Source organism: Sus scrofa, chromosome 17 (assembly GCF_054392235.1).
Source record: "Sus scrofa isolate SSC_HxYL_T2T_F1_AM1 chromosome 17, Sscrofa_HxYL_maternal_Yorkshire_Landrace_v2.0, whole genome shotgun sequence".
NCBI classification, from domain to species: Eukaryota; Metazoa; Chordata; class Mammalia; order Artiodactyla; family Suidae; genus Sus; species Sus scrofa.
In genome coordinates, this window is record NC_139399.1 from 38,059,898 (window position 1) to 38,200,866 (window position 140,969).

Consider the following 140,969-nt stretch of genomic DNA (forward strand, 5'->3'; position numbering starts at 1 on the left):
TGTGGCCAGAAACCCAACTGAAGAGAGGTAGCCCGTGCTGAACCTCGGGAGGGCCCGGGGGCCATGAAGCCGACAAAGTCTGAATCTGCACACAGCCCTCGGCTCTCCCGGCACCAGGTCACAGGTCACACTCTTGCCACCGCCCTGCAGCATGAGGCTTAAACTGGACGCGGCCAGAGACGAGGACGCAGCTGAGAGCTGCAGAGCCAAGTTCACAGTCAACACCACCACCTACTCCCCTTAAGCAAACCTTCCCAGGGTCGGGGAGCCCCAAGAACGACCCTGAGGTCCAGGCCCAAGTGATAAGGCTGGGCGGCCTCCTCTGTCCACAGCTGCAGCGACACACAGCAGCACCTGCCCTGTCCTGACAAGGAACATCTGACTCCTGCCAGCCTCCATTCTGGCTGCCCCCTCTGCTTTCACCCTGCCAAGAAAACACCTACCCAGTCATCAGAACCCAACCTAAAAGCAGACAAGATGGTGCTGGAGTGGGATGGGCCTGCAGAGACTGACTCAGACCAGGAGTTCAGGCTGCACCGGGGAAGGGGGGCTGGAGAATGAGGACTGTAGTCCTACTGTGGGGCCAGAGTTCCCCATGCCACTAAGCAGTGGCAGAGCAGGCATCTGCACCTCCACTCCTGAGGGCAGCTTGGGCCTGAGTGACACCGTTTCCTCCAGACAAGCCCCCGGCTCCCAGGCCAGGGCCTCAGCCACCCAGGGCAGCACAGACCACTGTGAGGCTGAGCTCCAGACTCCGTGAGAGGCCACTGCCTCCTCCAGGACACTCCTAAACAATGTGATGTCGTGATGGGGCAACACAGCGTGAGGCCATGCAGCCCAGCCTCCAAAGAGCCACCTGAGAGGTAGCACCCAGTCCCCACAGAGAGCACCCATCAGGGCCTCTGAGGATGCTTCTGACCTGCCAAGTGCAAGGGCCAGTGGAGCAGAGGAATCGCATGCCATCCTATCGGGACCAAGGGCTTTTCCTGCTCTGGGGACCAAACCAGAGCCCAGGGCTGGCTGGTGTGCTCAGCTGACCGGGAGGATCCCCCAGCGTCCTGAGCTGAGAGCCCCCTGTTCTGCAGGAAGAGTCATGTGTAAAGAGCTGGCAACTCTATCCTTCTGCCCAGGTCACCAGGCCAAGCGAGGGCTGGGCTGCCAGGTCTAACACACTGAAGTTAAGAGAATTTAAATCTTAGAGAATGAATGGTTTTAGTACAAGTATATCTTATGCCACATTTAGGATATACTTGTACTAAGAACTTACTTGAAGTTCCTCTGAAATTCAGATTTACGAGGTGTCCTGTATTTAACTGGCAACCTTAGGTGACAGAGTGTCAGAAGCCAGGCCAGACCTCCAAGTGACCTCTGGGCAGAAGACAACGCACTGCAGCAGGTGAGACAGGTTGTGTGCAGCACCAGGAACCACACCCACTTCCATCTGCTGCAAACGGACTGTGCCTGTGGCACCTGAGTTCAGCCCCACCTGTGAATCCAGGCTCCCATTACCGCTGGGAAGGTTCTTGGTTCTCCTGGTAACTTCTCCACCCTCCCGATTTGGTGGCCACTGGCAGGCACATACCCCCTGATACTGACCCAGCCACAAACCTGCTTCCCATCTGTCAGCTGGGGTTTTTATGCTGAGAAAAAGGGAAAGGAAACTGGAAAATTCAAATAGGATGGTCTTAACAAGAGACTTTATGAGAACTCATAACTGGAAAATTATGAGCTTCAGCATGGGTTTGATCCAGGGGTTTAATCACACCTGAGTCTCTGAAATTCTCTGTTTTATCTTCCTCATCAGCCTGGCTGCCCTCCTATACTAAGAAGGCTACCAGTAGCTCTGGGGGCTGGGGCTACATGCCACTTAACATGAAGAAATTAGGGGGAGCAAGATGGTGAAAACAAGACACCCTTTCCTCCCCAAGCCATAGAACATAAGTCTTTCAGTCACCTCTGAATCAACTGAACTGATGTGGGCCAATCGGAACACACTCCATGAGCTAGTGCCAGCCTCTCCCAAACTGGACCGCTGAGCTGCAAGGCCAGCGAGTCCACAGTCCTGCTGCCCTGTCCTGGCCCCGCCCAGCAGGCAGCAACATGTGACACATGCAGTGGGTGGTAAAGTCAGGGAGACAGGGACCCTTCCAGAGAGGTTTAGATCTTATTTCTCTCGGGACCCACTTGAGGCAGATAACACCCAAGGACACTCACAAAATATGTCCCTTCCCGCATACTCTGTCCCCTGAAAGGTGGGGGCTGCTTGACTTCCTAGGTCTGTGGTTTTGGCAGAAGTAAAACTGTGTGACCTTGAAGGCTAAGTCATACCAGATGATGCAGTTTCCACCTGCCACTCCAGGGGACAGTCATTCTGGGGACCAGCTCCAGGGGACAGTTATTCTGAGGACCAGCCATCATGCCGACGCCCCACTGAGGCCCAGCCAGCAGCCAGATCAAGTCCAGACATGCACCAACATCTTAGGTCATTCCAGCCCTGGCCTGTGGATCTTCCAGGAGAGGGGCATCCCAGACTTTGTGGAGTGGCTGTGCCCACATGCGGGCAGCAGCTGGTGCGGGAACTCCACCCCCACCAGCACCAAGATCCTCTAGGACAAGGCCCAGCTGGAAGATTTGCAGAGTCTCTCCCACCCCCGCCATGACCCCCCTAAGAACCACTCTTCCCCAGAGAGGGCAGAGGGCAGCTGAAATCCATCGCCATCACTGCAAATGTGGGGAATGGAGCAGGGGGGCCACCAGCCTGGGAAAAGTCAGACGGGACCAGTTTTTTTCTTGGGTCGTGGCGCCACCGTGTGGACAAAGTCTGCTCGCCACCCAGCCCAGAAGAGGGTGTTTTGCCCCACCATTCAGACCACCACCACCATGGATTTTAGAAAATAAAGTAAAAGGCAAAAGATTTATGCGATCTGAAGAGGAAGATAATATAAGAAAGGGAATATAGGAGTTCCCGTCGTGGCGCAGTGGTTAACGAATCCAACTAGGAACCATGAGGTTGCGGGTTCGGTCCCTGCCCTTGCTCAGTGGGTTAACGATCCGGCGTTGCTGTGAGCTGTGGTGTAGGTTGCAGACGCGGCTCTGGTGCAGGCCGGTGGCTACAGCTCCGATTGGACCCCTAGCCTGGGAATCTCCACATGCCGCAGGAGCATCTCTAGAAAAGGCAAAAAGACCAAAAAAAAGAAAGAAAGAAAAGAAAAAGCACACGCAGAACACAAGGGTCAGAAGCCCATCGGATAATCCTCTGCCGGGGCAACTGGAGCTCATGTTTCTTCTGTACATTGTTTAGATGCATACGAGTCATACACACACACCCAGGCTCCTCCAGAGGTCCCACATGCTGCTCTGCAAGGCTCCACGTTGCCTTTGCTGACAGTCCTGCTAGATGATGTGTCAGCACACTTGGGCCACCCTCAGAGTCCCCATGGCCAAGCTGGCATCTGCAAGCAGGCCAGTGCCTGTGTGGCTGGCACAGACTGCTCCAGGTTCAGGGCCCTGGGCCTGGGAGGCTGGGGGGTGGCGGGGTGGAGGTGGTGACGGTGGGTATGACCATGGCCACAGTGCTGGGCCTGGGCCACAGCTCTGCAGAGCTCCGCACAACTTCTCATCCCCTTGTGCCTTAGTTTCCTGGACTCACACAATGTTGTAATTCCCTACACGATGGTGGGGGATTAAAGAAACAGCGAGAAAAGTGCCCGGCATACAGTTAAGTGCTGTCAACACACCCTCTCACTATCACCACCCGTTCATACCACCAAGACAATCTCCTGCAGGGGGCCACTCGGACCCCAGAATCTGGGCCTAGGGAGCTCACCCTTTTCACCTTTTAGAGAAGGAACCCCCAGTACTTGTGCTTCCTAAAATCCCTGCTCATTTTTCTGCTATAATGTCTCTTCCATGTGTTCTAAGGGTAGAAAATCGCAGGGTTTGCTCATAGCTCTCACCTCTTCCTCCTGCCCTGCAAATAATTGCTGTTTGGAAACTTTTACAAAGGAAGCGGTTTACTTTGTAGCCAAGGGATGTGGAGGTGAAGAGCTTCTGGCCAAAACGACTCAACAAAAAACCACTATCCCCCACCCCCTTGGCAGGCGGTTCGTCGGGCGGGGCTCCCCCACCACCTCGCGCCCAGCACACACCGCCCTGGGCACAGCCATGCGTCCTGCCGGGGTGCTGCTGGCCGTCTGCACCCTGGTCCTGGTTGCCACCGGGGGCCCTTCACAAGGTAAGAGGGGGTCTCCCGCTGCCTGGGCGCCGTGAGCTTGCCCCCAACCCTCCCCCATTCCTGAGGCACATTAGGTTCCATGGGACCCCACAACAGCTGCCTTTGTGGGGAGCAGCCTTGGGGGAGTCTGGGGACCTGGGGACCAGGGAAATATCTTCTGCCCCCTGCTATTCTTGGGGCCTGTGGGGGTCCTGAGAACCATCCAGCAGCAGCAGAGGGAGGGACCCCTGTGGCCCCTCCGCAGCTACAGAACACAGGGTAGCGGTCAGGCCGATTCTATTTGATGGCGCATCCTTCCTGCCTCCGCTGCTGTCCTGTCACTTGGCTCACGGGGATCCTAAGCCTTCATCTTTCCCACCAGGCTGGCGCTGGGGGTTGGGGCTGGGGGAGGAAGGAAGCTGCCACCTGTGGGCCAGGAAATGAGGCACAGAGAGGTTAGGTGACTTGCCCGGTCACACAGCCCATGAGGACCTGCCCTCACATGCACTAGGAAGCTGGTGCCTGGCACTGAAGTGACCAGCGGAAGGGGGAGGGGCCAAGCGGCAGTTGGTATCTATCTTACTCCCTTGTCAAAGGGGGCTGGAGCCTGGCCACAGGCTATAGGTGGGGAGCGCTGAGGCAGGACCAGTGACCTGGGACACCGAGGGTAGGTGACCCAGCCTCGGGCCTTGTCTGTGGCACAAGTGGCTTGGAGGCCCGTCCGGTGGTCAAGCAGAGACAGCAGCTCTGCTGGGCCCAAGTCTGCCCCCACCTCCGCCCTCCTCTTGAGAGCGGGTTCCAGAGCCTTCCTTGGGGGCAGGGAATAGGGGCCGCTGTGTCACCACCTGGCCTATCCACCCCTGGTGCTAAACCGCACTGACCTGCATGTGGGGCCCAAGCAGCCTCCGTCCCTGCCCATCAGAACCTAGGAAATTGCTACATCGATTTCTTCAGCCTTTGCCTTCGGTTGAAAATGGAAAGCCCTTCTTCCTCAACCTGACCAGGAAGCCCCCCAGCCAGGCTCGCACGGCCCATCTTCCCACCACAGGCCACCTGGGCACGACCTGGGTCCAGCACCATCGGTCACCAAAGGCAGGAGCTGGGAGCGTCCAGCGACCACTGACCACAGGGGAGGTCTTGGCATGGGGGCCACTGACCCCCCTCTGCATTTGGAGACTTTTCCCAGCATGGACCCATTTGACCCCAAAGCTCCCACTGCAGCCATTCTGCCTATTTGATCTTTGATGATCATGACACTAATGCACGTTCTTTGTGGAGCCAGTGCCATCATCACCCTGTTACACAGATGAGGAGGCTCAGAGAGGCCAAGCAGTTTCACCGAGATGGCACAGCCACTGAGAGACAGAGCTGGGATGCAGACTCGGGGCATGTCCCAGTGGGTTAAGGCCAGGATGAACCAGCATTCTGTTCGTGCCAGGGGACACATGTGCCCTCGAAATGATGGGCTACTCACTACTACTACTACTACTCACTACACCAGGCCCTGGGCACTGCCTCCTGGTCTGAGCGCCAGGACCCTGCCCACAACAAGGGCTCTTTGATGCTGGCGCAGAAGCAGCTGCCACTCCCTGCCAAGTAAACCACCGGGGACATGGGGCCTCCAGCAAGGACGTCACCATTCTGTTCCTGGGAACCCTGTTTCCCCCTCAGATCCCCCCACCTCCCAGCCACACATAACTCTCCTGAAAGAGGAAGAGAGTGGGGGCCCCCAGCTGGCCCTGAGCTCCCACAGCCATCAGGGAGGGGCCATGCAGGCAGGGCCAGGACTCTCCACAGGGCCTAGTGCCTCCAGCTCAGCACAGGGACACCGGCCAGGACCCTAGTGCCCTTCTGCCAGCGTGCATCCCAACTCTCCCAGCTTTTTAGAAAAGCACACTGAGAGGCATCCACCAAAACCTGCTCCTGGAGCTTTCCCGGCAACTCGTTAGGAAGCTGTCCACTTCTAGGAACTGTACCATGTCTGGTGGCAACTCAAGGGCAGACCACACCCTCCTAAACCTGCAGAGAAACCCTTAACTTTTTTTTTTTTTTTTTTTTTTTTTTTTTGGTCTTTTAAGGGCCACACCCGCAGCATATGAAGTTCCCAGGCTAGGGGTTGAATTGGAGCTGTAGCTGCCAGCCTATGCCACAGCTACAGCAACGCCAGATCCTTAACCCACTAAGTGGGGCCAGGTATCGAACCCACGGCCTAGTGGATACTAGTTGAGTTCATTACCGCTGAGCTACAACAGGAACTGAAACAGTTAACTTGCTACAGCCCATACTTCTGCTAACAGTGTCCCCAAGCTCCTGTGTCACCAGCTCAACCGTGGATCTAATGTGAACCCACAGACATTCCTGTGAAGTGTCCACATGCTGGCAGAGGGAAGCTAGCACCCCTGGGCCAGGGCACACAGAGCCCGGCCTCCCAAGTCAATGGGCGAGTCGGTGGTGAAGAAGCGGCTGTGGGAACGAACAGGTGTGCGGACAGGCAGGACAGGGGCTGGACATGGGATCACTGATAATGGATAGGGAGTCACTTTTCAGCAAGAAACATCAGAACGTGTCCTGGAAGCTCTGTTTCCCACTCTGATCAGCAGGAGAGGAGACAGGTGTTGAAGGGGCTAGGGGTGACTTCACAGAAGGGGCGCCCAGAGGCCTTCAGGATGCCCAGGCCTGCTGGTTCTGAAGCCAAGTCCCAACTACTCCCAGGTGGGCGGATGGTCAGGATCTGGCAGGGTTCTGGGTCCCAGGGCTCTGTCTTCACCACAGGGAGTCTACACTGGACCTGGGGGCTGGGCCTCTGCCCTCCTCCCTTCAAGCCTTGCACAGTACTGATATTGTTAGTTGAGGGGGTTGCACCACAGACACCCTAATCTTCCCAAGTCCTGGGTTCCCCATCTCTTGCCATCTGAGTCAGTTTTCAAGACCAGCTGGGGAGTTTCCATTGTGGCTCAGGGACAACGAATCCGACTAAGTATCCATGAGGATGTGGGTTCACTCCCTGGCCTCGCTCAGTGGGTTAAAGATCCTCTGTGACTGTGGCTGTGGTGTAGGCCGGCAGCTGCAGCTCTCATTTGACCCCTAGCCTGGAAACTTCCATATACCAGTGTGAGTCATGGCCCCTCCTCCGCCCCCACCCCAGCAGTCAGATCTGCCCTTGTTCTGCTCTCTCCACCCACGTCCATCTCCACACTAACTCATCCCCTCGCCCCCCTCCTGGAGCCCCCTCTGCCAAGTCAAGTGTCACTGTCACTGTCCTTCCCTCCTAGATCCTCCCCCATCTCTGAGCCCCCAGAGTTGCCCACAACCCCCGATAAACACTTGGGAGAAAAAGAGCATGGTTTTAGAGTCGGCTGGAGCTAGATTTAAACCTGCAGGCCTTTTCCAGGCCTTTTCTTCCCAGTAGAAGAAGGACCACAGCCCCCACCCACCAACAGAGGCACAAGGTCACTCGGTGTGGGGGAGGGGAGGGGCTCCTGCTGGGCCCTGAGCCCTTCTTTGGGCTTATTCTGCACCAACCTCTCCTGCTGACATCTCTTGAAGGGTCACTCTGAAAATAAGTTTGTCTTTTCAACTTTTTAAAATGGAAAATAGGGTTTTATTGTTTATTTGGACAACTATGTTGATGAAGCCTCACTGAATTGAAGCCTACGTTTTAGGAAAATGATGTGAAATAAAAACAAACCAACTCATATTTCTTATAAACTCTGTAACTTGATAGAAATGGCTTAGGAACTGAGCCTGTGTGGAGGGCACAGTCAGTAGAGGTTCAGCCTCACCTAGTTTCACTTCATTATTATAATCCTGCTAAATTCGAGCAAAATGAAATTGAACACATTTTCTTTAAAAAGCAGGTGGGAGTTCCCACTGTGGCTCAGTGGTAACAAACCTGAATAGTATCCATGAAGATGCAGGTTCAATTCCCTCGCCCCACTTGGCAGGTTAAGGGTCTGGCATTACCGTGAGCTGTGGTGTAGGTCGCAGATGCAGCTCACATCTGGCGTTGCTGTGGCTGTGGTGGAGGTGGGCAGCTGCAGTTCTGATTCGACCCCTAGCCTGGGAACTTCCACATGCTGCAGGTGCAGCCATAAAGATAAAAAGAAAATTTTTTTAATAAAAACTGGGTAACAGTGGGCATTCCCATCACAGCTCAGCGGTAACAAACCCAGTGAGTATCCATGAGGATGCAGGTTTGATTCCTGGCCTTGAGCAGTGGGTTAAGTATCCAGTGCTGCCATGAGCTGTGGTGTAAGTTGCAGATGAGGCTTGGATACCGAGTTACTGTGGCTGTGGTGTAGGCCAGCAGCTGCAACTCCAATTCGACCTGAGAATTTCCATATGCCATGGGCACGGCCCTAAAAAAAAGACAAAAAAAAGAAAAAGAAAAAACAGGTAACAGTGGTTCCCTTGAGACACTGAGAGTGAGTGCTATTTTTTTTTAGATCTTCTGTATCTTTCAAGTTTCCTACCAAATGGGTAAGCTTATAATCAGAAAAAGCAATATACGTTAATTTGTAAAAAGAAAAAAATAGCCATGGTTATAGATCCACAAACGCACAGGAGGCCCACCAGGCGGTCCTTCCCCGCTGTTGTTCAGACGACGCTGACAGCAGAAATCGGACGGTTTTCCAGACTGAAGATGACACAGGACTCCCCGTCCTCAGCAGCAGGCCAGGAGCCCACCCAGCTGACCAACCCAGTGCCATGTCCACAGCCCGCATCACAGCCCAGCCCAGCATCCATGGACCACCACGCAAGGGCCGAGTTATCTCAAGGCAGTTTCAGAGACTCCAAAAACCCACCAGCGTCCTCCCAGGTGGCACAAGCCATCCCTGTCGAAGGAGCCTCGCAAAGCCACCCTGTCCTGACCCAGCCAGCAGCAGCCCCACTCACGAAGAGGCTGGCAGGTCACACTATGCAGAACCTACCTGGACCCACACTAAGTCTAGGCCTTCTCTGCCCACTGCCAGCACCCTCCATGGTTGCAGCCACAGGCCGGAGACCCCACCCCTCAGCCAGACTGCATGTGGCTGGCCTCAGCCAGCCTGCTTCTCGCACCTGGTGGGCGTCTCACATGCCCAGCACCACATCAGACATCCAGTCCCAAGGAGGCTTCGCACAGCAGTGGAACTGGTCTCCAGGACCCTCGCTTTATGTGACGGGATCACTGACAGGCCAGCAGGATCTCCCCATTGAGCGCTGAGCTGGGCATCCACCTCGTCTCATGCTCTGCTGTGAGCTGCATACAGGCCGGCCCTCCAAGGTGCTCCAGCAGCTTGACCGATCCTGGCCAAGGCTCCCAGCACACAGCCCTGGGTCCCGGCCCAGCCAGCCCACCGGCCCTAATCCCTACCCCAGCTCAAGGAAATCAGGCCCCGTGACCAGGAGTCCTTGTACCCAGTGGGACACCCAGTCCAGCCCCCAAGGAATGAAGCCTCCACATTCAGCTGCCCTCCTGCCGCTGTTTTCCTCGCACAAGTCAAGATTTCTTTCCTCAGGTGGTGGGGCCCACACCCAGCACTGGGTCTGCAGTCCCAGCAAGGTTCCTGTGAGGAGAAGACCCAGCAGCACAGACCCTTCCCTCTGCTGGAAGCTCATCCACTTCTTGGGGCTCCACCTGGCCACCGTGTGCTGACCCTACCCCCAGTGACGGCACCACAGGTGCCCCTCTCTGCCCTGGCCAGGACGTAGCCCTGACACATGAGGCACAGACACACATCCGCTTCAGTGAAAGCAGAGCAGTCATCACACCCCCAGGGACATCAGCCCTGTGTCACCTCTGACACATCAGTGTTTCAGGAAAACCTGGGGAATCCTTAGAAGAGAGAAGAAGCCTGCAACTCAAAATAACCTCTTCCCATCCTCTCTCCCCAAGAATTTATTTAAACTTCAAAAATAAGTAGTTGTGACCACTGCAGCAAAATTAAGAAACAAATGAAGTCAAGACACCCCTCAGCCACCAACCAGAAAAGCCATCACCTCCTGCTGCCCAAACACCCAAGGAGGTGGCATATGGGTGCTGCAGCGACCTGGCAGCAGGCAGACTCGGGCGAGTCCCAGGAGTGGAGGACAGCCTTCAGGGACTTCCCCACAGCCACTTGCTGGGACAAACTGAGGGGTAGGAGCCAGAGGGTGGCCTCAGGGCCGGGGCAACTTCTTGGAACACAGGGCCCATCCTGAGAGAGGCTCTGGGCCTAGGGGTGTGCCCAGGCTTCTGGACCTGCTGGGGATGACCTGGGTACTGAAAGTGGCCATGCGGGCAGGGATGGACCACATCCTACCCACCTCGGTGCCACCCACGGCACTGGCCCTCAACTTGTGTACAGGTGGCCCTGGGGACGCACGCAGGCGCACTGGGGGGCGAGGTGTGGACAGGTTGGGAGGATGGATGGCCAGGCGAGGGGTAAAGGGGCCGGGGGGCCGCACTGGGAGGAGCACAGAGGCAGGGGTATGACACCCACAGCAATGTTCTTGTCTGGCTCTGTTTCTCGCCCAGATTTTTGTTCCCAGATCCTGGACTCAGGTGTGAGGCCAGGATGCCCCAAGACCATCGAGACCAATGACCCTGATGTGCTCAGGGCAGCCAGACACAGCGCTGAGAGCTTCAACAACTGCAGCAATGACGCCTTCCTATTCAAGGAGTCGCACGTCAGCAAGGCCCTCGTCCAGGTGGGTCTGGGCTCAGACAGCCCGAGGCGGCCAGGTCTCAACAGGCCTGTCTACCTGAAGGCTGACCACAGCCACAAACGGCCCTCAGGCAGTGGGATCCTGGGCCACCAGTCGGGCACAAAGGCTGTTACTGGACCATGCACCTCCTGAGCAGAGGCCGCAGTGCATGGGGAGGAGGGCAGGGCAGAGCAGCCACCACAGGGGCATCGATGGGCCCCCAGGAACAAGCTGCCTCTGCCAGGCTGCCACATTGCAGCCCCAAAGCACTCTGGGCCACGCTCCTCCAGACACTGCCCTTCCCTGCACAAGCGTCAGGCCCTGGGAGGTCCCCACATTTCTCAGTAACCCCCTCCCAGTGGACCCCATGGGCAGCCAGGCCTGGCTCATCCTTGGTGCCAAGAACACAGTGATGGGACAGTCACTTGCTAAAAGCAGGGCCTCCTGCAGCCTGCTGACTGACTGCGGAGCTGCCCTTGGGGAGCAAGACCCACGGCCTGAGGACCTGTGGTGCCCGATGCTACCCCACAGCTAACTCACCATAATGGTCACCTCCAGGCACAGGATGGAGGCAAATGCAAACTCTGAGACGGGAGTCACGATGGCGGAGGGTGGTCTGCACGGGCGGACCCAGGCATCGTCAGGGCTCTGGGGTCCAGACCATGGGGAGGGAGTCTTCACTCCCCACCTCCTGCAGGACGTGTGCCCAAGCCTGGGGGGGGGGACAGCCCACCCCGACTATCGCCACGTCCTGAACCTAGTGACCGAGCCCCGCCCTCTGCCCTCAGATAGTGAAGGGCCTGAAGTTTATGCTGGACATGGACATCAGCAGAACCACCTGCAAGAAGCTGGGCCACCACGCGAGCCTGGACAACTGCAGCTTCCAGACCAACCACAGCCTGCAGTGGGTAAGCGAGCTCTCACCTCCTGGCTGCGAGCCCCCACCCCAATTCCCCACCCCGTCCAACAACCTCCACTGCCTCGAGAAGTACCCTCAGCACTTCCCTGACCACCAGGTCCCAGACACCCCCACCCCCACCGCCCTGGGAAAGCAAGAACAGCCCCCAGGACTCCCAGCCAACCACCCCTCCTGGCTCCCAGAGACACATTTCCAGGGATAAACACTGCGGATTTGGGGGGTGGAAATTACACGGGGAGAGCAAATGCGGCAAAATTTGATAATTTGTAAATACAGGTGTTGAGTTATTCTTCCAACTTTTCCGTACGTTTGAGACTTTTTAAAAAATAAGTCAGGGCAAGGAGAAAACTCCTCAGTAAAGGAAACACACACACACCTGTAGACACCCACACAGACACGTACACTCCTGAGTACACACAAACATGCACACCAGTGGGCACGCACACACACACGCATGTGCAGACATGCACATGTGAGCACACACAAAGCCCCTTGGGAACCCACCTCCAAGGCGTGGCGGGCATGCATGGCGCGGTGGGGACGCCCTGGCGGGGAGGCAGCCTCCCTGAAGGGGGACCCTCATCACCCCTCGTTACAGACCTTCAGCTGCTACTCCGAAGTCTGGGTCGTCCCCTGGCTCCAGAGCGTTGAGGTCTCTGTTCTCCGATGTCACTGACGCCTGCCTCCCAGCTGCATCCCTGCTGCCCCATTGGGCTCTCAAGAGCAGAGGGCAGTGCAAGGGCCACAAAGTGCCACACGGCTGGGCGGGAAGGAGGCCCTGCTGCATGAACTCAGTCTTCTGATGCCATGACCCCTGGGGGTCCCCACCCACTGCCCTGCCACCCCAGCCAGTGAGCAAAGCCTGGACTCATCCTCTGTCTGAATTGGCCCAGCACTGAGCAGACACTGTGGCCTCTCAGTGAACCATCAGGAATAAACAAAGAACTGAATGCCTCAAAGCTGACTGTCCTTGACCTGCTGAGGGGAGACTCTGAAGGCAGGTGAGCGCTGGGGGCAGGGGGGCCTGTCCAGGCATGCAGGAGAGTGAAGGCCTGTGACTGTCGCGAGTGGGGCCATCCCCCTGGTTCTCTGCTGCTGGGGCTTGGTGCCGTGCCAGGCAGGTGGGGAGGGTGGCTCCCAGAAAAGGGAGGCAGGTGGGGAGAGACATGGGCAAGGCTGGGCCCCACAGGAAGCCGTGATCCAGATGCCTGCACCCATGAGCCTGGGGCATCCTCTTCCAACTACAGATGAGCACAAAACACGCTGTCACCTTTAAAATGGACACAATAGGAGTTCCTGTCGTGGCACAGTGGTTAACGAATCTGACTAGGAACCATGAGGTTGCAGGTTTGATTCCTGGCCTTGCTCAGTGGGTTAAGGATCTGGCGTTGCTGTGAGCTGTGGTGTAAGTTGCAGATGCAGCTCGGATCCCGCATTGCTGTGGCTGAGGTGTAAGCCGGTGGCTACAACTCTGGTTCAACCCCTAGCCTGGGAACCTCCATATGCCACAGGAGTGGCCCCAGAAATGGCAAAAAGACAAAAAGAAAAAAAAAGTGGACACAATATTTCACAGGAAAAAGAAAATTTGCATTTAATAACGTATGACAATTTAGTGCGCTGTTGTCAACACGGTCAGCGTGAACCACCCAGTTAAGACAGTAACGACAATTCCACAGTCGCCTCCAGCTCTGCTGCCTTCACTCGCCTGCTGGTCACTTAATTCAGGGGCAGTGTGGCCACAAGGCCCTGTGACATTTAATCCATTCGAGATCCTAGAGCCACTGAGAGTAGCCCTTACACACACACATAAGCAAGTCCAGCCTGTGCCTGACCCTAGACAGGAGCAGGACGGCAGACGGCAGACGGCAGGTCCAGCATCAGGGTCAGATGCCTCCAACGCAGCTCTCAGGGCCATGGGGCTTAGATGGGGTGACGCAGCCCATGAAGGTGGCCCAGGCTCTGCCCTCCGGTCTGTCCTCACTCATGTTCAAAACGCACCAGGGCCCAAGGCCAGGTATCCCCTGAAAACTGCGGTGCCAGAGAACGCTGTCCCCTCCACCCCATCCCTGCATCCCTGCCCAAGCTCCCCCTCTGCCCCATAATGGCATCACCTACCCTGATGGCCTGAAGTCCCTACTGCCACCCAGTTTTACCTGTTTGTTTAAACTTATCAGCGTCACTGTGACTCAGAGGAAAAGATTCTGACACAGAAAAGCTGCACTTCATTTAATTCACTGTCACTAGGAAAAGGTGAAGCTAAGGACCTGGGATTCTAAGAACTACAAGAATTATGACCACAAAGAAGGAATGCTTGAGGTCTCCACCTGACCAAAAGCAGTCAATCCCAACAGACAGCCTGCCCTGAGTGTTCCAGAGCTGCCCACAGGCTCACCCTGCTCTCCGGCCATGCAGACTCCGGGCCCTGCTCCATACTTCACCCAGCTACCCTGGGCTGCAGATGGGCCAGGCTCTGAGGAATGCCCGCCACCCAGGGTCCCACCGGCAGGGCTTAGCCCCGCTGCTGCCCAGCCTCAGGGCACTGGGCACCACTGGTCTGACCCCCAGGCTGGGCGGCTGCCTGCCTCCTCGCCCCCCAGCCCCTTCAGATGACCTGCTGTGGGCCACCTGTGCCCTGGGCAGGCCCTTCTCAGTCCTCGATTTCCCCATAAGATGTGGCCACACCTCCTTGCATCATATAAAGGTCAGCGCAGAGGAGACCTCAAAACTGCAGAGGACACTGCTGAGGACAAACCCTCGCGGGGGACCTCTGTCCTAGGAAAGGCAGCAACTGAGCTCAGACGGCGCTTTTGTAATAGACGATGACGTGCACACAGTGAGGGAGTCACCTGATTTAATTTTAAGAGCAAATACAGTAATTCACATGAGAACAAACACACTTTGCATTTACAACAAAAGCATATCATGTACTTAAGCCTGATGAGGCTGTATTTTGCACCTCGCCGTGACAAATTACTAGATAAAACACAGGAAATGACACTGAGACAGAAAACCAACATCTGAGTCAAAAAGACTCCTTTGCTGGAAACTGTGAAAAGCTGCCAGCTTCTCTGCACTGAGAACCCAGCCCTGGGGTCCCAACCAAGAGGAGGTGTTCAGGGTCGGCGCCTAGGCCACATGTTTATGGCAGAGGGTCAGGCTCCACCTTGCTGCTCCTACACTCGAGGCACGGAGTTCACCACTAGGCAGCATTTCCTAAGACATCACGTAAACAACACTAAGTGGACAGGTCACGTCACAACAACGAAGCCAGTCTGACTGCCCTACACTGCTGTGAGTAAAGCTGGCAACTCAGGACAAGCCCCATCAGATCCCAACTCTCTTCCCCTAAAACGGGGGTGGTGGTGGGGGTGGAGCTGTGAGCACAAGACACAGATAGTTCAGGTCTCACCAGGACTGGCAGCTCTCCCTGACATTTAATGTCACCCCTATATAAAATACTATCTTTTCAGATTACAGAGACAACTCCAGAGTTACAAGCCCTGCTGTGTTCTCATTAAGTACCCAGGAAAGGAGCAGCAGATGTCAGCCCTACTTTGCAGGCTGGAAAACAGGAGAGCAGTGTCGTGCAACTGAACCAGTGAGGGTGGCAGGCTGGGGGGGGGGGCTGCCGAGCAAATCTAAACACAATCCCAGCAGAACAGCCCTCACGACACACAGAGGAGCCAGATCTCACAGTTAAAGTAGATTAAAGCAGAGAAGCCCAACAACACTATCAAAGAGACGAATCCCCAGGGAAATCCATTTAATTATCACAGTCACATGGGTCACCCAACACCCGGGACACATGCGGACAGCATGAGGATGCAGAGCAGCATCAGGCGTGTGACACAGGAGCGGACAGGACACCGACACTGCACTGTTCACGCCTGGCTTGGGGGTGAGGAGCCAGGTTTGTAAACAGGAATCCCCACACCCCTGCCCTGTGCCTGCCTTTAATCCTGTCCTCGGACCCATGCAGCAGGCCATGCACAGAGAGACCGGTGAGTCCTGAGCTGCTGGAATCACATGCTCATCCCCCACACAAGCCTCGGCCTGGTCTTCAAAGGCTGGCGGGGACTTGGGCAGGGAGGGTGCCGGGCAGGCAGGAAGTGGAGCCACAAGAGGGATACCCAGGGCCCAGGCTCAGGACTCGGGACTCTAGGGAACATAGCAGTGCCATTTGCACCCCCATACCCCACCTGCAGCCTCACATACGCTTGTGCTGAGCGCCCCCAATCCTCCTGGGCCCCCGCCACCCAGAGATGATACCACCCCTTTAACAGCAAAGATGCAGAAGCTGACAGGACAGACCAGCAGCAAAATCCAGCCTCCGGCCAACCCCCACTGCTCTCCCCCCACCCCAAACCTGGGGCCGGCTAAGCACACCAAGTCCCGGGTCCAAGAAAACCACAGTACTAGGGAGGTGTCTGAAAGCACATGGCTCGACATGGTCGCATCTTCCCCATGGGAGACACTTGGCCAAACCCAGGCGAGGGTGACCAGTGGGGTCATAGGCAGGAGGGTGTGTCCACGCACCTCCTGGCCCCCGTGGCACCCAGGGTCTTACGCATCCTGGAGGCGGAGTCTGCAGAGGAAGGGGGCCCTGAAGGAGCCCAGGTACAGATGCCCGTCGTGCTCATGCGCCTCGCTCACGTAGGCAGCCACCTGCCCATCGGGGTCATGCAGGCTCCTGCGGAAAGCCCCACTGTCACTGAGCTCCAGGACGAGGCTGTGCCGACGCACAAACTTCACCACTGTCTCCTGGCTCAACAGCTGCAAGGAAAGCAGAGTGAGAGGCGGGGGGTAAGCGGCCATAGCCTGAGCAGATTGGACCTTGGGCCCGCGGGGAGCCCACAGGCCAGGCACCTTGGGTTTCGTCACCCACTGCATACACGCCACCCACCTGGCTCTGCTCCTTCTCCTGGCTGCTGGGCCACAGCCACGCCAGCAGCCCTCCTGCAGGCTGCTCCACATGGCGGTGTGGGTGCCTCTTTAAAAGGTCAGCCCCCACCCCCAAACAATTCAGTTGAGAAGTGGCTTGTGGGGCCAAGCACGGCAGATATGTGGAGGGCTGGCCCAGACCAGGGAGAAGGTGTGAGTCGGGGGAGAGGAGGGGTTTTTCTGCTGAGAAAGAGAGGGGCTAAGGCTCCAAGGTAGGGGACAGGGTCCTGCAGTGCAGGGGCCTGGCCCAACCTGGGGGCCTTGAGGGGAAAGGCAGACCCCTGCCCATGGCGGGGAGGAAAGAGGACCAGCGTGAGTGCCGGCGCCCTAGCCAGGGCCACGTGATGGGGGACAATGGTGACCGAATGGGACACTTGAGGCATCTGATCAAACAGGTATGAAGGGAACAGGACTCGGGCTTCTCACCGTCACAGAAAAAGCACAAACACGGAAGGTAAAGGAACTGGCATAAACCCTGTGGTAATGGACTGGAAGCAGAGATACCAGCCTCACTTAACAATTTCAGTTTAAACAAACGGACTAAGATACATAAACGTAGCTGTAAAGTCTGCACACAAACACATTCCCCAGCTCTGCCAAGCCCCACAGCAAGCACTCAGTAAAGTCCCCTTCCCGAAGGAACCAGGCTCCCTGGAGAAACAGCTGATCCCGGAGGACGGGACGGGAATGGGGAAAGGACAAGGGATCCAGGAAGCAGGACCCACTCCAGAAGGACAGAGACACATGCAAAGGTCACGGGGCCACATGGAAGGGGCTCCCACTGGCCATGGCCAGACAATGTGAACATTGAAACAAGTGATCATGGTAACAGGTTATAACCACTGATAAAAGACACCCTGGGATCATACCACGGCTATAGAAGCCTCCCCACAAAATACCTGGTACCTACAAACAGTAAAGAGTGACTTCACGGCAGGGGCCTGGCAGCCACTACTGATGAGGTGATGTATGCTGCAGAGACAGGTGACACCAGGCACCTCCCGACAGGACGCACTGAGGGCACGGGAGACACACAGCCTGAACCTGACCCGAGAACCACCAGGCGGGCCCACACAGGGACCCTCTGCAGCAGAGCTGACCTTGACCCCGAAGGCATGTCACTGCTGCGGCTCAGGTTCAGTCCCTGGCCAGGGAACTCTCACATGCCACAGGTGCAGCCAAAAGACATACATATATATCCAGACAAGGAAACCAGAAGAAAAAAAGGAATCAAAGGGCTCAACTGTTTAAACTGACATTTCAGACCTAAGAATAAACCATGTTTTAAAGAAGTCACGAAAAGTACTAAATATCACAAGCAGAACTAGACTTTTTAAGAGTTTTCAAAAAGGTCCAAAAAACCCATAATTAGACGCATTTTCATTTTGTTTTTTGAACTCAGTTTTCATAGTTACCTTAAAAATCATCCTTTTAAGATAAGGTCTCTGGGACAGGAAGTCCAACATGGAAAACCCAGGGTTGGGGCGGATGGTGGACATGCCCACCCAGTACCCCCCGGAACTGCTGGCTCGGATGTTGTCAGGGAATCCAGGCAAATTCTCCACGAACAGGTCGGCCCCTCCCTTCATCAGGCCAGACACGTAGAACCTGAAAAGTTCACCCAAGCAGGCGATGAGCAGCAGTCCCTCAGCTGATGCAAAAACCTCAGCTGAGCACCACATCTGTCTTAGACATCAATGTAAACATGTCCATCACGAACAGGGCACAGCTGCTTCAAGAGGCCCCGGGACCCTGGGACCCTGGGACCCTGGGCCCGGGAGAAGCAGATGCAGGAGGCAGGCAGAGCCGGGCCCATGGCAGAGAGAGGGGCTGGGAGTGCGGGAAGCACAGTAAGCGCTCAGTGAAGACGCACCAGGCCCGCGCCGCTCAAGAAGGCCGGGGCAGGGACAAGGAAGATGACTATCATCATCACAGGACCTGCTGGGTCCCAGACCCTGCAGCCCATATCTCCTGCCCACGGCTCCAGGGACACGTCAGCTCAGGTACCTCCGGATCCTCGCCATGGTCGTCTCTGCCACCAGGACAAAGTCCTCCGCAGGAGAGAGCTGCACCCCGTTGGGGAACTGCAAGTGGTCCAGCAAAACCTTCACCTCCTTGGTTTCGGTGTCATACTCCAGCAGGCTGTGGGTACCAAGGGTACAGGGTCACGCAGTGCGTCCAGCCCTGCTGAGCTGGAGCTCTGCTCCTGCCTGGGCCCTCAGGCCAGGGCCTGTGGAGGGACTTGGCCTCCCCAAAAGGGGCAGGGCCCCCGTCCTGTCCAGGACAGACCTAGGCACCCTCGTCCGCATGAGCCCTCGGTCAATTCTCCTCTGACCTGGGAGCTGGCTCAGCACCAGGGAGGCCCCTGTGGCTCCAGCCTGGCAGGAGGCCCCTTCAGAGGCTGTGAGCTCTCCCCCAGGTCCCTCACAGAGAGCCTGGCCCATTTTAGTTTCATTTCTCCAAAGAGAAAGTGAGAACATCTTGCTGTTTTGTTGTGTCCACCACCTGTTTCAGAAGATCCTCCCTTACAAGCCGAACACTCTGCTCAGACACACCCCGCAATTCCTGGACGTACGGCACCCTGCCTGCCAACAGCCTCCCTGAGCAGAAGGCCAGGAAGGAACACTCACCGCCCGTCATCTGTCCCCTCCATGACCAGAAGCAGGTAATCTCGTCTCTGCCATTTGCTGCTAGAATCTGTAAAATAAATCTTCCTCCCATCCCGAGTGACTGTCAGATCGTTCACGAAGGACAACTTCCTCCCCTCGATGGGTGTCTCCGAGGACAGCAGCAGTTTTACTTCACCTGGGGGGTGGGGGGGGAAGGACAGAAGGAAGAAGGGGAGACTTGCTTTGAACATGCATCTCAACAGTTGCAAAATATTAATCAGCCTGATTGATTTTAAAGGAAAAAAACCAAAGGACCTTCTCCACAGCCTGTCAGGAGATAAGTACCTTCCTCTAGTACAAATCAGTGTTTTCCCTTCTATCATCCATCAGGTGACTGACTTTTTTATTGTTGGTTTTTTGGGGGGTTTTTTTGGTCATTTTAGGGCCCCACCCGAGGCCAGGGATTGAACCTGCATCCTCAGCCAGATTCATTTCCGCTGAGCCACGACGGGAACTCCCTGACTTGACCTTTTTAGACGCGCTCCATTAATGGCAGAATCCTCCCTCTAAGGATAAGGAGCTTCTCCTTCATCAAGACCAACTGACTCAAAAATCTGTTAAGTCTTAAATTAAAAAGGAAATTTTCTTTTGCCTGAGAGAAATAGAAACGTGCCCCTCATCTGCTTTTAAATGAAGAAGCAGGAATAGTAGATCTTTTTAGACTGTAGCTCAAACACTCATGGGGCGCTCAGCTCTCCTCACTGCGATCCCACAAGAACGACCCCACGAGGCAGGCACTCCTGTCACCCACCCCACGGATGAGGACAGTGCGCACAGAGAGGAGAATTGGCACAGTCACACAGCCAGCACCCGGCAGAGGTGGCCACCCCACCCACGACAACACCCCTCCCACTCTCGAACCTCCCACTGAAGTGCACACGGCAAATAGCACAGCGCTGGCCAAGGTGCCTCCTGACGGGTGGGGAGAGAAAGAGGAGAAGGAGCGGGAGGAAAGGAAGGAAAGGAGAAGACAGAAAGCAAGCAGGAGACTAGGCGCAGAGACACAGAGAAGCACAGATAGGAAGAGGAGCCCAGCATCCTCAAAATGAGTCCTCTTGCGACATGGTGGCTCAGACAAAAGGCCAGGGGAGGGGAGGGTGGGGGCCGGAGGCGGCAGGAGTGAGGGCCACGCAGCATGAAGCGCGGGCTAGAGGCCGCAGGCAGTGCTGTTAGCACCAGCAGTGAGCCAGAAGCATCAGTCTCCAATAGTCAGGACTGAACAAATTCTACTAAATCCACTTGTAAATAAAGGCACATATTGTCTAAAAGATCTGAAATCACAGAAGGAAGCAAGTTACTGTCACCTACGTTTCCAGGGATTTACTTCAAACAGCCCTTTGTATGCATCAGCCACGAGAAGGGTGCCGTTGGGCCCCGCCCGGATGCCCAGGGGTCTCCCACAAGCAGGCTCGTCCTCTCGGGTTTCTGGGGAAACAGGGACAGAAAACTGTGGCTGGTCCAGGATCCTGCCTGTGCCCCCTCAGTGTCCACACGCCTCATCTACCCCATCCTAAACTGCATTGGGCTGCAGAAAAGAAAAAGGACCCACGGCATCTGAGACAGACTCGGCCCCGCAAGTCCTAAGGCCACGGCCCAGCGGGCCCAGAGGAACCACCCTGCACACAACTTGCAGCCGAGGGTCAGGGTCACATCAGCCTCCCGAGACTCAGACGGTCACTCAGGGACATTAGCAGATCAGGCCCTACTCCAGAATTCTCCAGAGCCTCAGGAGTGGGGTGTAAGCCCAGCAGCTGGACCTGAATGCTGGGCCCGTCCAGTGGCAGAGCAGGTCCCTCCTCCCGTCACAAAGGGAAAGCCACCACTTTACTCCAGAGACATTCTCCTGCTCTCCTACCGACACCTGTGGCAGAGCATACTTACTGCTTGGTACTCAATGCAGGGTGCTTGCTGCTGAGTGCCCTCTGAAGGGTACTTACTGCTGAGTGCTCACAGCAGGGTGCTCACTGAAGGGTGATTACTACAGGGTATTCACTGCAGGGTACTCACTGCAGGGCATGCACTGCAGAGGCACTTAGGGCCAAGTATGGAGTGGAAAAAAGCAGGTTAAATACCCAGATGTAGAGTATGATTCCATCACATAAAACCATGTGTGGGTGCGAGTATCCATGAACAGAAACAGGTCAGAAAAAGAAGACTCAGGTGGATTTTCACCTTCTTCTTCATGCTGTCCACATTTTCACCATAAAAATAAATCGTTTTTACAAAAACATTCTAGTTCTTAAAAAAGGGTAACTGATAAGTCTGTGGGCTGCCAGTTTTTAAACAGTGAGTTTCTAAAACCTGAGTGACCCAAGGGTATTTTCACTCTGGATGAATGGCTGAGGGTCCCAAGGGACTAACACGTGACCACATTTCAGCACCTGAGGGACAAAGCTGGCATCTCAAGTAGTGGTCCTGCAGACATAGGCCTCTGTGAGGTGGGGTGTGGGGTATATGGCCCAGCAGGGCCACGCTACAGCCCGGGGGGGTACTGCGACCAATGAGGGGTGGCAAATGAGGGGTTCTGGTGACGCCCAGGCCAGGTGGCCAGGCTCTCGGAGGACCTGACCTCTGGGCAACGCAATTCCTCCAGCACCTTCCCAAGTGGCTGGAGGAGATGCAGGTGCGGGGTCATGGACTTACTGCACGGGCCGGAGCCAAACCGGGCGATGGTCTCTACTTCACCATTTTCAAGTTTGACGACCCGGCCATCTGCTGTGCCAGTAAACAGCACATCTGTTTAAAGACAGGAAGGAACAGGGTGTTACTGGGTCAGCCTGGGAACTGTGCCCACACCAACTTCTCCAAAGAGACTGCCAGTCTGTGCTTTTTATCTCCAGAGAGGAAAGAGTGGTTCCAAAAATGAAGGCAGGTGGTGTCTAGGGACCAAAGTCATAACATGGGGCAATAACCCTGTGTGGAGGAGGGGAAACCACGTGGGCTTGACCCTGATGCTGGATCCAAGGCCACAGCAGACACCACTCAGGGGTAAAAACAGAATTTTCTACCCTCTGAGGAGCGGGACCCTCAGGCTGACGCTCAGCATCCAGGCTGTTCATGTCTGCCTCATGTCACATCTGCCTCTGAAGCCACTTATACCCAACCAAAGGGGAAGAACTACTAGGAAGACCCTCAGTGTAAAACTAAAGAAGATCAAGTGCTCACTTCAGAGGCATGTCCACCAGAACTGGAACCATGCAGTGGATAGCTTGGCCCTGGGCAAAGGTGATGGGCAAATTCATGAAATGCCCTCTGTTTTTAAATGTATACTGCAAACTCTAGGGCCACCACTACAAGATTTTAAAATAAGTATAACTGATATGCTAAGAAAGGGGAGAAAACAGAATCATATAAAATGCTCAACTGAAACTACAAATCAGGAGTTCCCGTTGTGGCTCAGCGGGTTAAGAACCAGACACAGGGAGTTCCCATTGTGGCAAAGTGGAAATGAACTGGACTGGTATCCATGAGGATGCAGGTTCGATCCCTGGCCTTGCTCAGTGGGTTAAGGACCCAGTGCTGCTGTGAGCTGTGGTGTAGGTCACAGACGTGACTCAGATCCCACATTGCTGTGGCTGTGGTGTAGGCTGGCAGCTGCAGCTCCAGTTCAACCCCTAGCTTGGGAACTTCCATATGCCACAGGTGCAGCCCTAAAAAGCCGAAAAAACCCTACAGTTAATAGCATACTTAATGCTGAAAATTAGATGCTTTCTCACTAAGTAACAAAGGATGTCTACTCTCACTGCTCCTTTATAATACAAAGTTCCAGCTAATAGAGTAAGACCAGAAAAGGACATAAAGGGAATACTTATTAGAAGCGAAGAACTAAAACTATCTTTGCTTATAGAAGACATGATTATCTGTGGAGAGAATCCTAAAGAATCAACAACAAAAAACTCCTAGAACTAGTAAGCAATCACAGCAACACTGCAGGATACAAAGATAATATACAAAAGTCAGTTTCCTATACACCAGAAATGAACAAGTGAAATTTGAAATTATAATCAGAATACACCAGCATCCAAAAGAAGGAAATATAACAAAATATGTACAAGGCCTAGGTGAGGAAAACCACGAAACTCTGATGACAGAAATCAAAGAACGAAATAAAGAGAGGGACAGTCCATGAACACGGATTGGAAGTTTCAACACTGTCAGGAGGTCACTTCTTCCTGACTGATTTATAGCTTCGAAGCAATCCTAATCACAACCCCAGCAGCTATGGTGCAAATAGCCACAACATGATTCTCATGTTTATATGAAGATGCAAAAGACCCAAAAGAACCAACATATTTTTTAAGAACAAAGTTAGAAGACAGACACTGCCTGACCCTGAGACTTCATGAAAAGGTGCAATCATCAAGGCCCTGCAGGAAAAGCAAAAGGAAAGACAAATGAATGGAGTAGAACAGAGCCCAGAAACAGATCCACATACACACACACAACCCCGCTCTGACAAAGAGGCAAAGGCAACACGATGAGTGCCTTTGCCCCTCTGCACTCTTCGACAAAGTGCTGGAATAACTGGACATCCGCATGCAAAAAACAAACCTAGAGACAGACACCCTTCACAAAATTAACTCTAAATGGGTCACAGACCTAAATGTAAAATGCAAAACTACGAAACTTCTACATGATAAAAAAGGAGAAAATTTAGTTGACTTTGGGTGTGGTGATGACATTTTAAATACACCACCAAAGACATGACCCATGAAAGAACTGATAAGCAACACTTCATTAAACCTAAACACTTCTGCTCTGAAAAAGACACCATCTAGTGAACAAGAAAAGCCAGACTGAGAGAAGACATTTGCAAGAGACACATCTGATAAAAGATTGTTATCCAAAATATACAAAGAACTGTTAAAACTCAACAATAAGAAAATTAACAATCTAATTTTAAAAATTGCCCAAAGACTGCAGAAGATACAAAGATGGCAAATAAGTCCACGAAAAGATGTTCTATGTGTCATCAGGGAAACGCAAATTAAAACAGCCATGACATACCTCTTCCTACCTATTAAAACGACCAAAATCTAGAACACTCGCAACACCAGATACAGGGAGGATGTGGAACAACAGGAACTCTCCTCCAGTGCTGACGGGAATTCAAAACAGGGCAGCCACTTTGGAAGACAGTTTGGTGGTTTCTTAGAAAACTAAACACAGTCTTATTACAAGATCCAGAAATTGTGCTCTTTGGTATTTACCCAAACAAGCTGAAAATATAAGCCCAAAAAATAACTTGCACATAGATGTTTATAGCAGGTTTATTTATATTTCCAAATCTTAGAAGCAACTAAAATATCCTCCAGTAGATGAATGGAAAAACATACTCGATACATCCAAACAATGGAATATTATTCGGCAATAAAAAGGAAAGAGGTACGAAACCATGAAAAGACATGGAGGAACCTCAGACGCACATCAGTGAGTGAAAGAAGTAAGTCTGAAGAAGCTACACACTGTATGATTCCAACTCTAAAACATTTGGAAAAGGCAAAACTATGGAGACAGAAAACAGATCAGTGGTTGCCAGGGGCTGGGGGCAGAGAGGGATGAAGAGATGGAGCACAGGGGATTTCGGGCAGCAGAAATTCTCTGTAAGACACTATAATGATGGATTCATGTCATTAAACATTTGTCCAACCACAGCACGTCCACACCACGAGGGAACCCTAAGGCAGACTATGGACTCGGGTGACCACGTGGCAGTAGAGGTCATCAACTATAACAAATGCACCACCTGGTGGGGGATGTTGATGGCAGGCCAGCAGTGCCTTCCCCTCAGTTTTGCTGTGAACCCAAAACTGCTCTACAACATCAAGTTTATTAAAAAAAAAAAAAAATTAAAAGGACATTAATGGGTGCCTCCTCCCTTGTCAGCAGCAGGGTGTCTGGGGCCTTCGTGGGATTCATACCTGCAGAAATGTCACAAAGATAAGCAGCTCCTTTAAGAGAGAAAGGGGAGGCGTAATGACAGAGTAAGATGAGGCAGCAGGCCAAGTGGAAAAGACAAGAAAAGCATTCTCTGAGAGAGTGGAAAAAAAAAAAAAAAGTCACTTGAACTCCTCGAAGTTCCAGCTTTAAATATCAATACTGGATTTTTTAACCCAAAACACCAGATTTGTGCTATTAATAAACATCGATGTCTTTTAAAGAGAAATATGCATCTCTATCACTACATGCCCACCCTTCTTGAGTGATTCTGACTCTGCCAGGCAGACAGCAACAGCCAACTACAGAAATGCCCAGCACAAGGGTAGACAAAGCTGGGCTAGGGAAGGGAGGCACAGCCTGAGGGGCCTTCAGGGCAAAGCAGAAGCACCAGCACATGGCCACACATGCCCACAACTGCTGCACTTGGAGGCCCACGTAGATAGCAGGGAAATCCTCATGCCACTTTAGCAATTTTTCATTAATTCTACTTGTTGATTCCTAGGCTTAATTCTCATCCTAACAGACAGAAAAGGCCTGTTGCAGGTTGCTACAGACTCAGGAATTAGAACCACACCATTATTCTGGTTGTTAGGTTTGGGCAAGAGTGAAGCAGATGGTTACCTTTAAGTGTACCCACCAAAGTGAGCTTTAAAAACAAAAGTAGAGGAGTTTCCGTTGTGGCTTAGCAGTAACGAACCCAATGAGTATCCATGAGGATGCCAGTTTGATCCCTGGCCTCGCTCGATGGGTTAAGGACCCAGTGTTGCCATGAGCTGTGGTGTATGTCACAGACTCAGCTCAGATCCCACAATGCTGTGGCTGTGGTGTAGGCCGGCAGCTGCAGCTCCAATTCGACCCCTAGCCTGGGAACCTCCATGTGCCGTGGGTGCAGCTCTAGGAACACACACACACACAAAAATAGCAATACTGAGAATGGGTCCTGTTGTTTTCAAAAGTGAGATCTACAGAAAAACAATCCACCCCAGGAAATAACATCGTGTCCAGTGACATCCACCATGATGAGCTAAACATCAACACGCACATTTTCCCTTTCTCCTCTCACTCGAAAGGGTCTGACGATTTGAGCAGAAGACAGTGCTTCACAGACATGAACTCAACACCACCCAGCATAAAAGTCCTGCAACTTGGAGAGGCGAGAGGCCCCCATGGGCACCTGCTGGACATGCACCTGCTCATCACAACCAGGAAGCACACTGCCTCCCTGCCACCCACCCCAGGCAGCAGACGACGCCTCGTCCAGGCCTCTACTTACCCCCGATATTTGCTATGGACTCTGGCCCAATGAGCTGATTTTCAAACAGCCTTTCCGCCTCTCGTAACTTCGTATTTGGTTGCAGGACACCAAGCAAGAGAGGGGGTTCTTTGAGGCTGTAAAATAATGCAATTACAGGAATTTGTCTGTAAAAATACAGGACAAAAGCATTAACCAAGGACCTACACGAGTAACTCCCTGTTCTTTGGTTAAGCTGGCACATTCCAGTAACATCCTCTGTGGCTAGAAGCACAAGCTAAGAAAAAAACTTTCTAGGATATCAGGAAAAGTCCCAGCACAAATTAGAACTGAAAACATAAATGTGGCTGGTGGAAAACTGAGGTGTTCTCCTGACTCCGCCCCACTGGCCAACCCCCCTCATCTCCACCCCCAACCCCAATCACACAGCCTGGCGCTCCTTCCCCTCTGGCCACCCAGCTGGCCAAGTCCAACTGAGATGGAGGAGTGGCATCCACACTTCACAGTGACAGTCCTGCCTCCTGCCCCGCTGAGGACAGAAGATAGCTGGGCCTGGCATCACTGCCCAAGCAGCCCATCACCCGCACAGGCACACACTGCCTCCCTCCTGTCACCATCTGTCACTCGCCTGGCTCCCTCTGTGGCCTGGACCCCTCCCCTCATGCAGAAGTGGCTCCACAAGCTCCGCCCTCTCAGTCCACAGGCAAGTACGCAGCTTTTCGCAGTCCATCACCAAATTCTGCGGATGCCGCCTGCCAGTCAGGTCTTCTGCTGACACCCTGGTCCAAGCCACCATCTTCCCTCCCCGCCTCCCCTTATCCCTACAGCCTGCCCTCAACCCAGCAGCCCCTGAGCCCTGTGAAACAGACCACGGCAGCCACCTCTCAGAGCCAAGGCCCCCAGGAGCCAAGATCCTCCGCCCCCACCCCCTTTACTCGGCACTCCCCGTTGGTCCTGTGGGCACCTGGCATCTCCCACCCTAAGTCCACTGTTCCTCCTGGTCACCTTCTCAGTGAGGCCTACACCGAGCATCCAATCTAACATTCATACTACCCCCAAAAACCCAGATTTCGTTTATAGCACTTTTCAGCTCCTCACCCTTGCGTTGTCTGCCTGTCCCCACAGGAACACCCAGGGTCAGGGATGTGTCTGTGTTTTTCACTGTTGTATAAGGAACACCAAGCACACATGAGGCTCCCAGTGAGCCCTGTGGGAGGGAGGGGGGAGGCAGGAGGAAGGGAAGGGGGAGGGAAGGATCGGGGAGGGGGAGAGTACCAGAGGGGGAGAACCTAGGTGGGGGTTGGCGGTGTGGGAGAAGCGCAAAGCTCGTCGCTGCCTGCAGCCCCTGTTCAGACCCAGCACAACTCCCAATTACGGCTTTCTCCCTGCTTTTCAAAAGCACTCTCTTGGTTTAACTAAGGAGCTTTATTTCCAAAGGGGGAGAGCAGAACCATGACCTGCCACACACCTGGGCTCAAGTCTGCCCAGGGAGGTCACACCTCCAGAGGCACAAGGATATGTGGAGACAGAACCACAGACAAGCACAAAGTGGGAGGAGGAGGCTCTCCAAGCTTCAAGCCTCCCCTCCACGCGTGGACACCACCTGCTCCCTACCCCCAGGAGTCCTCAGGGAACTTCCCCAAGGGGCCTGAGCAATCTCCGTGGGGACAAGAGAAAACTCACAGAAAACGCAAAGGATGGGTAGCAAGGGCCACAGGGACCATGCAGCCAGCGACTCCTGTTCCTGTTACCTCGTGCTGACTCACTCACCTTAATCGTGAGGCTCCTGCTCAGTGTCCAACTTCATCCTGTTTCTCCCCATGGTCCTACCTGATCAGGACCATTCCTTACTCTCCCTTCTGAGATCGGACCTATGCAATGTCCCTGCCGACTGTCAGCTGTGAACGCTACACAATGTGCGGTGAGGACACAGACCGTGGTCAGCGGTCACTACGGCCTCCACCCCACCCCTGTGGAGGACTCAGCTTCCATCCAGAAAGGAACAGAAATGTTATTTTTCATTAAAGGATAGGACTTTTTGTCATGTTTAAAACATATTTTTCAGTTAATGTAAAATTTAACATAAAAAACAAAGTAGGGTTTTAAAGATGAGATTCTGTGGCTGTGATCTTTTAAACCAACAGGAACAGTAATTCCTCTAGCAGCTGAAAGCTATTACCACTACTGTCAAAAGTATGCATTTTATTACTAGGGTGAGACCAGAAAACTCGAAGATAATAAATAATAGCAACAGAGCTCTATGGTCATCAGGGATGCAAGGAGCAAATAAAAACACAAAAATGAAACTCCCAGAGGGGACCTGCACGGGAGAGGACAGTGCCCCTGCCCCACTTCAGGGGAGACCTGCAGGGAAGGCGACAGTGCCCCCACCCCAAGGCAAGGAGAGAGACCGGGACCCTCAGAAATGCTCAGGAAGCCCTTTGACCCCGACCCCTCCACACAGGTGGAAGGCACAGGCGGACACCCCCTGCACGAGGACCACTAAGCCGATGTGCACTTCCTACACTCGGGCCAACCACGTGCCCACACTTCCGCACTCCCACCTCTCCGTGTGCGAAGTGCGCCCTGACTGACCCAGACAACACCCTCCAGGAACCAGGATGTCATGTGTGTCATGTCTACCCGTCTCCCATCTCCCTGACAAGGGAAAGGAGGCCTCTGTGCACAGCAGGGTCTGGCAAAGTCAGCGACCTTCCTGGTGACTCTGCTTCCCTAAGCACTGCCACCAACTGCACAGCAACGCACCCAGGGAGGCGGCCCCTGTCCCACATGACCCTGGTCTGTCTGTCTGTCCTGAGTCCTCAGATCTCCTGGAGGCAGACCCCCACCCCCAGCACCTCCAGCATCTGGACTGCATGTCTTGCCCCATGCCAGGTCCCCCTTCCTTGCTCCTTCTGCTCTGAGCAGTTTTAAAGAGGCCCTTTTCACTCTAGTCATCAGCTCGTTTCCCCAACCTCACCTCACCGTCCCCACCCTGCCTGCCAGCCCTCTGCCTTGCCCTGGTTTGGGGGCCAGTCATTCCCTAAATGTGAGCCCAGGAGAGGCACCATCAGCCACGCTGGCAGCTCTGGTTTCTCCTCCCCCCGGCGCAAAGACTGTGCGCGCACACAGACACACACACACACACACACACACACACACCTGGGCGCAAAGACTGTGCGCGCACACAGACACACACACAGACACACACACACACACACACACACACACACACACACCCGACCTGGCCCCCCTCCAGTCTGTCAGGACTACACACACACACACTATTCTCCTCCCCCGGGCGCAAAGACTGTGCGCGCACACAGACACACAGACACACACACACACACCCCCGACCTGGCCCCCCTCCAGTCTGTCAGGACTACACACCTATCCCCTACCCCCCTGAATCCCATCACCACTCTTCCCACAGGAAACCACCTCTGCCAAGATCAAAGGTCATCAGTCACAGGAGCTCCAACCCTCCCCCCACAGAAGCTGGGGCCTCTCCTCTCCCCAAAGCCAGCTCCCAGCCCAGGTTTTGATCCCCAGCTGTGGACACAATCCACACTCCCGCCCGGCCATCGGATTATCCAAAAAGGCTGGCAGTCTCTATCTGGGGTGGACTGGGCCACTCGTGTCTACACCCTGAGGCAGTTGCAAGAGCTCCCCACACCGTGTCACAGGAGCCCCTTGGAGAGGTCACCCAACACCCCACCCACTATGAAGCCTCAACCTGCACTCACCAAACACCACCATGTCACTCAGCTCTACCTGTTCTGTTCCCTCTGTGCTGAGACGTTCCCTTCTGTCTGAGGTCATTAAGCCTCAGATGGACTACTGCACAGTAAACTTCAGGCAGCTTCACCAGCCTGGGAGGTTTCGGGGGGAAATAGGAACTTACTGAACCAGCCTGCACAGTCCTCGATGCCGTAAATGTCACCCCAAGAGGAACCTGGCTCTGTGTAACTATAACTACAAGTGCCAATACACTCACAGGACCCTGAGGTACACACCATTTTTTCACGTTATTACCCACAGATCCCCACAGATGAAGGACCGCTTAGGAAAAAATGAACAGCAACTACAAGGCTTATCAAAAAATCAGTTACTGATAAAACTTAAGGCAACTGAAACGTAACCTTCATGCTTTTGCCACTTCAAATGAATTCACCTTAATCATCTCTAATGCTCAAGCTTCTCTGGTCTGGGCTGCTTCTGGGTTTTGGCTTTGGTTTGTACAGTTTGGTTTTTGAAACAGTAACATGGATAATACCAGGCACATATTGTGTAACATTTAATTCAACACAAAACAGAGGAGGGACTAAAGAAATCACAAATCTCATTTCTCATGATAGTATACCCTTTCAGGCCACACTGGTTTATGACTGAGAAGCTGTCTCGGTGCATTTATTTTATCTAATCAGGCCGCCCCCTGCCGAATAGCTCACCTGAGTGGCTGCGGGTCTATGGGGGAGTCCAGCAGCAGCATGGCTCCGAGCAGGGGGAGGACGAGGGACACGGCCAGCATCAGGAACGTGGCACGGAACACTCTGCCGCTAAAGGAGCTGCGGAGACAAAGCACATGGAGGCCCCGCAGGCTGAAGGCCTGGCCGTCGCCCTGGCCAAAGGGCAGTCCGCTTGCTAGGACAGTAAACACCGCCGTGCTCTTTTGTTAACCCGTCTGGGACACCTTCTCAGTTGTAGCCATGTCTCAGTCCCAGAGCAGAGGCTGAAAGTGGGAGAACCCACGGACTCAAGGGCAGTGATGGGACAGAGCACGGGCCACAGGAAGACGGAGTCAAAGCGGCAGCACTCACCACCTGGTGCCCCCTGAGGGCTTTGGTGTGTGGCTAAAGAGGCAAATCCACGAAAGGGGTGGAAGCAGACGTCCTGCACGTGTCCAGCCCCCAGCCACTGTGGGCTTCACACCTCCAAGAGCTCCAAGGGAAGCCCCCTCTGTCCCCAGACCAAAGGACAGAGATGGACAGTGGACCTACAGTCACAGCTCCAGGCCGTCACTGCAAAGGCTGCAAGGAGCCCTGTTAGCATCCCATGACCCTGAGCCAAGCATGGGGACAGGTGACTGACAGGGACTGCCATCTCCTGCAAACAACCCCGTGTACACCCATTCGCCCCTGGGCCTGGGGGCCTGTGAAGCCTCCTGCTTAGAAACAAACTGCACAGGATCGCTAGTTGCACTATGAGTATTCAAACTCCCTCAACACTTGAAATCGAGTTAACTTGTATCAAATTAAGATCATGAACTCCTAGGGTGGAGAATCTTTCTAACAAAAAAGTTGAGTAGAAAAAAAAAAAAAAAAGGACTCACACCTAACAAACCAACTTGACTTAAGGAAATGTTTCATTTGACTTTTGACAATATGCTCTCTACGTAGAATGCAGAATATGGGGGCCTGGGCGCCAGCCCCAGCTTTCCCACCCATAGCCACGCCCCCTCAGGCGAGCCCTTGCACCCAGAATCCACAGCTCCCCATGGCTCCCCACTCCCCAGGGCTTGGGGCAGTGTAATCTCAAAAGCCCTGCCTAGTTCTGAACACGCATAATAAATAAATAAAGCAGAAAATAAATCATTCTGCTTCTACTGGGGGTAGGTGGAAATCAAAGAGAGTGGCCCCTTTAAGACACATGGACAGCACACTGGAGTGCTTGAATCCTGCCCCTTGTTTGTGGGAGGAAAAGACCATCCCCAGAGCTGCCAGGAGGATGGGGTGCTGCTTTAACAAAGTCCGAAAAACGTGGGAACAGCTCCAGCATCAACCTGTGGGTGGAGGAGAAAAGAATTTTGAGGAGCAGGATAGAAAGGTCTAGATTTCCTTGAACTGACTATTGTTGGCATTATGGATGGTGTAGATTCTGCTGGCAAGGGCTCAGGACAAAACGAGGACAAACTGTCACATGGAAGGCACTGCTGGAGAGGCCTCAGGAGGGCACCAGGCCAAGGACCGGAACTGGGGGAGAGCAGACCTTGTCTCGGGGCGGCCAAGAGCTGGGCAGGGCTATGTCCTGCAGGGAGGGGACAACACTTCTGTGCCTGATGAGCCCAGATACTGCCAAGCAGAACCTTCACACACAGGGCACAGAGCTGACATTTGACACTCCCCCTCTGCCAATGAGGATCCCGTCTTGTGCCTAGTCCCTTTTTTTTTTTTTTTCTGTCTTTTTGCCATTTCTTGGGCCGCTCCCGCGGCATATAGAGGTTCCCAGGCTAGGGGTCCAATCGGAGCTGTAGCCACCGGCCTACACCAGAGCCACAGCAACGCCAGATCCAAGCCGCGTCTGCAACCTACACCACAGCTCACGGCAACGCCGGATCGTTAACCCACTGAGCAAGGGCAGGGACCGAACCCGCAACCTCATGGTTCCTAGTCGGATTCGTTAACCACTGCGCCACGACGGGAACTCCCTATTCCCCTTCTAATAACCTCTGGGTGAGTCTGTTCCCAGCCCCCTCCTCACACGGGGCTAAGGACATGGGTTCTGTAGGCAAGAGGCCCATCACCGGGAAAGCAGGTGGTCCAGGTGCCCAGGCCCAGTGGAGAGACGAAGGCTCCAGCAGAGGACAGGCAGCCCCCACCTGTCTCCAAACCCCAGGGCCACGCAGCCTCCTTCTTTTTTTTTTTTTTTTTTTAATTAATTTATTTTTTTTTCCCACTGTACAGCAAGGGGATCAAGTTATCCTTACATGTATACATTTTTCCCCCACCATTTGTTCTGTTTCAATATGAGTATCTAGACAGTTCTCAATGCTACTCAGTAGGATCTCCTTGCAAATCTATTCTAAGTTGTGTCTGATAAGCTCAAGCTCCTGATCCCTCCCACTCCCTCCCTCTCCCATCCCGGCAGCCACAAGTCTATTTTCCAAGTCCATGATTTTCTTTTCTATGGAGATGTTCATTTGTGCTGGATTGTGCTTAGATTCCAGTTATAAGTGATATCATATGGTATTTGTCTTTGTCTTTCTGACTCATTTCACTCAGTATGAAATTCTCTAGTTCCATCCATGTTGCTGCAAATGGCATTATGTCATTCTTTTTTATGGCTGAGTAGTATTCCATTGTGTATATATACCACATCTTCCTAATCCAATCATTTGTCAATGAACATTTGGGTTGTTTCCATGTCCTGGCTATTGTGGATAGATAGTGCTGCAATGAACATGCAGGTGCATGTGTCTCTTTTAAGTAGAGTTTTGTCCAGATATATGCCCAAGAGTGGGATTGCGGGGTCATATGGAAGTTCTATGTATAGATTTCTAAGGTATCTCCAAACTGTTCTCCATAGTGGCTGTACCAGTTTCCATTCCCACCAACAGTGCAGGCGGGTTCCCTTTTCTCCACAGCCCCTCCAGCACTTGCTATTTGCGGACTTATTAATGATGGCCATTCTGACTGGTGTGAGGTGGTATCTCATGGTAGTTTTGATTTGCATTTCTCTTATAATCAGCGATGTTGAGCATTTTTTCATGTGTTTGTTGGCCATCTGTATATCTTCCTTGGAGAACAGTCTATTCAGGTCTTTTGCCCATTTTTCCATTGGTTGATTGGCTTTTTTGCTGTTGAGTTATATAAGTTGCTTATATATTCTAGAGATTAAGCCCTTGTCCATTGCATCATTTGACACTATTTTCTCCCATTCTGTAAGTTGTCTTTTTGGTTTCCTTTGCTGTGCAAAAGCTTTTCAGTCTGATTAGGTCCCATGGGTTTATTTTTGCTCTTATTTCTATTGTTTTGGGAGACTGACCTGAGAAAATATTCATGATGTTTATGTCAGAGAGTGTTTTGCCTATGTTCTCTTCTAGGAGTTTGATGGTGTCCTGTCGTATATTTAAGTCTTTCAGCCATTTGGAGTTTATTTTTGTGCATGGTGTGAGGGTGTGTTCTAGTTTCATTGCTTTGCATGCAGCTGTCCAGGTTTCCCAGCAATGCTTGCTGAATAGACTTTCTTTTTCCCATTTTATGTTCTTGCCTCCCTTGTCAAAGATTAATTGACCATAGGTGTCAGGGTTTATTTCCGGGTTCTCTATTCTGTTTCACTGGTCTGTCTGTTTTGATACCAGTACCACGCTGTTTTGATGACTGTGGCTTTGTAGTATTTCTTGAAGTCTGGGAGAGTTATGCCTCCTGCTTGGTTTTTGTTTCTCAGGATTGCTTTGGCGATTCTGGGTCTTTTGTGGTTCCATATAAATGTTTGGATTGTTTGTTCTAGTTCTGCGAAAAATGTCATGGGTAATTTGATAGGGATTGCATTGAATCTGTAGATTGCTTTGGGTAGTATGGCCATTTTTACAATATTGATTTTTCCAATCCATGAACATGGAATATCTTTCCATTTCTTTACATCTTCTTTGATTTCTTTGATTAAAGTTTTATAGTTCTCAGCATATAGGTCCTTTACCTCCTTGGTCAGGTGTATTCTGAGGTATTTGATTTTGTGAGGTGCAATTTTAATAGGTATTATATTTTTGTATTCCTGTTCTAATATTTCATTGCTGGTATACAGAAATGCGACTGACTTCTGAATGTTAATCTTATAGCCTGCTACTTTGCTGAATTTATTAATCAGTTCAAGTAGTTTTTGGGTTGAGTCCTTAGGGTTTTCTATGTATAGTATCATGTCGTCTGTGCACAGTGACAGTTTTATCTCTTCCTATATGGATACCTTTTATTTCTTCTGTTTGTCTAATTGCTGTGGCTAGGACTTCCAAAACTATGCTGAATAGCAGTGGTGAGAGTGGCAGCCTCCTTCTAACGCAACTGACTCAGGTGGCCAGGGTAAAAGAACGGAGAACATGATGAGCACACATGGCACAGACCAGCTGTGACCAGACGGGACTGCAGGCAAGAACAGCCTGGAGGTCTGCAGGGAGCAAGGGCCCAGAAGAGGGTGATGGCGATGACAGTGAAGGACAGGCAGAATGGCGTCATTCTGCTCAACAAGGGAAGTGGGCAAGGGCACCCGGCCACTGCCCGAAGGACTAGACCGAGGGCCGAGTCTGATCTGAAGTCACCCAGGACAGGACGGGAGAGGGCGCCCGGACCTGGAGCCCTCAGAGTCTTCCAGCCAGCACCGTGGTGTGGCCTGTGTGCTGCAGTGGGCAGGCACCTGCCCCCTTCTCGCTCAGTACCACAAATGCCACCCACTCGCTCATCTCAACAGACATGTGGGCGAGAGTGGAGATGGGAGTGGTTACTTACCGGAAACAAGGTGTTACAGAAAAAATTGTGAAACCAGAGAGTTTCACAATATTAACATCACTGTTCACTCTGAGTGGTTAATTTTGTGTTTTGTGAATTTTACCTCAGAAAATGTTAACAGTGACAAAAAGGTTCTTAACTTAGACTACAGTGAGGGCTGTAAATCTCTCTGAATATAGTAAAACCCCTGAATTGGACATTCTAAACTGGCGAATGATGGTGTGGGAGTGACCTCTCAACAAAGATGTCAAAAAAAGAAAACAAAGCCAGTGACCAACTCCGCAAACCTGTCTGGAGGTGGGAAAGCATCACCCAGGACTTCCTTAGGTGCCATCTGTCACCATGGAAACAGCAGGAGATGTTTGCAGGGCACAGGGCAGGAAGGGCTGGGTCCTGTGCTCCTTCTAAAAGCAAAGTCCCCAAGAGCAGGCTACAAAACACTGCACGAACCCTTCCATAGGGCCCAACAAAGGACAGGTGTCCTTCAAGGGGGCTGATGTGACCCCCTTCCCCCAGGATAGGTGCAGCCCCTCAAGGGAAGCCACCTGGTGCAATCTCAGCAGCAAAAACAGGGACAGTGGCCAAAGCACCCCTTCACCTTTCCCTGCCCAATATGACTGCGCATGAAACAGCTCCCTCCTGACCTTCTCAGACCCCTGCACTGCGACCTGCTCTCCCATACCCCCCACATCTGTAAGTCTCCCTGAGCAACCTGATTCAGAGCTCCCAGCAGCCTCTTGAGGAGCTGGTTGCTCCTTCCCACAACGGTGAGACCGAGGAGTCCAGCCAAGACAGAAAGCGCCTGCGTACAGCTGGAAAGGCAACCAGAACTCGGGCAAGGACCTGTGTCCATGTGGTCCATCCTTGACGGGGACCCAGCCAGCACCCCTTATGATCAGAGCACAAAGAGCTAGAGGGGAATCTGGAGGCCACCCAGGGGGCTATAAACAAGGCCTGAGAGTCTGGCAGGTTCAAGCTCCCAGTTGTTCCTGACCTGCAGCTGGATGGCTGCACATCACCAGCCTGAGGCAACCCCCTCCTCTGGGAAAGAAGTTAGTCCATCACATCTGGCTAGTGCCAGCCAGCCCCAAGTTCTGTACAGTGTCAAGTTTTAGAAAGGGCTCACACAGAAGAGCCAAAGACGTGTAGGGCTGTTTACTTTCTCATTGCAGGTGACCCATCAGCTCAAAAGGCTCATCAGCACCCAACTCCAATTTTACGTATCCAATTACTTTAAAAATAGTCCAAAAAGGAGTTCCCTTGTGGCACAACAGAAATGCATCTGACTAGCATCCACATGGATGCGGCTTCCATCCCTGGCCTCTCTCAGTGGGTTAAGGATCCAGCACTGCAGTGAGCTGTTGTTGCAAATGTGGCTCTGATCCCACATTGCTGTGGATGTGGTGTAGGACGTCAGCTGTAGCTCCCATTTGACCCCTAGCCTGGGAATTTCCACATGCTGCAGGTGCAGCCCTAAAAAGAACAACAACAACAAAATAGCCCAAACAAGCAAATGTTCAGCCATTTAGAGCCTGCCTGCTTTGTACACTCCGTAAACCTCACTGCACAGCTGCTACCCCTCACCCACACACAGTTAACCACCTCCACAGGTGCAGGCAGGCCTCTGGGAGTAGGGTCAAGTTCCCGCCCTCCACATGTCCTAGTCCAGACAAGCCCTGGCCAGGCAGTGACACCCATGGAGAAGGTGCAGCAGGGCCGAGCAGAGGATGGGTGGCTCCAAGTGACGAGCCGGGAGAAACCCCTGGCCAAGGAAACAAAGGACTCAAGCTCTGGCTCAGGACTGAAGAGCACGGGCTTTTAGCCCCTCCTAACCCCCACGCAGAAGGCTAAGGCAGTAAGTAAGGGGAAGCTGCCAGAACAGACCCCTGGGCCCTAAGGGTGGCCCACAGGGGCTGCAGCACAGGGTACTTCCCATCCCCAACCCCCCAGGGACCTCAGCGCTGGGCCCGGGAGCACAGCACCCTTGACCTCTCACCTCTCCTCACTGAGCCGACCCCTAGCCTTTGAGAACACCCCAGAGGGTGGGGCTGTAGAACATTCTGGTTGTTTCAGCCCTTGTCAGAGTCCCCATAAAATGTGGGGCCCAGGACTCAAGGCAAACCATAAACTGTCACTAAATAAAATGGCTTCAGTTGCCAAAACTGAAAAATAGAGGACTTTCCATAAAAACCTGGGTTTCCAGCTTCTCTTGAAAAGTTGTGAGCTCCAGCCCCAAGGCTTCAGGGCGACTTGTCCACAGCCCTCGGACCAGCTGCTGGAAGAACCAGGGCCGTGCTCCCCTGGCACCTGAGCCAGTACACAGGTCCTCATAGTGCATGCTCCAAACACACTTATTTCAGCCCAAGGTTCATAACTTTTTGGCAGGCCCACCTCCCTGGCAGCTCCTGCAATTCAGAGTCAACTACAATTCTGTCCCTCCTCCATGTCACTCAAACAGCAGGCCCTCCATTTATCATAACCATTTTCAGTGCCTAAGAGCTGAAAGTGCTCATCCTACTCTCTTGCCCAATCTATGCTGACACATCCCGAAAGACCAGCAATCGCCCTCCCAGGGGCCACTAGGAAACCAACTGCTTTGCCCAACCTCTACACCTGCATTTGAAACTTCCTACGGCCTCCAAAGCAAGAGAGCGAGCACAGTGATGCAACAGGACTGCCTACTGTTAGCTCAGCCACAAATGAGGAAATCCTGGGACTGCACCAGCCAAATGTGAAGGGCCTCGAGTCAAGGACTCAAATCCTGCCCAACAGGCTCTGGGAGGTCAAAAAAGACCTGCAACTTTCACTGAAAATCTGCTACGCCCAAATCCACAGAACAGAATCCCAGGTGCCAAGGTGATTCTGGGAGCCTGAGGGTCACACAAAACAGCCCTGTCCTTTCAAGTGACTGCACCATACATTTGTTCGCTTTTCATATTCCTTTAAACTGGGGCTCCTACGTTGTAGGCATCTTTGCTTCAGCACCGAAAACAAATATAAAACAAGGTAAAACAGCAATCTGAAAACACACACACAGGAAAAGTGCTGAGAAAACTCCAGATTGCTGGCTCCTCACAACCTGGTGAATTGACAGCCCCAGCTGTTTTTCCACACTGCCTCCCTTACGCCTCAGTCTTAAAGAGGAAAAAGGAAAACAGACCTAAAAGATTTTTAATTAGACTAAAATCCTTTAGAGGTTTATTGAAAAAGCAGAGATAAGTTTTCAACTCTTCACTCCTAAGTAGTTACATATGGATATTAAACAGCTGTTCTCTCTTCCAAAACAAAAGGGTTACAATCACTCTGTCAATAAAGTTTCTAAACCATGTGGGGAAACTGATGCCAGATAACTCATGACAAGCCTGCGCTGAGGTAAGAACACTCAGCGCATCTACAAGCCACAATGAATGAAAGCTTACAGCTCAGCTACAGAAACTCAAGAGCTCTGGCATAAAATCTTATTTCCAAAGCACAGTTTTAAAAATAGGCTTCCCATTGTCCAGCTGCCAATTCTGTCCTTCTTTCATTTTTTCATGTCTCTTGTGACTTGATTCTTCTGTAACTTTACAGAAATCGTGTCACAACCTCACCAGTAAAACAGAGCTAAGACCATCTTTCATGCCAAGAGTCAGGAGACTGAGCAAGGTATCGCTAGGTGTCCCTTCCACTAAAACTACTGCCCTGCTTCTGTTAACACCCTTCCAGGCTTGCTTCATTCTGTTTAGCGGGTCAAGTTTACTCTATAGTTATCCTGTTTCTACTTCCTCCAGATTCTTCTACTTTCCCACCATACACAAAGCCCTCCTGTCAGGGTGAACCCTCAACTTTCAAGGTAATTAAGACGACAAACAGATGAACTCCTAGAAACCTCCACAAAGGAAATTAAAATTGAATCACTGAATGATAAAAATAAGGGGGAAAAAACCAAAGAATTACAATATAAATCTAAGAAGGAAGCTGGATAACAAGATCTCTCTTTGAGAGAGACTGTTACAAAGACACAGACTAGGATCAAAGAAGAGAAAAAACAAAACACAGGAAAGCCAAGAAAATGTCTTAAATAAATAGTGCAGAAGGCCCCCAGGGAAAGACCAGCAGCAGGTGAGAACTTAGGACTAACCCTGCCATTGAGGAAGAAATCCCCACAGAGAAAGTGAAAAACAAGTGAATTAACTCTGCTCCTTGCCCTGAGGCCTGGAGCACCCCACACACACACACCCCAAAACAGGTCTCCTCCGGTGCTCTCTGCCCTGCAGGTCCCAACAGACAGGCTTGGGCCAGCTGTTCCCGACTCCTGGGTACTAGAGTATGGCAATGTCCTGTTTGAAGTCTCTGGAGCACAGCACTGCCAGTCCATGCATGTTTGTTTTAAAGGCTCCTCAGTTATCAGCAGATGATTTCACAACACCCACAGTCAAAAGAGTGACCAATTTGTCCTGGTTTGCCCGGGGTTGGCACTGAAAGTTCTACATCCTTAAAACCTCTGAGTCCAAGGCAAACTGGGATGGCTGGTCCTCCTACAGTAAGGACTGTACGTGGAGCCTATTTCCAACCCTTCCTCTGGCCCCAGGACTCATATTACTGAAAAATCCTGTCAATGGCATTTCTAGAGCCAACACTCCTCTCTGCTATGGTGCTCCTTCAAACGTGTTCATCTTATTATCGTCAGTGAATAAATTCAGTCTTCCTTGGCAAAAACTGTCCTGCATTCAGTATACACCACCCCCAGTGGCACCTCAGAAAATACTGCCAATAGTTCTAATAACATGTAAGTCAATCAGTTCCACCCTTTAAATTCGGTCTATGTGGGCCCTCTTGCCCCTTAAAAAAAAAAAAAAAAAAAATTCAAAGTTACCACACTCAGGGCACGAAGCTAAAAAGAGAATTTTAATACTTTCCAAGGCTTAGGCTTCAGTTTTTAACTAACAAAGCAAAGCACATTTAAACTCCGGAAGGCTGGGAGAAGAAGAGGAGGCCAAAGGCCAGGGATTTCTTGTATTAGGCACCGATACTACAGCGCCCTCGGCATCTCCGACCCTACTGGGAAAACGTGCAAGGCTGGACTCTCACAGAAACTGTCCACACGTCCCCTCTGCTCGCGGCTCTTTCTGAAGACGCGGCGAGAAAGGCAGGTGCGGAAGCCGTTCTCCGCGCGCCCCGGGCGGCTCCGCGGGCGTCCCTGAGGGAAAGTGCAACCGGGCCGGGGGCAAGGGGGCCCGGGGGCTGGGCAGTGACGCGGCGACCGGCCGAAAGGCCGCAGGTGCACGCGCGGCAGGAACCCGCTTCCTCCCTTGAAGAGAGGCAGCCAGGGATTAAGCGAGGCGTTCGCCACGGTCGCTGCCTCGGAGTCAGGCCCCGCTCCGAGCCCAGCCTACCTGCCGTCCTTGGCCTCTGGGGCCCGGCCGTCATCCGTGACCACCTGCGGCCGCAGGGGCCGGCGCTGCCGCAGCCCATCCGCCTCGCTCATGGTACCAGTGGGACTGCTACCCGAGGGCCGCGCCGCCCGCCTCCTACCCGGCGCACGGAAGTGACGCAGAAGGCCCCACCTCCCCAGGAGAGCGCGGAAGTGACGAGAGTCCAGCCCCTTCCGGCCGCCAGGGCGGGCGCGGCTGCGAGGCACTTCCCGGCAAGTTTGCTCCCGCACACTTTGCAGCCAGCGGCCTTTGGGGCCAGGGCAGCAGTGTTCTCGACCCCGGCCCTTCACGTCCTGTCCGACCGCGGCGCGGTGCCCACGCCGGCAGAAGGGACGTGGCCCCCACTAGGGGGCTGTTTCTGAACCGATGGGGTTACGGGAAAAGGGCCGCCGCCCATGTTCGCCTTTGTGACTGTCAAGCCTACGTTCGACAGTTTGTACGCGTGTGGACGGAGCTGTCTCCGGAATAAGTGGACAGAGCCCAGGGCCGTGCACCCGACGGGCCCCCGAGCTCCTCCGAGAAGATCCAGGTCGTCGTGGAGAGCTGTGGGGTTTGATGAGCCCTTGGCCGAAGAGGCCAGCGGGCTTGTGAGGGCGTCCAGCAGTGACAGAGCTGAAGGTGGGTGGGATTCGGGGAAGACACCGGAAGGAGGCTTTCTCGGCAGGGAAACCGGGTCATATTACTGTACACCGTCTCCAAAGAAGGTGCTGCAAGTGAAGCCCTGAGAGTCGACTTCTGTGCTGCGCTGGAAGGCGTCCCAGGCGAGCATGCCACGGCCTTTCTGGATGCTGGAGAGCATTGGACTCCCACCTCACTGCCTGCCCCGGCTGGGGGAATGAGGCGTCCCTGTGAAAAGCAGCCACTACTCTTCGGGATCTGGCCCCTTCCTGCCCTGAACTCGGGATTCAGACACTCAGGATTGCTTGCTATTGATAATTCTATGCCTCCCTGGCTTTGTCCACCTTACTCTTTGTGGCAATGCTTTCTGTAACAGCTCTGCTTGGCCAAAACTTTTTATCTCTCAGAATCCACTTTATTTGCTGAAAATCCTTCCCCTGATGTCATAGGCAGGATATCTTCCTTGTTTCTAAGGTACTTTCCACATGCGCCAATTATGGAACTCAGCCTGTTGTAGCCAGGAACATACCTGTACACGAAAATAATAAGTGAGGTTTATTGAACTTGCTGCAGCAAAGGAATGCGCCAGGGCTCGTGTGAGTCTCCTCAAAAGGCTCGTGGAAGGGCCCTCCTGAGATCTGGGACTGGAGTTAGCTGTAGACTGCCTAGGCAGGGATGGGTCAGGATCGGTCACCGGGAGAGTCCCTTGAGAGCAGTGGTCCTGTCTCAGAGGACATGCTCTGCCACATTTGTGTTGCCCAGCCCAGTTTAGTCTACTAAAACTGTGTGTGTCATGGTCAGGCCCACTTTGCTAGCTGTGCTTTGTTTCCTTCCAGTGCCCCAACCCTGTCTCCAACCTAGCTGCCATCCAGTTACTGGCAGGGGGATGGGACCACCAAGATTGATATGACTGGGTATCTTAATCTTCAGCACTGCTGACAGTTTGGGACAGACGAGTCCTTGGGGGAAAGTGGTGCAGGGAAGAGCTGTCCTGTGTGTTGCAGGATGTTCAGCAGCATCCCTGGCCTCCACCCCTTAGATGCCAGTAGCTTCCCACCTAGTCTTGATGGTCAGTGATGTCTCCAAGCATGGTACCAAGTGCCCAGAATCCACTCCCTTCCCTGAGTCAGGCTGAGGCCTGCTTCCGGCTGTGCTGCTTTCCCAGTTGCTTGCTCTTAAGTCACCTGTCCCAGGAGGACCATCCTAGTGATTAGAGGCCGTCATCAAAGTGCTGAGGCCTTCAGTGTCAGCAGCTGGACTCAAAGGTGCTACATGAAAGTGAAAATAAATGCCCCAGGTAGGTGCTGTGCTTTGTGTTGCCCCAGAGTGCTTACACTGAGACAGTGGTTCTCAACTCGGCTGCACATTAGAATCATCTGGGAAGCTTTGAAATCTACTGATACCTGTGTCCCCTTCCAGAAATTCCAGTGTAATTGGTCTGGGGTGTGGCTTGGGCTTGGGAAGTTTTAAAAGCTCCCGGACACTTAAAAAAGCCAAAGCTGAGCATCACTGCTTAGAGAGGAAATGAGAAACACAGAAGTTTCCTGATGGTTCAGCAGGTTAGGGATCTGGCGTTGTCACTGCTGTGGCATGGCCAAAAAAAAATTTTTGTGAAGACATTCCAGTTTGGGTAGGAGGACAGCAGTCTGAGTCCAATGTCCCTAAGGTTAGAGGCCAAGAGGCTTACCCGCTACCAGCACCACTTTGCCTAGGAACTTAAGACTGCCTGCCTGCAGGAAATGTCTGGGGCAACTCTGGACTGTGGGGACTCAAGCAGGACCCTGAGGGCTTGGGACCCAGAGGAGCTATGGTTTGCCAGTGGGAATACAGATTATGATGAGGAATGGGCTGTCCTGGCTTCCAACATGCAGGCGATTTCCTATCATGACCTTGACGAGTTACCTGGGTGTTTGTTTTATGTCTGTTTGTTAAGCTGTATGTTTATGTTTTGTTTACCTTTCTATGTAATATTTCATCCCCTAAAAATATTTTTTAAAAATCTGTTGCCTAGTTTTATCCAGATCACTTTCTTAAATTGAACTAGAAGGAAAAGCATTAGTGTTGGGCTGAATCAGTGATCCCCAAAATGACACCAGGGCCTGGCCAACTGCAAAACCCAGAAATTGCTGATAGTCTAGATTCACAGACTCTAACCTCCCAAAGGTGTCACCTGCTGACACCATCACTTTAGGGGGAAGAATTTCAGCATGTGAATTTGAACACAGACAATTGTAGCACTCAGCATTCCTTCTGATCTGTGAAGTCCATTCCATTCTCCTTCCAATGTAGACAAATTGGACTCACCTTAGATGTCCATTAATGGTGGTTGTATAAATGCCTAAATTCAGTGGTTTGCATGGGTGCAGTCACTACAAGGAGTGAGATGGGGGGATACTTCTGTTATTTGTGAGGGAACAAAAGGGTACAAAGTAATATGTAAAGGTCCTCAGTGGCCTGTGGGAAATGACTGAGGCAAATGCTGGGATTCACTCTTTCCTATTTAAGGAGCATCAGGCCTGACTTCACGTGATGGCAGGTTAAGTAACAGACCCCCTCACAGGGGGGCAGTGATGAACCAAGTACCTAAAACCCCTGCATGAGAACAATGCCAAGCCCAGCATGGTGATGGGGATCCAGGAAGATGTACCCAGGGTCAGGAGCCACTTTCCCAAGTGCATCTGCAGGTCTGGAGGAGGAAGCTGAGAGGTCAGCTGGTTCTTTGTAGGATTCCTCATGAGTCCTGTGAGCTGGGCAGCGGCTGCCCATGGCTTAATTTCCCTCCTTCCCTGACTCACACCCCCCATCCCTCAGGTTTGGCTTTCAGGGCAGTGACCAAGGCAGGAAGAGAGGGTGGATGTGAGAAGTTCCAACATAAGGGACATTCCTGTCCTCAGAAAAGAGAATAACAAAAGCTGTATTTAAAGATAGAATGAATGGTTGAGATATATCCAAAACTGGTTCAAGTGGACATCGAGCCACAGACCCACGAAGCCTTGCAGAGCCCAAGCAGAAGAAATAAAAACAAGTCAATGAAAAATAATACTGTGAAAACCAAAGGCTGCTGGATATGAAAGGATATGTTTGCTTGTTTTCAAACAGCAGCAAAATTTCCAAGCAATGATAAAGGTAAAGCCTCTGTAACTCAGATGGAAGTCACCACTCTCCACCCTCCCCCAAAACCACTGTCTCTTGGGGAGGCTTCCTCCTGACGTGCATTTAGCTTCAGCTTTCCCATCAGGACACCCATTCAGCGGCTCACAAGAAGTTGCCTCAAATGTTCTAAAGCTTAAGTGCTGTTGATGTCCCCCCAGGCTCTCCCAGGAGGGGTCTGAGCATGAGAGTCAAGGGTGGAGTCAGACAAGCTCCATCCAAATCCAGCTGTGCCACCTTCTCACCTCCTCTGCCAAGTGGGGGCAAGTATCAGCTCAGGGAGTCCCCGCTGTGACATGGTGTTGCTGCAGCCATGGTGTACATCACCATGGGAACTTCCATATGCCACAGGTGTGGCCAAAAAAATTAATAGAAATTTTAGAAAGTGTCAGCTCAGGAGGCGCCACAAGGATGGAGGATGTGATGGCTGAGGAGTCCAGGTCCTCCTCTCCCCCCTCCCCACCACTCAGCGCAGTGCTGTCCACTGGGGGGTGTGGTGGGGGCTGGAGGCCGAGAGAGAGTGTGTGAGCGCGCTCACACTCCCTTTCCTTCATGAGCTCGGCTGCTATGGGTGTGCCAGGACTGGCATGTGCCTGGATCACCTTGGGATTCCCCTTTAGATAAAAGTGTGGCCACGTCAGGACAGTCTAAGTCCTGCCAGGTCCCTGGGTGACTCCCACAGCACCAGATGTCTCAGCTCTGCTCTCTGCTTTTCGGTGGCGGCTCCCAGTCAGTCTTTGTCAGGACATTTCAGTCTCCACAAAAGGGCCGAAGCAGGAAGTGGAGGGGGGCAAGCGGGGCGTCTCCAGCGCCTACACATCCCCCTGTGTGCTAGGCAGGCCCTGCTCTCAGCTTATCACCCCATCCTGTACTCTCTTGGTTGCCTGATACATCACATGGCCAGGGACTATGATGCTGGGAGTCATGGTCACAAGCCCCTCAGGGACAGAGATTCGGGGGTTGGGAAGCTGACTTCATAGGCATCTGTCTGTAACCCTATCCCAGGCCAGACTGTTCTGGTAACGGGCAGCCCTGCTCTGCTCCCCAGGCATACATACGGAAGAGCAAACCCCCGCCTTTCCCCTGTGAGCACTTTTCTATGCCTTTGGAATCCTCCCCCCACCCCCAACCCCGTGCCCCCAGGGCTCAGGATGGGACGGACACTGTCCCTGGAACAGCCCAGTCCTGCTCTGCATGAACATTTCTCATCCCACCTCTTGGCACCAATTCAGCGCATTCTTTAAAGCCTGCATCTCACCCACTGAGGGACACAGAAGCCCTGTGTCCCCCACCTGGACTGAGGGTGGCCTGGTGGGGCTGCTTCCTCCACTCTCCGCTAGGGGTCATCGCATCCTGTGGTCCAGCTGGTAGCTCCAGCTGCGGGTCACCCAAGCAGTTAGCTGTGGTCACAGGAAACTAAATATTTTACTTTATTCTACTTTTTAACTTGTATCTAACTAGCCACTTGTGACTAGTGATAGGCCAGCACAGTGGCCTAAAGTCAGGGAAGTTTACCAAATGACAGTCTAAGACAGGTGCATGCTTTAGTGTATTTCCTCCTGGCAGGACAACAGATTTTTTTTCTTTTTTAGGACCACACCCTTGGCATATGGACGTTCCCAGGCTAGGGGTCAAATCGGAGCTGCAGCTGCCAGCCTACACCACAGCCACAGCAACACTGGATCCTTAACCCACTGATCAAGGCCAGGGATCGAACCCACATCTTCACAGACACCATGTCAGGTTCTTAACCCACTAAGCCACAACAGAAACTCCACAAACTGATTTTTTTAAGTGTTCTCTTTTGAGTGGATAGGCCCCTTCTGGTTTTGTCTCAATGATTAAACCCAACAATAAGAAATAGCATTATTTGATCAAAAACATCACAGAAAAAAAAAGAAAATAAACAAAAGCTTTATTTGAATGGCCCTACAAGTCATATTGAGGCTTTGGTCACTGTCCCCTACTTTAGAGCCAAGTCGTTCCTAACCACAACGTAAAGTCCAGCGAACCACAACAGGTACAGGTGCGAGCTTCTCTGTTTCAAGTGCTGCCAATCTGTGCTATAGCCACAGCCACCTGAGAGGCCCACCCAAGTCCCCCCCGCAAACACCTGCCCAGCTGCAGGCCACGCCCACCAGGGGGTGCCGGTTTGGGACCCTCCTGTGCTCCAGGACCCAGCTCGGCCGGTCACCCCCCGCCATGCATGTGTGGGCTTTGCATGCCTGCTATAAATAGGCACTCAACAACCTAATGGTCTGCGTGGGCTTGCTAAGCCCAGAGGACCTAAGGCACATCTGAAAAGGGAGAGACTTGAAGCAGGGAGGAAGGGCTGTTTGGGGGACCCCATTGGGGCAGTATTAGTGAGTCCCCGCTTCCCTGAACTGCCCCATGTGTGGAGCGCCCCGACCACCTACTGAATGTCCAAGGCGGTGAGGGAGGAGTCTATGCAGGCCACAGCCCAGAAACCATCCACGAACAGAGCCGCTTCAGGACTGAAAGGTGAGCCCTCCCCATCAGCTGCTTTTATTTATTGATTGATTTTTGTCTTTTTACAGCCACACCTATGGCATATGGAGGTTCCCAGGCTAGGGGTCAAATCTGAGCTACAGCTGCTGGCCTAAGCCGCAGCCGCAGCAAGGTGGGATCCAAGCCGCATCTGCAACCTACACCACAGCCCATGGCAACGCCAGATTCCTGACCCACTAAGCAAGGACAGGGATTGAACCCACATCTTCATGGATCCTAGTCAGATTCATTTCCACTGTGCCACAACGCAGCTGCTTTTAGGAGTTAGGGTTCATTACACAGAAACCAGGGGAAGTAGAAACACGCACCAAAAACAGGTGCTGCAGGCATGAAAGGTTTCAAGATAGCTGAGTTCAGACAGCAGTACAAACATTTCCAATTCAGATTTCAAATATGCCAAACTACCCAGAACAGACCCTCCAACCCTCCACACCTCCCCACAGGTAGAGGCAAAAAAGGAACTTGCCATAACTTATAAAGAGTGTGTACAAATAAATCCACACATTGCACCTGTGTGTCTACACCATTTTTCTTCTAAAATATAAAAGTATAAAAATAAAATTTTTGCCTTTCATTTCTAGAAACACTGGAAAAAGCATGCCCGCTTCTTGTTCCCAGTCACCTGTGTTGTCAGGAAAGGACATGAGAATGGAGGTGACAGTGACTTTGCACCAGGTGGCAGATTCAGGGCAAGAGGGAGGAAGCTCTCCCTGTCTGAGGACCTGTCGTGGGTTCACAAGTGGAGGGTGGGCGGGAACTCAGGTCTTTGCATGAGGGCAGCGCAGGTTCTGTAGGGATGGCAAGAACAAGCCATTTGGGGCTGGTGGGGGCCTGGGCAGCATCGTCACAAAGCCCCTCTCTTGTCCTTGTACTCCTGGTAGGCACTGAGTATCTCCGAGATAACGCTGGGGTCCTCCAGGGTGGTGGTGTCCCCCAGGTCCTGAGCTTGGCCAGTGACAATCTTCCTCAGGAGCCGCCGCATGACTTTTCCAGACCTAGTTTTTGGCAGACGTTTCACCACCTGGCAAAGGAGGCGCAGCGTTAGAGCGGTGGGCCCTCCCGACTCCCTGCCGCGTCCAGAGACAAGCCGGCCGTGCTGAGACAAGCGGGGCTCTACCCAGGGGAGGACATCCTCCCGCCCCATGGGGACTCCCATGCACCAGCTGCCTGGTGGCCACCCCACTTTTTCTAACACCAGAAGCAAGAGCTGCCTAAAAGGAAAATGTCTTGCTGGGTGTTTGAAATTTGGCATTTAACATTTTCCAATTGCAGGCATCCAACATCAACCCAATATGTTAAGAAGCACAGCAGGGGGCCTTGTCTTTGAAAGAGTCCAGTTCACCCACAGGGACTTCTGGTCACCAGGCGCAGGTCAAGCTGGACCCCTGTCTCAGAGGGGCGGCTCCCAGGTGAGGAAAGCTGTGGCCCGGCATTAACAGAAAAGGGAAAAGCCAGTGGGGCTGAAAAGGCAGCCCGGTTCCTCCCGAAACCACACAGGCTGAGGAGCGCCAACCCCACCCAGGCCCATGTTTACACTCGCAGTTCTCTGCAGCACCTGGCTCTAGCCACCGCCCCATTGAGGGCAGGAAGCAGGAGGCTGGACAGCAGAGACACAGCGACCCCTGGGGCGCATCCACTCACCAGAACCTGGTCGGGCACCGCATACTTGGCAATCTTGTCAGCCACCACCGACCGGAGCTCTTTCACCACCACGTCCACGTCCCCTGTGCCATCTTTCAACACGATAAAGGCAAACGCAGCTGGAGGGAGAACAAAGGTTTGGGGGTGTCCGGCCACAAGCCATCTCCCAAGGCAGAAGGCTGCACGCAAATCACCCTGAATCCCAGGGGTTTCAATCAACCTGTGTGGCCGCAGGTGCCTTTAGCTGCAGCCCTGAGGGTGCTTTACTGTCTTCACTCACAGTAGAAGTGGGCAGCACATGTGTGGGACCCTGGAGTTGAGACTGCACCTGCACCACGTGGGCTGTAGGAGACTGACTCTCGCCTCTGAGCAGGTGTCCAGCATGGCGGGCACAGCCACATGGCCGCTTAATCATAAGCCCCATAAGTGGGAAATGCAGCTCCCTGGTCACGGTAGCCACATGGAGCCAGAGGCTGACACAGGGCAGCCCAGGTGAAGAGTGGCTCTGTGGCAGAAGGCAGTTCCACTGGGCCACACTGGTCAACCGACACTGTAGCATAAACACTAGGGGTAGTTTTCAGCCCTCCCAAGACTATAGAAGTGGCCTCCACAGGCATCCAGCATGAGTCTCCTTGACCCACACGCAGTCACATATACACCGAGTTCCGTTCTCTCCCCATGAGCAGTCCCTGTCCTAGCACTCCTGTGGACAGTCCTCCTGTTCCCCACTGACCTGCCCTGTCCCCCTCTCCGACCCAGTTCCACACACGTGCAGCCTCCCTAATGATCCTGGACCTGTCCGATCCTGGACACACCCCATCGCAGTCGACCCCCCACTGGTCTGTCTGCCCCCTCTAGCCAGGCCCCTCCAGCACCACAGGGCAGGACTTCGGTCCCTCTCAGGTCTGGGTCCTAGTCACATGAGACCCAGGGGCTCCCCCATCCGATCGAGGGCAAACAGATGGCATGGGGACAAATATGTACCAACAGCTTGTACTGCTGTTCATGTTTTGCAAATGGACAAATGCTCAAATTTGTTAGAAATCAGGAAAATGCACATCACCATACTCGACATACAAATTCTCTCCCAAAGCCTGGCAGGCAATACCAGAGCCACTTAGAATATAGGGAAGGGCTGCTGGTGGGAGCGTGACGTGGCCTGCGGCCCCGGAGACACACAAGCAAGGACCAACCCCCATCTCGCCCCTTGACCCAACAGCCCCCATTCCGGCCTGTTAACAAGGCAGCAGCTTCATGGGCACATCCTCCCTCTGGCGACCGAAAATACTTTTTTAAGCACTTAAATAAATGTTGGCTTGGAGACAGGCAAATAAATAATGGAAGACTGGCACACAGACGTAGCTGAGAAGCAGGAACACTGGGACACACTCTGACACCGGGTGTCCTAACAGCAGGAGGGAGAATTCCCAGGCCTCAGCCGGGCAGCAGAGGTCAGTCTGCCCAGCAGGGGAGCAAAGGGTCAAAGTGTCTGGTCACAGCAGGCCAGCCCAGGTCAGGTCAGGCTGGATGGCTGCCACATGTCTGGCATTACTACACCCAGGTGGCCCTGCCCCTTCCCAGACCCATAGCTTAGAAGCCAGAGGACCTTGGAACCAGGCATGTCTCCTGTAAGGACCAGATCAATCACTCGCTCTGCTCCCCCTGGCCGTGCAGGAGGACCGGAAGGTCAGGCTCCTCCAAAGTCTCAGGGAAGTCAGGTCGCTTCCAAGCACTGGGTGCTGTGGCGCAGCCAGGACATGTGGGCAGCGAGGGGCACCTGGTACACGCCATCCCTGACAGGACCTCCAGAATCCCCGGGAACAGGAGGGAGCTCCCTGAGCTCAGCAGGGCCACAGAAGCCACAGTGGCTGGGGAGGGGGGGTCCTTGCAGGCTGGCAGAGTGGGGCCTTCCCCAATCCCCCCTTGAGAGGACATGTGAACCAGGAGCCTGACCCACGAGAAACCCTGCCCCCCTCTGGATCTGCTTCTCTCCACGGAGCCTGGCCACTGGGAGAGTCTTCGAGGACATGCACCTTCTCCCTTGATGTCATGGGGGTAGCCGATGACGGCAGTCTCCGGCACCGCGGGATGGTCGGCCTGTGCACAACAGAGGCAGAGCATGGAGTTGAAACACCAACTCGGCCCATCCGGCAGGGACCCCACAGAGGTGCGGGCAAGTGGTCTGCCAAGCTCACCATGGCATCCTCAATCTCTGCTGTCCCCAGCCGGTGGCCACTGATGTTGATGACATCGTCCATCCGCCCTGTTATCTGATAGTAGCCCTCTTCGGTTCGGTACGCCCCGTCCCCAGTGAAGTAGTAACCTGTGCCACAGGGGGACTCAGCGCCACCTCGCGCCTTCCACCAGCGACCCCGCCCTACAGGGGGAAGCGCCCCCACCCTGGAAGACACCGCCAAGGCACTGCGTGGCTGCTGTGAGCAGAGGGGCTGCCAGATGGCAGGGGTAGGGGGGCCCACAAGTCTTGGAAACTCGAGCCTCCCCAAAAGCCGGCAGCACTGACATGCTTGCAACCAAAAAGCGTGGGTTCCCACAGCAAATGTGTACATGAATTCCCACCCGACGACATAACACAAGCCAGGAAAGCACCAAAAGGGAGGCCTGGAGAGGACCGGAGCCCGCGGCATATCCAGCTCCACCAAGGAGGTCGCCGAGCTGGGCCCACTCCCGGCTCACCGGGAAGGGAGGCGGGGGGGGTTCACTTGCGGCCCTATGGGGACCTGGGACCTGATCCTGAGACCCTAAAACGGTGTCCAGCAGTGGCAGGAAAGGCTCACCTGGGAAGGCCTTGAAGTAGGCGTCTATGAACCGCTGGTGGTCTCCGTAGATGGTCCGGGCCATGCCTGGCCAGGCTTGGGACAGGCACAGAGCCCCGGACACATCTCCACCTTCCAGGACCTTCCCCTACAGAGCCAGGAGACAGTGGGGGTGACAGGAAGGAGCAGAGCAGGAGAAGGACACCCTGCAGTGGGTGCCGTGTTGGGGAGGGGGCTGCAGGGAGGGGGCGGCAGAACAGGGCATGTCGGGTAACAGGGGAGGCTCACCTTCTCGTCCATGAGAACAGGGACAATGCCAAACAGGGGCCTCATCGCCATGCAGGGCAGGATGTTCGCCCCCTCCTCCGAGGGCCGTGGAGAGATGCAGATGCCACCCGTTTCTGCAGAAGAAATGTGGGTGGGCCAGGGGCCAGGAGCCAGGAACTCCTTCATCCAGACTGCACAGGTGCCCCCCAGAGTGGGAGGGTGGAACTGCCTGTCTGAGGCCAGGAACCTGCCCCCAGTGACTAAAGGACCTTTGTCTGAGGAGGAACCAGGCTTGGGTGCTGGTTCCCTCCACTGAGGAAGTGACAGTGGAGCTTGGAGCAACGTTGGGCCCCGGAAGCCATGCCCCCAGAGCAGGCGGCTGTCGCCTCTCCATCCTGTGCCAGGGAAAGAAGTGCTTCTGGGCCAGGCCACCCCGCCAAACCAAACAAGGAGAACGCCCAGGAATTCTGTCCCCACGTGCTTCTCTGGCTCAGCACTCCCTCAGCCTCCCTGGAGGCTTCACCCTCAGAGACTGTCCCCGAGACTGTCCGAGGAGCGTCAGGACTGCACCACTGGGGACATCCCACCTTCCCTCATTTTCTGGCTTTGAGAAGGACAAGACCTCAGCCAAGTTTATCACATCAGCGGTGGTCTCTTGCCTCCCAAATCCTGATAAGTCAGATACTCCAGAAGCCAGGGGACAAATCGAAACAAAAAGGCGCAGGAAAAGCTCCTTACCCACTAACTGACATTTAGACTCAAGGTGCTGTACACAGCAGGGCCACCCCGCTGGGCTGTACCTGGTTCAGAAGGTGGCCTTCTGAGGAGGTGGACCTGCGTGAGCACCTGCTCCCGGCCAGGCCTGGGCACCTGCGGGGTGTGTCGCTCCCTCCGCCCCTACCCAGGGCTGTGGGCAGCGCCCCCACCTTAAAGAGAGGACACTGTCACACCCACGTCTCAGCCGCAGGGCAGCAGCCGCTCCCCCGAGCTTCCTCTCCCCGACACCCGGCTTTCACCACGTGTGCGGGGCCCAGACGCCTGAAGCCTTGCCCCTCTCCCAGGCCTCGGGGATCTGCTCACCTGTCTGCCACCAGGTGTCCACCAGCGTGCACCGGCCGTCCCCCACCACTTGATGCAGCCACTCCCAGGCCTCGTGGTTGATTGGCTCTCCCACTGAAACCACAGGAGAGAGGCGTTATAAGACCTCAAGGCTAAAACTGAAAAGAGCAGATCTAACAAAGGAAACAAGCTCTGGAATTTTCCTGGAAGACACAAAAGGAGACTGGAAAAAGCAGTGAGACCATCACGTTTATAGCCACCGAAGAACACAAATTACAATGAGATATATTTTCACCATCAGAGGGTCAGAAATCCAGAAGCTGGCAAGACTGCGGAGGAGACGAGGGCTGGTGGCAGAGCCCACTAGGGCCGACACATTCTCCTGCCCCTGGAGAGTGTGGCTCCCGGAAACCCACCCTCCAGTAGTGGACATGGACAAGGATGTTCCCGCGGCCGAAAGCTAAAAACTGTCCACGGAGCACAATGGACAGGGAATCTTGGCACATTCGCAGAGTGGGACCCCACACAGCGTGGAAGCGAGCAGCTGGGGTCAAAGCCAAGCAAGGGCAGCACACGCTGCAGGAGCGCAAGTCCACGGCAGCCAAGAACAGGCACCTCAATCCACGTTGAGCAAGGTCATGGGGTCTGGGGGGCTTCTGCGGGGCACGCCGAGCCCTGGGGGCTGAGGATATCTGGCTACATGGATCTTGAGCTCCACAACAAGGTAGAGCCACTTGGGAAGCTGCACCGCTGAGTTATATCAACAGCACAGCTCATAGCACAACGTGATCTCACTCCCCTAAAGCAAACATTTCAGCAAAGAGCTGTGTCTGTGCCAGGAGCACCCATGGGGACGCCAGCCTGCAAGGCCACATTCCAGTTCTTTCTTTTGCCAGCAAGAATCCATCTGTGTGCACTTGTGAGATTGAAGGTTAAAATTTCACAAAGAAGTAAAAACCCTGGATAACAGTCCTGGGAGACCTGGGTTCTGCTGACAGCAGAACTGGGTGAAGTGAGCGTGCAGAGCCTCGCGGTGCTGTGCAGAGTGACCCAGTGGCCCCAGGTCAGGTCACCTGTGTGGCTGCTGTTGGGGACCAGCACTGGCCCAGGCTTGAGGGCCTGGTGCCAGCATGGTTCACTGCCCCTGACAGAGTCATCCTGGATCACACACTGTTTAACTGAGATGTCACGTGAACTAGAATGGCCTGTGTGGAGTCAGTCAAACACATACTGGACATCTGCTTCAATAACTAAAGAAACGGCCACATTGACCAGAAGTAAAGAATGTGTTTGAGGAGTTCCCGTCATGGCTCAATGGTTAACAAACCTGACTAGCGTCCATGAGGATAAGGGCTCCATCCCTGGCCTTGATCAATGGGTTAAGGATCCAGCGTTGCTGTGGCTGTGGTGTAGGCCGGCAGCTATAGCTCCAATTCGACTCCTAGCCTGGGAACCTCCATATACCGCGGTTGCGGCCCTTAAAAAAAAAAAAAAAAAAAAAAAAGAATGTGTTTGAAGAGAGGCAGCGCCTCCCTTCCCGGAACATCAATGCTGGTCCTCCTGTGATGATAAGACTCCCTTCCCAGGCGCCGAGGCTGTCCTGGCCTGCTGGGTCTGTCTTTTTTGATACCTTGAAGGAATGTATCCCTGCTTGTTTGATGTTCTCTGTCCTGATAAGACATAAAACTGCTGAAAACCCTGCTTCCCTGGAGCAGTTCCTCAGAACCATAGTCCTCAGCTTGGCTCGGATAAAACTTTCTTCTCTTCTTGCTATAGATGGTTACTGATTATTCTCCTTGACAGGACCTGGGACCCAGGAAACCCCCGCAGGGCTCTACTGTTGGTGCTGATTATGCGGCAGGGGTGCCCGCGAGCGAAACAGAGCCCTGCCGGCCTGTGAGGCTCCCTGGTGTGGCCTGGTCCCAGCCCATGTGGAGCGAGGACCACGGGAGCCCACTCCCCCGGCAGCAGAGTATTCTGGGTACCTCTTGTCATCTACATCCTGCTTCCTTAGCCACCCATTCCTCTGCCAGAGAACAAGCCTGGAACCTTCCACCTCCCAGGAGCATCTCAAGTCAAGGTAACCCAGGTCACCTTTCAGAAAGGCTTTCATGTGACTTGGTGACATCTATCAAAATTACCAGTGCAGATAACCTTTATCTCGCAACTCCCTCCTGGAAACAGGCACAGTGTGAACAGCAGCCAAGGGCAGAGTGGCACTGATGACAGAGCTGGGAACAGCAGGGGTGAAACCCCTGCAGCTGCTAGGGAAAGGGCTCGGGCCTGACCTTCCCAGGCTGGTATTTTCATAATGAAGAAGGAGCACAGAAAAGGTGACAACACTGAGCCCCAGACCCTGTGCAGCTGTGGGCTCCAGGGAGGGGCTTCCAGGCGGGACATCTGCTTTCTCCTGGCTGCAGCTGCATAGTGTGAACACAGCACAGACACAGCCTTCAAGAAGTCTGCCCTGGCTCTGACGGCACACACACTCTCATGCATCGGCTCACCTGAGCCCAGGGTCCGCAGGGAGGAGCGGTCGTACTTCTTCACCCAGGAGTCACTGTATTTGAGTAGCAGCCGGAAGGCCGTCGGGGCACCATAGAACTGGTTGATCTTCAACCTCTGCACTGTTTCCCAGTACCGACCTACGAGAAGCCATGTTCCAATCAATGTGAGACCTGCCACACGGCACCTCCAACAACCTCACACAGAATCAGCCCCCGTTACTGTGCACTGAACACATGCAAACACCTGTGGCATCGTCACTGTGATGGGCAGGGCTGCCTGTGGCGGCCATCTCCCAGCACAGCCCACGTGGGTGCTGGAGGCTCTGCCTGGTCCAGGGCACTGAGCCATGTGCTGACACCCCATGTGCTGACCCACATGACACAGTGAGGAATCGTGTCAAAGGGATGTTCCCATGAAGCAGCCCTAATGCAGAACTAGCATTCGGCTGCATTTATGTGGTGTGGAGACCAATGCTTCCCCTGGAGCAAGGCAACTGCCCAGGACACACACACCCCATTTCCCACCACCCCCAACTCGTGCTATCGCTCTGACGTGGGAGGCTGGGGTCACCTGAGACAGGCTCTCGATCCCTAGCCATGCGCTCTGGCCCCCGAGGGAGGCTGCATGTGCTCCCAGGAGCTCTGGCCCCCGAGGGAGGCTGAAGAGAACCAAAGGGAGGTGACAAAGGTTCCAGACATGGAACTGCCTGCACTGTGGACCACTTGGGCGAAAGCCTCAGCAGAGCTGCCAACATTCAGTCATGTTGGAACAACAAGCACGCGAGGAAGATGCCAGGTGACCTCACTTTATGGCAGTGGCTCCAGGCCACACACCACACTCTGCCCAAGTGGCCTGAAGGCGCAGGCAGCAGAGAGCCCTTGGCTGGGGACCCAGGAGGCGGGCCACTGGCCTGGGCTTTGAGGAAGGTGGCCACAGAGGTGAGGACACTAGATGGGTGGCCTTGCAGAGGCGTCCATTGCTCATGTGATGTCACTGCACAGCCCGGAAGCTGTGCCACAGGAACCCACCGCCATGCCCAGCACACCCTCTCTGCACCCCCCACAGGCCTCACCAGCATCAGGATAAACTGGGGTGCTCTCAAAAAGGACGCTGGTCGCTCCATTGCAGAGGGGCCCATACACCACATAGCTGTGTCCTGTGATCCAGCCGATGTCGGCCATGCAGCCAAAGATGTCGCCTGGCCGGTAGTCAAACACTAGCTGCAGAAACAGGAGGAGAGGCTGTCAGAGGCCCCACGTCACAGGGGGTGTTCTGTCACGGAGGCCCAGCCACTCCCATGGCCACCGAGAACAGGAGGAGGGAGGGCCTGGCAACCACATTAGAGAAGGTGGGATTACCGGTAACAGCAGCACCAGATACCTGCAGATGATGGCAAGGGGAGCCAGACCCGGAGGGTACACTGTGTGAGCCCAGGCCAAGCCTATCTGCAAGGTCATCGAGTGCTCATCCCGGGATGGGGTGGGGGTGGGGGGCATGAGGGCCTTCAGGGAGCTGAGACGTCCACATCCCTACACAGGTGGTGGCCACTCGTGTGCCCTCAACGAAACTCCATCTAGTTTAGTCTTGTCTAAAAGAAGAGCACCTTTCTGCATTAAGTTATGCACTAATTGTTTTAATTCTTTAAAAACCACATAAAACAAAAGCCAAAAATATTAAGACATGCAGCTAGGATCATCAGCTTCTGAGAGTCTCAGAGGAGAGATACAGGTGTTTTCTCCTATTCCTGCCGATTCTGGGTCCGCCTGCCCGTTTGCAGGATACACTGAGAACAGAGGGCCACACAGCCAGGCGCTGCAGCTGACAATGTACAAGGAGATGGAAGGGATGGCAGAGAGCCCACAGGTTGGAACGGCTTAAAAGCCTTGCCAAAAACTGTCAGCGGGCAGGAGTAAGCTACAGGGTCTCAGGGTGCACATTTAAGTGACAGAGCAAGAAAAACAGGGCAGGGGCACCGTCAAAGTCAGGACGTGGGGCAGGGCACAGGCTGTGGTCACACAGGCCACGAAGTGGGTTCTGTGTGAGGTCGGTGACATCCCGTTTTTTGACTAAAGTGGGTTTTCCTGCCAATAATTCATAAGCCACACATTTGATTTTGGTGGCCTTCTGTATCTGTGTTCTATTCTGCAATAGCAATTTTTTAAATCCCTGGGCCAGTGGCCCAGTCTCCTGCTGAGTTTCTCCAGGAGTTTCCAAACAGCACAGTGGTCTCAGGTCAGCCAGGCCCTGTGGAGTCTCCACCCAAGGGGGAGGAGGAGACTTTCCAGGAAGACTGCACCTCCACCACACGGGTAACACAAGACGTCGCAGCGTTTGGGAACCGCCGGGATTTTTATACAACATGAACCCACACAGCTGTCTCTCCAGGGGCTGGTGCGCTCTCTCCCTGATGCTCCTGGGAAGAGAACAGGTACCTGGGGCCAGCCACACTCCAAAGGGCGCCTTTACCCACCTGCGCACCCCGAAAACCCAAAGAAACCAGCAGTCCAAATAGCTTCAGCTCGGGCAGGCTCACAGACACACACGACATGTGCACACACACACTCATGCACAGAAGGCTGAAAGTTTCCATTCCTGATGCTTCAAAAACCCTCACTGGGGAGTTCCTGTTGTGTCTCAGCAGTAACAAACCCAAGTAGTATCCATGAGGATGCAGGTTCAATCCCCAGCCTTGCTCAGTGGGTTAAGGATCCAGCGTTGCCGTGAGCTGTGGTATAGGTCACAGATGTGGCTTGGGTCTGGCATGGCTGTGGCTGTGGTTGGCAGTTACAGCTCGGATTCAATCCCTAGCCTGAGAACCTCCATATGCTGAGGGTGTGGCCCTAAAAAGACAAAACAAAACAAAAAATCTCCCTATATTGAAGAGACACTCACAAGATGGCCCTGTCCCTATATTCCCACTTCTTTTGCTCATGTAAACAGTGTCCTGGTAACACTGGAAAACAAAAGCTGAAGAGTCATTCACCATGTTACAGCTTCCTGAATGCTAATTTTGCTATAAACTGATGGAAACAATTTGACCCACACTCTGGCTTTTCTGGTGTTAGGTCTCAGTAGTTACATTTTCCAAATGTTTTGACTTACAGGATGTGTCAGTCTTTGCAATACAACCACAAAGAGGTGTTTTCAAATGAGAACAGACCTGTGACTTGCTCACAGTCACCCAGCAGACAGAGACAACTGCCTTAACATGGACTTGGATCAGGCTGGGCCTGCTTCTGTACCACATCTGTCCCTCTGCCTCACGTCCACACCCTCAGCACTGTTCTCGAGCAGCCGCCACTCTCAGGCTACGTGTCTGCTTCCAGCACCCACTCCTCATCTGTCCTCCTGCGCTCATCTGTGGGGTCTGCCTCCAGGTGACTGGAGCCCATCCAGTCAGCCACCTCCCACCCCCACCCCACCACAGTGACTGAGTGGACCCTGGCCCTGAACCTTGGCCAGACTGTGGGCGTTCTCGGCCCCCAGCCCTGCTTGGATGGGTTTGAAATTCCTGATTACCTGGCCAGGTAGCTCCCCGCTGCTGGCACCAGCTGGGCCGAGTTCTGCCTTTGGCCAGAGAGAGTCACTGGGACATGTCAGCCACTCCCCAAGGACACCGGGGATGCATGATAACTGACCACCCACATTTATTTTTTTAACAATTTCATTTTTTATTTTTAGGGCCATACCTGCAACATATAGAAGTTCCCAGGCTAGGGGTTGAATCGGAGCTGCAGCTGCCAGCCTATACCACAGCCACAGCAACGCTGGACACCAATAAGAAAGGTCAGGGATCGAACCCACATCTTCATGGATATTAGTTGGGTTTGTAACCTGTTGAGCCACAACGGGAACTCTCTGCCCCCGCATTTAAACGAGTGCTGATTTTTAAGTGCATTCACTGGAATAAAAACCGTGCCAGATCATTTGCTTTGTAATCCTTAAAGGATAATCCCCTGTAATGCAATTTCCATGTGCTAAATTTAAGTCTCCTCATAAAAGCATATCATCTCAAAACTCTTCCTTTCAAAATGTGGCCTCAATGAAGCAAGCCTAGAGGTCACAGCACTTTTAGGAACCCAGGAAAATGTTCTACTTTCTTTTATAATCAGCCAAAAAAGTCTCTTAAGTGGAAGAAAGCATTTTAACAAATAATAGTAACATACAAAATTGTGTGGGGGAAGGGCCGGGGAGGCCAGAGCCTGGGCTCCAGCACGCCAGGCAGGTGGCTGGGGGACTCGGCACACGCATGACATGGGCTAAAGACCCTCGGCAGATGCGGGCCAGGACCCAGGCCCTTCACAGGAGGACAGAAAGGGTGCCTCCCACCCACCCCCAATGCACTATGCCAGGATTCGAGGCCCTGCCCTGCACACACAAGTGGACACTAGTGGGAGCTCAAGCCCCAAGGGGCGGCCTTACCCGGTGTGTCAGGGCGGCATAGAGCAGGTAGCCTGCCTGGGTGTGGACGAGTCCCTTGGGCTTCCCGGTGCTCCCCGAGGTGTACAGCAGGAAGAGCGTGTCCTCGCTGCCCATGCTCTCCGGGGCGCACACGGGCTCCTCCTTGGCCATCTCCTGGGAGGGAGAAGACAGACGCCAGTCCAGAACCATTCCCCCCCCTCCACCAGGCCTCCCCTCCATCCCGCTCCCGCTGCTGTCTCTAGTCCCCCCCACCCCAGGTCTGTTCCCGGTAAGAGGATGGGGCCAATCGCTGCCTCTGCGGTGAGTGTTTCACTAGGTTTGGGGACTCTGCATCCCATCTTCCCAACCAGGCTGAAAGCCCATGAGACACCACAGGGGAGCCCCAGGCATGGCTGGGGGACCAGGCTGAGAACCACAGACAAGACTCAGTTAATCCCATAACAACCTCTTCTCAACTACACACAGGGAGGTGAACCCACCTGCTCGAGGGGGATGTCCAGGTTCCCCATGGGAACCTTGTTGTCTGTCCTGTGAGCTACCAGGACATGCTGGATGCTGGGGCAGAGCTTCACGGCTTCGTCCACGATCCTCTTCAGCTCCACCACGCGCCCTCCCCGGAGTCCTTGGTTGAAGGTGATGAGCACTTTGCACTTGGCTATCGAGACAAACACAACCACTTCCGGTCAGCTCCTCCCGACTCTGACCTTTATAGCCCAGACGGCTGGGTGTGATTGAGAAAGCCTGTCCTTGAGCAGGGGCCACCCCAAAAGGGAGGGTTCTGTCTGCTTCACGAACTTCCTGCTCAGTGCAGAGCCACAGACTCTTGCCAGTTCTGGGAGGGGTAACTGGAGATGTCACCCCAGCTCTTCCAGACTTCTGATCCCTCCCCTCTGCTGGGGGCTTCCCGGGTGAGGGCCTCCAGGACTACCCGCCACCGAGCCCCAACCCAGGATGACTGGAGGGATCAGGGCTGAGGTGGCCCAAGGAAGAGCCTGGCACAACCATGCAGCTCCTGTACTGACAGCCACGCTGCCGGTGGACCTGTTCCATGTTGGCACCAAGGGCTGGTTGGGGGCAGAAGTCCCAGGAAATCGCCTGACCTTGGGGGTCACCTGACCAGGGGCCCCAGTGCCTTCCCTGGTTTCCCTGTGGTCTGAGCCCTGGGCACCCACTGAGGAAGCTTCCCAGCCTCACTCCCCACAGCGCTTCCCAGGGCCACCTCCCCAGTGACCTGCCTGCACTTGAACTCTCATCTCAGGGCCAGCTCCTGGGGCACCTCTGTGAGGCGCCAACCTCCCCAACCTTTGCAGTCTGACAGTTCTTAGAGACTCGCAACCTCTCTTCTCCCTGACTGCTTGGGGTGCTAAGGGCAGAGTCATTAGCCCTGCAAGCCAGACCCCAGCCACACACCCTGTCTACTCCTCAGACCTTGGCAATCGGTCACCCTGGGGAAATGAAGTCAGATGAACTAAGCCTTCCTGAGAGTCCAGGCCCACGTCCCCAAGCAGGAACTATCCAGGGCAGGAAGGGAGGAGGCCCATCAGGTGAAACGGGACCCGTCTTGAGGGGATGAGAGACAGAGGAAGCTCAGGACCCCTGGAGAGGAGAGCGGGCCCCACACATCCTTGGGGCCAGAATCCCGGCCTTTGTGACACAGGCCTCACTTCCGGGGCCATCTGCGTGAGGCAGGAATCTCCAGGCGCCACACGCTCATCCCCAGGAGGTGCTAGGGGAGGGGGCACATCCCTCTGAGGTCCCCAGGCCAGGCATCGGATCTGAGGCAAGAACATAGCTGTAGCACAGGCAGGGCGAGCACAATGCTCTGTCATTGGCAGGGTTGCGGGGTGAGGAGGGAACCTCCCTTTTACCCCCTGGTTCTTGACAGGCCTCAGCATCTGTATTTGTTTTCAATTGCTCCCACAGTCAATTACCACAAATTCAGCGACTCAGAACACCAATTTTTTTGCTCACAGTCTATAGTCTGGGTGAATCTGGCAGGGTTCTCTGCTTAGTCTTATAGCCAACATCAAGGTGTGGGGGCAGGGCTCGGGCCTGGAGGGTCTTGGGGAGTCTGGTCAGGGTGCTGGCAGAACTCCTTCCCTATGACTGTGCAACTGGGGCCCCAATTCCTTTCTGACTGTCGTTCAGGGGTCGTTCTGAGCTTTCAGACCCACCCATACCCCCAGTGCACGACCTCCTCATTCTCAAAGCCAGCAAAGGCAGGTCAAGTCCTTGTCCCCCTCGGAACCTCTCTGACCTCCCCTCTGCCTCACATCTTCTGCATCAACCAGAGAAAGGTCTCTGCCTGTAAAGGCTCAGGTGGACAGACGGGGCCAACCTGCATCATCTCCCCATTTCAGGTCCCATCGCATCTGCAGAGGCCTTCTGCCATGGAAGGTACACATTCACAGGTTACGGGGGGTTAGGGCGTGGACCCTGTTCAGCCTTCGATTCCGCCCCCACAGCACCTCCCAGAGCCGTTCTCCACCCTCCCACGCCTCCCTCTCTCTGCTTCTCACACAGCCTAAAGCAGGAGGGAAAAGGAAGACAAGGGGTCAAAGGCCAGGCCGGGGACCAGGACCCTGGAGTAGGACAGACTAATGGGGCGGCTACCTGCTCATGGGGAGACTTCAGCCATGTGTGTCCCTGGAAGTGATTGTTATCTGCACGGGTGACTTTCAGGAATGGGTGGCCACTCTAAGCCTAAAGGCCAGAGGCCCCAGGTTTCTGCATCCCTCCCACTGCCCACGTGCTCACCATCATTGATCCTCCCAGCCAAGGACCCCGCACTGAAGCCAGCAAAGATGACGGTGTGGACGGCTCCGATCCTGGCGCAGGCCAGCATTGCAGCCACGGCCATAGGAGAGACGGGCATGTAGATGGCCACACGGTCCCCTCGGCAGACTCCATGCCTTTTGAGTGTGTTGGCCAGGCGGCATGTGGTCTCCAGCAGCTCCCTGGGCACAAGGAAGGGAGGGCCACAGGGGGGCAGGGAGGTCAGAATGCAGAGTAATTTGGGTGGAATAACTCTGCTAATTGCAGGCAGTGGACTCCCCGCCAGCCTGGGGCAGGGCCGCCATTTGAAACTTGTTGCACGGAAGTCTCTCTCTTTTTTTTTTTTTTTTTTGGTCTTTTTAGGGCCACACCCGCAGCATATGGAAGTTCCCAGACTAGGGGTCAAATTGGAGCTGCAGCTGCCAACCTACACCACAGCTCACGGCAACACAGGACCCTTAACTCAATGAGCAAGGCCAGGGATCGAACCTACATCCTCATGGATATTAGTTGGGTTCGTTACTGCTGACAGGAACTCCCGTGGAAGGCTCTTTTCAGAGGACTACGTTCTAACTCTGTGTGCTGGCGCTGACACAGATTCATGGCCACACTGCTGAGGTAATCTCCTCTCCTGCGTCCACTGAGAGCAGGGCTTCTCAGAAACTGGGGTCATCCGAGCCCCGAGGCTTCCGGACATGTCTGCCCCGAGGGGCCCCGGTTCTCTGGGTTAGCACAAGCACTGCCGGGCACGGGACCCCCAACTCTGCGAATCCATAGTCACTTGGGGAACAGGCAGCCCAAAGCCCTGGGGCAGGACTGGGCGGTAATGATAGAGGTGGAGCTGGACAACTAAATAGTCAGTTTAGAAATCCCACTAGGAGACTAAAGATAGAAAAGGAACTTAAGGGAGTTTGGGAGACTGCTGCAAGCTAATGACCACTCGAGAGAAGAATCCAGTAACCAAGCAACAACCAGAATATTGTGAAACTAAACAGACTTCCTCAGGCCACTACAAAGGAAAAACGCTTGGCCTGGGGAGGTCTATATGATACAGAACCCTACTAAAAAACTGCATCTCTGCATGTAGCCAAGACAGGAATATAGGGGAAAGGGGATGTCACACTGAGATGAATTACTATATTTAGTATTTAGTAATGTATATTCTAGGTACCATACATGTGATTTAAAGAGAACCATGGCATTCCCAGGGAGTCCATACAAGGTTAAAGGAGGGACTAATGATATAAACCTTGACAGCTATCCCAAAATGAGGAGGAAGGTGGTCTTATCCCCTCCCCACTTCTTTGAGTATAAAATGGAGCCCTCTTTGTTCTGGGGCAGCACTCCCTTGCCAGCCCACTTGTGTCTCTCACAAGTGTCCTGTGCTAATAAACTCACCCTTCACCTGCCACTCTGCCTCATATTCAAGTCCTTCTGCAACAAGACAACAGAAGCTGAGCTTCAGTAAGTCCTGGCACCAGGTGAGAGGTTTTAATTAGAAGACAGTGGGTTGGAGTCCTGAGAAGGAGTGCGTTTCAGTGAGAGGCCCATTTCCTTCCTGTTCTCTGCCAGGCATGGGACACTCGCACCCTGGCCTCCAGCACCCACAGCCCCTGTCTTCACTCCCAGGCGTATCACGAGGCTCAGCCTGCCAATCAGAGTGCGGCACCCCCCTGAGCAAACAAGCTGATTGGATTGGGGTTGGCACGTGACCCAACCTAGTCCAATCAGAAAGGATGACAGCCGGCTCCAGAAACCAGGAAGACTCTACGGCCATACCACCCTGAACGCATCTGATCTCATCAGAAGCCAGGAAGAAAAGTACAGGAGGGCCGAAGCAAGTGGATGCTGAGTTCAGCAAGTTTCCCCATGTGGTCCCATTGAACTCAGCTTCACACATGACTGGATAGTTCCCATTTTTGCTGCACTTGTTTTACTGTATTTGTTATTTCACAGAAAGAGTAGGCACTGAAGGGCAGAATGAGGCCACCCCGCCCATGTGGCTACACCCACTGGCCAGAAGCATTCAAGGTCACTCTATGCTCAAAGGCCCAGAAAGGGGCAGCCTTGCAAGGGCTCCAGGAAAAGAGCCCTTTTCTGAGGGATGATGGCCCTTGGGCAAGACCATTGGAGAGCCAATCACTAGTACAACCAAGCAGGACCCTGGGGGGCCTTCTTGGGACAGATCCCCCCTCCCACATCCTACCCAGTACCCAGATAATAGTATCTAATGCACATTCTTGAATTGCTTTACAGATGCTGACACCACCACCAAGTGGAAGAAATTAACTACCTGATGACCATGAGCATGTAGCCCTGAACTACTGGCACCCAAAGATTGATGTTAACCCCTGTGACATGGCCCTGCTACCTCACCATCAACCTATCAGAACTGTGCACGAGCTGATCACTTACCCTGGGGGTCCCTCCCTCACCTGGCCTTTAAAATCGCTTTCCTGAAACCCACTGAGGAGTTTGGGTGTTTTGAGCACCAGCTGCGCTGGACTCCTCGCTTGCCCTGCAGTAAATGCTTTCCTTCCTCACTGCCTGGTGTCAGCAGATTGGCTTTGCTGTGCAGGGGCGAGCGGACCCAAGTTTGGTTCAGTGACACAAGTGTAGCCTGCGCTCTGCTGCGGCTCCTGCCCAGGCCAGCACATCACCTCTTGGGCAGGACCCCATCCTTTCTCCTTCAGGCTTGCAGAAGGACAAAAGCGCCATTTGGTGGCACCCCATCCACCCTGCATCTGGGCTTGTGATGAAAGGAAAAGCACCCCAACAGCCCCCAACTGCAAACTCCCCAGAAGCAGGGCCCAGAAACACACTTTCTGCATTCAGGGAGAGGACTAAGACGACCTGTGATAGCGCAGACAAGGCAGGTGTGGTTATAAATGGGAACTTAAACCCAGCGCACATGCCATTTCCACCAGCTCTAAAGCCTTAAGCAGTCTGCAGAGACAGAGGCTTGAGTGTGTCAGAGATCAGTGGGGATGAAATCCAGTCCTTTTTCTGCCGACAGAAGGCGGCATTTTGAGGTCAAAGAAGGAATGGAACAGCCCGGAGAGGCCTGGGTTAGCTTTCTACAGCAGCTGCACAGGCACAGGAGCCCACCTTTCCAGCTGCCATGAGCTCACCCGAGAAACAGCAGGCCCCTCCACCAGGTGTAACTGTCACAAGCGTTAATGAGAAGCGTCACCTACTCAGCGCTGTGCAAAACCCAGTGGAATTATCTTTACCATCAAGTGTCTTTCTTTGAAATTGTTTTCTAAAATGACTAAAATCAACTAACTCACTTTGGTGAACTGGTAAGATGTTAAAAAAATTCCATTCTAGGCACCATGACAGAAGAAATGAGAGGGAGCGTGTCCTCCTGCCACCTGGCTCCAACCAGGCAATGAGGGCACAGGGAGACTGCGAAGGGCGCTCACACCTTGGCTTGGCAGTACAGCTGCTGAGGGCAGCCAGGAGCAGCTTTCTGGGAAGGCTGGCCATGGAGAGGAGCAAGGCCATGAAGGGGAAAGAATTCCCTTCAGGGGTAGAAACTGCCTGGCAGTCAGCACTAGGCAGTTGACTTGCAGCCCCAGGAAGGTCTGGAGACCAAGCTGAAGGAGCCCGTGTCCCTGAAGGATTGAGGGACCTCAACATGCACCTTGGAACTGAGTCTAATGGGTCCCACGCTTTCACTGCTGCAGCCAGAAAAGTTTCTGATAAAGAATCTGATCCCAGTAAATCTCTTGTGTTCATCCTCTTCCCATCCACTCTGCCAAGGCCATAAAACTCAAGGTTGGAGAGATCCTTGAAGCCTCCCTGGGGTTCAAATCTCTCGCTGCCACATTCCTGGCCATAGCCTCCAGCCTCTGCTCAACCATCATGTTGCTGAGAGTCACCCGCACAGCTCTGCCTCTTTGTCACTTCAGTAGAGAGTCTCCCGAAAATCCAGCCAAGATTTGTACTTGCTCCACTTCCACCCCTCGGTCCCAGCTCAGCCCTTTAAAGATCTCCAGGATAAATCTAATTTGTCATTCAATGACAGCCCTTCAAATTCCTGAATACCCCCCACCCCCAAAGCCTTTTCTCTCCCAGGTTCTCTGGCCCAGCCCACTGCGACCTCACATCCACTCTCTAGAAACCTCCAGGTTACCCAGTGGAGACCAGCATTCCCACGGCATCTGCCCGGGTCAGAGCATGGAGCCCAGACCCTTGACTCCAACTCTATGTTTAACTATGTAAATGAAGAACACATTAATTTTTAATGCCTGGCACAGATGGCCCCAAATCAACAAGAGGTCACTAACCCATCAGCCATCCCCACACACGGATCAGGACCCTTTAACCAGGGCTTTTACATATCACAGTCTTGGAATTAATTTTTTTTTTTCTTTTAGGGCTGCACCTGAGGCATGCGGAAGTTCACAGGCTAGGGGTCGAATCAGAGCTACACCTGCCGGCCTATGTCACAGTCACAGTAACACTAGATCCGAGCCATGTCTATGCTCTACACTGCAGCTCACGGCAATGCCAGATCCTTAACCCAATGAGTGAGGTCGAGGATTGAACCTGAATCCTCATGGATCCTAGTTGGGTTCGTTACCCCTGAGCCAAGACAGGAGCTCCTGGGGAAAAAAATTTAAATTGGACTTTTCAGACTATCCAGTTTGTCCCTATTTGATTCTACCTCAATTTCTACTCATCTTTCCAGTTAACCCATTATTTTTTTTAACTTGATTTTTTCATTTTAAGCTTTTGCTTTTCATTAGCCATCTCCTCCAGACATACATCACTGGAAAATACGGTCAGCAAACCTAGGTCTTCAAAGCAGTGGAAAAATTAAGTGTCATTCAAGCCATCCTGTTACTCCAGGTACTCAAAAATCGTTCAAAAGCTGTTCTTGGATATTTCTGACTTCTCAGACTTTCATAAACTGAAATGCTACTGTTTCTGTATCAAAAAGATAACGCAGCCACCCAGTAACCAGTATGACCAGTGCTTTGGGCTGTCGCTGCAGGAAACACTGGCTTCCTCCTTGCCCACGGGGTCTTTCCAAGGAACAGTAACATGCAGCTCTTTGAGTAATGATCTCAACAAAATGAGTTAGAGTTCTAGTTTCCGGTGCAAAGAGTTTGTTACTAGGGTTCTGAATAAGGTATCTACATTTGCCTGTGACATAATCTCCTCAGGGCCTCACCTTCCACGTGGTCACAGACAAATGACAGGCACACACACCAGCAAAATGCTGCCTGGCCTCGGGGGAAGGAGGAGACCTTCAGGAGCCAACTCTTCAGCTTCAGCTAAAAGAACACCTGTCCAGTGCTAATCCACCAACGACAGGTATTTGTAACCAACGTGACATCCACCTCAGGGCAGAAAGAAGAAAGGCAACTCTGGGCCACCTCAGTCCAAAACAGGACAGTCCCAGGGGAAGCAAGGCAAGCCCTAAGATAAGCCACTCGCGCACACTCATGCACAGGTGTATATGCGTATGCGTGCGTGCATGGGTGTGTATGTTGCACATGTGGGTGTGCATATGCTAATAGGTATGTGCACATGTGTTTAAGAAACACACTGAGCAAGCAGATGTGCTGCTTGCTCTGATGACTCTGGCTCTCAAGCTCGCTCATAAACATTAGCTCGGAGACGCTGTCATTCATCGCCCATCTACCCCCTGAATACGAGCTTTTCTCAGGCGGGCATGTGGCTTGTTCACTGCCTTCCTTGCGGCATCCAGACCCGGGCCCAGCTGAGAGAAGGTGTGCGCCGAGTATGTGCTAAATGGATGGGAACGGCAGGTAAGTGTGAAAGGAGAGTGTAGGTGGCACAAGGCAACCGGAGCCCAAGAGAGGGTCACCCTGGCAGGAAATGTCCCGCCCATTCCCCCAACCCCAGAGAGCAGTGGGCCGACCACTCACTGACAAGCCAGCCCCTGGCTACCATCCTGGGCATTTTCTTCTGCCCATAAGGGAAGGAACTGGAAACCGTGTCAGCATGAGTGGAAGGCCTGTGATGGTCACACCCCTCACCCAGCAGTGCTGAGGGCAGGGTCCACCTCACATTCCAGATGCAGCACCTGACAGACACCCAATTTCACAGACTCTTCTCTAGACTGTGATGTTCCCTTTGATGAGCCGTTTCTGGAAGGTGGAGGTGGTAAGAGAAGAAGGCAGACACAGTAAGAGGGACCCTTCCCCCGCCGGGGGAAGCTGCCAGGCCCGGACCAACACTGCCCCCCACCCCCCCACCCCCAGCAGACTGCCACTCAGTCTGATCTCACCCTGCTGCTTATGCCGCCAAGAGAACAGAAGCCGGGGGAACTCAGCTGACCTGATCAGGCTCACAACCCCATTTCGAAATGCCTCCCACATTGTTTTATTTCATGACCATGACCTTGGACAAAGAGAAGCTGCAGTGAAATATGAAGAAGCAGCCCACATCAACACAAAGCTTCCAAGCTGCCACCGTCAAGAAAGGGGCACACTGAGCATTCGCAGAAAACAGGAGCTGAACCACCACTGCTGGCACCAGGTTAGCGGAGATGTTGGGATCCCTCAAGCTGCGTGTTTTCTCAATTTCTTACCAAAAAAAAAAGAATTCTCCCTTAGGCTTTGCCACACTCTGAGGAGCGTTCTGGACTCAGAGAGTCTCCCTCTATGGAGATACAGGGTCCCCCAGGTCCCCATACACCCAGGCCCTTGACTGTCCCAGCCACAGAGCAGCCTAGTAACAGGACCAAAGGGTTCACAGGGATTCCTGTGGTCTGAGTGTGCGTGGGACCCTAACCCCCAAAGATGATGCATTGGGGGGGCCTTTGGGAGGTAAAGGTCATGAGGGTGGAGCCCCCTGATGGGACAGAGAGATGCCATGGAGCCCCCAAGAAGCAGGAGACCATGCGGGCACTTGACCCTGGACTTCCAGCCTCCACAACAGTGAGAGAGAAGTTTCCGTTGTATGTAAGCCTCCAGTCAGTGGTGTTCTGTTATAGCCCAACAGACTCCAGCCAGGACCAAATGCCAAGTCCAGGCATGTACAAAGGCATCCCATAACCAGTAGCTATAATTACTGCAGAAAATAGCAGAAAAAGAAAATCAGTGTTTCCTTAACAGCAGCAGAGAGAATGAAAATGCGTTTGCTTTTGTGTAAATCTCAGGCACTGGAATCTTTGGCTTAGAGGGAATGAGAGCCTTCAGTATGTCCAAATGAGGTTGGCGAATCATCTCCTGCAGGTCCACCTGCCCCGCGCCCTGCAGTGAGTGTGGACGGTGGAGTGGGGGTTCTGAGAATGATGCATCATGCAGGGCTGCTGCCAGCTGCAGGTCCCAGGCACTTGACTGGGGCTCCAGGAGCCTGGAGGGAAGGCAGCCGCACCTGCCATGCTCTGTGCACCCCACCCATCCATCACCTGTCGTGTCACCCTGCCACCCCCACCAGCTGCCCCACCTTCTCCAGCCCACTGCCACCCACAGTGCACAAGGATCCTCCCCTCCAGGCCAGCCTTGGCCACCCACAGGCCCACAGCCTCCTACCCCCTTGTGTTACTGCCCAGAGCACCCTCCACCTGCCCGCCAGCCCCACCCCACTCACAGTGGCTCCAGTATGAGCCAGCAACGCCTAGGCACACCCATGGGCCCCTCACCACAGTCCATGGGCTAGGAACTACCATCACCCACCCCATTTTCCAGATGAGGAAACTGAGGCACAGAGGAGTTACAGCCTCTCGAGGCCATTCAGCTGAAAGGGTCAAGGGTCAGGGCAGGATTCAAACCCAGGCCTGGCTCCAAGGGTTGCTCTCAAAACCCACAGCTTCAGAACCCACGTTCTGTTTCTAAGGTTCCTGACTTGATCATGTTTGCCATTTGCCAACTCTACTGCTATTTACGTAACATTTTTCCTTGGGTTGGTTTATTTTTCTTTTACTGTAAGTTTATTTTAAGGATAAACTTAAGGCTCTGAGTCTGATGCTGACCCTGTTTGGGAGGGAAATTAGCAAGAAAAGAGTTCAAAGCCATTCATGGTAGATAGGTTGAGCCTTTCTCTAGCCAGGACGGAAAACAGGGAGGGGTGGGGGAGTGGCGTTTTCCTCCACAGTTCAGTGTTTGGCCCCACATTCAGAGCCACCTGCTCCAAGGTCTGATCCCCTCCCCCGGTTCTTTCTCTCCTACTCTGACACAGCCCTGCTGGAACCCAAGTGTCAGGTCAGACCTGAGAAAAGGTCTGTCTTCTTCTCAAATTCATGCCTGATTTCCCTTAGACCTCAGCACTGGCCTTCAGCCCGAGACTTGTTTCCGGAAAGAAGTTCTTCCCTTTCCAGACTCAGAGACCCATTCACATGGGGAGAGCCCGTGCCAGTGTAACTAAAAGCCCCAGAGGCTTTGCGGACTGTTAGCCAGACCCAGCAAGGAACCCTCCCCTAAATGCCAGTGGCCCAGAACCCTGGCTCCAGTTCCCACAGGAAGTGTACCTAGACTTGTTCTGGGGAAATCTGCGAAACTGCCAGGCCTATTCCCCCACCCAGCCTCCCCACTGTTTCCAGGTTTGGATGGGGTCCAAGACAGCCACGGGGGTGGGGGGGAGGGTGGAGAGAGAATGAGGGGCCAGGCAGCATCCCCCGCTTCGCCCCTCCTGATGTCCACAGTGACCCCTCCTGCCCCCAGGGCCTCAGGGCCCCCAGAGCCCCTCCAGCAGGGGTCTCTCTGCTCCTCACAGCCCAGAGTCACCAGGACTCCTCAGCGCTCTGGCCCACCTTTTTCTGCAGCCATCCCTTGTCCCTTCTGGAGGCTACCTGGAGTCCTCTGGCACTAACCCCTCCTTCCCAGCTGGTGTTCGTGGTTAAGGTGTGTCTACTTGTCCTGGGGGGATTGGGGGGCTGGAACCCAGGGCCCCAGTCGGTGAAGGGGTAAAGGGGCATGTTGTCTGCACACAGGCCTCCAGTTCTGTCAAGCTGTAGCCAGCTGTTTACACCTTCACTGCCCTGAGATCCCGCAGCACATCCCACAGACCAAACACCACTGGGTCCAAAGCCCATTTCTGGCCTTTCCAGCTGCATGAGTCCGAGAGCCCCAGAGGCTTGCTGAGCCTCAGGTCCCCCACTTTACAACCAGGGTAAGCATGAATCCAAACTGAGATCATCAGGGTCAGCAGCCCACATAGCCCCAGGGTCAGGGCCAGGATCAGGTGACCAGAGGACACCAGTTGGTTACAGGAAACCCTCCAGGGAGCAGGCCCTGGGCAGCAGACAGAAGAGTCCAGCATGGCAGGCACTGGGGGCTAGATGTCAGCCAAGCACCAGGGCAGCCCTGCCGCTCCTTCCAGGGGCTTGATCTTCCACTCCTTGGAGTCCACCAGCCAGGAGATGATGTGGCCGAGGAAGGGGCGGGAGGCAGGGGAGGAAGATCAGGCCCAAGGGTCAAGTAGCTGCCTCCACGCTGTTCCAATGGGGACCCAGCAGGGCTGTCAGTTCCCCAGCCCCCATCCTGGGTGTGCAGCCAGCTTGCCAGAAGCCAAACTGCAGGGAACAGACGCCTCTCCTGGAAGAGGTCCCAGGAGCCAGGGCAGGCCTGTGGGCCTCCCCCTCACCAGGCTGCAGCCCCTCCGATTCCCACAACCCGGCCACCCCTCAGCACCCCAATCCCCAGCAACCCATGCACAGCAGAAGGGGGTTCACAGAAGAGAGAAGTCCTCTCCAAGGGAGGCATTTGTCAGGCATGCTCCTCAAACTCCACATCCTCCGTGGGATTCCCAGAAAGGGACCCGCCAAGGAGGCACTCTCTGTGGAGATCACTCCTGCTGCAGGCCCAAGGTGGGCCCTTCTGAATGTGGGATCCCAGGAGCCTGCGCTTGCCTGGAAGAAGGAGAGAGAAAAATGAGGATTGTGGGTGGAAGGATTCAAAGCAAGGGCCAGCTTCCAAATCTGGAGCCGAAGTCTTAAGGAAAGTTAAATGGTTTAAAACCAGCTCACTCTCTAAGTCACCCAGGGCTCCCGCTGGATTCTGAGAAATAGCGTGGGGATTCCTGACGGAGTTATGCAATCAGAGTTACTCAGAAGTCAGCAGGGGACAACATACATGAGCCTGGCAGCCCCTGGCCTCTTGTGCCAAAGGGGAGCCCACTTATCCCGCCCATCATGTGCCCCATTCTGGAGCCTCAGGGTCACCGGGGCTGGTTCACCCAAAGCACCCCAGCCATCAACCCCATTATGCCAGTTAATAACCCTCTCCCTCAATTACCCGAATATTTTAATAAAGGAGTTTGCACACTGCACCCTGTGATTAATCTGGGGGTAAGGAGCACAAGGTGCAAAGGTCAGGGCGGCTGCCTTTCAGTGGATTCCCAATAGTTCTCCCAAGATGAGCGCCTCTCCTGAAAACACGCCCCCCCCCCCACCGGCCCCAGCAGCTGCGCCCTGTCCCCTGTCACATCTGAAACCGTCTACTGACCTCCCTTCAGCTGGCCCTGTCCTACAGCTAAAACACACCTGCACCTGCGTCCTCCCCCGTGTGCTGCTCAGCACTCAGCACCCGGGGAGGAGAAGCAGATCTCCACTTTGCAGATGAGAAAACGGGGTCAGAGATGTGGAGATCTGCTCCAGGTGGCATTCAGCCAGGGACAAGGCAGGCAGAAGCACAAACCTCCAGCTGCCTCACCCACAGTGTGCTGCCCCTGTGCCCTCACCCCCCTCACCCCCAACCTCGGCCTCTCCAAACCCAACCCCCCAGGACTTCCTCAAAGTCCTCTCTAACGGCATCCCAGTGTAACTTCCTGCTTTCTTCCCCCAGAGCCCAGGGCCACCTTTGTTACCTTAACAAGTGGCCACATGAAGACATCCAGGGCCCAGCCTTTGGGGCAGTGCCTCCAGGCTTCAGACTGCACGGCCCCCCTCTGCCCATGGGCCCTGGTCTTCCTGCCCCAGATAGCGGGGAGCCCTAAGGCTGGGCCCCGCCCTATATTCTGGGTGGGCTCTCTGCTTTAGGGGCAGGAATGCCCCTTGCCCGGTCTGCTCTCCCAGGGAGAAGCATCCTCTGCGCTTCCCAGTGGCTTTGAGGCAGGCAGAGTGGAGGGGCCAGCTGTCCCCTCTGCTCCTCTGGGCACAGGCTCTGCACTGCGCACAACCCGCCCCCCTCTACCTCAGGCCATAAGAAGGCCCAGATGGAACAAACACAGCAATCACCCCCTCCAGGGCTGGACCCCCACTGGAAATTCCACTTGGCTCACTCCTCCTGCTATAGCCTAGATGGCCAGCTGTGACCACACACTGACCCATGTCACCCTCACAGCAATCCTTGTTCCCAGAGGAGGGGCAGGCCAGGGCTAAGAACTGTTACAGTTGAATTCAAAGGGTCACGTCTGGACCCCTCTTGAGAGAACCTCAGACAGAAGATCCTGGTTCAGAGCCCAGTGCTCTTCCCTCTGTCCAGGGCACCACACACACAGCACCAAAAGGCCTGTGCGCAGGGACGCCGGGACCAGCCACAGCTGTCTTCTCTGCCCCATGCCCTTTGCCCAGACCCAGGCTGCAGGCAGGTGGTGGTCTTGAACCCCCTACCATCTGCCCATAAGAAAGGGATTTGCATTTCTCCACATCCCCACCCCTGAGGGCCTCTAGAACCTGTCAGCCTGAACTGAACATGAAAGACCATCTTATGAAGCAGGCATGTGGACAGCTACAAGGAACAGCGTCTGCTGATATCTCGCTGCACAGCCTCAGGGAGCCACCCAGTTATCAGCAGCCGCCTGGCCTCTGCATCCCCGGCCTCCGGGGCCTCCAGGGGTGTAAGGGGGCCCAGGTCCACAGGCCTGCTGGCTCACCAGGGAGAACAGCTCCCTTGGGCCGGATCTGAACACAGCTCTGGGCAGAGGAAGGCTGGAAATTGTCAGGCAGCCCTCTGGCCCTGCAGAGGCCTCAGGCCACAGGCTGCCCTCTGCCCAGGAGACCCAAGGAGGCTGCCCTGGGCTGATCCCTGCAGGCAGAGGTCCTGCCCCTTCGCCTCCCATCCAGGAATGAGCACCGTGCCTGAAGGAAGCTCTTCTGAAGGACAGAGCCACAGCCCACAACTCTGTCCTCCCGACCCACACAGCCAACACCGCACGAGGTCCCTATGTGTGCCCCCAGCTTCCGCTGCCTGGCTCAGTGCGCCTCAGACCTGGCACCAGGTAGTGCTGCAGAGAGAAGAAACTGATGGGACAGGTGGGGTGGGGACAGGGTAAGGACACTCAGCCACCCTGGGGCTCCTCAAACTGCTCCTGCCAGGCCGCCCCACCCTTAGGGAAGTGTAGCTGCAAATGCACGTTGGTTCAGGGGTGGATCTCTGAACACAGAGGGCAGGTTGTAGACACCAGCCTGGAGAAGAGGCACATTTAGCACGTGTGCATTAGGGTGTGTGTGCACATGTGCACCCACGTGCCACTAATGGTTGGGCAGGAGTGGGTTCACTCTACAAGCTCTACGATGATTCCTCAGAAATGCACAACTCAAAAGAACTCAGCAGACTCAGGAGGGAGAGGCTCTGGGCATGTGCAGAACTAGGCGGGTCCCCAGCTTCAGGCAGACAAGGAGGGCATGGTCTCTGGGAAACTGCACTGCCACCAGCACCCTGCAAAGGCTCAGGCTATAGGTCTGGAACTTGGTCTTCAGGCCACCGAGGCCCGTGACCATCCTGGGGCACTTTGGGTGCAACCATGTGAGACACTTGGCAGGAAGGCACATTATTTCAGTGGCAGTTTGTATGCTGGCAGGACACCCAGCATTGAAGGGTAGGCAGCGCTCCTCTGAGAGGGGAGGAAGAAGACCTCATGCCAAAATCCCAACACGACCAGGAAAATGAATAATCCAAGGCCCTAAAAACTAGCTGCAGGAGTTCCCATCGTGGCGCAGTGGTTAACAAATCCGACTAGGAACCATGAGGTTGCGGGTTCGATCCCTGCCCTTGCTCAGTGGGTTAAGGATCTGGCGTTGCTGTGAGCTGTGGTGTGGGTTGCAGACGTGGCTTGGATCCCGTGTTGCTGTGGCTCTGGTATAGGCCGGTGGCTACAGCTCCGATTCGACCCCTAGCCTGGAAATCTCCATATGCCGTGGGAGCAACCCTAGAAAAGGCAAAAAGACCAAAAAAAAAAAAAAAAAACTAGCTGCAATTGCAGATAACCCGTACATATGCTTCTTTTCCCTCAATAAATAGAAAGTCACCTGGCACTAAGACTGGTTGAAGTCTATAAAATTACTTTGGGCTGAGTCTGTTTATTTATAGAGAAAATAATAAATATTTTGCCTGTACTTACAGTTTGTCCCTTGCCCGGGACTGCTTTGCAATGGAAATGAAGTTGTTCTTTGTTTTGAACTGCTGGCTGCAGTCCTGGGACTCCCCCAAGGTTACAACTACACACTCAGCAGGCGTCCGATGTTGCCCTGGACAAGAGCTACCAAGTCCAGCCAGCACAAGAACTGGAGGAAACTGGTCCATCACTGGAAGCCCCTTTCTTCCTCCATCCCCACCACAGAGCCTTCACCTTCTACTGAATAATCACACAGAGATCAAGTCGGGCCAACAGGGGTGAGGGACAGTGGAGCAAATTGACATTAGAGCAGGGACTCCAACTCCAGGGCCCGGGCCAGGGCTCGCAGGTGACCATGTTGCTGATCATGGCCAAATGGAGTCAGAGACTGTCTATCCAGGGAAGGTCAGTGCAGTGACCAGCAGTAAAGGCTGGGGGGTGGGTTTTGGGGGGAGGGACAAGCAGGCAAGACCCACTAGGAGCCCCATAAATTAACAAACATCACTTTGCTGCATCCAAAAGTCCATCAGAATATGACCTAGCTAGACTTGGTACATTTGATCTGTGATAAAATCTGAGTCTGAGAACCAAGCAGGAAACCAGGGGTCCCCCAGAGGAGGTGACTGCTATGCTCAGTCCTGGGGTCTGGACCTGCTCCTGTGAGCTTGCCTCCTGCCTCATCCCCTCACCCTACCTACTGCCCCAGCCACATGCACCTGCACCTTCTCTCTGCTCCCAGGACGGCCTGCCTGGGCCTGGATGTCCCCTCCCTACACGCCGTCTCCCCACAGCAACTCCTTCTTGTCAGCAGAACCTCAGCAAATGTCACCTCCTCAAAGAGGCCTCCTCTGACTACTGAGACCTGAAGTGACCACGCAGCCACAGGCTTGGAGATTGCTTGTTGCCAAAATGTACCCAGCCCACCCTGACTGCTAACTGGCACTCGGTGGCACTTGATGAATGACTGGACAAGAAATGCCATGAGCCAGCTACCAGGGCTATAATCCTGCACACGACTACCTGGGGACGGGGGCCTCAAGGGGTCTGAGGCAGCGCTTGTAAAGGTAAGTTGAAGCTTGAGCAAAGGGGTTTTCCCTTGGGGATGTGGCGACAGACACAAGACCTCTGAGCAAGGCAGTCCCCAGAGGGGGCAGCACTTTGGGAAGGCCAGCTCCTGTGCCCTGCTGCCAGGTACGCTCAAAGCCCCCAAAGCACCCGCAACATCCACAAGGGGCTTGACACACAGACTCCGTGAAGAATTTGCTTAAGGAAGCACAGAAACAAATAGCAGGTGGAGCCCCTTTGTTGGTCTGTGTTTGTTTTTATTTTAGTCCCCTTTTTAGAGACTCAATTTTATTTACTGTGCCACTGTCATAAGTGCACTAAAATGGGCTGATTTTAGCGACCCTGGCATGTATTTAATCAGCTCCCGTTCATGTTTACTTTTCCTGAGGCCAGAGAACATTTCCAAAGTGGAAACATGCCCCCTGATGGTTACGTGACCGCACCCCCACCCAACCAGTCATGCGCACACACAGGACTGCGCCTAAAGCCCGCTATACCTGAACATCAGCATATTTGTTTCTGAATACCCAGTTCCTTCCAGAGGAACCTAAAACACCGAGTATTAAAGTTCCCATTGTGACTCATTGCTAACGAACCCAATTAGTATCCATGAGGACGCGGGTTTGATCCCTGGCCTCACTCAGCGGGTTAAGGATCCCGCATTGCCATGAGCTGTGGTGCAGGACATGGAGTTGCTGTGGCTGTGGCGTAGGCCAGTGGCTACAGCTCCGATTCCACCCCTAGCCTTGGAACCTCCATATGCCGTGGGTGCGGGCCTTAAAAAAGAGAGAGAGAGAGAGAGAGAGACAAATAAATAAATAAATAAAGACATCAAGTATTGCTCAGGGTGGAAGAGAAAGCCAGAACCCCTCCCGTCAAAAACCCAGCAGAGGCGGCAGTGCTGGTGTCACAGCCAGCAGATGCTTGCCCTCAGGGGACACACGTACCTGTAGGTGATCCTCACCGCAGTTCCAGGCTCGTCCCGCTCCCAGATCAAAGCAACGCTCTCTGGGGACTTCTGAACATGCTGATCCAGGCAGTTGACTGCACAAAAACAGGTTCACGGGCATTACACTGGGTGCCATTGGAGTTGGAACCCCGAGGGTCAGGTTTGCTGTGCTTTGCTCTACTCTCACTGGGGTCAGAGGCAGGCTTCTGCCTTGTGAAGAGGGATGTGACAGATCCCCGGAAACCAGGTGATCACTACATGAGGATGACTATGCAGGTGCAGGTGCCTCGCACCAGGAGTCCCAACCCCAGCCACCCCCGGGGGACCCTGACCCCACTGGCCCCATGGCTTTCAGGGCTCCCTGGAAGTTCTAAGGTGCTGTGGGGCTGAGCATCACAGCCTGGGCTGCTAGGGAGAAAACTGGAGGTAAAAACGCTGCCCAACTCTGTGCTCAGGGCATGGGCCCAGCTCTCGGGGGGGTAGTGGTGCAATCTCTGGACAGGACCCACATCCTTTCCCACGTATATACATTTTTCCTTTTTTTTGCTGGGGGAGGGGGGGACTGCACTCACAGCATATGGAGGTTCCCAGGCTAGGGGTTGAATCAGAGCTACAGCTGCCGGCCTACACAGTTACAACAACACCAGGTCCGAGCTGCATCTGCAACCTATACCACAGCTCACAGCAACGCTGGATCCTTAATCCACTGAGCAAGGCCAGGGATCGAACCTGCATCCTCATGGATACCAGTCATATTTGTTTTCTACTGAGCCATGACAGGGACTCCCTCCTTTTTTCTTCTCTTTGGAGCACTTACTTATCTTCTCCAATTCAGTCTCCTCCTACATAAATTGGAGACGCAGCCTCTGTCCTGTCTACCTCCCAGGGCCACGACCAGAATCAAACAGAAGGCAACACTGAAGCGCTATTACATAAACACGAGGGGGGTTACCCCCGTAATCACCATGCTCCGAGTCACAGAGACTCCTACGAATGTTTCCTGATGGAAAACCACTCTGACAAAAATTATGGGAGACCCTCCCCAAAACGAATCATGTGAGTCCCAGAATCCTGGAGAGGGTGAACTCACATGAAAACATTTACAAACTTTAGCTTGTGTGTCTGTGTGTGTGTCTCTGTGAATCACATTTTCCCCTCTCAGCTATTTTATCTAACATTTACTCTTATAAATAAAAAAAAAACTTATTTCAACTTCTGGCTTTTCACAAGTCCATAAATTATCCTCAAACAATAAATGAAGATAGATGTCATGGGGGAAATGACTACTTAATTAACACAGGAAAGTTCTTTGAATTAATAGAAAAATGGAAGAAAAGAAATGCCAAACAAAAAAGAAAAAGAAGAGAGGAAAGCAAGAAGGCAAACTGAGAAGAAGGGATGTGGTGGCAAAACCTAGATTTACACAATAAACCCAACATCAGCCTGTTGTTGGTCTGGTCCAAAGTTCAGAAATCAAGAGTTTTCACAGTGAAACCACAGATTTCTGGCTTCTCTTGGACAATGAGAAGATGAGGCCAGACCCTCCCCTGGCAGCAGAGATGGTGACCATCTCTCAGCAGGGGTGGGTCCTGTCCCCACGGAGGTCACAGGCCAGGAGTATTCAGCTGAGGACGGGCTGCAGCCAGCCCTAAGCAGAATCTGACAGGAGGAGGGCTGATCCAGGCTTTGCCTGAAGGGGTGGGGGTGGGATGCAGTGGCTGCAGATACAAACCCTCGGGCCCAACCCAGACCTGGTCAAGAAGCCCCAGGAGATGCTGTGTGCAGGCTCTTATTCTGGGTCGCCCTGGAAGTGTTGGCTCAGGTGTAGCTTAGGAAACAGTCTCCAAGTAGCCCAGGTGGTCCAGCAACGATGCCTCCAACAGGCGCCAGGACCTGCTTCTTACCCCTGGTGACCACCCAGCTTTGAACCAAGACTCTCAGTGCTCGGAGCCCAGCAGGGCATCTTGCACCTGGCGTAGGCCCAGCAAGAGGGCAGCGCTACAAAAGGTGGAAGCAGAAGCCAGCTCACAGGGTATGACTGGGCATCTCTTCCCAGGGCTGGTGGCTGGCAGAGACCCAGGAAGGTCTTCTACATGGTGTCCCCCAGGTGCCATCCCTCTACATGGAGGTGCTAGACAAGCGGGCAGGAAGGCCCTGTGTGATCGGCCTCCCCTTACTGGCTGGTGCGAGTCTGTTGAGGGCCTTGCTGCCTCGAGGCCTTGGCAGGATTTCTCCCTGCTTGGGAGACACTGTCCCACCCTCCCTGCTGCTGCCTCCACCTGGTGCCCACCCTCACACAGGTTCCCGCCTGCATGTTCTATCCTGTTTCTCCCTTCGGACTTCGTGTCGCCTTCTAATGCTTCCTGAGATGTTGACAGCATGCTGCCCCCATGCAGGCAGCGGCCAGGTGCCCTGCTCCTGTCTGTTTGCAGCCCTGCAGCCAGACCCAGGGCACAGGGCAGAATAAGCACCTCAGCTCTGGATGATGGATGGACTTCTGGGTCCTCAAGCTGGAGGGTGACAAGTGGGGTCCAAATGACACCAGGCTGGCCCCACATCCAAGGAAGAGAATAGACCTCTTTTCATCTTCATGGCATTGTCCCTCAAGAAGTTTCCCTAAATTAGAGCTCCTAAATTCCCAGAGCCCCAGAGGGCTCTGAGCAGGTGGATTTCAAGGCCCCCCTTGAGTCTCTGACTGAGCAGGTCTGGGTGGGCCTGAGCATCTCACTTCCACTAAGATCTGACGTGACATAATGCTGCAGGTTCAGGACCCCGATCAGGTAGGCAGACGTGTGCATACATCCACACACATCTGACTGGTATTATGTTGCAGATTCTGAGGGCTTTCTTTTTCCAAGGGGGCAGAAGTAATATAAGACCCCTGCTGGCTCTGTAAGACATCTGACCAGGCCCCTACTGGGTGGCAGCCTGGGGTCATGCTTAAACCCACAATCTAGCGTCAGGCTGCTGTCCAACCACTCACTAACTGTAGCTTGGCCTGTTTACCTCTAAACGGCTCTAAATTTTGCTCCTAATCCGAGGCAGTAACGGTTCCTGACCCTGGGAGTCACCGAGGTAATTAGATGCCACGGGATCAGATGGTGTGGCAGTGTCCCCAAAAGAGGCATAGTTCATGGCTGCCACAGACAACACTCAGATGACACAGCTTCCAGAGAAAGCACAGTACAGGCTCAGGGCGACGTGGCCCTACCATGCCGCGCATATGTGGGCTTTCCACGTGTCCATGGTTCCTGCTGCTGCCTCAACTGCAGACAAATAAACAGAGGAGGAAGAATGAGGGGAAGGGAACTCCCCTGTTTTAAAAAAAAATCTCCACCCAAGGAATTGGCAGCTGAACAAGTAAACTCCACTTTCAAGTATTTCCAAGAAGAGTTGGGCAAGGAGATAGTGCAATCAAGGGTTTGTCTCATACCTCACCTCTTGTTTCAAGTCTTTTTCAAACTTTACAGCATATAACGATCTTTCCCACTCAACAAACCATCCAGCACTTACTCGTTCTGCCCAGTGGCCCCCATCCTAGGTCAGCACACCAGCTCTGCTAAACCCTCCTCCACCTGGGTCACAAGGTCCCAGATTCCTAAGATTCCTTATCAGGAGAGGGGGCAAGGGACAATGGGCAGACATCCTAATTCTCCCCTTGGCAGCTGTAACCTGCAGCACATTACCCAGCGTGGATCTGTCTCTTCATTGATCTGTGGTCCAGCTCCTCCCTAGAAGGCAGGCTGGGGGCACGGAGCATTTTCTGCCCCATTCCCACCATGCCTGAGTTGGGGCCTTTATTTCCACATCTGTAAAATGGAGCCACCCAACACTTCACGTTGCTGTCACGAGGGTGATGTGAGATGAAGCACCATGACACTGACCCAGGGGCAGGTCTGCACTGGGCCTGACACCACTCTGCAAGCAGGTAAGCAAATGCCTGCTAGTGTGTGTTATCATTTCCATCATAAAATGGTACACATGAAAGCAAGAATTCTCATTCAACAAATTCTAGCCAGCTGTTTAAAGGCATCCCTGCCCCTCCCCACTTTATAGAAATTCAATTTTAATCCAAAGAAACGAGGCAGTTAATATTCACAAAAGAAATCACAATGGGTTTTCTTTAAATAGAAAACCTCCCTGGCACATTTTAAGGTATTGCATCAATCATAAAAATTGTATTTGCCAACTTTCCAGAAGCATTAGCTATTTAAAGGAGTCGTGCCTCTGACCACTGGAGAGGATTTGGGCTCCTCTGACGGACCCTCCCCCTAAGACCTGAGGTCACGTGTCCACTCAGAGCTCCTTCAAGGACCTTTGACAGCTCCTCCAGCTGCTGCGAGGAAACACAGCCCAGGAGGCAGGATCTTGCCGGCTCAGTGTGTCTGCCGTCCAAGGGACTTGAGGCTTGTCAAGGAGGACAGAGCTAGAGCAAAATGATTCCCCTGCTGCAACGAATGTTCCCCCAAACCTCCAAGCTTGAAAGTAAGAAGACACATACTTGTTTTTCAAAACCAGACCCAAAATAGTTTAGTTTTGTGTTCTGAAAGCAACACGTCACTACCCTCCAGCTCTCCATTTGCAACTTCCTAACATCTGACAGAGCAAAGACATCTGTTGAGACCTACAAGGGAAAGAGGCAAACTTCAAAGACTGTACGAATCTTGTTCAGAATGGGGCTTTCTGCAGAACCTTATGCAAAGCATAACATAAGTGTAACAGAAGCACGTCACTGAGGGGTGTCAACTCTACCTCTCTGCCCCTGGGGCCTTTGATGCTACAACCCCCTCCACAGGCCTGGCTCTCCTGGGGCTGCAGGACAGACTCTCCCCTCAGCCACCTGGGAGGGAGCTCCATTCTGCTTCCCATTAGGTCCCCGCCCCACTGTTCATAGGAAGCACAGCAGGCTCAGCTGAACCTACCCAAGGCCAGGTTCAAGGTCACAGCCTCTCCCCTCTCCCCAATCCCCCAGGATTCATTAATAAATAACAAAGGCCAGTGGTTGGGCACCAGGAATGTTCTAAAGACAGTGCAGAGTGCTTTACAAGCGTTTCTAACTCAATGTCAATAGCAGCCCCAGGTGTCCCAGGTCACATGCCCCTGGTCTGCTAGGAAGCCTAGCAGCTTCTGCTTTGGTCTCAGGGATCTCAGGTTGCCAATGTTCCCTGGGCCCAGCCTCCACCCTGTGAAAAGCCCCTGGGAGATGCTTTGGGCCACAGTCCAGCTGAGCCCAGTGGGCAGCAGCAGTCGGCGCCACTCCAGATGGGAGTGAGCAGCAGGTGAAGACAGGAGCCCCAGATGACAGGAGCAGAGGCAGCCACGCCCTTCGAGCCCTGTCCAAAGTCCTGACCCATAGAATCTGCAAGTGACTAATAAAATGACAATGATAGGAACTGCGACACAATTCATTTATACACTATCCTCATGCTACACCTGGGGAGATGCAGGAAAGTACAGTCAGGAAAAGGCAAGGCTTCAAACCCAGGGGTGAGTCCAAAGACATGCTCGGTGCCACCCATGAAGCACTACTAGTCATCCGTCCTCTCCAGGACACTCTGCCCACTTCAGCAGTGTCTCCACCTGACCTGCTCAGACACAGGGCAGTGGTTCTCAATCTCAAGTGTGTATCAGAAGCCCCTGGAGGGTTTCTGGTTCTGGCCACCTAGGATGGGGCCTGAGAACTTGTGTTTCTAAAGAGTTTGCAGATCATGCTGCTGCTGCCTGTCCGGGAACCACACATTGAGAACTCAGGTACAGATCTTGGAGGGGTAAAGGGAATTTCACATGACGTGTCTGGAATGAGCTATCATCACACGACTGTCACACACACAGCTCATGCCAAAACACCCTATCCAGCCCACAGCTTTCTAGCGGCTCCCAGGGCAGCCATGGCTTGGCCTGGTCCTTTTTCACACCATCGCCTCTGTGATGTACAGACGTGGCGGAGGGCAGAGATATTCCTGATAGATGAGTGGGTGGCATACGCATTTGGGGTAAGAACACAGCTGAAAAGCTCTTTTGCTATGTGACAGCTTTCTGAAGCTCAGTTGCTAAGGGAGCCATAGGGAGAAATAAGTGTAGGAAAAAAGGTGGAAGAGTTGAGCACTGACCACATCTTGGACCTGACCCTGACAGAGTGAGGCTCATGAGGTTCTGCCTGCCTGTCCCATGAGACCCGTCCCCAGTCTTATCTGAGCATGAGAGGTAGCAAGTGCTCAGGAGCCAACCTTGAATGTCCCAGCAGCCTCAGTCTCCCAAGTCCAAGGCAGCTTCCAAAGCAACTGCAGCCTCCTGCCCCTGCCTCTGCACGTATCTCTCCCCATCCAGGGCGCGTTCCTCCAACCCTGCACATCCAAGGGTTTGGGGGTTTTCCCACTAGTTCAAGGACACTTGCTGCTGACTCAGTTTTAGAGAAAACGCTTATCTACTAAGTGAGTCATTTTGATTAAACCAGTAAAACAATACACAATATGAAAAAAAAAATCTGGTCCAAAGTTCTCTTAAGTGTCTCTGTTTGAAAAATAACTGAAAGATACTAGCTATTATTTTACGGCTATTTCTGAATTTTATGAGTTAAAATTACTACTATTTATTAATCGCCAATAAGTGCTGGGACCGGTCCATACTTCTGCGTACTTTGTCCTTACAACCAGCCCCTTCAGGTGGGCATTACCACCCCCAGTCTACCCAGGAGGAGACTGAGGCTCAGAGGTACAGAGCAACTGGGCCAGTAGATGGTGGAGCCTGGGAGACTCAGACCCCCACTTCCCAATTCAGGCCTTGGTCATGAAGACCTACAGTTCCTTTCCTCAAACAACCCAGACCCCACTTACCTTTCCCCGTTCCCCTCTGACCACCCTGCCCGGCTGCCCACACCCAGGCCAGACCTTGCCAGGCTGGCCGCAGCCTTAGTTCCCGGGCCTTCTCCCCTAGCTGGGCTGGGGAAGGGGTTACTCTCCCCTCTACCCGATCCCAAATCCTGACAGCGCGTGGCGGGATTCAGTCTCTGCAGAGACCCGAGGACTGACGGGCAGTGGAGCTGGTTTCTGGGGTCCCAAACGCACCGGGACTAAAGCCAGCGCCGTGGGTCTTCCGGGCGAAGGTGAAACTGAGAACTGGGAGGCCCCACCACTGCTTCCTTCCCGGCTGCGAGCCGATTCCGGCTACGGGTCGATTCTGGCTACTGGCGGGGCTCTCCTCCTCGGCCACCCGCCACAGCTCGATTTGTTTACACGGGCAGGGCTGCTCCCCAAGCGAGTCGCCGGCCCGCACCTGGCGGTGGCAACAGCCAAAAGCTTCTCGGTGCTATCTCCCGCCGGGACGGGAGCAGGAAGTCCGGCTCCGGGGTCCCCGCGCCCTCCACCCCCGCTCGGCGCAGGCGTCGCACTGCCTCCCGCGGGCGCGCACGGCATGGGGCGCCGGGACCCCGTTCAACGTGGGGGGTGCCGGCCGGGTGGCAGGGGAGTGGGCCGGGCTGGGCCGGTGGGTGGGGGCGGGGTGACGGCGCCGCACGCCCGAACGCTGAGGAGGGGGCGAGTGCGGCAGCCGTCGCCGAGCTCGGGCGCCAGGGTCCCCGAGCCCACTCACCGGACACATTTAACTGGCCTCCCAGGAACCAGCCGATCTTGCCGCTGCGGAAGTCGCAGTCGCTCACCGTGTGGTAGGGGGTGTCCCACACGAGCACGTCCTTCGCCAGCGGCCCCCAGAAGGCGGCCGGCTCGCGCGCGGCCAGCGCGATCCGCTCCTGATAAGAGCCGGGCGGCGCGGCGGGGGCGCTGCTCCAGAGACGGGGGACCCCGGGGCCCCGAGCCCCCACCCCGCGAAGGCCGCCCAGGAGCCGCCCGACGCCGCAGCCCAAGCAACGGGCAGCCATCGCGCCTCAGAGCCCCTCGCGGCTGTGGCGACCCAGCCCTCGCGCGCCCGCGCCCCGCTTCGGCCCCGCCCCGCCTCCCGCCCCGCCCCGCCCCCCGCCCCTCCTGTCTGAAGCTGCCTCCCCGACACTCCCCGCCCCCGCTCCGCCTCTGACCACCGCCCCCCCCCTCCGCCCTGCCCTGTCCCACCCCTCTTCACCCCACGCAGAGCTGGGCTGCGAAGGGAGGTGGAGCCCCTGTGGAAGTGGAGTTGGGAGCGCGGCGGCGGAGGGGGTCCCCTGCCGGGCTGCCGGGGTTTCAGTTGATGCGTCCCCGACGAGTTCCGACGGCTGCGCCGTTTTGTCAACCGCAGATCTGCGCGGGCAATGCAGGCTCTCCTGGGAGCTGGAAACCGTCGCGGGTGGGAGGGAGCCGGCACAGATGTTAGTGACCCGCGGAGCGAGGCGCACAAGTTGCTCCAAGGACCACTCGTCAGGTTTGGTCGGTTCAGCATCTCAGAGGCTGAGAGCAAAGTGTTCATCCCTTTGTGGGGCCTCGAGATTGAATGCTTGAGCGGCCTGGGTGGCCTGTACGCCTTCCCCCAAAACATACACAAGTAGTCCCCGTGGGCTAAGTGGGCTGGTCAGGGGTCCTCGGACCAGGAGACTGTAAGACCTTGGGTCTGGGATCTGGTGCTTTTATACAGCAGAGAAGCAAACATTCCACCAGCCATGATTGATTTGGAACCGTGGGAGTTCTCAAGCGCAGCTCCAGCATCTGTGGCCTGAGGTCAAAATCTGAAGTTTCTAGCTCTGTATCCCGGGACCAGTTCCTTAACCCCTCTGTGCCTACACCGACTCCACTACTGAGTTCCCTGGTTACCCCTTCCAGGCTGCACATTTCAGACGCCGACTCGTTTATTCTTTAAGCAGCCCTGGGGAGGTAAACAAAAGTAATGTCTCCCTGGGGGGAGGAGGGTCTCCCAGGGGACCCAGTAGTGAAGGCTGTGTTCCTGTTGTCAAGCTGGGAAAGATAGTGGGAAACCCACAGAAACTTGTGGCAACTAGACTCTTAAATATTACAACAAGCACACAAAGTAAACATGTAATGTAAACAGAAGGGAGAGGGGATTTTTGAAAACTGGTTGGTCGAGTGCTTTGGGTTTAGCATAGATCCCTTCCTGTTAGCAGTAGGAGGTATTTGTGCTGTCAGTCAGCCCCAGCACGTGTGCCTGTGTGCCTGTGTGTGTGTGTGTGTGTGTGTGTGTGTGCTCACCCTCCTGCTACTGCTTTTTAAGGCTGGGAAACCAGTGATAACAGCTAGCACTAGACATGGGTCCTGCTCTGTGCTGAGCATTTACTTGCAATTTTTACTTAATTTAAAAATTATCTGGTTCTGGACTTTCCGTGTGGCTCACGACATAACTATTCAGCATTGCTTCTACAGTGGCTGTGGCTCAACCCCTGGCTCAGGAACTTCCATATGCCACAGGTGCTTTAAAAAAAAAATTATCTAGTGCTATCAAGTGCTGCCAACTCTCAACTCTCAAGTGGAACAAGGGACTCACTGAGCAGAGAGAAATAAACAGAATTGCTAAAAAGCACGTGGTGCCAGCACACCCACTCCCACCTCAATATCCCCCTCACTTGGCCTAAATCATCATTTTAAATAGATTAAGTAAATTGCAACAGAGAAAGACCTTAACTGTGGCCCAGGGGTGGGGGGAGTTGTCCCCAAAGATGGCCGCTAACACTTCACTCCCTGATGTAAGAGGCTCCCCTACAAGAAGAGTCTGTGTCCCCCACAAGTGGGCAAGCACTGCCATTCCCACTGTCCCAGGTCCAGACCCCACAAGATCACAGCTGCAGCCCCTGTGCTCTTGGAACCCAGCCCCATGCTGGAAGTGTCGAGCCTTCTGGAGGAAGAGATTCTTGGAGAGAACAATGGAAAAAGTACATAGAACTGACAATACTTTAAAATAAAGGAGCACAAAGCTGGCATTTCCTTCAAGTTGGATAAAGAGAGGTGATTGTGTGTTCAGAAAACTGCGGAACCATCCAAGTGGCACAGAATTGCACTTCCTAAAGCCCAAGCTACCCAAGCTGAGGCCACTGAAGCCAAGGCCACCAGCTGCCTCCTAGAAGCCACCTTCTGGGAACTACAGCAGGTGGAGCCACACTGCACCACGCGTTTGGCCACGACCATGGCCAGAGAGCTGCTTCCCACCGGTCCTCCCGTTCTGAGGGAGCTGCTGCTGGCCAGGCAGTGCTGGTCATGGATGCCTGTGCCTCTAAGATGGGCAGGGTCTTCAGTGTGTGCAGAAAGCTGGACCTCAGCAGGTGCCGAAGTAGGAAGCCTGGGAGAGTTTCTGCCGGAGCTGGGCTTCCTTTGTACCTCAAGCCTGATGTTCAAGTTGGAAACAGTGATCCTCACAACCCTGGGAGAAGGATACTCTGGTCCTCATTGTACAAAGGGAAAAAACAGGAGATACTCCCACCCAAGGCCACACAGCCGGAAGGGGCCTCCAGCGCTCACAGCTTTAACAGTTTAGGGCATTGCCCTTCCTAGGCCCTCCCTCCCACAGTGCTGGGAGCTGCAGCCCTGGACCCCTCTAAGAAGCAGCTTTGTGGGTATCATCCCCAAGACCCACCAGTCCCCCCAGGCAGGCCCGCACTGAGTTGCCAGACGTCCTTGCTTCTCTGCCCTGCTGCCCTCACTCTCCCACCGACCCTCAGTGACAGGGTGTCTGTGGAGCCCCTCCTGTGTGCATGGCCCTGTGTGGAGGCTGTCAGCTCAACAAGGATGAACCAAACACAGCCCTGAGCCCAAGGTCACAACTTGGGGTTGGGGTGGGGAGGGGGGAAGGCTGCAGTGAGACAGATACCAGCTCAAATGACTGAAATGTGAAGCAAAACCAAAACGAAAAATCCACACTGAGAGCCTAGAAGTGGGTCAGAGGAAAAGCAGACCCTGCCCGCTTCAGGGGTTCTGAGACAGGCAACACAGGGTGTCAGGCTCCTGGCCCCCGTGTCCCCATTTCCCAGTGTCCCCATGACCTCAGTGGCAGTGAGGATGCATGGGGAGGCTTGTGTTCATGGCTCCAACAAGGGGGCCTCCGCCTGGAACACTGGACACCAGATCCTCGGGAGTAAGCACGCACACCCCGTGTGCCCTCCCGCCCGGCTCCCAACTCAGCAAACTGCCCCTGCCCAGCTCGAGAGGCACTGTCCATCCTGTCCCGTCCCCTGTCCCCCACCCCAGCACAGCTCTTGCAGCCAGCTCCCCCGCAAACCAGCTCTATCCTGGACTCCAGTGCAACTAGAAACAGTCTGACAGATGTTGGTCCCGTAGCTTCTGAGAATGGTGGCAGTTCTGGCTGAGAAGTCTTGTATTTTGACACACAGAGAATTAAAAGTTGAGGGGCTGGGCAGCTCCAGGGAAGGTGCTGTAGGCTGGGTCTTGGAGTTTCCTTTGAGCCTGAATCACAATCAGTGGGCAGGTGGGGAGAAGGGCGCCTCTACTAGAGAGGTCAAGGACAACCCTACTCTGAGAAGCCAGCCCCACACCAAGCCCCTCACCCTGAACAGCCTATAGGTCCTACACATGCCAGATAGGCCCCATGGCCACTTGTCCTCGAGGTCCACCTGGCAGAGACCTATGCAGTCCCTTCGCTCTGACTCCAAGGCCCCAATGCCCAGTGAAGGCTGCCCTGTCCCCTTCATGACTCAGGCCAGCAAAAATCCTTGGTCTGATGCACGTATGGCAGTGGTCACCCTGGAAACTGGTCTCCTTGGGATAAGAGGAGAGTGGGAGGGATAGAGGGAAACTAGGGAGCAGCCTCTGAGCTGGTCTGAGAGGTCAGGCCCCTCCTCCTGCCTGAAGCACCAAAGGCAGCTGAATCAACTTCGCAGTCCCCACTTGTGGCCCCAGGAATGTCTCTGGGGTTCCCTGGCCTCTTGGCTCAATCAGCCAACATGTGATGGTTTATGATACAAAGATCACAGCAGGGAAGGGCCAGCCAGAAAACCCGTGCTGACCACCTGGCATTGGCCCCTGTTGTGTTCCAAAGAGATTACACAGAGCCCATCCCTGAGAGTGTCAGCTGAGAGGGAGGAGGCTTGACCAGGGACCAAGTGACTCTGGATTGATTGACTGTGGATTGATTGGATGGAAAGATGAGGAGGGATAGAAAACAAGCCAGATTTCTAGTCCTGTTGATTTTGGGGAAACTTTTTTGTTTGTTTTTGGGGGGTTTTGTTTGTTTGTTTGTTTTTTGCTTTTTAGGGCCATACCTGCAGCATACAGAGGTTCCCAGGCTAGGGGTCGAATCAGAGCAACAGCTGCCAGCCTACGCCACAGCCACAGCAACACCAGATCCGAGCCATGTCTGTAACCACATCTGTAACCTACACCACAGTTCATGGCAACGCTGGATCCATAACCCACTGAGCAAGGCCAGGGATTGAACCTGCTACCTGAAGTTTCCGAGTGGGATTCGTTTCCACCATGCCACAACAGGAACGCCAGATTTTGACAAACTTTAAAGCTGGCCAACACTGCCACCTGGAGCTGGATTATGAAAGCTGCTTCAGAACAAGTGGTCAGGAAGAATAGAGCCCCGTCTCCATCAAGGGAAACCCAGGAGCATTTCCTGAAAGAGCCCCTCAGAACAGTTTTGTCTCTCCAGTGATTTAACCAATGAAGACTGATTGCACCCAAAGCAGCCCTAAACTCAGGGGGAAGAGAGAAGAGATCTGTATACGACAGAGAGAGAGCAAGGTGTTAGCCTGGGCTTATGAAGTAACGGGAATTATTTACCTAAAATGAGGCTAAGTTGAAAAAAGGTGAGGCCTTTGCGCCTGAGTCCGTGTGGGCTCCTCTAACAACGTACCATAAACTGGGCAGCTTAAACACAGAAAGAGTGCCAACAGGAAACCATAGGACTGAAGACATTTCAAAGGGGAGCCGACCCCACCAGGTGTTCAGCGGGTGAGCTGCAAGTCTGAGGAAGAAAAACTGACCTGCCAGTCAGGCCGAAGCGCAGCCACATGCCTGCCAACAGGTGGCGCCAGCGTGTCATTGGTGATGGCATTTATCCATTTATTTTGGGGGTTTTGTTTTTTTTGTTTTTTTCCCTGCTTTTTAGGGCTGCTCCCGCGGCACATGGAGGTTCCCAGGCTAGGGGTCTAATTGGAGCTGTAGCCACCAGCCTACGCCACAGCCACAGCAACAGGGGATCGGAGCTGTGTCTGCGACCTACACCACTGCTGAGGGCAACGCCTGATCCTTAACCCACTGAGTGAGGCCAGGGATCAAACCCACAACCTCATGGTTCCTAGTCGAATTCATTAACCACTGAGCCATGACAGGAACTCCTATCTTTTTATTTTGATAGAAAGGGAGAAAAGGCAGCCAGCCTTGGATGAGTTTTTAAGAAGTGGGGAGAGTCTGAAAGAGAAGGAATCCATGGGTACTTAGAGTTCCCTCTTGACAGATACCTGTGTGGAGCCTTACCTTCGGGGGTTGGGGGGGAGGTATTGTTTTGTGCACATTGGACCCGGATATTGTGAATGTGGTCCCACTCTCATCAGCTGGGTGGCAGATATTGGGAAGAAGGTGACACACGTGGGAGATCAGTGCTTTCTGTCCTAAGGTTGTTGAACCCTTTGCATCATGGGGAGTCAGCTACCAGGCTTTACTTGCTCAGCAGGAGCCCAGCAGGGAGAAGGCAGGGCTCTCAGCCTTCAAAGAACTTAGTGGCTCCCAGGACACCATATGCAAGAGTCTGTAAATGCCTGGGAGGATGGAAAGTGGTTTTCTCTCCTAGATAAAAAGAACTCTTCCCAAAATCCTGAGTCTTGCCAACCTCTTTGGCCCACTCAAAGGATTTGAAAAATGATTAACCTGCCCGCTTACCTCCAAAACAGTGGCCTTCCAACAGTAAGCTTCCCTTATTTAAAAAAAAATTCTATCGGAGTTCCCGTCGTGGTGCAGTGGTTAACGAATCTGACTAGGAACCATGAGGTTGTGGGTTCGATCCCTGGCCTTGCTCAGTGGGTTAAGGATCAGGCGTTGCCGTGAGCTGTGGTGTAGTTCGCAGATGCGGCTCAGATCTCACATTGCTGTGGCTGTGGCATAGGCCGGTGGCTATAGCTCCGGTTAGACCCCTAGCCTGGGAACATCCATATGCCACGGGAGCAGCCCTAGAAAAGGCAAAAAGACAATAAATAAATAAATAAATTCTGTCATCAGGAGTTCCCACTGTGGCTCAGTGGGTTACAAACCCAACCAGTATCCAGGATGCGGGTTCAATACCTGGCCCTGCTCAGTGGGTTAGGGATCCGGCATTACTGTGGCTGTGGCCGGCAGCTGCAGCTCTGATTCCAGCCCTAGCCTGGGACCTTCCATATGCCACAGGTGTGGCCATAAAAAGCAAAAAAGAAAAAAAAAGTATCAGAGTTCCCTTGTGGCCTAGCAGTCAAAGGATCCAGTGTTGTCACTGCTGTGGCTAAGGTTCCATCCCTGGCCTGGGAACTTCCACATGCCGTGGGCATGGCCAAAAAAATAAAAATGTCAATGTCACAAAAGACAAAGAAAGCGGCTGCAGAAATTTCCGTATTGAAGGATGTGACAATTAGAAGCAATGCAAGATTCAAGACTGGATCCCGGATAGAAAAGAAAGGGGCTGTGAGGGATACCATGGAGAGTAGGGGGTGGGGAAAGAAGGTGAAAGTCTTGTATTCAGATTTAGAATACTGTATTGTTTTCACATTTAGAATATTGTAATCAACACTATATTGCAATAGATGAAAGCTTTGTATTCAAATTAAAGCACTGTATTTAATCCAGTATTAGATAATGAATCTAATTAATACTGTGTTGTAATAGATAAAAGTGTTATATTCAGGTTTAGAATTTTGTATTCAGAGTTAAAGTATTGTATTCAGATTTTCTGAATTGGTAACTCCTCAGGTTATATAAGATAATACTCTTATTCTTAGAAAATGCACAGTATCAGGAGATTAGGAGGCAGGTACAGCCACTGTGGAAAACAGTATGGAGAGTCTTCAAAAAATTAAAAATAGGAGTTCCCGCTGTGGCACAGGGGAAATGAATCCGACTAGTATCCATGAGGACACAGGTACTATCCCTGGCCTCGCTCAGTGGGTTAAGGATCCAGCATTGACATGAGCTGTGTGTAGGTCGCAGACGCAGCTCAGATCCTGCATTGCTGTGGCTGTGGCGCAGGCTGGCAGCTGTAGCTACGATTCGACCCCTAGCCTGGGAACTTCCCTGTGCTGCAGGTGTGGCCCTAAAAAGAAAAAAAATTAAAACTAGAACTAATACAACCCAGCAAATCTACTTCTGGGTATTTATCCAAAGAAGATAAAATCACCCTCTGGAAGATATATCTGCACCTCCTATGTTCATTGTAGCCTTATTTACAGCAGCCAAGACATGGAAACAACCTACATGTTCATTGGCAGATAAAGAGGTAAAGAAGATATGCTGTATATACAATGCAATGCTGTTCATCACTTTACAAAAATAAGGAAATCCTGCCATTTGCAACTACATGGATGGACCTTGAGGGCATTATGTTAAGTAAAATAAGTCATACAGAGAATATGGAACACTGTATGATCTCACTTATAAGTGAAATCTAAAAACATCAAATTCATAGAAACCGAGTAGAATGGTCATTGCCAAGGGAAATAGAGGTAATTGCCAGGGGAAATAGGAAGATGTTGGTCAAATGTACAGATTTTCAGTTAGGAGATGTGTAATTTCTGGGGATAGAATGTACACCACAGTGACCATAGGTAACATTGCTGTATATTTGAATGATGCTATGGAGACTAGAGTTTTTGTTTTTTGCTTTTTGTTTTTTGTTTTTTTTAAGGGCCACACCCGCAGCATATGGAGGTTCCCAGGCTAGGGGTCTAATCGGAGCTATAGCTGCCAGCCACAGCCACAGCCACAGCAGATCCAAGCCATGTCTTCGACCTTCACCACAGCTCACGGCAACGCTGGATCCTTAATCCACTGAGCCAGGCCAGGGATCGAACCCACAAACTCATGGTTCCTAGCTGGATTTGTTTCCGCCGTGCCACGACAGGAACTCCAGAGACTAGAGCTTCAACCTTCCTAACAACCACCAAACAATAATCATGGGAAGGACGTGTTAACTAACCTTACTGTGGTATCACACACTGTACACTCCAACCTACACAATGGCATAGGTCTATTATATCTCAATAAAGCTGGGAAAACAGAGATAAGAGGGCAGACAACGTATGCAGCTTCCTCTCAAATTGTTCCAGATTCTTCCCACCACCTGCCTTCCCGCCACCCTCAGCCTTGGCTTCAGCCTCGATCTCCAGGTGCCAGAAAGAATGAAAGATGGTGGGGCTCCCAGTTTTCTGCTGCTGCAGTAAGGACAGGTGACATTTATTTTTCACAATAGTCTGGGACCAGCCCAGGATGAGAAAAGTAGGCTAAAGGAAGGAGGCTCTGGCTTCTCACCTGGAGCAACGGGAGAGCCAGGCCCAGCCCAACAGGGGGACCAGGGGAGGCCATGGGGACAGGGTCTTTCCTTTCCTTCCCACTCTGCCTTCTTGGGGAAGCTCGGCATCTCCCTCTCAGCCTCCCATCAATCAGGTGTAAGCTCTGCCTGGATTCAACTCAGAAAGGAGAACTAGACATGGAGCCACATAGGAAGTGCTGCAGAGACCATGTTTCAAGGTCACAGGGGACCCTGCCAGGGGTGGCCGGAGGTGCCCGTGAAGACTGAGGAGGTGCAGGAAGCCCGAGCACACCACACAATGCTTCGTTTATTTTTAAATAATAAATAAGTGGCAAAGGAAATACAGGCAAGGAAACATTCAGGAAATCAAGTCACTAAAGTGCTCTCAAACATAAATTTTAAAAAAAACCAAGAAGCCTGGTCTGACCTTAACACACTGTTTACAAATATTCAACGGTTGTTCCAATTTGGCCCCGAGCTGTTTGGGAAGGGGAGGGACGGTGGGCTTTCTTTGCGGAAGAGTTCCGAGGACACAGAATTATTGCCTAAGAGAATGGCAACATCCAAAGCAAGTTCAAGGTAAAGATGCTAAATTTCATTCATTTGAGGTCCGCACAAGGTCTTCACTATTTATGAAACTATTTGATTCTCTGCCCATTAAATAATTTTGTATCTTCTGATTCCAGGTAAGAACATCCGACTTAATCTGCTAATCAGTCGGATTCCTTGTAAGGACTTAACCTGTTAATCTGCAGTATTGTGAACCAGATCTCAGGCTGTCTGGCAGTGAAAATGGGTTTTGGACTTGAAATCCTCCCTCCTCAGGTTCTACAGAAGAGAAGAGAAGTTTTACACCAAATTAACTGGTTCACCTGCCTTTAAGGAGTGATTTCCATTATAGAATGAAATGGAATTTTACCATAGGTCACCATTTGTCTTCTTAAAGCAAATGGCATTGCATTGTGTCCTGACACTTAAAAACTCCAACTGTCTTCCACAACTTTCATCTTTCAAAAACAGCGGTAAGGAATGTGCACATTTCCAGCCCTGATGGGGAGGAGCTGTGGCCTCATAAGGCCTCCCCCTTCCTGGGCTGGAGCCCCTTTAGCTCCTCAGAGTCTGAACAGCCTTGGGTCCCGGCCTCCTGCGGTGCTCTCTTGGCCTCCTGCCGAGTGGAGTTGGAGAGATCCATGGCCACATCTTGGCCACTTTCAGGGCTGCCTTCATCTGAGCCCCTCTGGGGTCCTGCCTGAAGCGGGCTAAAACCTTCCTTGAGGTGGTCAGAGCCCCAGAGTCCTGCCAGCTTTTCTTCACTTTCTGCTTTCTTTATCATCCCTGTGGATTTTTTATGCATCCCTTGCAAAAAAAAAAAAAAAAAAGAAAAAGAAAAAAGAAAAAGAAAATGAAAATAAGTAAAAACAGATATCTCCAAATACAGCAACTAAGTAAATTTCTTCCATGTCATTATTCTCATTAGAATTAGTCCCCTTAGGATGTCCCTTGCTGATGTCCATCTCTGGGGACTGCAGGAGGGTCCTTTCGGTAACTATCAATATTGGGTTTGTAGCCTGGTGTCTGCCAGCTGGGCACGGCCAACCAAGGTGCCTTGTTTGAACGATGTCATGTTTTTTTTTATTTTATTTTAAAACTTGTTGGCAACATTTTAAAATTAGGAGATTTACGTCAAAAACCAGATTTCCAGCTTCTCTCAAAAAGTCGGCTGTGTGGCAGCACTAGGCCACAGACACACAAACACAGCAAGCACCACCCACCTGCTCAGGTAAATTCAGGAGGGTGGACTGGGTTACCTGCCCAACAACATGCTCTGTCAGGCTCTCCAATCTCCATGTCTCCCATCACAGCATAGCATCAGGTGGGTAGGGGTTTGAAAAATGTTTGCTGAACAAAACCCTTCTGCCTCCCCAGCCTAAAATGCACCCCCCCCCCAGTCTCACACCCTCCTTAGGGTGCTGTCCCTGACTTGTTCCTTTAAGGTCTCTGGTAATGACAACAGATGAACAAGGGTGCCAGCTCTCAGAACACCCAGCCCAAAGCCTGGGCCTCTCCAGTGTAGACTGTTCCAGCACCAAGCTAAGGGACAGAAGAGCCACATGGCAGGTTGTTAACGGCAGAATGAGGACCAGGAGCTGAACCTCTTGAGCTCTGAACTGTGTGGTTTCCAAACCTAAGAGCCCTCTACATGTGGGAAACGTATTTCACGTAATGAAAGTGTATCGTTCCACTCCTAAAACCAGGGCCAGTTGGCACCTTTCCTCACACTGCTGCGCAATTCCAATGAAAGATAAGGCCAAGCCTTGTAATTCATTAAAAATGGATGAGATATTCTGAGGCTGAATCTGGGTGCACTTGCATTGGTTTGCCTGGTGATGGATGCCTGGTGTGGGGACCCCTAACCTCTCTGGCAGGCTGGCCATAGGGCCCCCTTCCTCACCCAGGAGCCAGGGCGCACAGGAGCCCAGCAGGCCGCCCTCTGCAGAGCTGAGGACAGAGTCAGGTGGTGGGATGCAGTGTCGCACCATCGCCCCGTAGAGCCCGTACTCGGCCATCACGCTGCTGCCACCCCAACGCTTCTCCCGCTTGCGCCACTTGGCCCTCCGATTCTGAAACCAGACCTGGATTGAGGCGGGAGGGAAGCAGAGGACTTAGAGGAGGAGACGGGCGGAGGGGCATGGCCCCCTGCCCTCTCAGGGAGCACCTGGGACCCGAGAGACTGGCCATGATGGGTGATTGGGACCGGTTTCCACCGATGTTTCCATGGAGGCAGGGATAATGAAACCAAATCAGAGTATCCCAGCCATAAACAAGTTGAGTTTTACACTGATGGGAACAGTTCACCCAGGCAACGGCCCCTTCTACTCTCAGGTTGGTGAACTGTTCTATCTTAATAGAAGAACAGTGTCCAAAACTGTGAAGCTGTTCAAAAAGTGAGTGGGAGCTCTCTTGTGACACAGCAGGTTGAGGATCCGTCATTGTCACTGCAGCGGCTCAGGTTCATTCCCTGGCCTGGGGACTTCCGCGTGCCTCAGGACACAGCGAAAACGATAAATTAATTCAATAAAACAAAAAGTAATAAATATCATTAAATTTTTTTTAAAAAAGCCACTGTAAACCAACTATAATGGAATAAATAAAAATCATTAAATTAAATAAAAGGAAATAAAATAAAATAAAAAGTGAGCGAATAACATCTTCTAACCAGGAGAGGATGGGCTGTCAGCACAGAGACCAAGGAGCATGTATGACAGCTCTCTGTAAAGAGAGAGACCAACCCCGTGTGTGTGTACAAGTGAGCGTGTACATGTTCCAGGCCAGATGTGCATGAGGAGCTGTGCAGAAAACCCAAGGCAGGCTACTTACATTGGTTTCTTCAAGGGTTTCAGTGGAGGGATAGTCACTTTTTCATTGAGATCGTTACGTAGTCTCTGGATTCAGCTTATACTATGTAATTTTTTTCATTTCAGGGCCCCATCTGCCTCATATGGAACTTCCCAGACTAGGGGTCAAATCAGAGCTGCAGCTGCCGGCCTACACCACAGCCACAGCAACACCAGATCCGAGCCACATCTGTGACCCACACGGCAGCTTGCAGCTCCTTAACCTTCTGGGCAAGGCCAGGGATGGAACCCAAATCTTCACAGACACTCTGTCAGGTTCTTAACCTGCTGAGCCACAATGGGAGCTCCGCACTGTGTAATTTTTAGGAATGATTTAATAAAAGGAAGAGGTCATCCTCTTCAAACTCACCCAAAGGAAGGCTCTGGGATCTAAGGCTCTGGGATCTTTGGTTTGTGTGTGAGGGGAAACCCTGGGGCACCCCCCTGCATGAGAACAGCGTGCTCGCTGGTGTCTTTGGGAGGAGGAGCCTGGCACCTGTATCCGGTCTTCCGGGAGCTCAGTCTTCACAGCCAGCATTTCCCGGGCATACACGTCGGGGTAGTGGGCCTCGCTGAAGGCCTTCTCCAGCTCCTCCAGCTGGTGGGCAGTGAAAACCGTCCTGCAGGGAGGCCCAGATGCTTGAGTGGGCACCTGCCCACCTCCAAGGACACTGTGCTTCCCCCCACCCCCCGCCCTCGCCACATTGTCCACAGCCTGGAAGTCCAGCTCATGATAACTGGACCCCCCACCTCTGAATGGTTAGCCTCTGGAAAATCTGCAATTTGATTCAAACAAAACAGTTTTTTAGGTCTTTTTCTTTTCCTTTGGCCATACCCACAGTGGCTGTTTCGGGGGCTGGGGATCAAAACTGTGCCACAGCAGTGACAACATCAGATCCTTAACCCACTCCATCAGCTCACTCTAAGAAAACATTAAAGGCCCACAAAATTGTGTCTGTAAAATGCTACAAAGACAGACCTGCGGCCCCCTGGGAATCACAGAATTACGTTCCCAAGTGGCTACTGTGCCCTTTCCACTGCAGACTAGGAGGCCCTGGGCCTACCCTAACTCGCAGGACCAGACAGTCTCAGATGCTGAGTCCCAAGGACAGGGGCAGGGCAGGTACCTGTGCCTTCGCTTCTTCCTCTTGCCGGGGGTGGGGGGCAACTTCAGGTCACTCCTATCTTCAGGCAGGCTGTCCTCTTCTGTCAGCACAAGAGGAAAGAGGGGACTTTAAAGGCATGCATACTTTTTTTTTTTTTTTTTTTTTGTCTTTTTAGGGCCATGCTTGCAGCATATGGAGTTTCCTAGGCTAGGGGTCCAATCGGAGTTGTAGCCTCTGGCCTACGTCAGAGCCACAGCAATGTAGGATCTGAGCCTCGTCTGTGACCTACACCACAGCTCCTGGCCACACCGGATCCTTAACACACTGAACAAGGCCAGGGATCAAACCTGCGTCCTCATGGATGCTAGTCGGGTTCGTGAACCACTGAGCCACAATGGAAACTCCAAGGTGCACATATTTTTCACTTTTTTTTCTGGATCTTAATTTAAGGGTTGAAGCTATGAACCTGTCCAGATGTGAATACTTAATAACACAAGCCTGCATTTTTCACACTCACCGTATTCCAGGTGCTGTAGCTTAGGTGCATTGCCTATACATCACCATTTTTCTTCATAAATTAAAAGAACTCTCTTTTTACAAAGGAGGAAACCAAGGCAGAGAGAGATTAAGTAACTTACCCAAGATTACATAGGTGGTCAACAGTGAAGCTGGGATTCAAACCCCAGACTGTATGAAGCCAAAGCTACATGAACACCAAATGCATTTCCTGTCCCCTTTAGCTTCCAAATCCATCCACTTCTTTCTGCCTCCATCTCAGCTTCCTCATCTTAACCAACACACCATTTCTCAAAGGGAGGGCCAAGGTTTGTGATATCAGGGCTAGTTCCCTAACCTACTGTTCCAATTCCAAATCTCTGGAAGTGAGGTCCAGAAAGCTCATTCTTGGCTAGGGTGCCCAGGTGATTCATAGATGCACTCAAAGAATCTTAAGAATGTTTTATCTTTTGAAATAAATTATATCAAAAGATTTTTCTAGGTTGAGGGAGTTTCCAACATGGCTCACCAGTAATGAACCTGACTAGTATTCATGAGGATGTGGGTTCAATCCCTGGCCTTGCTCAGAGGGTTAAGGATCTGGCATTGCAGTGAGCTGTGGTGTAGGTCGCAGATGCAGCTCGGATCCTGCATTGCTCAGGCTGGGGCGTAGGCTGGCAGCTGCAGCTGTGATTCAACCCCTAGCCTGACCCACAGATGGATCCTAAAAATAAAAAAAAAATTTTTTTAATTAAAAAAAATATCTAGGTTGAAAGGAAGATTAGAAGACCAAACTATTGGCAGATTCATTGTTAAAAAAAATATTTGCTTCAAAACACTAAAAAGTGAATTAATAATGGCAAAAAACAGTAAAATAATGTTTTACTTCTACATCAATTAGTTCACCAGAAACTTGGATTACAATATAGTATTTGTGCTGTCCAGTCTGGACACATAAGTTTTTTGAGATATGAAATGTGGCCCATCTGAATTGAGACCTGCTGTAAATGTGAAATATTTGGTGTATTTTGAAGATCTAATACCCCCAAATAAACTATTAACAATTTTTATATTGATTACATGTATAATAATATTTTCTGTGTATTGAATTAAATAAAATACAGTATTTAGGTTTGTTTCACCTATTTATTTCTCCTTTTCCAGGTAGGTTTGAGAAATTTTCATTACTCTTGAAGTCACATGATGTTTCTACTGGACAGTGTTGGTCTTGATCTTGCAGAAATGCCCTCATAGACTAGGATGTGGTGGCATTTTGCCTTCAGCTTTGTCAGTATTCACAGAGAAAGAACCCACCCTATGAAGGTGGTCTCTGCATTTCTAGAGGGCTTCATTTTATCTTACCTAGAGACTCATGAAATAAAGTCCATTCATTTTTTACCTTTATTTTTATTTTTACCTTCTCATCTGGGGTACATGAAAGTTCCCAGGCTAGGGCTTGTATCATAGCCGCCGCAACATCAGATCCCAGCAGCACCTGAGACCTACACTGAAGCTTGTGGCAGAGCGCTGGATTCTTAACCCACTGAGTGAGGCCAGGGATGGAACCCCCATTCTCACAGAGACAACCATCGGTTTTTAACCCACTGAAGAGACAGCAGGAACTCTCATAACGTGAAAGCTGGCCTGCCTCTGATCCAATCTGCTTCCTCTAGACATCGATAGAGAGCCATGTAAACCTGCCTTGGCTGAGGGATGCTCAGCTCTGGGGTCTATACAAAGTTTATGTGCGCCCACCTTTTCGCTGGTAATTCTTAGTTCTCTCCCCCCTCCCGCCCCAAATCTCTCTATTTCATGGCCGTGTCTTTATAGAGTTCCACTGCTCCCTTCTCTTCTCCACTATCCTCCCTGACTTCTCTGAGGAGCCCGGCACTGCTGCCATAGACCGAGGAGCTTGTTTCTCCTGAGCCAGAGGGGCAGAGAAGCGCGGGACCCCCACGCCTATTTCAACTCTAGGAGGACAGTTCCAGGCCTCCACCTCGTGCTCTTCAAAGGCCAGTCAATGAGTCCATCAATTCAGGGAATGCTCAAGCGCTGGTTGGTACTGGGTTCGGTGTGCTGACAAACCAGGCGGGCCCAGGCCTCCCAACCTCCGCTGTTCCCTGATCCTCGCGGGGAACACTCCCCCACCCCCAAGACCCCAGGGCAGATTCGCACCGGGTTGTAGGGGTGTGTGCAGGGCGGCGGCGACCAGGCCCAGAGGAGAGGCAGGGATGTGGGCAAAGCCAAGGGCAGAGGGTGCTCCCTGGCGGGGCCACTCTGGGGTCCCGACTTCCCTGGATCTGGGGAGATGAGGTGGGGCTCGGCGGGGTGCTGAGTGTCACCCTGCGCACCACGCCGAGGCAAGGGGCAGGAGCGGCACGGACTGGCCTCATTACCGGACGTCGAGACGCTCTCGCTGCGCTTCTGACGGATGCTCGTGGGCGGTGAGCGGCCGAGGACGTGCGGGGCGGGGGGCTCAGGCCCCTCGGGCGGCAGGAACGGCACATCGGCTAGAAGCAGGCAGGGCGCCCCGGCAGCCGCAGGGGGCTGCGCACCGAAGCTGCAGAGGAGGCCGAATCCCAGCGGGAGGGCCCCGCGCGCCAAGCCAGAGTCCCCGAGCCCTGGACCGGCGCAGGGGGCAGCCGCGGGGCCTTCGCAGCAGGATCCCGGCCCAGGGCCTGCAGGTGCAGGCAGCTCGGCCTCCAGGCCCAGCAAGTCAGTGATGGCGAAGCCCCGGGGGCGCGAGCCAGTGGGCGGGCCTCCGGGCACCAGCGCCCTGCTCCTGGCACACCCGTCGGAAAGCGCGTCCCGGCCAGTCATGGCTTACTGGGCGGCGGGGCTGAACTCTCTCGGTCACCTTTGCGGAGGGGGCGCAGTTCTGAGGACGCTTTATACAGTCAGGAGCCAGGAGGGCTCCAATCAGCGGGGTGCGGGCGCGTCACGCCTCGGACCCCGCGAGATGGGGACGCCACCAGTTCCCCTCCCTTCGGTCGCCGCCCTCCCAGCTGCAGTCCCGTCAATCGGCCCCCATCCCTCTCCCCTCTCCTTTCCAATTGTCCCTCTGCCCACCCTGTTCTTGGTGGGAGGAAAATAGAGAGGGGAGGACCGGCTCTCTGGCCATCTCTCTAAGAGCCGCAGGTTCCAGATCCCGGCGTGGTCTTCTCTCCCCTTCTCGGCTCTCGGGTGGAGGCCCCTGCTTGCAGCTGCCCTGGAGCCTCCCTGCCCCCATCCAGTCACTCGTTAAGACCTAGGGCCTATTCCCTGCCGCTCTTTGACTACTATCACTAAGACCCCCGCCAGCCCTCCAACACTACCGTCACCGCGGACAAGACCTTCCTCGAAATTCCCAAGGGGAAAGGAGTGGAAAACGTTTATTTAATCAGTGCCCACTCCACCTCCAGCCATTGGCGGAGGCTGGCCATCGGCGCCATCGGGCCATCAGCTTGTCGCAAAATTCACTGGAGCTGGAGAAGGAATAGGAAACAGAGGCTGGGGCAGATGGACCCCGCCGGAACTGCGGGGAAGGGCGCCACGTTTAGCAAACTAAATTCCAGGAGGTGCAGTGAAATCACAATTTCAGATGAAGTCACTTTAGAAATATGTATAAGAACGTATCTGTATTTTATCTGGCGACTCCTAAATGGGGAGAGTAAATTGGAAAATTGGGCCTGTGTACTGAGACCCATCCCACTTCACGGAGGCTAACAAATTATTGTTTCATGATTATTCAAAGAAAGCCTGATTTTCATGTGAAATGCCCGTGTTTGTTCAAGATGCAAAACGAAGCACGTGGGTAAAATTCTCCTGGCTCACACGCCAAAAAGTTGAGCCCACCCAACCAGATTCGCTGGGAGCCCTGAGCCCACCCTTCTCAAACAAGGAAGGAGGGAAGCAAAACCTGTCATTCCCACCCTGAGGGCGAGCAGCCGGCGGCCGCCCAGCGAGGGACGCAGCAGCTCTCCCAGCGCCCCGCGGACGCCTCTCGGGTCTCTGCGCGCCTCCGAGGCCGAGGGGAAACCCGAGCAAAGGGGATCTCCCGCTGGCCACGCCTGGGGCTGGATCCTCTGCAAACCCAAGGATTAAACCAGGGGCTTCCGATAAAGATAATTACAAGAGGCTGCGCATTAACTTTTCATTATTAAAAGAAGACCCAAATCTCTCCTCGCAAGCTGTTCCCTGGATTAACAAAACAATAACTTTCCTTTGGGATAATTGTCCTTTGAGTCGCTCCGGGTCGGGGGCAGCTTTAGAAGCCGGCGTCCTTTTTGGCTCCGCCAGGAATTTCTCCCCAAATTTATCTCTGGGTTTAGGGAAAGGTGTTGAGTGTACAGAACCCAGCCAAAATGCTCTGGCTCTTGGCCCGGCAAAGCAGTAGTTTGTGAATCAGAATTTGGGGCCGCAGTTAAGGATGACATTTAAGATGCACATATTTACAGACTGTGCTGGGGAGCTGGTGGGACAAACACACCTAAAGGTGGCCCCGCCCGGGGCATTGGCAGGATCGGGTCTCAGAGGCAGATGTGTGCTCGCGGTGTCTGCTGCTAGGACAGCCGAAGGCTCCCCCTCGCCTGGGCCCAGGATTCCAAGTCTCTGAACACAGCCTCTGCCAGGGGAGGCCTCGAGTAGATGGCCATAGACCCAGAGGTACCGAAAGGCCATCCAGGAGGAGCCCAACTTCAGCCACCCCACATGGTGACCACCACTCAGGGCCAACAGCACACGGGTTTCCAACTCCTTCGGAAGTATATTACAAAACCCATTTTGCAGATGAGAGAAAATGAGGTGTATTAACCCGCTCGCATCTAATATGAAGAGAAAAACCGGGAGAGCGAAGCAGAAAGAGACCCGAGGGAGACCCAGGGTTGGGGCTGTAATGGGACCTTGCAATTTCTGGACAGGAGAGTCACTGCCGCCTCCTCCGGCCCCACTTGGAGGAAGGAGCCCTAGGGAGGGACCAGAGTGTGGGGAGAACGGAACTTTGGGAGCTTTCTTTTCCGCGGCAAGGCAGCGCTGGGAGTGCGGCGCTGGAGGGCACTCACTTCCCCCACCCACGTTAATCCGCACCCCACTCCCACCCCCAGCTGCCGCGGAGGATCGCGGGTCCACTCGCGCCCCCACCCCAGTGGATTGGCTCAGCGGTGGGAGCCGGGCGAAGCGCGCCGTCCAGCGTCTGCCCAAGCTGGTGAAGTCAGTCCAGAGTTTTGGGAGACTCGGAAGGAACCCGGTCCCGAGCCCACCCACGTTCCTGAGGGGTGTCTCCCGGCCCTGGGCGGGTGCCGAGTCTACGCGATGGGCGACAGCTTTGGGGAAGTCCTTGTCCCTCACCCCACCCGCGACGGTGGAAGGTAGGCCCCCCTCCCCCCCCAACGTATACAAATTTGCAGCCAGGGCCAGAGCGCTCACGTCGGTCCCCGCCCGGGTACCCCTCCTCAAGTCGTTTAGAACCCTAAATCCGTTAAGGGGTCTGGATCTGCCTTCATCAACCCGGATTATCCAGGATTTAACTAATCAGTAAAGCTTTCTCTGTTCATTATTTTCCAGGGAAGGTTTCCAGCCGCTGACTGTGGCCAACCACAAATGTGTGCTCCACTTCCCTCACTCTCCCTGCCTGGGCGCATCTTGGCTTTTTGCCGCGTCAGGCTGAGTCTGGGTGGGGTCTAAGTGGCTCAACGACACCCTTCTTGGGCTTTTTGGAGCCGCCTCCAGCCAGGCTTGTAGTATAAGGAGTGGGGTGCGCACCACAGCAAGGCGGGCATAAAGAGCATCACTGCCTGTCTACCTGAAGGAGCCCTGGGGCTCCGCTCCTCTGGATTTTCCTCCTCCCTCCCTCTGCTCCTTCTCAGTTGCTTTTGGTATCCTTTAAAGGCTGTTGTAGCAGATTCTGTTATGCTCCCTCCACACCTGTGCCTTGACCATTGTTCCTGCAGCTTGCAGGGCCTCCAGGGCCCAGGCTCCACCTATTTGCCTGAGGGCTTTCCCTGATCTCCAGTCCTCTGGCCAGAAGGGCCAAGGAATGACAGCCCCTGAGAGGCCCAGGACTAAAGACTGCAGGAGCTGGAGTATAAACGTGGCCCCAGGTCTTCAGTGGGATAACTCAGGCCTCTCAGAAGTCCCCAGCTGGGTTTGCACCAGTTAGCGCTAATCATCACATCCTAAGTTCTGTGGGTCCCCCATCCAGACCCCCTTTCCTGGGCTGTTGCACCTCCCCCGACCCCATCCCTACACCATCCAGCTCCCCATTGTCCCTAATCAGGAGAACTGCCCTCTGCTGACAAAGCCCCTAGCCCAGGCACCACACACCCATACACACACACACACACACACACACACACACAAGGTTTCTGCTGCCATGAGGCTGCCCCCTTGCCCTCCGAGGACCATTTCTGCTCCAACCATCTTGACTCAGGGCTCAGGCCAAGGCTTACCAGGACCCAAGTGTTCATCCTTATCCATCCTTTCCCCTCCCCTCTGGCCCCCTCACCCCTGAATCTCCACGCCCCCCTCCCCTATAAAGCTTCTGAATCCAGACCACGCCTCCAGCTCTCCTTCTGGAAACCCATCCTGTCATCTTGATGCCCCACCCCCTACTGGTGTCTCGTGAAGTGCCCTCCCAGATAAACCACTGATTCAGGAGTGCGAGCTCCAAGTCCACTCAGGAAACACAAACTCAGCATGTTTCTCAGTCTCCCCTTAGACACTCTTCTCCTCCTTCACATGAGGTCCTGTCACCATAGCCTGCAGAGAACTTTCTGGCCAGGCTGTGCTCCAGGAGCCCAGCCCCACAGCTCCCTCCTATGGCCACCTGGACCTCTGTCCCTGAGTCAGGCTTGAAGCAGCAAAGTCATGATGTGGAAATTGACAATATCTGGGGTTCCTTACACTTGTCTGAGGTTCAGCACTGGTTTTGTTTTTAATTTCTAGGTGCCAAGGGCCTGCAAACCTCTTAATCTTGCACTGCTCCAGTTGCCTTTCATCAGTGGCCCCGTGGGCATGAGGCAGATGTCACCAGGCAGGGGCTCTGGTGCCCAGACTTAGTCTCTTCTCTTCAGGTCCTGAGATAATAGAAACCCCAGAGGTCGGAACTCAGGTAACACTTGGTCCCTGGGGCGGGTTTCAGCCCTCTATTCTTTCTCCTGCCCCCTCCTCCCCAGCTCCTCCTTCACTTCAGCCCATCAAAAGAGCTCATGGCTACACTCCTCAAGTCCCTTCTGTAAACCCAAGGATTCCCCTCCCCACCCCCGCCGCCAAGGCCAAATGAAACACAGGAGACAACCAGCACCCCTCACGGATGGGGGATCCCCAGAGAGATGGGGAAGGTCTGCATGGTCTCCCCAAGTGGACGGGAGTGGGGTGGTTTGTAGGCAGATGGAAGTAGGTATGTTGCTTGGGCATCAGCAGGGTTGAGGGGGTGATGATGTAGGCCACCTCAGCCTAAAAGTCATAGGGAGGGGTCATTAAAGGCACTGTGGGGAGTTCCCGTCGTGGCTCAGTGGTTAACGAATCCAACTAGGAACCATGAGGTTGCGGATTCGATCCCTGGCCTTGCTCAGTGTGTTAAGGATCCGGCGTTGCCGTGAGCTGTGGTGTAGGTCGCAGATGCGGCTCAGATCCCGCGCTGCTGTGGCTGTGGTGTAGGCCGGTGGCAACAGCTCCGATTGGACCCCTAACCTGGAACCTCCATATGCCGCGGCAGCGACCCAAGAAATGGCAAAAAAAAAAAAAAGGCACTGTGGGTGACTTTCATTTTCCAGTCTTAAGTGTTAGGTCATCTACTGACGGTTGAGAAAACTATGGGCCAATGATAACATGCTTTTAGCCTGTCGGCAGGGGCAGTGAACTCAGACGGAGCTGAAGAGGCTCCTGGCCTGGGTGGGAAAGGTTCTCTGGGGCGGCGGGTGTCCCTGGGGCCCCGCCCAGAACACAGGCACCTCCCACCTGAAGGAGGTCCTCCCGCCCTCGAGGGTGAGCAGCTCCCGCCCCCTCTTTCCAAGGCGCCTCCCACAACTCCATTTACTGATTTGCCTGCTGGTTTACTGCGCTTTACCTTATCCCCCTTATCAGACATCGAAGCTGGCACTGTCTCCTGGCTGCCCCCACCCCCGTCACCTGCAGCACCTGTAGCAGTACCCAAGCACACCTCAGCCCCTGCACCTCTGCCCAGCGAGGTTCACAGGCCCCAGCAGTGCGTGGGCCAGGCCCCTAGCAGCAACCCTCCAAGGGTGATTGGGTGTTGGTGGGTAAATAGCCCGCATCCTTGCCAACGGGGGCTGAGGTGGGTTCTTCCCAGTCGCTACAAGGGCCTGGTCAGAACTGAGCCCTGCAAGCCCCACTCATTATCACGGCCTTCCCTGTGTCCTGTGCCCTCATCAGGGCTGCCAAGTTTCACCTTCCAGACCAACTATACCACCCCAACCCCTGTCTCAGGGTCTGCTTTGGGGGGACCCACCCCTAGACAGTCAGTAAGCTTCAAGGAGCAGGGCCTGGCTGTCCTGGCTGCCCGGTGCGCTTGGCTCCGCGCCCAGATGGCACAGAGATTTGGGTGGTGAAGGAATCCGCGGTGGATGGATGTGAACTTAGCGGCTCCGCACTCCCTCTGCACTGCGCCTCCCCCACTCCTCCCTTCCCCCTCCTCCCTTCCCCCTCCTCCCTTCCCCCTCCTCCCTTCCCCCTCCTCCCTTCCCCCTCCTCCCTTCCCCCTCCTCCCTTCCCCCTCTCCTCCTCTGCGCGTCTCCTCCCTCCTTCCTGGGCCCACACTCTCAGCGGTTGGGGGTAAGTCGGGCGAGGGCTCCTCCACCGAAACCCAGGGCGGAAGGAGGCAGAAAAGAATCCACAGGCTGGTCCTCCCGTTGCAGGGATGAGCTGAGTCTTCCCTCCCGGTGCCTCTTCTTACAAAGCTGTTCGGTTCACTGCTTCCAACAAAGGTTTTGAAATGTGTGCCGCGGAGCAGCCACCCTGTAAATTGTGTTTGGTTAGTGCTGGGTCTTCACTGGTGAAGGCGGAGGCCGTGGCGCGGGGGCCAGGTCTGGTGTGCGCACCTAGGGGACGCGCCTCCGGGCCGGACGAGGCCGCCGCGGCATCTGCGCGCAGGACCTGAGCTGGTCTGACTGCGGAACCTGACTCGTTCCCGCTCGCTCACTGCCCCAGACGCCAACTACAGGCCCCGCAAGTCAGCGGGGCGGCGGGGGTGGGGTGGGGGACCCTCATTAGAGAGTAGAGGAGGGAGCGGAAAAGGAGAGGGTGTGTTCAGCAGCGCGCCCAACAGTTTTCTGAGCGCGACAAAGATGCCTCTGTTCAGAGGGCAGCTCCCCAGAGCGAGGAGGCGGCAGACGCCGGGACACTGTCTTCCCAAAGCAAGGTCACAGGCTGGGCTTCCACTCCCCGACGAGAAGAGCGGGCGAAGGTGTTTTCCGCTCCCGGTCCTCTCCCGCGGAGGGACAGGCGCTCCTCAGGGCTCACTGCCTGCTGTGTATTTCATTTGACCTGAGAAATTATCAGATTTTAATATTGCCACTCCTCCGTTAGGTTAGTAGGGAATGCTGGCCTCGCAGACGAGTTAGGAAGCGTTCCCTCTGCATCTGTCTTCTGTAAGAGATTGTAGTGGCTTAGGATAAATTCCTCCTTAAAGATTTGGTAGAAATCACCAGCGAACCCACCCGGGCCTGCTCCTTTCTGTTTGGGAAGGATATTAATTGTTAATTCAATGTATCTGACAGATTCAGCTTGTTCATTTCTTCTTGTAGGAGTTTTGGCAGATTGAGTCTTTCAAATAAGCAATCCATTTCATCTGCATTATCAAACTTGTAGGCATAGAGTTCCATAGTATTATTTTACTGTGCTCTTAATACCATGTAATCTGTAGTGATGTCCCCTCTTTTATTTATGATATCAGTAATTTGTGTCCTCTCTTTTTCTTAGTTAATCTGCTAAAGTTTTGAGTTTATTGATTTTTTTTGGGGGGGAAGGGTCTTTTTAGGGCCTCACCTGAGGCATATGGAGGTTCCCAGGCTAGGGGTCAAATTGGAGCTATAGCTGCCAGCCTACGACACAGCCACAGCAAGGCCAGATCCAAGCCGAGTATGCGACCTATGCCACAGCTCACTGGCAACGCCAGATCCTTAACCCGCTGAGCAAGGCCAGGGATGGAACCTGAGTCCTCTTAGATGCTAGTCAGATTCGTTTCCACTGAGCCACAACAGGAACTCCTATGTATATTTTTTTATAATCTTTTTTTTTTCTTTTTTCTTTTTTTTTTTTTTTACCATGCCTGCAGCATATGTAAGTTCCTAGGCCACGTTTAGAACCTGAGCCTCAGTAGTGACCATGCTAGAAAACTCTGGTTTTCTCTATTGATCTCCCGTTTTCAATTTCATTGACTTCTGCTCTAATTCTGATTATTTCTTAATTTGCTATTCTTTTTCTAGTTTCCTAAACTGGAAGCTTGGAGCATAGATTTTGGGTCTTCCTTCTTCTCTATTTATGCATCCAATGCTATAAATTTCCCCTTAAGCACTGCTTTCACTGCATCCCACAAATTTTGATAGTTCTGTTTTTATTTTCTTTTAGTTTCTCTGGAGATTTCTTCTTTGACTCATGTATTATGTAGAAGTGTGTTGTTTTAGCTCCACATATTTTGGAATTTTTCCAGCTGTCTTTCTTTGTTGATTCTTAGTTTAATTCCATTGTGATCTGAGAGCAGATATTGTATTGTTTCTATTCTTTTAAGTTTGTTAAGGTCTGTTTTATGGCCCAAAATATGGTCAATCTGGGTGAATGTTGCATGAGAACTTGAGAAGAATGTGTATTCTGCCGCTGTTGGATGACATCGTTAACAGAGAGCAATGATGTCCATTCGATCGAGGATGGTATTGTAGAGTTATGTCCTAACTGATTTTCTGCCTGTGGGATCTGTCCAGTTTTGATGCACGGATGTGGAAGTCTCCAGCTATGAGAATGGATTCCTCGATTTCTCATTGCAGTTCTATCCATTTTTGCCTCATGGAGTTTGATGCTCTCTTTTTGGGTGCATGCACGTCAATGGTTGTTACATCCTCTTGGGGAGTTGGCCCCTTAATCATTGTGTAAGGCCTTCCTATATCCCTGATTCCTTTCTTTGCCTTCAAGTCTGCTCTGTCTGAAATTAATATGGCTACTCCTGCTTTCATTTGGTTACCATTAACCTGGCATATTTTCCTCCAGCCACATTTTAGTCTATATGTGCCTTTATAATTAGTGTGTCTCTCTTATCCACCCTGACAATCTCTGTCTTCTAATTGGTGTATTGAAATTATTGACATTCAAAGTAATTATTTATATACTTACGGTTGATGTCAACCACATTTGCTACTTTTTCCTATTTGTTATTGTATTCTTTGTTCCTATTTTTGTTTTCCACACTTTTTCTTTCCTTTTGTGGTTTTATTTGAGCATTTTACATGATTGTGTTTTCTCTCTTTTCTTAGCATTAATTTTGAAAACACTTTTAGTTGTTGCCCTGGAGTTTACAAGATACAGTTACAACTAATCCAAGTCCACTTTTAAATAACACTCTACTGGAGTTCCCTGGTAGCCTGCTAGTTAAGGATACAGCATTGTCACTGCTGTGGCACTGGCTGGATCCCTGACCTGGGGAACTGCATGGCACAAGGGTGTACTGCAAACAAACAACAAATAAACGAAAACACTCTACCACTTCAGAGATAGTGTGGGTATCTCATAATAACAAGACGACCCTAGTTCCTCCCTCTTGTCCCTTGCGTCATTACTGTCATTCACTTCACTTACATATAAGCACACATAGCATATATTCTCTCTCCATGTATATATATTAGGATACATAAGCATAACTACTTGAATACATTGTTGCTATTATCTTTCTGAACAAGCTGTCATCTGTTAGATGAATTAAGAATTTTTTAAATGAAAGTTTTTATTTTACCTTCACTTAATCTTTCCTTGATATTCTTCCTTTTTTCCTGTAGATCCAAGTTTTTTTTGTTTGTTTTTGTTTTTGTTTTTGTTTTTGTTTTTGCTATTTCTTTGGGCCGCTTCTGCGGCATATGGAGGTTCCCAGGCTAGGGGTCGAATCGGAGCTGTAGCCACCAGCCTACGCCAGAGCCACAGCAACGCGGGATCCGAGCTGTGTCTGCAACCTACACCACAGCTCACGGCAACGCCGGATCGTTAACCCACTGAGCAAGGGCAGGGACCGAACCCGCAACCTCATGGTTCCTAGTCGGATTCGTTAACCACTGCGCCACGACGGGAACTCCCAAGTTTCTGATCTGTATTATTTTCCTTCTCTCTAAAGAATTTCTTTAACATTTTTTGTAAGGCAGGTATACTGGCAATAAAAATCCCTTAATTTGCATTTGTCTGAGGAAGTCTTTATTTTCCTTTTGAAGGATAATTTCACAAGGTACAGAACTATAGGTTGGTAGGCTTTTTCTCTCAAACACTTTAAGTATTTCCCTCTGCTGTCTTCTTGTTTCCATGATCTCTGGGGAGAAGTCCGATATAATTCTTATCTTTGCTCTTCTATTGATAGTGTTTTCCCCCCTTTGGCTTCTTTCAGGATTTTTTCTTTACTTGTGATTTTCTGTAATTTGAAAATAATATACTTATGTGTCATTTGTTGCAGGGGGACTTATCCTACCTGTTCTTCTCTGTGCTTCCTACATCTGTGGTTTGGTGTCTAATATTATTTTTGATGAAATTCTCAACCACTTTTGTTTCAAATATTTCTTCTGTTCCTCTCTTCTCCTTCATCTCTTCCCATTACATGTATTTACATCTTTTGTAGTTGTCCCACAGTCCTTGGATAATATGTTTTTAAGTCTGTTGGTCTGCTTTTCAGTTTTGGAGGTTTCTATTGAGATGTCCTCCCACAGAGAGATTCTTTCCTCAGCTATGTCCAGTCTACTAACAAGCCCAGGAAAGGTCTGTTCACTTCTGTTATAGCGTTTGTGTCTCCAGCATTTCTTTTAGGTTCTTTCTTCAGATTTCCATGTCTTTGCTTGTACTGCCCACCTGTTCTTGCATGTGATCTACTTTATCCATTAGCACCCTTGGCATAGTAATCACAGATGTTTTCAATTCCTAGTCTGATCACTCCAACATCCCTGTCATGTCTGGTCCTAGGCCTGCTTTGTCTCTTCAAATTGTGTCTTTTGCATATTCTCATCCCTTATAGTTTGATCTTGTTAGCTGAGCATGATGTGAGTCGGCCTTCAGTAATGTGATGTTGAGGTGGGGGTATGAGGGGAGGGGAGGGGTACTCTATGGTCCTACGATTGATTAGGCCTCCAGCTGTGCCTCTTAGCTGTGAACTTGGCAGTGCTGCCTAGTTTTTTTCTCCCCTCTTAGGTGGGACAGGATGACTGGAGAGGCTGGAGTGGGGTCTTTCCCTCGACCCAGGTAGACAGCAAGGGCTGCCTGGTTCTGATGCCACCCAGCAGGTTGGGCTGTGGTGAGCTCGTTTCACCCAAGGGCAGCCTGGTTAAGAGCAGAGTGTGATGCTGTTTAAATGGGCTCCCTGTCCCCACCCCCCACAGGAAGCACATGGGGATTTTCTTCCTAGAATTGAGGCAGACACCCAATGACCAGGTGCCCCTGGCGTTCTTTTTATATATATATATATATTTTTTTTTCATTTTATGGCCGCACTCACTGCATATGGAAGTTCCTGGGTCAAGGATTGACTCTTAGCCACAGCTGCAACCTAGGATCCTTTAACCCACTGTGCTGGAGATCAAACCAGCACCTCTGCCACAACCTGAGCCACTGAAGTTGGATTCTTAATCCACTGGGCCACGGCGGGAACTCCTCCTGGCATTCTTCACTCTCTGACTCATCCACACTAAGCCTCCAGCAGCTTATCATCACAGTCCAGGCTTCCTTACTGTGGCTCTGATTCCTGCAGAGGCCCCACTCCTGTTTCTGCTCTGGTAAACTGTGGTTCTTTCCAAACTTAGGGACAGCAGTGTCCTCATCCCCTTAGGGATCCGAGAAAAGCTGCTGATTTTTCTGGTCTGTTCAGTTTTCACCTGCCCTTTGGATAGAGGAGGAACTTGCCAGCTCCATACACATGGAGCCAGAGACCAGAGGCTGGGTTGTTTTCACCTGTCCTGTAACCATCAGGGGCTGTCCCCATGTTCTGTAGGCCTGTGGCTGAGGGCACTCACATAGGTTTTCTTGATCCTTCTTTTGTGTTGACTTCTTCTCTCTTTTTTTTTTTTTTAATCTTTTTTAGGGCCTCACCTTCAGCATCTGGAGGGTCCCAGGCTAGGGGTCAAATCAGAGCTATAGTTGCCAGCCTATGCCACAGCCACAGCAACTCAGGATCTGAGCTGCATCTGTGACCCGCACCACAGCTCACAGCATTGCCAGATCCTTAACTCACTGACAAAGGCCAGGGATCGAACCCACTTCCTCGTGGATATTAGTTGGTTTGCTACTGCTGAGCCACAAAGGGAATTCCTGTGTTGACTTCTTCTAGATGAAGATGGTGCCATCAGCCAAGCACCACTTTATGTGTTACTTTTAGGCTCGGGGTTCCTGGAGCAATCAGTGAACGTAAACTGGAACTCCAGGCCCGCATCATGGCAGCTTCTGGCTATAGATGGTTAAAGAGGGTGTTTTCCCACCCAGGGCCTGGACCAGTACAGACAGTCCTAGAGGATCAGCTTCTAGAGGAGAAACTGGTCCTAACTGTCTCTTGTTAGGGAAGCAAAATCAATCAACACAGAGACCTTTCCACATCGGCAGAGAACAAAAACTTGTTCATCGCTGGATAAGCCAACAGAATCCAAATGTGTAAGTAGCTTGCAAGAGATCAAAGTCAGAAGAGAATGCACATAATTTATAGAGCTGGGCAGGCTCAAAGCGCACTTGGGAGCTGTTTGTTTAGCTAACTAAGCTCCTCCAAAAGGATAATAAAACTCTTATCTCCCGAAAGACCAATGATTGCGCCTTAAGACCGGAGACTCATTAACCCTGCGTTTTAGATGAGTTCTGACCCACAGAAATGTGTGAGCTGTGAAACTAGGCCTGGGCTGTTCTAGTCCCTGGAGAGGTTTACCCATCATATTCCACCAATAGTTAGAGAAATGACTCAAGCCACCGTGTCCCTGAAAGAGACACCCCAAGGCGAAACTGGAAAATGCACATTTTAGAAATATTCCTGACAGCTCTGAATAAAAACATAGTCCATCTATTTCCATTTTATAGGTTATCCGAAAGTGCTTAAAAATAAAATGCACGACAGATGGACGGGGGTGGGGGGGTGGGGGCAGAGATGTACATACATAAAGACACGTAGAAATTGACTCTATAGTTACTTTTATGACAGATTTAGCCCAGCCTCTCCCGTCTGAGAGTGAGGAATTAATCCCACTCAATGAGAAGCCGTTTTTCTCAAATTCAGGGAATTGACTCCTAGATTATGCTTTGGGGAGCTGTTTATCCTGCACACACATGTGGTTTGTGTTCTGCTGGGGAGCGAGGCTGTAATCCCAGCTTAGGCACGGGTGACTTCGATGCCACTAAGTGTGTTCCTCAAGGGACATCCTCCCATGGGGACAGACTCCTGAGACTTGGGCCCAAGGTAAAAAATACTTATATTTATATTTTATATTTCATGCATGTCCAGTACCCAACAGCCTTTGGGTAAAAGTCAATTAAAAAAAGATTTTATTGGCCGCACCTGTGGCATAAGGAAGTTCCCCGGCCAGAGATCGAACTCGTGTAGCCATGGTGAACTCCGCTGCTGTAATCAGATTCGTAATCCACTGTACCACAGTGGGAACTCCATACATATTGCTCCTACAAGCCTAGATGAATGTTTTTAAGATATGTAAAAGAGAAACTTATGTCTAACGTGTCTGCTTTTTCCATGCCGATAGAATGTGGATGAGTCAGACGTAAAGTGAAAAACCTTCCCTCTTTTTCCTGGACATCAAGACGCACAGCAGAGATGCATCTTCTGTGACTTTTTCTCATAGGAGGAGGCGGGGTTGTGGAGCCAGTTGCCTCCTGCACATGGGGTTTTGTACAGTTACATTTTCTGATCCTAAGGCGGGGTAGTCGGATATTGAGTGCCTTCCCAGCTTGAATGGAGAGGGCTCGGGTGCAGCCTGATGTGCTCTGGGTGGCACAACCCAGCTCCTCCCACCCATCCCACCTCCCCATCCCTCCCCTTGAGAGCCCCCCTTAGCAAAGGCCACCTCGCCCAGCAGCTCCTACAGGATGGACCCTGAGGCTCCCAGGGGCTATAATTTGAAGTCCATGCACTAGAAAGAGTAGATCTTACAGCTCTTCAGCTTTACCTTGATAAACCCGCCTCTAAATGATAAAAGAGCTACTTCTGCAAGGGGAAAAGACGTCTGCTGACAACAGGTTAACTAAGGAAAAACTTCAGAAGAGCAAAAGGGAGCCTGGCAAAGGATCCTGCATTTAAAACACTCTTCTGGCCATCCTGGTGGGCAGTTTCTCAAGGGGCGGCGGGTGGGGGAATCGAGCTAAGTGTGGGTTGTCCCCAGGTGTCCTAGGGGCTGACCAAGGGTGAGCATGGGTGAGAACCTCCCTCTTGGGAGAAAAGAGGGAGCAAGAGACAGGAAGGGAAGGCAGGGACCAGGCCTCCAGAGGCTCCATGGTCTGTCTCATCTTCCCTTCAAAAGAGCACTGCTCAGAGCGCCTAAGGCCAATGTGCAATTATTTGGAAGCTGGCTTGGCTCTTCTCTTGTTTTAATTTTCACTTAACAGCTGCATGTTAATAGAAAGTCCCCCTCACTGAAGGATTTGCCAGGATTTCTGTAATAAAATAGAGGGATTTGCAACAAACGCTAGAGAACCTTCTGCAAAAGTGGTATTTTTCAAGTGATTATGAGTCCCAGAACATATTGTCCTATGGGACTGCAAGCCTCCCCCACCCGTCGTGAGTGGCAGTGGCAGATGTCCCCCGTTAAAGTCCAGTGATTAAATGTCGTGCAGAGGCCCCTCCCCCCCTTCTCGTCCACAACCTGCTCTTTCTTCCTGAGGCCAGTGTCACCACTTGTCAAGAAACCCACACTTCCCTGAAAGTTGTGGGCCTTCTCCAGGGGTGAACCTGGAGTCCTTTCCTGCCCGCCCGGCCTGGCCCTGGGTCACCATGCAGAGCACAGAGGACACTTGGGGGCAAATAACACCACTGCTGCCAACTGAAAGAAAAGCTGATGAGAGAGTGACTACAGGCAGGAAGAGCAATAGGAGAAAAGCTGGAGAAGATGGTGACTAGTCCTCGCCCAGAAAGTTATCCTGAGGAAGTGATTTAACAGAAGAAAAGATGCTCATCACTAACTGGGAGGGGGGCGGTGCAAATCAAAACCACGAGGTATCACCTCTCACCTGTGCTGATGGCTTTTACCAAAAAGAGACAACAGATGATGCTGGCCAGGATGTTGACCCAGATTTGGGGACTGGAGACCCCAAATCCCAGGCTGGGCAGGATGAAGCCTGGAACTAAAAGAGGCAAGCCTGCAGGAGGGTCAGGTAACTCCCCAGGAACCAGCCCTTTTCCCCTCAGGACCCCTCTCCCCCACCTTTCCCAAGGCATATGGAGTTCCTGGGCTAGGGATCAGATCTGAGCCACAGTTGCAACCTACATGGAGGCTGCAGCAACATCAGATCCTTTAACCCACTGCACTGGGCTTAGGATCAAATCCATGTCCTAGAGCTTTAGACATGCTGTCTATCCCATTGCACCACAGCAGGAAACCCCAGCAATGACTTTTTAAATGAACAAGGTTGAAAATACTATCAGAACTGAATGAATTTTTTTTTTTTTTTTTTTTTTTTTTTTTTGCTATTTCTTGGGCCGCTCCCGCGGCATGTGGAGGTTCCCAGGCTAGGGGTCCAATCGGAGCTGTGGCCGCCAGCCTACGCCAGAGCCACAGCAACGTGGGATCCGAGCCGCGTCTGCAACCTACACCACAGCTCACGGCAACGCCGGATCGTTAACCCACTGAGCAAGGGCAGGGACCAAACCCGCAACCTCATGGTTCCTAGTTGGATTCGTTAACCACTGCGCCACGACGGGAACTCCTGAATGAAAAAATTTTAATGAACATAGTTTAAAAATAGAACTTCTGGAAAAAATATTTAATTACAAATCACAAAAGTAAACATCTCATTGCCAAGCTGAAAAGAGAAAGAACAAGAGAAAGCTGAAGAAAACACCCATGTGTGAGCACAGGAAATAAATGATACGGAAAATATGGGAGAGAGGTAACAAGAAAGACAGAGGAAGACCTAACTTGTGTCTAATTAGAGTTACTAAAGGAGATAATAGAATAAAGGGGAGGAAGTGTTTGCCCTGATACTTCCTAAGCATTTTCCAGGCTCAAGCAAAGACTTATTCTTGTATTTTGAAGATGCAAAATACAATATTTCCCAAGAAGGATAAAACAAAGACAAAGAGATCTTAAAAAGCAAGTAAAGACAAAATACAATTACCTACAAAGAAATCACAGTTAGAGATTTCTCTAAAGCAAAAGTGGAAGCCTGAAGACAGAAGAATAATATCTTCAAAACCTGAGAGATGAAGTTCCTTGGTGGCCTAGTAGGTTAAGGATCCAGCATTGTAACTGCTGTGGCACAGTCTGATCCCTGGCCTAGGAGCTTCCATATGCCATGGGCACAGTCACACACACAAAAAATAATAATAATAATAAGGATGGGAACTGAGCCTCCAAGAGAATAAGTATCAGAGCTACATGAGGTAGAGCCAGCTTTCAAAACGACATTCACTGACTCCAAATACATACATTTAAAAAAATGTGGTACTGGCATAAAGACAGACGTATAGACCAATGGAGAACCCAGTAATAAACCATTGCATGTATGATCGAATGATATTTGGCAAGGATAGGTACCAAGGGAAAGGACAGAATTTTCAACAAATGGTGGTGGGAAAACTGGACACTCACATACAAAACTATGAAGCTGGACTCTTACCTTATATATAACTCAAAGTGGATCAAAGGCCTAAACATAAAATCTAAAGCTATAAAGTTCTTAGAAGAAAACATAAGGGAAAATTTTTCATGACTTTAGATTTGGCAATACTTTCTTGGATATGTCATCAAAAGCACAGGCAAACTACATACAACTCCAGCAATTAACATAAAATCTCACACTGAAGGCCTACCAATAAAGGACCTGGGTACATCATGTCCAGCTTTCAACGGAAAATTACAAAATACCCTAAAAGGCAAGAAAAATATAATCTGAAGAGACAAAGTAAGCATCAGAACCAGAGTCAGATATGGCACAGATTTTGGAATTATCAGACCAGGAATTTAAAATAACTATGACTAATATGTCAAGGGCTGTAACTGAAAACAGTAGGCAACATGCAAGGAAGGTGGTAATGTTAAGCAGAGGGATGGAAACTCTAAGAAACCATCAAAAGGAAGTCCTATAAGTCAAAATTATTGTAAAGGGAAAGAAGAACATGGGCTCATCAGTAGACTGGACATGGCACAGGAAAGAGTGGGTCATCTTGAAGATACATCATTAGGAAACTTCCCAAACTGAAGTGCAAAGAGAAGAAAAAAATAAAATTTAAAAAAGAATAGAATATCCAAAAACTGTGAGGCAATTTCAAAAGATATAACCTACACATAACTGGAATACCCAGAATGTGAAGAAAGAGCTAAAAAACAGAAGAAATATTTGAAGTAATGTACAAGAATTTTCCAAAATTAATGACAGACATAAACCACAGATCCAGGAAGCTCAGAGAACTCCAAGCAGGATAAATACCAAAAAATCTACATGTAGGCATACCCTATTCAAACTGGAGGAAATCAAAGGCAAAGAGAAAATCTTGAAAGGAATAGAAAGGGGGAAAAACACAATCTATAGAGGAGCAAAGATAAAAATCATATTGGACTTATCAGAAACAATGCCTACAAGAAGAGAGTGCACTGAAAGCTTTAAATTGTTAAAAGGAAAAAACCCATCAACCTAGAATTCCATATCCAGTGAAAGTATCCTTTAAGGAGTTCCCATTGTGGCTCAGCAGTAATGAACTCAACTAGTATCCATGAGGATGCGAGTTCGATCCCTTGCCTCCCTCAGTGGTTTAAGGATCAAGTGTTGCCATAAGCTGTGCTGTAGGCCTCAGATGCAGCTTGGATTGGGCATTGCTGTGGCTGTGGTGTAGGTCAGCACCTATAGCTCTGATTCGACCCCTAGCCTCGGAACTTCCATATGCCCCAGATTCGGCCCTAAAAAGACCAAAAAAAAAAAAAAAAAAAAAAAAAAAAAAAAAAAAGAAGAAGAAGAAGAAACTATCCTTCAAAAGTGAGGGAGAAGTAGAGACTTTCTTAGACAAACAAAAACTGAGGGAATTCATCAACAGAAGACCTGCCATGCAAAAAATGTAAAAGGAGTTTTTATTTTTTTTTATTTTTTAGCCTCTCCCATGGCATGTGGAAGTTCCTGGGCCGGAGTCAAACCCATGCCACAGCAGTGACCTGAGCCACAGCAGTAACAATGCCAGAACTTTAACCCATTGCACCACAAGGAAACTCATAAAAAAAGGAGTTCTTTAGGGAGATGGAAAATGACAAAGGTCAGAAACTTGAAGCTACATAAGGAAAGGAAGAACATCGTGGAAGGCATAAATAAAGATAAAGCAAAATCTTTTATTTATCTTACTCTGTTTTTTATTATTGTTTGTAATAATATTGCCACTTAACTTTATTGAGGTATAATTGACATACACTACTGTGTAAGTTTTAGGTGTATAGTGTTGATTTAATATACTTATATATTGCAATATGATCACCATTGTACCATTAGCTAACACCTCCAAGACCTCACATAGTTACCCTTGCTTTTTTGTGGTGAGAACATTTAAGATCTACTCTCTTAGCAACTTTCCAGTATATAATACAGCATAGTTTTGTTTTTTGGGTATATTATTTTGGCAATGCCCATAGCATATGGAAATTCCTGGGCCAGTGGTCAAACCCATGCCATTGCAGCCACCCAAGCTGCTGCAGTGACAATGCCAGATCCTTAATCTGCTGTGCCACAAGGGAACTCCTGTAATACAAGTATTGTTCACTGTAATCACTGTCATAATCATACATTAGATCTCCAGAATTTATTTATCTTAAAACTGGAAGTTTGGGAGTTCCCGTTGTGGCTCAGAGGTAACAAATCCAACTAGTATCCATGAGAATACAGGTTCATCCATGGCCTCCCTCAGTGGGCCAAGGATTTGGTATTGCCTTGAGCTGTGGTGTAGCTCACAGACATGGCTTGGATCTGGTGTTGCTGTGGTTGTGGTGTAAGCTGGAAGCTATAGCTCCAATTTGACCCCTAGCCTGGGAACTTCCATATGCCATGGGTGCAGCTCTAAAAAGACTATGTATACACATATACATATACATATACATATACATATACATATACATATACATATATACATATACATATAAACTGGAAGTTTGTACCTATTGATCCATTCACAAGAGGCTGGCTTCAGAACAAGGAAGGTTGTCGGGGTAAAGAAGAATATTACTTAAGACACTCTCACAAATGAAGTGTGTAGAGTGGGTGGTGGAGGGAGGTAATGACACAAAAATGGAAAAAAAATGGTAGTTGTTGATGCTGGATAGTGGGTACATGGGGATTCAATGTATTATTCCTTCTATATATTTTTTTAGCATGTTTGAATTTTCCATCATAAAAAATCATTTTGGTCAGAAACTGGCAAGTACACCTGGAACAAATAAAGTGGGGCAAAATGAAGACAGGGTAAGTGTTGAGAAAAGTTAAACTGCTAGATTCTCCCACCCCTGGCCACAGGAGACTGAGCTCCCCACCCCAGTGGAAAATAGGCAGGGACAAAAAAAAAAGACCCAACATTTCTGGGGAGGAAGACCCCTAGCCTCTTCTCACAGGCAGCTGGACTCTAATGCTGAAGGCAAGAGACTAGAAGAGGTTTCTCTGGAGAATTTCATTAGCTTAAGAAGGCCATGAAGATTCTGGCTTCACAGTTTCCTCAACATGTGGCCCAAGGTATCACATCCTAATGAAACACAAATTCTACAAGCCTACCCTCTCTCCAGGGCTTACAATCGGCTTTAAATCCCTCCTCTAAGTCATGAACCAGACATGACTGGACATCTGACAATGCCTCTAGAGTGGAAGATGGAGATGAAACAAATAGGTAAACAAACAGGTAAACAAGGAGAGGAGGGAAAATGCATTCATGAAACAAGAACAGGATGCTATCAAAAGGAACAGAAAACAAAAGAAAGAGCTCTTGGCATTTGACTGTGGGGTAAAAGAAATTTAAAACTTGGGGAGTTCCTGTCATGGCTCGATGGAAATGAATCTGACTAGTAACCATGAGGTTTCGGGTTTGATCCCTGGCCTTGCTCAGTGGGTTAAGGATCTGGCTTTGCCATGAGCTGCGGTGTAGATCAAAGATGTAGCTCAGATCCTGCGCTGCTGTGGCTGTGGTGTAGGCTGACGACTGTAGCTCTAGTCTGATCCCTAGCCTGGAAACCTCCAGATGCCACAGGTGTGGTCCCCCCCAAAGAAAGAAAAAGAAATTTAGGAGTTCCCATCATGTCTCAGCAGAAACTAATCTGACTAGTATCCATGAGGACACAGGTTGGATCCCTGGCCTCACTCAGTGGGTTAAGGATCTGGCATGGTTGTGAGCTGTGATCTAGGTCACAGATGGAGCTCAGATTCCATGTTGCTATGGCTGTGGTGTAGGCTGGCAGCTGTATCTCTGATTTGACTCCTAGCCTGGGAACCTCCATATGCCATGGGTGTGGCCCTAAAAAAAACAAAACAACAACACCAACCAAAACAAAGACACTATTCTTTTAAAAGGCCAAACATGCTCAAATGTAACCCAAAATTTGAGAGGCTCAGGCGCCAACCCCAAGTCAGGTGGCACCCATGGCTTCATTCTTTTGAGTCCTGCACCACACAGGGTGTTAGTGCCATTTCCGTTAATTCATTGTGAGTAAATTTTAAATGCCCATTAATTACTGATTTTTTTTCCAGATAATACTTGTTAAAGAAGAATTAATACTATTGTTTTAGAACAAATACTGCCTAAATACTGTCTTTAGTGGGATTGTAATCAGCTTTACCCACTTTCCATCTAATCTGATTGAAACAGATTTTGCACAGTCTTTTTTTTTAATTTTGTTGCTATTAAAAGGTCACCTATTTGGATCTGCCTGGGAGTTCTTGGGATGAGTTTATAATTACAAGTTCATAGATGACCTAACCAGAGGTTGAATGACTATACTTTTAATTAAAATAGAAAAAAAGGGAGAGAGAGAGGGGAATGGGTGGATTTTCACGTAGAGTGGAATTAGTGGGGAAACACTGGTACTGCGTTACTGAAAATATTTTTAGCCTATTTTTCCCAGCTCTGTGTTTTAAGTCTGTCCCTCATAATGCCTTTGACTCTCTGCACTTACTCCATCATAATTATCCTTTAATACTCTTACAAATGAACTTTTAGCTTATCTTCCATTAATTCTCCAGAACAAGCACAGTCATCTAAATAAAGTGTTTAACTCTTTGTGGCTGGTCCTCCCTTTCCCAGAGGCGAGGAGGAAATTCCTAGATGGGGATTTCATGACACTCCTGAATGGACATGAACAGGAGCAAGAGTTGCCGCCTCTCCTCCCAACCCCAAGCCAGAATCTCAGCTGGAGTGTGAGGCCAGTGGGTCAGGGTCAGGAAGGCCTCGGGGAGCCCAGGGTGGGAGGGGAGGGCAAGGGGCACTCAGCCTGGATCACAGCCCTGGGAGCCGCAGGACCCAGACAGGATGGTACCTACGGAAGGTGGGGACCTGCCCTGTCATGGTAATGGGTGCAGAATCTCCAATTTAGACTCCAAGCAGCTCAAGAGGTCAAACAGGGGCCCAGGGCCAGAAAGCAGAGGATGGGCCCACATGGAGTCGCTTGTGCTGGGTGTTGGTCACCAAACCCAGACCCAGCTTGACTGCAGTCTCCCTCTCCCAGAAGTGGGGCCTCAACCCAGCTAGTCAGGTGTCACTGGGTCAGTCCAGTGAAGTCACCCACCTGATCGGTCCTGGCATCCCCTAAAAGAAAGTGACCTTGCAATAGACAACCTGCTTTTGTGTCTCATGAAACTTCCTTCTTCGAGATCCTTCTGCCCATGAAATCTTTCATTTTGTAAAGCTCCTCAGAGCTCTTTCTGTCGGCTGGACTGAATGCTGCATGATTCAAAAAAAATTTTTTTTTTGCCACACCCATGGCATGCAGAATTTCCCAGGCCAGAGGTCAAACCTGCGCCACAGCAGTGACAACACTAGAGCCTTAACCCGCTGAGCCACTCGGGAACTCCTAAGATTGACCTTTTGCTCAAATAAACTCATAATTTTTTCATGTGCCTCAGTTTATCTTTTAACACAGAACAGGTAGAGCACTTAGCACAATGGGTAGACTCACCAACCAGATCCTCCGCGCACTCCTGGATGCACTGAAGGTGCTTCTTCAAACGCCTGTGATTCTGCTTCTACCCGACTCCCGGGAGTCCAGCCAATGAGGGCAGGAGCTGATGGGCCCCAGCTTCCCAGGCTCGGGTGGGGTGCCCCAAGTTGCATGCTCACTGGATCCCAGAGCCTGCATCGGCAATGCCCCCCACCTGCCTCATCCTCTGCTCCCCTGCTCAGGTGTCCTGGCATCAGCAGAAACGCTTGGCTGTGGCTGCTTTGTCACAGCCCCACCGCTCCCTTCCCACCAAGGCTGAGCCCCGTAAGTTGTTGCCACGCTTCCCAGCTTCACATTAGGCGGGCACCTCCAGCCCAGCCACAGATCGACCACACTTGATCAACCCGCCTACCTTGGCCACCATCAGGAGAGCTGATCCAAGTAGGAGTAGCCACCATCTAACTGGTGTCCCCACCATCTCAGCTCCATAGAACCCCCACACTGTACCTAACCTCAAACCACCGGTCCTCAGGGAGCTGGAGAAACCAGGATACTTGGAATGGATGTCCCAGGCTGGAGTCTACAGAAGCCAAGCCCAGATGGAGATTCACACTCTCAGGTGGCCCCCAAGCAGGAGGAGGAAGCAGGGCAAGGAGGCTGGATCCTGAGGGCGTGCTGGTACCTAAGGGCAGTGTAGGGACCGCCCTGTTGAGATGGGAGGCAAGCCAGGCAGAGGCCACAGACAGCCAGGTGCTGGGGGTGGGGGGCAGCAGCTCTGGGCCAGGCAGCTAATCCTCACCCCAGGGGTCCAGGCACAGGTGGCAGGAGCAGGCGGCAGCCCCCACGGCAGCTGGGGAGGACACACTCTCTGACCAGAAAAGAAGACCCAGTGATCTGGGCAGGGCACCAGAAGCATCTGGGACCTGGGATGGGGGATTCTTTGCGCAGTGCTTGCCCCTGGACAAATGGCTCTTCCAGCAACAGATACAAAGAAATTATAAGGGACTAAAAATAACTGCACTTGCATGTGCAGTTAGGGCAGTTAGGAAAAGCAAGCTACAAAATGGCCAAAAATCCAACTTTCACTTCTGAGGTGCCAGGAGCAAAAGCAGGGCGCTGCTCATGATCCCTGTACACACCAGCACCAAGGGGGTAGGCAGACCACCTAAGCCACTCCTCCAGCGGAACACCTTGACCCACCCTACCCTAGGGAGCAAGCAAGGGCACATGTTACCTGTTCTTGCTCACCTCTGCTGCAGCACGTGTCCCAATAAAGCCCGAATTTCTTTGGCCTCTTAGCAACTTCTATTGACTAAAAAATCTAAAAAGCAGCAGTTCCCTGGTGGCTTAGCAGTTTAAGGACCCAGCATTGTCACTGCTGTGGCTCAGGTCGCTGCTATGGCAAGTTCGAGCCCTTGCCTAGGAAGTTCTGCAGGCCGCAGGGGTGGCAAAAAAAAAAAAAAAAAAAAAAGTCCAAAACCCCCAGTCAGTAACACTACAATGGCCTAAAGATTTAGAGAGTAAGCCAGACCTCATCCAAGGACTCAGTGCCAATGGTCTAAGGATGCAGAAGGTACAAAAGGATCAGATGTCAAGATCAAAGCAGGATCCAAAAAAGGAAAGAATCTGGGCCAATTGCTGTGTTCCCAGGAAACATAGCTTACAAAGGATTGCAAACAGAGATCACATTTAGTTACACAGTTCATGAACCCCATCTACTGAAAAGCGTTAACTTCATCAAAGTAGTGCTGTCCCAGGAGTTCCCGTTGTGGAGCAGTGGTTAACAAGTCTGACAAAGAACCATGGGGTTTCAGATACGATCCCTGGCCTTGCTCAGTGGGTTAATGATCCGGCGTTGCTGTGAGCTGTGGTGTGGGTTGCAGACGCGGCTCAGAACCCGCATTGCTGTGGCTCTGGCGTAGGCCGGTGGCTACAGCTCCGATTTGACCCCTGGCCTGGGAACCTCCATATGCCGAGGGAGCGGCCTGAGAAATGGCAAAAAGACAAAAAACAAACAGAAAAAAACAAAGTAGTGCTGTCCCAGAAAACCCAGAGCAGTTATGACTACCTGAGTGGCAGGGGGCTTTCCTGGAGACACTGGATGGAGACATTGGACTGGTTTTATGGGAGAGGGGGGAGATGGTGGGAAGAGCACCTCCAGCAGCCCTGGGGCTTGAGCAACCTTGACAGCTGGTGCCTGCTGAGGCCTCAGCCAGGTGCCCCTTGCTCTGGTTCCTTCCTCCTCCCGCCCCAGCCAGAGCTCTAAGAAGGCCCCCTCAGCCCCCAGATGGCACATACAACTCCCACCCTCCTCTTTATCCCCGAAACTCTTCACCTGCTCCAGCTTTGAGGAGACCTCTCGGCCCAGCTGAGTCAGGGAGACTCTGGGTTCCTCCAAGATCCCTTGTGACCAGCGACACCTCTAGAAGGTGCTTGGGGGCATGATCACCTTGGGGCAGCCATGAGCTCATGCACCCCAAGCCCTGTTCTCCATCCCCAGAGCCTCAGCTCCGTTCTCTGCAAAATGTGCCGTTGTTACACACTGGTTGGTGTGAGCATCTGTGTGTGTGCCCAGCACATAATAAATTATGGCAAACATCACTGGAGTACAAGTCCCTAAGGGTACCTAAGACTCCCATTTGCACAAGCTGAAAATGCAGAATGCAGAAGGAAGCTGCTAGGCAAAGCTTTCCAGCTCAGGGAGGTATCACACCCAATTTGAGCTCTTCACCACCACCACTCTATAATTATCTAGCGGTTTTCATGCTGTGTGGATAATGGCTTCAAAAAAGGCAGGACCATGGGAAGCGAGACCAGAGGGCCAGGTTGATACCCTGAGAGAGAAAACCATGAGATGGTCTGTCAGGGAGGCAGCATCAGGATCTATCAAGTAATGGTTACTTAACCAGGAACGGAAAGCAAATGAAAACACCTGGAAATCAGAAATGCCGTGGGCTTCAAAAATATCTGCAGTATGCATGGCATCTGAAACCCTTCCTAAAAGCACAGCTAAATTTAACCTCTGCAGATGAAGAATTTGCCAACCCTGTGTGTATGTGCGCTTGTGTATGTGCACGCACGCACAGTCAACACCCCCTTTTCAGCCCATCCCTCCTGATGGACACTGACTCAAGGCTTAGCAGACAAAATGAGGAGGAGGCCCAGAGAGCCATCCTTCCCAACCTCCCATCTGGGTCATAGAAAACAGGGTGCCACGAGCCAGCAGATGCCCAGGACATCCAGGAAAGTGCTGACAAAGAGAAATATAAGTTGGCAGATCAGACTCGGCCCCATGGCTCACTCTCTGGCCATTCTCTGGTCTCCACTGTGATCATCAGTAAAATGGAGGTTGGAGTAAATAGAGTTGCATGCTGTGTGTTTAAACTTTACTTTCGGAAAAGGCATAAATGCAGATGGTTCAAGCTTAAAGTTACAGAAGGATATTCAGTGACCACCTTCCTCTGACCCAAACCCGTCCACTGGTGCATGTTCCTCCCAGAGGCATCTTGTGCATTTACTGAGAAATGCATCATTGACTTTATTTATACAAACCTTCCTCACCTGGCACTTTTCACTCACAACACACGTGGGAGATCCTGTCATGCCCGCTTGCAAATGCTAGCTCATTTCTTTTCTTTTTTCTTTTTCTTTTCTTTTTTCTTTCTTTTTTTTTTTTTTTTTGGTCTTTTTTTTCTTTTAGGGCCTCACCCACAGCATATGGAGGTTCCCAGACTAGGGGTCTGATTGGAGCTGTAGCTGCCAGCCCACACCACAGCCACAGCAACATGGGATCTGAGCCACCACTGTGACCTACACCACAGCTCACAGCAACGCCAGATCCTTAACCCACTGGGAGAGGCCAGGGATCCAACCCACAACCTCACCATTACTAGTCGGGTTCATTAACCACTGAGCCATGGCAGGAACTCCTGCTTCTTTTTCTAAAGTCTGCAGGATTTCCCACTATCAGTTTAAGTTGCTTCTTAGGGTTCTTTCCAGCTCTGCAAATCCAAGTTGTCCATTCAAACCTACCTTCAACCTGCTCAGAGTGGGCTATGGGAGGGCTTGCCTCTCCTCCCTCACAGGCACCTGGTGGACTGTTGAAGGAAGGGGACGCCTTCTAGGGCCCGAGGGTGGGCTCTTGTCTAACACTCCGAAATGAACTGTCAGAGGAGACCCACATGCCGACAAAACCGAAGACTGTATTGGGAAGGGGCGCCCAGCTGGAAAGCAGCAGGTGAGGGAACCCAGAAGAACAGCTCTGCCACTCCGCTCAGAGTCTGGTTTTATGGGAAGGGGGTTAGTTTGAAGGTTATCTCTGGCCGATCGTCGTGCTCGGCCTTGTACTCAGCATGGCTCAGGGTCCTTTCTGGTGGTGCGCGCATCCCTCAGCGAGAGACGGATCTGGCGCCAAGGATCCTGGGAGGTTTTCGGCTCCTCCCACTCCTGGCCCCTCCCTCAGTCTCGGTCAGTCTTCAGGGCAGCACCCCGCTCCTTATCCTGGCCTCTGCTGTGCAAGAGCTCCTTCGAGCAGCTATTATCCTGCCTGGCCAAGGTGGGTGGTGTCAGTCACTGGTTCCCAACAGGACCCCTCCCGTAAATCAGCCTACGCTTCTCCTCAGACGTGGGACGGTGGGTTTTGGGCAGGATGGCATCTGCGGCAAACCGCAGCCTGAAAACGGTCAGTTCCCACCGCTGGGCTAGCGCCCGCAGGGAACAAACAAAGAGCTCCCATTACCAACTTAAGCAGCATTTCCCCTAGGAGAGAAAATACACCTCGATTGAGCTCCTAAGGTATCCAGCCTTGTTCCCAGGCCAAGCCTCCTTTCCTCTGCACAACCAGCTGATAAGGCGGTGCTGGGGCTGGGGCTCAGCATGGGCTGGGCTCTCCAAGGCTTCGTGCAAAGGGAAGCCTTCATATGGTCAAAACTGCACTTGACTACCGCTCAGGAAGCCGCTGTGTGGAAGGTTGACCTACCACCTTTCAGTATACTCAGCCACGGAGGAGACCATGTGTGTAAGAATATTGGGATTCACTGTGCGCTTCACATATGGGAGAGTATTAGACTCACACTCGGCAATGACAGGGGGGCCGAGAATAACCAGGGGACACATGCTTTTTTGGGGGAGCATTGACTGAATCCCCACCACTACTTAAATTGTTTTTTCGGGTCCGTTCTGTCTCCCTTTCTCTGTCTCTCTCTTTTCCTTTCTCTGCAAACTTGTATAATTGCATTTATAAAAGGCATCCATCTAAAAAGAAAAAAAAAAATGGAGTTCCCATCATGGTGCAGCAGAAACAAATCCAACTAGGAACCATGGGGTTGTGGGTTCCATCCCTGGCCTCGCTCAGTGGGTTAAGGATCCGGCATTGCTGTGAGCTGTGGTGTAGGTTACAGACGCGCCTCGGATCTGGCGTTGCTGTGGCTCCAACTGGACTCCTAGCTTGGGAACCTCCATATGCTGCAAGTGCAGCCCTAAAAAGCAAAAAATAAAATTAAATTAAATTAAAATAAAAGTCATACAACGTGAATCCATTTTACCGTCCTCTTTTTAAGGATGATGCCTCTAAGGCTCAGAGAAGCTAAGTAACTTACTCAAGATCACAGTGTTCAAACATATGACACTAACTCCACAAGGCACGATCACTCAGCTACACCACATTCCATACAAAGCAGCCAGGACCATTTTCTAAGGGATGTAAAGAGTCTCATAATCGGTAAGTTCCATACATGGACACCAGAAGGATTTAGTGAGATTTACAGAGAACTTCTTTGATGTTTCAGTGCTCACCTAATTCTTAGCCATGACGCTTTCCCCAGTGACCGGGAAGAGAGTGCCCAGAAAATTAACAAAGCTTATGCTTTATGGTTTACAGGTCAAAAGAACTGTGCATAATACTTGCTCATGTCTGAGCTGTGGCTTTCTCCTGGGTCAAAGGTGCAGGTGTCCAGCATCTTGTTCTGAGTAAAGACACACCTTGTGGTTATGAACTTGGGGCTGGGAGTAGATTCTTCCTCCTTGGAGCAAGTCCACATTCAAATGCAGGTAAGAGTCGCCTAAAAGAAAGCACAGTTGATCCCATTCTCCCATCCCCCAGCAGTAGAGGAGAGGAGCACAGAGAACCTCTAGCTAAGGTCTGGCACAGGACAAGGGTTCCTGATGGCCTCCTGGGTAGCAGGGTCCTCTCCTTGGGCGGTGGTCTGGGGATGGTGACTCTGCCATCATGTTCCAATGATTCAAGTCAATGTCATGGGTCAAGGGGAATCCCTGATATTACGGGCAGCCCCCAGGAAAGGGTGGGGTGAGTGGCTGTGGTCTAGAGTCTTCTCGCTTTTAAAACAATTTTTTTATTATAGTTGATTTATGGTGTTGTGTCAATTTCTGCTGTACATCAGAGTGACCCGGTTATACATATATATACATTCTTTTTCTCACATTATCTTCCATCGTATTTCATTATAAGCGATTGGATATATTTCCCTGTGCCATCAGCAGGACTTCATTGTTTATCCATCCTAAATGTAATAGTTTGCATCTATTAACCCCAAACTGTCTCTCCTCCCCCTTGGCAACCACAAGTCTGTTCTCCATGTCCATGAATTTCTTTTTTGTAGATAGGTTCATTTGTGCCATATATTAGATCCCAGATATAAGTGGTATCACATGGTATTTGTCTTTCTCTTTCTGACTTACTTCACTTAGTATGAGAATCTCTAGTTCCATCCATGTTGCTGCAAATGGCATTATTTTGTTCTTTTTAAATGGCTGAGTAGTATTCCATTGTGTATATGTACCATATCTTAAGCCATTCATCTGTCAATGGACATTTAGGTTGTTTCCCTGTCTTGGCTATTGCGAATAGTGCTGCAATAACAGAGTGGTGCATGTGTCTTTTTGTATGAAAGTTTTGTCTGGATACATGCCCAGGAGTGGGATTACTGGGTCATATGGTAGTTCTATATTTAGTTTTCTGAGTTCATAATTTATAGTTTATATTTATATTTCTGTGTTACCTCCATACCGTTTTCCATAGGGTCTAGCATCTTCTCATTGGAAGCTTCAGGTCTTCAGGGCTGAGTGCACCTAGCTTAAACGACCCTTCCCTTCCCACTTAAATGACCAAACCACTAACATACTCTTACACTGTAAACACAGAACTGGCATTTAAACTGCTGAAATACAAATAAGTTGCATGAATCTGATTTTACTTTAAGGTTTTGATTTCTCAAATAGTTTAGGGGACACTCTGATGGCCAATGGTGAGAATCTTGCCACCAAGTGGCACTTGTTTGGAAAATCAAAAAGTCCTCAAAAGTGACTGGGCCGGGAAGCCTTGCCAACACTTGACTGCCCTGGCTCTCACCCTTTTCTTCTTCTAAATTACTTTCCCTGTGGAGATCCTGTGACATCCTTTCTTCTGCCTTTAAGGCAAAAGGAGCTGTCCTATCAAGCCCTTTGCAGGGTCCACCTGCAAGGCAGGTCATACTGTGTGCACTGTGACTTTAAGAAAAATTTTAATAGGAAAGGAATCTTCCTAAAAGCATTTTCTGATCATTGTTAAAGAATTCAATCCCCTCTTGGAGTTCCCATCGTGGCTCAGTGGTTAATGAATCCAACTAGGAACATGAGGTTGTGGGATCCATCCCTGGCCTTGCTTAGTGGGTTAAGGATCTGGCGTTGCCGTGGGCTGTGGTGTAGGTTGCAGACGCGGCTTGGATCCCACGTTGCTGTGGCTCTGGCGTAGGCCAGCAGCTATGGCTCCAATTAGACCCCTAACCTGGGAACCTCCATATGCCTCGGGAGCGGCCCTAGAAAAGGCAAAAAGACAAAAAAAAAAAAAAGAAAAAAAAAATTCAATCCCCTCTTTTAGCCTAGAGATAAATAAAGTCCTGATTATCAGACAAAAGTATCTTGAGAATTTTGCATTTATTCCCGACGACATAATCTGCCAGTGAATTGACCACGTGACATGTACACCCCTGTAACACCCACATGTTAATGTTAAGGAGCAAAATCGCCATCTGATTTGACTTTTTCTGAGGGAGGAGAACCTGAAACCACATAATGCAGCTACATAATCATCAGGCACAAAATAAGCTGTTTATCCGATTTTACATACGCCCACAATGACATCTCACTTTTGAAATGACTCTAAATTACTCTCTGAAATGATTCCCCTTTCTGATTATAAAAGTCTGCCCACCTGCTGTAGGAAATATGGGAAAACAGAGAGTAACAACCTCCCTGAGCCCATGACTCACAAATAAGCCCTGTTAAGTGTTTGGTATGTTTATTTTATTTTAACACTTTGCCCTAGGCACATAACTTTACAACTTAATGTCACTGTGGATACAGCTTGTCACACTGTTGCTGTTTTGTTTTGTTTTGTTTTGTTTTTTTACTCCACATCATTTATGTGCAGTTTTACCTGCTGTCAAACTACTTCACAATCTGTAAAGAAATAGGCTAGGATAGAAACAGTGACAACCTCTGGGTGATAGGAATATGTTTTTACTTTTTTATTTTATGTATTTTTTTATCTAACTTTTCTAATTTTCTCCAATGCCCATTTATTATTATGAGGAAATTATTTTTAAGTTTGCAAAGATTTTTTTCCTTGGCTCTGTAATAATCTCTCCTATGGACACTCTAATTTGCTTAGAGCCCAGGGCCAACCCATCAGATCCCCTCCCTCCCCCTGGGAGGATGGACAGTGGACAAGGCCATGTCCAGCATGTCCCAAGGAGCCCACGTCTCATCGTCTCCTCTCGCCCACGTCAGGGTTTCAGGAGTCGACAGCCCCAGGGCAGCCCCCTGCCAACCACAGAGCATTGTTGAAAATGAGAAGCCCAGCTTCCAGCCACCAGGCTGGTCATGCAGGTCCCCAAAGCTGCCAGCAGGCTTAAGCCCAGTGCCCACAGTATCACTTGGATCAGTGCCCCAGCCTGGCTCCCTCCCCTCCCTGTCTCACCCCTCAGCCCACCCCCGCCCCCTGGGGCTCCCAGGCTCACACTCCAAGGAGACTCCCTGTGTCAAATCCTTGCTCAGACTGCAGTGACCACTAGCACTGTCCAGCTCAGGGCCCAAGCGTGTAGTCACTGTGCCACCCTCATCTCTGGGTCGCGGAACCCTGTGAGGCTCCTGGACAGCTGTGCTGTCTCCACCACTGAGTGTCGTCTTTCCACCCTGGGGACCAACAGGGTCTCAGGGCAGGATGGTGAGAAGTCCCAGGTGTTAGAAAGCTGGTTCCAGGTGAGCCACCCAACTTGCTGTCCCACCCAAATCCAGACCATCCCCCCCAACCAAGAACCCTCTCCTTAAGCCCATGAGAGAAGTGGAGCAGCTGCTGTGACAGGTGATTTGGTTTCTGCCAAGTGACTTCAGTAAGCTGTGTTCATGGCAAAGCTGAAGGCTGACTCTTATTCCAACAACATAAAAGAGGCCATTCTGCTTCCCACTCCTCAAAACTGTGGCCTCGCATCCCCCGCTGGCAGGGCTGGGGGTGGAGGTAGAGGGCAGGAAGGGCCTGAGCCTGGTCATGAGTCTGGGGATGGTGTCCTGTTGCCCCTCACAACCAAGGGCAGCTTGGAATGTTCCCAGAACATCCTGGGCAGGGCAGTAATGCCAGCGCTCCTGCCACTGGCCAGGTGCCTGGCCCTCCTGGGGACCTCGGGCCCCCAGCTCCTTCACCCATGGCCACATCATCTCCCCACCCCCGCAGAGCCGCCACACCTGCTGCCCGGCTCCCAGCCTCTCCTACTTCTTTGATGAGTCCCACCTAGTGCATTGCCCCTGCCTCCATCAGCACTCACGATCCTGTGACAGCGCATCACAGCACATTCGGATTTGGATTCGGAGAACTGTCCCCACCAACTCCCACCCAGCTCTGCTCCCTGTGGTCTGCAGCTGGGCTGCCCAGGGTGCTGGCAGAGGAGGCCCAAAGGCCAGGCCAGATCTGTGGCTCTAAGACCTGCGCAGAGGAAGGCCGGTGGGCAGGAGCGGGCAGCACAGGTCTGGGTGCTAGGGGCTTCAGCTCCTGTGTCAGCAGGCTGGGTCCTCATCCTTTCCAAGCTGTGAAATGCGGGCAGTAACATCAAGGTCACGGGCTGTCCTGGGTGAGATGAGCAGGACCAGGGCACCCAGCTCAGCTGGCCCTGTAATCTGGCTGCCATCTCATCGACCCTTTCCACGGCTTGGAAGCCTTGAGGCAGAAAACCAGCTGTTACTAGTGCCACTTGAGAAAGGAGAGAGGAATTTACGTCTGCATGATTAAAAGATCTTTCTTCCAACAACTGTTGTGAAACACAGGAGGCCTTGGTCTATTTCACACTGTGGGGCTTGGGTGGTTCCTGAGAGAGAAAAGATCTAGATGATTCCTGCGATTCCCCCTGGAACCCCATCACCTCGATCCCGTAACTCCTCAAATTCCTGATTAAACTGACTAATCCCCTCCTTGAGCCTCTGCCCCTGGTCCTTCCTGGTGTCCCTGCATGCCCTCCACGCAGGGGACCCAGGCTGCCTGTTTGCAGACTCACCGCGCCCTGACAATACCGCACAGACAGGCTGCCCTGTCCCTCGGCCACCCCCTTTTGTGCGCAGGCAAACTGGTAACGGGCAGTTGGAATGTCTTCTGAGCAGACAAAAGACCCGCTCAAGTGTGCAGCTATTTGGGGGCGGCCGCCACTCCCTCCGCGGGTGGTTGGGGTCTGCACTTCCCCAGGCCAGCTGCTGAGTCCTGGGAGAAGAATGGAGTGGGCATGTGGGCTGCACAAAAGCCCCGGCCCTGTGCTCTGGTCAGCCTGCCTTGCATATGGGTCCCCAGGGCCTTTGCTCATTTCATTCTCATGACTTCCATCTCGGGGAGACAACAATATTTGGAGAACTTAAATGGGCCGTGAGACTAAATTAAATTCCCAAGACAGCCAGAACCAAGATGCTAATTGGCTTGGCTCATGGTTCTTCCCCCCAGGAAACAGATTGCCTCATTCTGCAGGGGACTAATTATTAATTGAAGCCATGAATAGAAAGAGATGGGAAAGACCTGTCACCCCCCTGCTTAGTAAATGTTAAAGCTTTGTTATTCGCAGGCACAGTAGAGAACCCGGGGCCAGGAGGAGAGGGACGGGGAGGGAGTCAGGGATCCCCTGGGTACCAACTGCATTGTGTTGGGGGTGGGGAACAAGGCCGTCTCATCTCAGGCCCCAACAAATTCAGACTTTGGACAGATCGATGAAGTTTGTATAGAAGTCTCAGTTTCTACAAAACAGAATGTATTTCTGACTTACACTGTCAGATTTTAAAAGTTAAAAAGTCCTTCGTACTACTTTTAACTTATGCACCATTGAGACCACACCTTTACAAAATAAACTAATATTTTCCATAAATTCAATAGTGAATTTCAGTACCCTTTATTTTGGTATATTAAAGACATCTACTTGTTAAATGCAAACAACTGAAATATACTGTAACTTTTTGGTAACTCATTTTCCCCCACATTTTATTATGAAAATTTTCAAATATACAGAAAAGTTCAAAGTGAAACCCACTTAGGCACCACGTACATCCTACAGTTGTGAAAACTTTGCTACATCTGCCTTATCACAAACCTAGCCCTCTGTCCACCCACCAGTTCATCTAAAACTGGCATCTGAGCTGCTGACACCAGTGCCCTTCCACTAAACGCTTCAGCTTGTGCATCATTAACCAGAGGTCAACATGTGTTTGTGGGTGTTTTTCAGGTAAAACATATGTAATGTCACTCTTGACTCCAAAATACCCTGTTCCAGAGTTTGGGCAGAAGTGAGTACCCATGCAAGATGTAGGACATTCCATCACCTTAAAAAATTCTCTCTGCCACAACATTGTAAAGGAACTCTAATTAAAAAAAAAGTTCTGGGAGTTCCCGTCGTGGCGCAGTGGTAAACGAATCCCACTAGGAACCATGAGGTTGCGGGTTCGGTCCCTGCCCTTGCTCAGTGGGTTAACGATCCGGCGTTGCTGTGAGCTGTGGTGTAGGTTGCAGACGCGTCTCGGATCCTGCGGTGCTGTGGCTCTGGCATAGGCTGGTGGCTACAGCTCCGATTCGACCCCTAGCCTGGGAACCTCCATATGCCGCGGGAGCGGCCCAAGAAATAGCAAAAAGACAAAAAAAAAAAAAAAAAAGTTCTCTGGCCCCTTTCAAGTCAATCCAGTCCCAACCCCAGCTCACCCCCATCCCTACCACTGGGCAACAACTCTTGATTTTTTTCTACCATAGTCACAGCTTATTTTTACTATTTGTATTTTAATATTTCTGGAACCTCAACAACTAAAAGTAGTCTGGGACTCTTAACTTCTGTCAGGTATAGAGAGCAACCTCAATTTTCTTAAAAAAAAAAAAATCACCAAATCATAAATATTCCCCTCCAGGTCTAAAAGGGCAGAGTATAGGAGTTCCCGACGTGGCTCAGTAGTTAACAAATCCAACTGGTATCCATGAGGATGCAGTTCGATCCCTGGCCTCGAAGAGTGGCTTAAAGATCTGGTGTTGCCATTAGCTGTGGTGTAGGTCACAGACACGGCTTGGATCTGGTGTTGCTGTGGTTGTGGTGTAGGCTGGCAGCTGCAGCTCTGATTAGACCCCTAGCTCGAGAATCTCCATATGCCAAGGGTGCAGCCCTAAAAGGACAAAATAAAAATAAAAAGTCAGAGTATAAATTCCAAAAAACTAGCTGCTTTTAAGCCCCAGGACACAAAATATCCTTTCTTTTCTGTTAACAGGGAAAATTGAGCCTGGCTATTTTTATGCACTACTTCAGAACAGTCCAATGCTTGACTGTACACTTTTTCAGAGAAGACAGAGCTTTTTGGGTTTTTTGTTTTTTAGGGCCACACCTGAGGCATATGGTGATTCCCAGGCTAGGGGTTGAATTGGAGCTGTCACCACTGGCCTTTGCCACAGCCACAGCAACTTCAGATCTGAGCCATGTCTTGTGACCTACACCACAGCTCCCAGCAACGCCAGATCTTTAACCCACTGAGCAAGGCAAGGGATCAAACCTACATCCTCATGGATGCTAGTCAGATTTGTTTCTGCTGAGCCATAATGGGAACTCTGAACACAGAGCTTTTTGAATCTTTTAATCAAATCTACATGCTCCCCCAAAAGAAAATTAGAAATTGACAAGAGTCTGAACTTTTTCAGGCAAACTTTATCAATGGATACTAAGATGGGTGGAAATTTGAGGAATATGAGGATATTTACACAGTCTCAAAGTATTTCTCCACAAGACAGTTCTTAATTTCACAAGGAGATGCAGTAACTTGACAGTGGAGAAACCAGGCAAGACACCACCCGGACCAAGCGATGAGCATTAACACTAGTGATTGAACAAGACCAACATCTAGTGCCTTCTGACAGGATGCATAGAAAAGGCACATCTGGAGTTCCTGTCCTGGTGCAGCGGAAACGAATCTGTCTAGGAACCATGAGGTTTTAGGTTCGATCCTTGGCCTCACTCTGTGAATTAAGGATCTGGTGTTGCCGTGAGCTGTGGTGTAGGTCACAGACGCGGCTCAGATCTGACATTGCTGTGTCTGTGGTGTAGGCTGGCAGCAACAGCTCCAATTAAACCCCTAGCCTGGGAACCTCCATATGCCGTGGGAGCAGCCCCAAAAAGACAAAACAAAGAAAGAAAGAAAGAATACATCTGAAACCCCAATCAGAATCTACTCATATGGAAACCACAGAAGAACCAAAGTAAGAGGCATTTTAAAAATAATTTACTCTTAAAAACAGTCAAGGTCGTAGAAAGGAAGGCAACCAAGAAGTTGTTCCAGATGAGAGATGAGACCTCACAACTGATTCAAACCGGTGACCACAGATCTTCTTTTGCAGTAAAGGACATTAATGGAACAAATGATAAGTTCTGATTAAGATACAAATTGTATAATAACATTATATCAGTGAAAACTTCCTAATCTAAATAATTGCACTGTGTTTTTGTGGAGAAGATATCTGTTAGTTCATTACATCTTCGTCGAGATACAATTCACAAACTAATATTCACCTTGTTAAAGTGTACAATTCACTGGGGTTTAGTGTATTTGCGAAGTTACACAACCATCACCTTTATCTAGTTTTAGGACATTTTCATTACTCCAAAAAGATAACCTTTAGCAGTCACTTCCCATTCTTCCCTCCCCCAGCCTCTGGCAAATGCTAATCTACTTTTTTTCTTCTTCCTCTTCTTTTAGGGCCGCAACCCTGGCATATGGAGGTTCCCAGGCTAGGGGTTGAATCAGAGCTGCCGCTGCCAGCCTACACCACAGCCACAGCAACGTAGGATCTGAGCCACATCTTCAACCTACACCACAGCTCTCGGCAATGCCGGACCCTTAACCCCCTGAGGGAGGCCAGGGGTCGAACCTGTGTCCTCATGGATGCCAATGAGATTCATTTCTGCTGAGCCACGACAGGAGCTCCGCTAATCTACGTTTTGTCTCTATGGATTTGTCTATCCTGGACAGTCCATATAAATGGAAATAGTCAATACATGGGCTTTTGTGACTGGCTTTTTTCCCTCAGCATCGTGTATTTGAGGTTCATCCACGTTGTAGCCTGTGTCAGTGCTTCACTCTTTTTTTTTTTTTTTTTTTTTGTCTTTTTGCCTTTTCTAGGGCTGCTCTCACGGCATATGGAGATTCCCAGGCTAGGGATCTAATTGGAGCCGTAGCCACCAGCCTACACCAGAGCCACAGCAACACGGGATCCGAGCCGAGTCTGCAACCTACATCACAGCTCACGGCAACGCCAGATCGTTAACCCACTGGGCAAGGCCAGGGATCGAACCGGAAACCTCATGGTTCCTAGTCAGATTCGTTAACCACTGCGCCACAACGGGAACTCCAGTGCTTCACTCTTTTTATAGATGAGTAATGATCTGTTGTACAGATAGGCCACATTTTTGTTTATCTGTTGACTGGCATTGTTTCCACCCAATCTGGCTGTTATGAATAACATTGCTATGAACATTTATGAACAGGGTTTTTTTTTTTAATATGTATTTCCAATCCTTTGAGTTTATGCCCAGAATTAGAATTGCCAATCATATTGGATTCCTATTCTAAACTTTTTAAGGAACTGCCAAACTGTTTCCCACAGCAGCTGCACCATTTTGCATTCCCACCAGCAGTGTACAAAGGTTCTAATTTCTTGGAGATCCCGTTGTGGCTCAGTGGTAACAACTGGACTAGTATCCATGAGGACTCCGGTTTGATCCCTGGCCTCACTCAGTGGGTTAAGGATCCGGCATTGCCATGAGCTGTGGTGTAGGTCGCAGATGTGGCTCAGATCTGGTACTGCTGTGGCTGTGGTGTAGGCTGGAAGCTATAGCTCCAATTCAACCCTCAGTCTGGGAACTTCCATATGCTGTGAGTGTGTTCCTAAAAAGACCAAAAAAAAAAAAAAAAAAAAAGATTCTAATTTATCGGTGTTTATACCAACAATATTTTCCCTTTTTTTCTTTAAAACCATCCTAGCTGAAGTGACGTGGTACCTCAGTATGATTTGGATTTGCATTTTCCCAGTGTCTAATGATTTTTGAGCATCTTTTCATATGTCTGTTGGTCATCTGTATGTCTTCTTTGGAGAAATGTCTATTCAAGTCCTATGACCATTTTTTTAATTCGGTTAAGTTATAAGAGTTATTCATAAAATCTGGATACTAAACCCTGCTTAGATGTATGGTTTACAAAGATCTTCTCTCATTTTGTGTTTCTTTCACTTTCCTAAGTGCCTTCAATGAACCAAAGTTTTTAATTATGATGACATCTAATTTATCTTTTTCTTTTGTTGTCTGTACTCTTGATGTCATACCTAAGAATCCATTGCCAAATTCAAGGTAGATTTGCTATGTTTTCTTCTAAGAGTTTTTTAAAATTATAGTTGATTTACAATGTTGTACCAATTTTTGCTGTGCTTCTTCTGAGTTTTACAGTTGTATCTCTTATGTTTATGTCTTTGATCCATTTTGAGTTAATTTTTGTATATGGTATGAAGTAAGACTCCAACTTAATTTTCTTGCATTTGGACATACAGTTATCCCAGCACTATTTGTTGAAGACTTTTCTTTCCCAATAAATGGTTTTGGAATCTGAAACAACCAGCAACAGATATGTGGGTTAATCTTCGGACTCTCAGTTCTACTCCATTAGTCTGTATGTCTATCCTTATGCCAAAACCACACCATTTTATTATTGTAACTTTGTAGTAAGTTTTGAAAGTGAACCATGTGAGTCTTCCAACTTCATTCTTTTTTTTTTTCCAAAATTATTTTGACTATTTTGGATCCCTTATAATCACAAATGAATTTTAGGATCACCTGTTTTCATTTCTGCAAAAAAGGCCATTGGATTTTGATAGGTATTGCACTGAGTCTGTACAGCACTTTGTCTTCTGATCCACAAACACAAGATGGCTTCCCCTTTATTTAGACTTTATTTAGATCTTTTTTTTTTTTTTTGTCTTTTTTTTTTGCTATTTCTTTGGGCCGCTCCCGCAGCATATGGAGGTTCCCAGGCTAGGGGTCTAATCGGAGCTGTAGCCACTGGCCTACGCCAGAGCCATAGCAATGCGGGATCCGAGCCGTGTCTGCAACCTACACCACAGCAATTCCGGATCCTTAACCCACTGAGCAAGGGCAGGGACCAAACCCGAAACCTCATGGTTCCTAGTCGGATTCGTTAACCACTGCGCCATGACAGGAACTCCTAGATCTTTTTTTTTTTTCTTTTTTCTTTCTTTTTTTTTTTTTTTTTTTTTTTTTTTAGGGCTGCACCCACAGTGTATGGAGGTTCCCAGGCTAGGGATCCAGTCAGAGATATAGCTG

General features: G+C 51.7%; 4 protein-coding genes across 15 annotated transcripts; 1 reads left to right on the forward strand and 3 right to left on the reverse strand.

The window, feature by feature from the left end:
* The first annotated feature begins 4,140 nt into the window (after positions 1–4,140).
* Positions 4,141–12,621, forward strand: CST7 (cystatin F). Its single transcript, NM_001243310.2, has 4 exons — positions 4,141–4,234; positions 10,713–10,885; positions 11,671–11,790; positions 12,400–12,621. Exons 1-4 carry the CDS (start codon positions 4,165–4,167, stop codon positions 12,475–12,477), a joined length of 441 nt encoding a protein of 146 aa, NP_001230239.1. The 5' UTR covers positions 4,141–4,164; the 3' UTR covers positions 12,478–12,621.
* A 2,014-nt stretch (positions 12,622–14,635) lies between these two features.
* On the reverse strand, positions 14,636–41,342 carry APMAP (adipocyte plasma membrane associated protein). Of its 3 annotated transcripts, none has more exons than XM_001927087.8 (9): positions 41,197–41,342; positions 31,055–31,171; positions 26,625–26,740; positions 22,055–22,147; positions 20,720–20,836; positions 19,373–19,547; positions 18,750–18,884; positions 18,158–18,350; positions 14,636–16,574 (listed from the first exon to the last, which is right to left on the reverse strand). In XM_001927087.8, the coding sequence occupies exons 1-9, from the start codon at positions 41,286–41,288 to the stop codon at positions 16,365–16,367; spliced, it is 1,248 nt and encodes a 415-aa protein (XP_001927122.3). In that variant the 5' UTR covers positions 41,289–41,342; the 3' UTR covers positions 14,636–16,364. The 3 variants fall into 3 exon arrangements, with proteins under 3 accessions (XP_001927122.3, XP_084859485.1, XP_084859486.1); XM_085003359.1 differs by having other exon boundaries at positions 26,625–29,765; positions 29,944–31,171; XM_085003360.1 differs by lacking the exons at positions 20,720–20,836; positions 22,055–22,147.
* Positions 41,343–46,901: 5,559 nt separating this feature from the next.
* Positions 46,902–86,145, reverse strand: ACSS1 (acyl-CoA synthetase short chain family member 1). 10 transcript variants are annotated; one of them, XM_085003353.1, is made up of 15 exons: positions 85,456–85,568; positions 85,311–85,377; positions 78,245–78,341; positions 62,961–63,160; positions 60,683–60,858; positions 60,204–60,356; positions 56,854–57,001; positions 55,781–55,918; positions 53,295–53,387; positions 52,236–52,348; positions 51,969–52,095; positions 51,369–51,496; positions 51,207–51,270; positions 49,174–49,292; positions 46,902–48,553 (listed from the first exon to the last, which is right to left on the reverse strand). In XM_085003353.1, exons 4-15 carry the CDS (start codon positions 63,076–63,078, stop codon positions 48,377–48,379), a joined length of 1,554 nt encoding a protein of 517 aa, XP_084859479.1. In that variant the 5' UTR covers positions 63,079–63,160; positions 78,245–78,341; positions 85,311–85,377; positions 85,456–85,568; the 3' UTR covers positions 46,902–48,376. The 10 variants fall into 10 exon arrangements, 9 of the variants coding, with proteins under 9 accessions (XP_084859479.1, XP_001927148.3, XP_084859478.1 ...); XM_001927113.7 differs by lacking the exons at positions 85,311–85,377; positions 85,456–85,568 and adding an exon at positions 85,834–86,145; XM_085003352.1 differs by having other exon boundaries at positions 85,311–86,145.
* An 8,843-nt stretch (positions 86,146–94,988) lies between these two features.
* VSX1 (visual system homeobox 1) lies at positions 94,989–102,439 on the reverse strand. Its single transcript, XM_003359919.4, has 5 exons — positions 102,016–102,439; positions 99,146–99,224; positions 98,515–98,638; positions 97,076–97,256; positions 94,989–95,979 (listed from the first exon to the last, which is right to left on the reverse strand). Exons 1-5 carry the CDS (start codon positions 102,437–102,439, stop codon positions 95,693–95,695), a joined length of 1,095 nt encoding a protein of 364 aa, XP_003359967.1. The 3' UTR covers positions 94,989–95,692.
* Between the last annotated feature and the right edge of the window lie 38,530 nt (positions 102,440–140,969).

Excerpts from the sequence above, each read along its gene's own strand:
- VSX1 (XM_003359919.4), bottom strand. The coding sequence starts at position 102,439 with ATGACTGGCCGGGACGCGCTTTCCGACGGGTGTGCCAGGAGCAGGGCG. Across the intron at positions 99,225-102,015 it reads CGAGAGCGTCTCGACGTCCG|AAGAGGACAGCCTGCCTGAA; the intron begins GTAATGAGGCCA and ends TTGTGCTGACAG. Across the intron at positions 95,980-97,075 it reads CTGTGCGCCCTGGCTCCTGG|GGATGCATAAAAAATCCACA; the intron begins GTGAGGAAGGGG and ends TTTTTTTGCAAG.
- APMAP (XM_001927087.8), bottom strand. The coding sequence starts at position 41,288 with ATGAGCGAGGCGGATGGGCTGCGGCAGCGCCGGCCCCTGCGGCCGCAG. Across the intron at positions 20,837-22,054 it reads GTTTGGCTCCGGCCCGTGCA|AAACCCGAGAGGACGAGCCT; the intron begins GTAAGTCCATGA and ends CTGTTTCCCCAG. Across the intron at positions 18,885-19,372 it reads GAGGGGACAGATGACGGGCG|CCTGCTGGAGTATGACACCG; the intron begins GTGAGTGTTCCT and ends TGGTACCCACAG.
- ACSS1 (XM_001927113.7), bottom strand. The coding sequence starts at position 86,119 with ATGGCTGCCCGTTGCTTGGGCTGCGGCGTCGGGCGGCTCCTGGGCGGC. Across the intron at positions 63,161-78,244 it reads GCGGTGAGGATCACCTACAG|GGAGCTGCTGGAGACCACAT; the intron begins GTACGTGTGTCC and ends CCTTGTGCCCAG. Across the intron at positions 57,002-60,203 it reads ATGCCGCCCTGACACACCGG|CTAGTGTTTGACTACCGGCC; the intron begins GTAAGGCCGCCC and ends CTGTTTCTGCAG.
- CST7 (NM_001243310.2), top strand. The coding sequence starts at position 4,165 with ATGCGTCCTGCCGGGGTGCTGCTGGCCGTCTGCACCCTGGTCCTGGTT. Across the intron at positions 4,235-10,712 it reads CACCGGGGGCCCTTCACAAG|ATTTTTGTTCCCAGATCCTG; the intron begins GTAAGAGGGGGT and ends TTTCTCGCCCAG. Across the intron at positions 10,886-11,670 it reads TCAGCAAGGCCCTCGTCCAG|ATAGTGAAGGGCCTGAAGTT; the intron begins GTGGGTCTGGGC and ends CTCTGCCCTCAG.